Source organism: Oryza sativa, chromosome 5 (genome assembly GCF_034140825.1).
Source record: "Oryza sativa Japonica Group chromosome 5, ASM3414082v1".
NCBI classification, from domain to species: Eukaryota; Viridiplantae; Streptophyta; class Magnoliopsida; order Poales; family Poaceae; genus Oryza; species Oryza sativa.
Genome location: NC_089039.1, coordinates 14938404 through 15082582, shown reverse-complemented (window position 1 = coordinate 15082582; position 144179 = coordinate 14938404). Strand labels below are relative to the sequence as shown.

Genomic DNA, 144179 nt, shown 5'->3' with positions numbered 1-144179 from the left:
GTTGTTTAGCACAAATTAAGGTTTGAGAAGTAAAAACTATATTGCCCCTTATTTGAATAGAAGCAAGAGAGTGGAGAGGATAGAATGGGCAAACATTTGAATTGGAGGTAATTGATGTAACAGGTAATACTACCAAGTGACAAAGTATTATAGGATAAAATTTAATAAAAAAACAACTATTTTGGGACGGAGAGAGTATTATACATCGAGGGTGCCATAAGAGCAGGTACAATAGCAAGCTATTAGTCAGCTATAAACATATTTTAATAAAATAAAAGATGAGAGAGAAGAGCAGCGGACTATAGATCTGTAGCCAGCTGCAGCACGGACTCCAAGACGCAGTGTACGTATGATAGGTGGGACTATATATTAATAATATAGTAAGCAACTATTGTATGAATTGGCTATTAGATTAGCTATAGATGAACTGGTGGAGCTAGTAGTGGACTGTACTACTCCCTCCATCCCTAAATGTTTAACACCGTTGACTTTTTTAAAAATGTTTGACCGTTTGTCTTATTAAAAACTTTTGTAAAATATGTAAAACTATATGTATACATAAAATATGAACTATATGTATACGTAAAAGTATATTTAACAATAAATTAAATGATAGAAAAAGAATTAATAATTACTTAAATTTTTTAATAAGACGACCAGTTAAATATATTTAAAAAATTCGATGGTGTCAAACTTTTATGGATGGAGCGAGTATTAAACTTGCTCTAAGTCGCACAGAGTGAGATGAACACAAACACAGCTACATTAGACGGCGGTGGCGACGCCGGCGACGGTCCACCCGGCGGCGGCGGCGACGTCGGTGCCCTGCGGACGGCGGTGCGGCGGCAGGAACCTGAAGAGGCGGCCGTTGGACGGAGCGGCCGGCATCTCTCCGCTCTGCCTTTGGTCAGTGTGCCCAAAGCTCAGACTCACTGGACGAGAGAGCACAAGAAATGCTTGCAACACAGACAACGCTTGGAGAGCTCAGCTGTTGTGTTGGGATTGGGACTTTTAACATGCGAGACTATCGAGAGCTTCTCATCCTCTCCAGCGTCTTCTTCCGTCGTGTAAGGTTACTGCTTCGAATCTTCTCTAGGATAAGCTTGACGCATATGCTATACCAAAAGGTTGACGTGTCGTGACATCTTCTCACCCCACGAGTCCACAATAGATTGCTCTATAACTTACTCCCTCAGTCTAAAAAAACCAAGACCTGGTTTAGTTTCCAACTTTTTCTTTAAACTTTCAACTTTTCTATCTCATCAAAACTTTCCTATACACATAAATTTTCAACTTTTCCGTCACATCGTTTCAATTTCAATCAAACTTCTAATTTTGACGTAAACTAAACACACCCCAACTTAAACTTAGAAGGGGTCCCTCCTAGTACAACGAATCTGGATAACCTAGGAGAGGTCACGTGCCTTCCTAGGTTGGCTTTTTTTTTTTGGACGGAGGGAGTACGGAGTCCCTCTTAGTGTAATATCTCAGTATCTCTACTTCATTAACCTTCCCAGTAAAAAAACATACTGAGGATTGGTAATTTGAAATTTCATTGAGAATAGCTTCTGCAGCTTCATGCATGTTACAGTTCCGAAAAACAATCAGAAAGTCACTATAGAAACTAAGCAATGCAAACTCAGACAGTCATACAAATATGTTCCATCCAAACCGATATCTCGGTGCCTCTTTAGCTCAGCGCATAATTATTCATGAAACTGCTGCAACTCATAAGAGTAACTGCTGTTTTTACAATTAGAACCAGATGGAACAAACAACGGTGCTACCGAAAAACAACTTCAAGCTTTATCGTAAGGCTACATAAGGGACCAAGACATAATCTGGAAGACTACAAGAAAGGTGCAAAAGAAGACGCGGCTGATACAAAAGGATCCCTCGCTTCGTCAGCAAAACGTCAATCAATCAGAAGTGGTAATGGAACAAGTTTCAGTTACCCAGTTTGAGTTAGACTGAGCTCGACAACTGTTTGGGCTCTTCAGCTGTGTGATTAGCTTCCAGCCTTTTTGGACTTCTTCCTTTATCAGGGCCGCCAATAACTCCCCATGTCTCAAACTGTCTCTGCCGTGCCCTTGCCCTTTCCTTCTCCTCCTCGGATTTGGTTGCAAAGCAATATGGACATGATACACCATACTCCCACTCAGGAGATTCCATGTCTTCATCACTAACTGGTTTCTTACATCCATAACAAAGTTTGTGGGTTCCTTGGGCTAATCCGTGCTCCACTGAGACACGTTTGTCAAACACAAAGCATTCACCCTCCCACAAGCTTTCTGCCTTGGGGATTTCCTCTAGGTACTTCAATATCCCACCCTCCAAGTGATAAACCTGACATGAGCAGCTTATTAAACCTACTAAGTATATATTACCAATTAACCATGTCAAGGACAATTTCAGAAACCATAGTGTGTGTGTGTGGGAGAGAGAGAGAGAGAGAGAGAGAGAACTGTTGATAGCAAAAATTTGATGCATTAAACATCTATCACATATTAAGGTAATCTTTTTTAACATTACCTATATTTTCACTATGACCTAAGCTAGGGGAGAATCTAGTGATGAAGCACAATTAGTGCACACAAGGGCAAAGTGTCTCGCTTTAAGAATTTTTCATTATTTTCATTGTTGATTTGATATCCAAACCTAAAATTTTGTACTATATATCTAGCCCCATAACATGATACTATTGTGGTGAGGACATTGATCACAAGAAACTGCACTCAATGCAAGAGTCAACTGAGGGGAAATTGATTTTCAAGAATGTAGTAAATGATAACACATCTATTTATTTGATGAATTCAAAGAATGGGATACTCCTAAAAATCTTGATATGGAATTAATCGGAACAATATAACACAGAAAAGCCTTCATGATTTACCTCTTTAAAGCCCTTGCTAAGGAGGAAACTTGATGCCTTTTCACATCTTATGCCACCAGTGCAATACATAGCAACTCGTGGTAACTCTTTGGGTTTGCTTGAATTCACATCTTCCGACTGTCTGCCAATTGTATTGTCATTATTTTCTGAGCACAGTTGACTGTCAGATTCAGCCAATTGAAACTGATCATCAACCCAAGATGGGAACTCTCTGAATGAGTTCGTACATGGATCAACAGCTCTCTTAAATTTTCCTATGCGTATCTCATACATGTTGCGCACATCAATAACAACCTGCCACATGGATAATGTAAATGAACCATGCAGACATGGAACAAAATTCATTACTGGAATTGAATTAAACACATACGAGTGGGACACATAAATCTCTGCAATGAGTGAAACACTCACAGTATCTGGGTCACTTATCAATGCATTCCAGTCTTTTGGCTTAACATATTTTCCAACTGTTTTAGTTGGCATGACACCGGGATCTCCAAGTGCGACTATCTGATAAATGGCCAACAAAGCAGAACAAGCAGAATAATCAGACAATTGAAAAATCCAGTAACTGTCATGCATTCTAAACCAACTTACCTCCTTTTTCAATTTCACACGGACATGATCCCACCGGAAGGGTGCATCTTCCCCAGCACCAACAGGAGATTGACTGGTATGTCCATGATGGATAGCCTCGTCTTCCGGAGTAACAGGAGACTGGATCATCCGTAACCCTTTCAAGCGGTCGTCTGATTGAATGAAGTTCAAGACTTTCTCCACAGCTTCTGGTGTTCCACATATACTACCATTGATCCCTTCCGGCGCAAGGATAATACCACCTGAAACACGCTGAACAGCATCAGCCAGCCCAACATGTGAGAGTTGGATTTCACAAAACAGTCAATACATAAACCGCATTAGTCAACTCCATCACGGTGTGAACAGCACCATTCAGTACTGTCACTAAGCACAGCAAATTTGGAAGTTGAAAATTTGTGACAAGTCAACAATAGCATCGAGTAAAACGGTTCATCCACACATAGCATTGCAACTTAGCACCTGAATGAATCGAAATCTGCTAAGCAATCCACGAATTAAAGAATATAAGCAATCATTTCACATCCACCATAAGCAGTCATTTGCTAAGCAATGCATGAACTAAAGAATAAGCAACCGTATCACATCCTCCATAAGCTTTAAAGCTTATCCAATAATAAATGTGTATCCACTACACTGGATGAAGTGATTGTTAAGCCTTATCCGTGGCTAACTGGATGATGAAGCGCTCACCAACTCCTCGCAGAGCTCCTTGAGCGGCCACCGCAGCTCGGCGTGGTCGGGGAAGTCGGCGAACCTGTAGAAGGAGACCACCACCAGCTCCGAATCACCAGCATCCAGTGTAGCCCCATCCCCACCGGCGGCGGCCGCGGCGAAGCCCCTGCCGTGCGGCGGCGGGGGAGCGCGCGGGCCCTCCAGCTGCGGCATGAGGCGGACGCGACGGCAGAGCACAGGAGGTGGCCCCGGTACCAGCGAGGCGACAGCGGGGAGGACGAGGAGGCGGCGGCGGCTGCGCGCGGCGACCGTGGCGGCGCGGCGGGCGGCGGCGGCGGCGGCGGCTTTGGAGAGCGCGGCGAGTGGTGGGGAGGGCAGCATTTGGGCTTGGGGGGATGTAGGGGGACAGGTCAAGTTTGCGAGAGCCTTTGCTTTATCTGTGATTTTGGGCCTTGCGAGCTGTGGGCTTTAGGCCGGCCTAGTAAGGTTTGGAGTCGCATCTGATATTGGGCTTTAGGTCGGCCTTAGAGCAGCTCCAATGTAAAGACAAAATCGAACCTTGGACAGAAGAATCGAACAGAGTACACTGTGAGACTCGAACCATATGTGTCAGTGAAAAAATCGACTACTACAAAGGAGTCGAACATAACCGAATAAAAAAAAGTTTTCACTGAGTTACGTGAGAGAGGCGGACCAGAATGAGGTTGAGATTTTCTTTAGATGCGGGTCCCACTGGGTCCCACATATCGATTACTACACTGCAAAGATCGAATCGAAATTTCGTTCGATCATGCGTTTCACGCGTCGACCTTATACACTACAGATGCTCTTAGGAGGACGATGGAGGATGGTGGACGGATATGCATACTGTATTTTTTTATTTTTATATTTATTTTTTAAAAATTCCTGTTTCAAAATTTTACAAAACTATACTTCTCCCACCCTCACCTTGGACGATGCATATAAATCGCCATAGGGGAGTGTGGGGAATGTGACGTTGCAGGCAAGGAGAGGGGCGCGCCGCGGTCTTTTGGTATGCGGCCGGCAATTTTATCGCCAGGAGGAAGCCGCCTGTAAAATATGCACGACCGGCATCTCCCCAGCCTACCATGTTATATAAATTGTCTTAGGGGAGCGTGATTTATATTCCTTGCCCACCCCTAGGGTGATCTATTCTTTGTAGTTGTTTTTTTAATTAAAATGTTTGAATTAATGGGGTATTATTTATTATTTTTATTGGAATTGTTGGTTTCATCTCTTTGCCGCAATTTCTTTGCCCTTGTAAGACAGCACCGGTTGACGTTGCTACAAGACTGAATGCTAGTTAGAGGAAGAGCACTGGCAGATGGCGAAGAAATTGTTGTTTCCGAAGAATCGGGCTTGAGCTTGTTTACGGACCTCTTATATGTCGTTCATGCACGTACTGCAACTTCGCGCTCCTTCATATACTCTGTTTGCGTTTCAGCTTCAGGTTACTTTTCTGCCATCATATGTTGGATTGATCGGGCCTGCTCACTTTGATGCCATTTTCAACCATACCATCTTTTGGCAAAGTTGCCCAAAAAAAATAACTACGTTTAGTTTGTTGCCAAATTTGCTAAATACATAATAAATTCTGCCAAAATTTTGGTAATATTGACATCTTGTCAAAAGTTTATTTTGGCTACAATCTGAACAGGCCCATCATATCTATCCACAAAGTGAATCCACACCTCCTTAACTGTCCTGAGGAATAAATCTATTTAGTGAATAGGATAGGTATACTAAGCAAACACGAGCGCAAAATGGAAATAAGTAATTCATTTTTAAAAATATCATTGAAAAAGTAGTTTAAAAAATCATATAAATTAATTTTAAAATTTTATAACTAACACTTAATTAATAATACGCTAATAAGTCATCTCGTTTTACGATGGGAGATAAGTTCCCAAGTTTTCAGACTCTTTGCAACCAATCACTACACTGGCCAAGGTCACCTGTGACGGTCCCAAACCCTCACCTTTAACGGCTTTGAGCATGGTCAGTGATCAGTGGTCACTGGTGAGTCCAGTCACCTTTGACGGATGGCCGACCATCACAAGTGACACCCACCTCTGACGGACAAGTTACTAGAAGACCATCAGAGGTGTTGGTCTCCGCTAGCCTAGGGCCAGTTAGGACTCTCACAAGTGACTCATCTCTGACGGCCCTTTAAATAAAGGCCGTCAGAGGTGATGGTCTCCGTATATAGAAGTTGCCACAGGTGATTTACCTGTGACGGGCCCGAAAGTAAAGGCCCGTCATAGGTCACCTCTAACGTGCCTTTATTTGTTCTATATTAATATAGAACAAAATATTGCCAAACTGCTATGCTCGTGATAATGTGCACCAAAATAAAGATGATAAATCTGCTTAATTACATGACTAAGAGCAAGTACAATAGCGGACTATAAGCCAACTATAAACACATATGAGGAGATGAAAGAAGAGAAATGTGAGCAGTGGGCTACACATTTGTAACAGATCAGCTGTAGCACGGACTTTACGTAATATGTATACGTATGACAAGTGAGACAAGATATTAATAGTGTAGTATATATATTTATAGGTAACTATTGTATAAATTAGCTATTAAATTGACTATATATGATTTGGAGCTACTACCTAGTTGGCTATACTAACTCTAACAGCAGCACCGGCCTAGGATCGCCGGATTATCAACAGTAACAACCTTTTTTACGTAAAATAACAGAATTATTACAGAACTACAAAAATAATTAGAAATTTTGGGTCAGCAGGTGAGTCATAGTAGTTTTTACTAATACTATCGGGATTTCAAATATTTTAGCACACTACTAAAAACCAATTTTTATACTGTCAAAACTCATTTTCCATGGGATTGGGCTACCCGTCTGTCCAAAAGTGTGCTAAAATTGCTATTTTTCCATATGGGTATTTATGTCGTCCGCACACAAAATAAAATTTGTGAAAACAAAATAAAATTCCAAAAACCCATGCACCGCCGTTCGTCGTTGCCGCCACCGTCGATGTCGCCAAAGCCCGGTAGTAGCTCCTCATCATCATCGCCACAGTCTGTTGCTGCGCGCAAGGGGAGCTGGATCCACCGCCGCCGCGCTCCCCACCGCTGGATCCGCCGCCGTCGCTTTCCCCGTCGTTGGATCCGCCGCCGCCGTGCCTCCCCATCACCGAATCTGTTGCTGCTGCACCTCCCCCACCGCCGCACCTCTCGACTGCCACTCTTGCTCCCGTATCACCGTCGTTCCCCATCATGAGAATGAGATATAAAAATTTTGAAGATGCTAAGAAAGACAAACAAAAGGAAGATCAGACTTGTAGGCGAGTCTTTAATAGCCGCATTTTCACAGGTCTCTTATGCAACCGCATAAGAAAACATATTTTTTCATGTGGCTCTTGAACTGCTATAAAAATAATTTTACAGGCGGAGTAGTTATGACCCACCTATATAGTGGCAGTCTGATAGCAAAATCAGATTTAGGCCTTGTTTAGTTGGGGAAAATTTTTGGGTTTGGTTGTCACATCGGATATACGGACACATATTTTAAGTATTAAACGTAGTCTAATAACAAATTATAGATTCCGCAATGAAACTGCGAGACACATTTATTAAGCCTAATTAATCCGTCATTAGCAAATGTTTACTATATCACCACATTGTCAAATCATGGCACAATTAGATTTAAAAGATTTGTCTCGCAATTTATACGCAATCTGTCTAATTGATTTTTTTTCTATATTTAATACTCTATACATATATCCAAATATTCAATATGGCAACTTGAAAAGTTATGTTTCGGGAACTAAACAGGGCCTACCATGTCGAGATTGGTAAAATCAAACTTCGGCATCGTTGTGTTAATTAAGAAAGGACAAAAGTTTCAGATACGATTTTGCTATATATTCGTCGACAAATTTTCTCCCAAAAATTTAACAGATGTAATTATAGTATAATCGTAGTGTAATTACACTGTAACTTGCATGTAATTACACTGTAACTATAGTGTAACTTGTATATAACTTTCAAAAATCTCTCTGTAATATGTTATTTCGGTAAAATAGAGGTTGTGGGAACAAATTCTTACACATGTGTGTGCTGTGATTTTTTTTCTCCCTCACCAAAACAAATCTTGTAATAGATTTAACGATTCAAAATTACGTGAAACTTTTATACAAGTTACACTGTAGTTACATGCAAGTTACAGTGTAATTACACTATAATTGTATTATAATTATATCTGTCAAATTTTTAGAACAAAATTTGTCGCCAAATGTATAAGTGGTCCCTTTGGGATACAATGATTAGAGCTTGCAGGTACTTGAGCTCTCTGGGGAGTAGCTTGGCCTACTTCATCCAGAAATCGATCCATTGTGGAGGCCGATGTTATCTGGGCCCATATGACTGCGGACACGTGCGAGCCACAGCGTTGTATGATTGGCCTGACGGAAAGAACGGCATGTACAGTAAAGTCGTAGCCAAATGGCGAATCTTTCTACAGTTATGGCACAACATTTAGCAGAGGATTAGGCACGTGAAGCTATATGTTTTTTTTTTTCGAAAGCGGAAGAACAGGATTACATTGTACCCAAATCCTCTTCTCTTGCTTGTCACACAAAAAAGGTTAAGACCCCCAGCTCATAATCAAGAACCACATTACTACGTACTAATCGTGTTGTTACTTGCTAGCATGTCTGCAGCTTAAAGCTGAGACGACACATCAACAAGGAATTTACAAACTAATCTAGCCAGGCTAATTAGGAGTATCTTTGCAAGTTCCAAATTAAGATCCGCGCTGCCGCTAATTATTTCTGTACACACGCGTGGAATCCATCTTCTTTCGATCGTTTTACCCGGCCCGTGTCCATCCATGATTCTTCGGTGATCAAAAGCTCAAACCCATAATGTCGTCCAGATCGAAGACAACCTCGTCGTTCTTGAAGAACTCCATGCCGGCGACGGCGTCGTAGCTCCAGTGCAGGGAGGACGTGACATCGCCCTGGTCCGGCCCGAAGGGACCCGCGACTCCGCCGCCGCCGCCGCCGCCGCGCGCCGCGGAGCTGCCGGGCGTGAGGCTGCTCAGCACCTCCTCCTGGTCGGACGAGCCGACGCCGCCCTCCACCTTGAGCGGCTGCAGCAGCGGGCCCGGCGCGGTGACCGTGGTGATCGTGCTGGTCGTCGGCGCCGCGGCAGCGTCTACTGGCGCCGCCGGCGCGGCGACGAAGCTGATGAGGCGGGACCCCGCTTGGAGGCCGCCGCAGCCGTCGTCGTTGTCGCCGGCGGCGACCTGGTGGATGACGTGCGCCGCGATGATGGGGGCGGTGGCCGGGTCCCGGCAGGTGTGCTCGCCGATGTAGGTGACCCTGTAGCTCGCCGGGTCGTCGTCGCAGCGCTGCACCTGCCGCTGCGCCGTGCACAGCTGGTCGTACTTGTGCGTGCACCGGAAGTAGGCCCTGTACACGTAGCATACCCCAAACAACTCCTCGTCAGCGCGCAACGCATCCAACTGTACAGTCTCGAACACATTGTTTTTTGTCGGGACAAGTCTACTCACTTTGGGTGCTTGGAGTTTTGGATCTCCTTCTGCCCGTACTTGCGCCATGCCTGGCCGTCGTCGAGGTTCTTGACGACCACCGAATTCCCGGACGATTGCTGCGTCCTGCAATACGTACACACAAATCTTAGTACATTAAGGTATCGTTCGTTTAGGGGTGATAGGGAAGGTATCGTTCGTTTAGGGGTGATAGGGGAGATTGGCTCTCGTTTTCCGCGCGCACGCTTTTCAAACTATTAAACGGTACGTTTTTTGCAAAAAATTTCTATAGGAAAGTTGCTTTAAAAAATCATATTAATCTATTTTTAAAATTTAAAATAGTTAATACTCAATTAATCATGAGCTAATGGCTCACCTCGTTTTACGTATCTTCCCAATCTCCTCAATCCCCTTCTCAAACACTCCCAGGCTGTGTTTGAGGAGAAGGAAATAGAGAAGATTGGGAATATACGCAAAACGAGGTGAACCATTAGCGCATGATTTTATGATTTTGAAACTTCAAAAATGGATTAATATGATTTTTTAAAGCAACTTTCCTATAGAAAATTTATACGAAAAACGCACCGTATAGTAGTTTGAAAAGCGTGCGCGCGGAAAACGAGGGACAATCCCCCCTATCTTCCCTGAAAGAACGCAGCTAATTACACACAGATGATGCTATGCTTTGTGATGAGCTATGCTCTGGCCTTCGTTCTCACCTCCTGCGGCAGTTGGCCTTCCGGTCGGCGGCGGGGGCTTTCCTCTTCCCGCCGGCGCTGGCCCCGCCCCCGCAGGTGACCTCGCTCTGCACCTCCGACCCTTCTCCTCCGGCGGCGGAGACCGCCGCCTTGTCGAGCGCCCGCATCGCCCGGGAGAAGGTGTGGAGAATCTGGTCGACGAAGCGGCCGGCCTCCGGCGAGTCGCGGAGGAGCCCCTGCAGCTGCGCCGCCAGCTCCTTCCCCTTCTCCATGTCCTCCATCACCTGCGCGTACGCCGGCGCCGGCGCCGGCGACATCGATGACGTCATCCTCAATCCAAGCAAGCAAGCGCACACCCAGTGACTGACACTACACTGCCGCTGCCGCGCACTCTCGCACTCTCTCTTCCTCGCAGCTCAGCTGGTGATGGAGCTCAAAGCAGCAGGAGGCTTGGGGTGGAGGCAGGTCGGTATTTATGGCTACTCTGCTCACCTGGAGCGGATTGATCCGTCTCCATTTCTGTAGCCGAAGGAGATGATGCGTAGGCGCGGTCTACCGTCGATGACGCGTACCGTGTCAATGCCAGGTGGGACCGTGCGGCTACGCCCAGTGAGCGGCTCACGAGGGGTTTCCATGGACTGGGGCGCTCGCTGCGTGGGCGATGGGAAAAAGGGACGCGGCTCGGCACCACGCGAGAACCATAGACCCGGTTCACCGAATTGTGGCGGCCCACGCGGTGACTCGCGGTGAACGGCGCAGTTGAACCTCATGAACCGAGCGTACCCAATCCCCCATGCCGGTGTGAATGCACGAGGTGAGTGGGCCAGCGGGGGGGGGGGGGGGGCGGGGGCTTCACACCCGGCCCACGCCACAGTGGACGTAGCCCACCGCGGAAACCACGGGAGAGATCACACGGACATGTGGGCCAGTCCTGGAGGGGGTGGCCCGGCGCTCAGTGGACCGCGGTACGAGGAATTCGGGGGAGTTTTGGTGGTGGGGGCCACGAGAGATTATTTTAAAAAAATAAAAAAACTTGAGTTGCAAGTTCCTTCGTTGGGTGGGCATGTGGGAGTACGGGCAAGGGGGGAAGCATCGCCGAAGGAGAGGGGGGACGAGGGGACGACAACCGGATGACGTCACGGGGGCGACGTCAGCGAGGTGATCGATGCCGGGTTGGGGGGCAAATGAGGATGAGGAGGTGGTGGTGTGGTGGTGTGCGTCCGCGTCATTTGTGGAAATTTTTATGCAGCCGGATGGGTTGGACGGCGGAGGGAGGGGAGGGAATCGTTTGATCGGATTCCCTGGTGGAACGTGCGTGTGTGACAACCAACAGTTGAGAAATCATTGGAGTAGAAAACTGGTACTATAAAATTTAAACTTCGGAATCAGATGGCCTTTGCCTCCTTGATGTCCTCCTAAGGGCTTTTACAGTGGGCAGAGATGTAAGTTCAGCCTTAACAAAGCCGGGTCGGACATTCCATGCCATGTCTGCTGTTCTTGTTGTCCCCATGAAGATCGTGGAGCCAAGTTAAACCACAAGTTCTTTGTCAAATTTTAAAGGACTGGCCCACGCTCGTGCCCTGTGCCGCTAGAGAAGGGAGAGGGAGAAGAACTCGTCGGCCATGGGAGGGTGACCAGGCGCCGTGCTTGTGGAGCTCTTGGGTTGTGCCGGCGACGGCGATAGCTACGGACAAAGAGGGGCGCGAGCTTGACGGGGTGGCGGTGTCCACTACCCATCCGCCGCAACAGCTCGGCGGCGGCCGCCTTGAGCCCTCGGCCTATCTATAGCTCGTGGTCACCGTCTTGTGGATCTAGTTGTCACTGTTGAGTGGTGAAGAAGAGGAGGGGAGAGGGATGCTGGTGGGAAGGGGAGGTGGTGTACGGGGAGCTTGCTTTCGGTTAAATTGTCCTGCTAGATTATATTATCTAAGGCATCTACCATCCTGAAAAATGTATAATTGCTTGATTATTTAGACTGCATTGTTTCTCTTCATACTTTGAGATGTATCATCCCTAGTTGTGCTTAGAACCATGCAAACTAGCCTGCAATTAGGCATAATAAGGATAGTATCGAGGTTTGAGCTGATCTTACATAATATGCATGTTTCGTTCTTGTTTCATGTATATTCGCCACTTATATAGACATATCATTTTATATAAGCATATGAAGCTTTAGTCAGTATCGGCAAGATTTGTACACCTTCATGCTTGATTTCTGTTTTATATGTTTATATGGATCAATCTGTTTATATAAGTTTTTACTAGAGTGTTTATATAAGTTTGTACTAGAGTATTAGCTAGTACGTTATCTTTCTTGCTCTAAATACTGTCACATCGGCTACTTTCATAATATTGTCTTAAATCAATATGTTAAACTCCATAGATAGTATTACAGCCGATTGGGCATGTTTAGGGTTTATTATTCTTTGATATATCCAGTCCATAGCTGATTTGGTCTAACTCCATCGGCCGAGACCATCAACGATGCACTATCGGCCTATCGGCCGATCGGCTATCGGTCGACTGATATGCTTTTATTCTTTCTTGCTGATTGCAGGATTAAATCAGCTAGCACGCCCTTGACACACTCGACACTAGCTTTGGACCTGCACTAGAGTTAAGCATATCTCCCAGGCCGTCGTGTTTTCACACCAACAAGTAGCCCAGTCGTCGTTGTCGCGGTAGCCATCATCGTCGTCATGGCAGCCGCCGCTGGATCCACCTCCTTCACCACCGTGGAGGACCGCCCGAGCACCGCTCGCTGCTGGATCTGCCCCAACCCTCTCACCACCTTCGCTGCCCTCCCCGCTAGCCTTCCCCGTCGTCGCGGCAGCAGATCCAGCCACCCCGTCGTCGCGGCGGCGGATCCAGCCACCCCGTCGTCGTGGCTGTTGATATTTCTTAACTTTACAGATAAAATCCGCAAGCGCACGGAAAATACCGATGTAGCACTTCACCCGGGAGTATTCTTAGGTATCGATTTTCCACAGGAAACGTGTGTGTTAACTCCAGATCAGGTTCATCCAAGGACACGAACCTAAGGATAGGCAAGGGATAGAGATGAGTCACCGGTGAGAAACAGTGTCTACAGAAAAGCTTAACTTTCATCCTAACGCAATACTTTGGGCACTGGCCAGCTCGCTGCTCCCAGATATCGCTCTACTACGCACCCGGACAGGGAGGACTTCAGTGATCTTGAGGGCTGTCACCACCTCTACACCCACCTCACACCTACTGTGGGATGCGGAGTAAACACCGGAAATCAACTACCTAGACACCGCGTCTAAGCACTTAATTACTTAATTTAATGTTAGCTACACACTAAAGCAATCACTATATTTTACTGGATTATAGTGAACGATGATCCTGCACGCTGATTAGGAACTAAGAGATAATTCTCACCAAGCAAAACTAAATTACTCAAAAGATATTTCTATTATAATCAGAGTAATTAACAGATAAAAAGAAATAAGAAGAGGATTACCGACAACTCCGGAACTCCTCCGACTTCTTCTACTCTATTCTCTCCCTATTCTAGTATACAGTAAAGTACAATAGAGCATCTTATAATTCAGCTCAAGCTTGGAGTGTCTGTTGAAGTGAGTGAAGTGAAGTCTTTATATAGGGCATGTATGACGGTTATAAAACGCGAAAAGTCCATTCTGCCCTTCAACCGCCATTCAGGAGCTCATCCAGACCGTCCCTACCAAACCTTGAATCGGACGGTGATCACCAGGGTTCGGCCAAACTTGGGCTGGGCCAGGCGGCCTTCAGGCTTGGTCTGGTTCCCCTCCTTAGCCTGCCTTATCCATTCCTTCGAGCAGATGGCCCATTTGATGATGTTTCAATGTAGTTCTTGGCCCACTCATGATATGGACAGGAATTCACCTTTACTTAAGTCTATATTTCATCCAATCTTCGACGGTTTATCACCTACATTCAAATATACACCAACACTTGTGGAATATGTTAGAATTAAACCCTATCACTATGTTGGATGTTTTATTTTCTTGATTTATGCAGGTATTAGCGGCATAGAATTTGCATTTAATAGCCGCTAACAGCGGCGGTGGATCTGGCCACCCCCGTTGTTGCGGCGGCGGATCCGGCCCCGAGCTTGTGGCAGCCAGCGGTGAAGAGGAGGAGGTCGCGCCATGCCATTTTGGAAAGGTGGAGACCGCGCACCACCGGTGGGTGGCCGGGGGAGAGGGAGAGGAGGCGTGGGGCAGAGAGGAGGAGAGCCGCCGCCCGCCCGCCCATCACCGCGCCTCTCCGGAGTGCCGCCGCTCACCGAGGAAGCGGATCTTGGAGAGGGAGAAGGGAGGAGGCGGAGAGGTGAAGCAGGTGCCGCGGGTGGAGGAGGCGGAGATGAGAGGGAGAAGGAGCCGAGGAGGAGGAGGAGGAGGAGGAGGCCGCTGGTGGATCGAGAGGAAGGGGAGGAGGATGAGAGACTAAGAGGAAAGTGGCGGTGGATTTTTTTAATCTGATGGGGTTTTTAATATGGCAATGTTTTCACAGTGCAGTGCTCTTAGTGGCCGTCAGCAAAATATCTAATTTTTGTTAGGTGTCACTTAAGAGGACTGCTTGCGAAAATGACATATCTTTGCTGGCGGTTCACGTTACACAACCATTAGCGAAAATAGTCACTTAATAGGACCGCTTGCAAAAATGGCATATCTTCGCTGGCAGTTCATGTTTCACAGCAGCCGGTGAAAATGCATTTTCGCTGACGGTTCTTAGCCTCCACCCCTCGTTACATTTTTGCTAGCGGCGCTATCGTCTGGCTGCCAGTGAAAAAAAAAAGGTGCCACCTTGAAAAACCTTTTTTTTAGTTGTGGCACCGGCATGATTTCATCTTCCTTCTTTGTTTTAGTTTCTATTTGATTCATTGTAGTTTGTGTGTTCGAATGGAATTGCTATGAAGTGTGTATATGAACTGCAAGTTCTTTTGATCCTGTCCTGTGTGTGTGATCGCTAAAGAAATGTGTATGTATGGAACTAAATTGTTGTCGATTACCTCGGGAAAAAAATGTTGTCGATTAACGATAAAAAAAATGTCATATAAATCAAATTATATTTTCTTTTTTCCTTTAAATGAGTATCAATGGCGGTTTATGGTTATCCTGCATACACTGTATATATAAATGTCACCGAACAAAATCGAATGTTTTGACCATGATGCTTATCCAAAACGACAGTGTTCATCAACAGATCATCATCAGAACGGTGAATTCCTCTTACTTTTTTTTTTTTGCCTAAAAGAGTAGGTTACGTTGTTGTACGGGATCAGAGAACTCCGGCCTCTTTATTCTTTGCGTATGCAACAATTTTGGATGGGCATGTGCGTGAATGAGGCGAATTTTGAGCTTTGGGAGAGAGGAAGTAGATAGGATCATAGAAAACGAGACAGGTTGACGATCTCTTTCGGAGTCCACAAAAGTGCTGAAGACAAATGATCCGGCCGGTAGGATCCACGGACGGAGGAACCTACCAGGAAATCCCTCCTACGACAATGATTTAATTCGATCTGACAACTGTGTCATCTGGAGACATATACTAGTAGTGCTCCATATGGGCCCACGTATTTGTACTCTTTTTCACACATGTGCATGCAAATAGTATCAAAATCGTTATAACCGATAATAATATTAGTACGGTATCAGTTTAATGCCTCGCAAGTACTCATGCTAATTAATCTTGTTGTTGAGGCAGGTAATTCACTTGTTCGTTATTTTTCCTAGTCACCAAAAACAGAGCATTTAATAATGTTAGCTCTACTCATTGATCAAATCAAACAGGAGGTCGATCAATTTTCTTTATGCTTATTACTGCTCCCTCCGTTTTATAATCCTCCGTTTTATATTATAAGTGGTTTGACTTTTTTATAGTACCTTTGTTTATAAGTTTATAGAAAATTTAATAACATCTAAGGTGGTGTTTGGATCCAGGGACTAAACTGTCCCTATCATATCGGATGAATTTGGAGTATAAAACATAAACTACTTATAAAACTAATTATATAAACGAGAGCTAATTCGTGTGACAAATTTTTTAAGCCTAATTCATCCATAATTAGTGCATGTTTACTGTAGCATCACATAGGTTAATCATGGATTAATTAGGCTCAATAGATTCGTCTCGCGAATTAGTCCAGGATTATAGAATAAGTTTTATTAATAGTCTATGTTTAATATTTATAATTAGTATCTGTGATAGGTAGGGAGTTTTAGTCCCATCTAAACAAGGTCAAAAATATAAAATTAGTTTTACTAAATCTAACATTAAATATAGTTTGATAATATATTTGTTTTATACGAAAAATATTTCTGTAAATATAATCAATATATAAGTTTGATTAGAAAAAAACCAAACGACTTATATGAAACGGAGGGAGTGCGTAATTGGTTGCGTACTTAGACAATCATGCATATTCAGAAGGTCAAGAAGTCGTTTACCAGTGAAGTCACGCGGTTGGATTTAGTAAACAGGGAGCTCTTTAATTACTTCTTCCTTTTTTTCAATATATATAACACCGTTAACATTTTGAAATAAATTTAACCACTCGTCTTATTAAAAATATATATAATTATTATTTATTTTGTTGTGATTGATTTATCATCAAATGCTTTTTAAGTATGACTTAAAATATTTTATATTTGAAAAAAATTAAATAACACTTGGTTAAACGTTTGTCAAAAGTCAACAATATTAAAAAAGTGGTAGTTTTTGCTAAGGCTTTGTTTTTCCAATATATTTTTTATGAGTATGAGAGGGGCGGGGATTTATCCGTCCCTTACTTCTTTTTCGCTTGTATACATACATGCACTCTTTTCCAATAGATAACACTTTTAAATAATGATTTTGCTATATCTCACACGAAAGATTTTTTCTTATCTCTCACTCGATTTTCTCACTCAAATTTACAGTGCATTTTCTTGTAAGTTACAGTGTAATTTATGAAACTTACACTGTAACTTTTGTAAGTTACACTGTAATTTTTGAATCTTCGCATGTAAATTTTAAATTTTGTATTGGATTTGGTCTTTTTCTTGAGGATATGGTAATTTAGTGTCCATTATGGTGTTTCTTAATTGCTTTTTGCTTTTTATTATATCTATCGGATTTTAATCTAAAGATTAAAAATCTGTGTGATACGATCGTAAAAATCTTTCGAAAGATGTATAGGTACTCCCTTTAAATAATATCTAATCATTTGTTTTATTAAAAACCATTGCAAATATGCTAAAGTGTAGGTCATATTTATATTTTTTAATGATAAAACATGTTGCAATAAAATAAATAATATTTATATAGATATTTTAATTAGGAAGAATGGTTAAACATCGTGTCAATAGTAAATATTTTGCTCGCACGTCACTATGGCAAAGGCCAGGATAAAATACATCTTGTGCAACGATAAAATATCTTCTTTACCTACAAAAAAACACTAAATCGGACAGGAAGGACGCAATTTGCAGATATAGTACAGTTTGGACTTTGGACCAATGATTAAATCACAACAATCCAGTGGGTTTGCTGTTGGCTTCCAACTTGCAGGCAGCATTTGTGACAACTGAAAACTAAACATAAACTGCCCTCTCGTGGATAATCCTGACGTCTTGACGCACGTGGTGGTCCATCCTTCACATTGGCGTCAGTTCAGATTTGTTATATCAATTGCTGATGCTTTTCTTTTGTCTCGTAGTACTAAACTAAACTGAATCTGGTTTTGACAATTTCTTTTTCCAATGCAGATAGTGTTTTTCTTTTTTCTTTTTTGATTTCTTTCTTCTTGATTTGTTTTGCGTGGAGTACAAATAGTGTTTTCTTTTTCTGGAGGTGAAGCACTCCTTTCTCAATCCGTACGTCAAATCACTCAAGGCGTATATACATTATTTATTCGTAAGATTCGCAGCCAAACGCGTTTTATGTGGTATCATGATGGTTGTAGTCTCCGCGGCGACTTTGAGTAAAAGGAGAGGCAAAATTTGGCTCGTTTTGATTTGATTATTGAACAGATTTACAGATTATTGCTAAGAATTAGTACTATCTTTGTCTCAGTGCAGTTGTGAGATTCCGAATTCAACTTTTAACCGTATGTCTTATCTGAAAAATTATATTTTTTCAAAAAAGAATAGTCACACATAAAGTATTATTCATGTTTTATAATCTAATAACAACAAAAAAAAATACTAATCATAAATTTTTTTAAATAAGACGGACGGTCAAACGTTTGATATAAAAAAAATGAAAAACTATAATCTTTCTAGGATGGAGGTTGTCAGGTTACGGATAAGGTATACCCTCTATTCTTAGATGTACGCTATACGACAATATAATATATCTGCGCGTATACGAACGTTCTCTATATACGCTAAGGAAATTCATCATGGAGTCCACAGATGGAAAGATTCCTACCCGGATAGGAATGGGTCGTTACTGTATCGTGTAGGGTCCGATGTCTCCGAGTCCTACTTGGAAACCACCTGACCTGCGGTATAAAAGGGACCCCCGGGAGGACATAAGGCATCGAATCTCATAAATAAGACAACCACCACAGCCTACGAAGTCAAAGCCTACAGGAGCCAAGCCGCCGGGTGATCTAGCCGAACCAACTCGACTACGATCTCGTCAGTATCATCGAGTTCTGTCATTCCCTTTGTAATTTGTGGTTTTCACTATATAATCCCATACCAACTGAATTAGGGCTATTACCTATCAAGGGGCCTGAACCAGTATAATCTTTGTCTTCCATTTTCTTGATGTCGTACTACGTAGATCCTCGTACCAGCGTACCCAATACCCTCTATATCTGGTCTACGGGTACCCACTGTCGACAGTGGCGCGCCAGGTAGGGGGCCTTGGTGCTCAAGGTTCTACTGCTATGACATCAAGCTTCGTCGACAACAGCGTCAACACCGGCCCCATCCAAGGAGTCTCTACTTCAACAATGCTGGTGTGGACTCAAGTCGGCGAAATCGTCTTCTCGGTTTACACCACGGTACTAATCTCGGCTGGTCCATCAATGACCGGAAACGAGAACGCCGTGGCTATAACCCCGGGCGACTCCATGTCGAAGGATCCTCCCGCCGTAGCGGAGAACGGAACGTCGACGTCATACGAGCCCGAGAAGGTTCCTAGTGCGGCCAAACCTTGTCCTTCCGACAAGAACCACGAGCCGACAAGGACAACTTCCGAGGTAACAAAGCCCTGGTGTCCTATCCACAAGTCCATGAAACACAACTTGCAAGCTTGCTGAGTTTTTCTCAACGTACAAGCTGAAATTCGTGCCTGCAAGGAGCATGGAATCCAGCGTACTTCTCCAACTCGTGATGTCTATTGTCCCATTCACAAGACGAAGAATCACGACTTCTCAAGCTGCAAGGTCCTTCTCCGCGCCATGAAGACGCCGCTTCCTAAGGTCCAGCAATCAGAAATCTCTCTTAAGGATGCAGATAAGGAACAAGGAGCGACGTTGATCTCGAATCGATTTATTGGAGTAATCAACATCGATCCCCACGAGCCGTCAGTCCTACACTTGCTTGAAGACTATGGCTCGTCATCCTCCAGCACACCACGTGACGTGTTTGCCATCGGTGGGACTAGCACGTCTATGCACACTAACGCAGAGACGGGGAACCAGGCGGTCACGCTGGCCCAACACCTCGACACCATCAATGCAATACTGAGAGAAACTCCCTATGATCCTATACTTAACGATGATCTCGCACGATAGACAGAACCACTATGGGAATCGGTAGCCAATCTCAGTAACGCGTTCGAGGAGGCCGCTACCAGAGCACAACCAGAACATCCGACAGCTGGCGGTGCCGACGGCGAACCACCGGAGCAACGGACGTCGCCTAGACGAGCTACCCCTCCACCTCGCGGCACCGGCGATCTCCATGACCATCTGAATGGCTGCCGAGAAGCACGACGCGCGCGAGACAACGAGAATCGTTCCCGACATCGTGTCTCTTCATGACGTCGCGAGAACGAAGAGCGAGGAGGCCGCTCGAACGAAGACCGACTCCATGATAATCGTCACAACCGCCATGACCGCGACGATCGCGAACAGCAGACGCCGGACGATACTGGTCGAGGACGCCGACATGACGGTGATGATAATGGGGATCGGCGCCAGGAAAACAATGGTGGACGACGACAGAATTCTCGAGAACCCGAACGTCGCTCTCGGAATCGGACACCGGAGCCGAGTGACCCATCGTCATCATCATCATCGTCATCCGGTAGACATCCACGGAGGACATATGATCGCCAACACCCCACCGCCCCCAGCGCCGGGTGTAGAGCTTTCAACCGTTCTCTACGTGATGTCCGATGGCCCGAGAGATTCCGACCCGGGGCAATAGAGAAGTACGATGGCAGTACCGACCCAGAAGAATTCCTCCAGGTCTACTCCACGGTACCATACGCTGCCGGAGCAGACGACAATGCGTTAGCAAACTATTTGCCAACGGCGTTGAAAGGTTCTGCGCGTTCGTGGCTGATGCACCTCCCGCCCTACTCGATTTCTTCATGGGCAGATTTGTGGCAACAATTCGTCGGTAACTTCCAAGGAACTTACAAGCGCCACATGATCGAAGATGATTTACACGCGTTAACACAGAATCCGGGCGAATCTTTGAGGGACTACGTTCGGCGGTTTAATGATTGCAGAAATACAATCCCCGAAATCACCGACGCCTCTGTGATTCGCGCTTTCAAAACCGGTGTCAGAGATCGCTATACTACCCTGGAGTTGGCAACAAGGCAAATCACAACTACTCGAAGATTGTTCGAGGTCGTCGATCGATGCGCTCACGCGGACGACGCACTGAGACGCAAGAACGACAAGCCAAAGGCGGGGGGAGAGAAGAAGCCAGCCAAGGACGCACCTGAACCAAGCAAGAAGAAAAGCGGCAAGAGTGGGAAAAGGAAAGCTCAAGCGGAAGTCTTCGCGTCTGAATACGAGCGCCCTCCCAAACACCCAGACCCACAAGGCAGTGACACGAAGAGAATATGGTGCCCCATACACAAGTCGGACAGACATTCTCTGGAGGATTGCCTCATCTTCAAAAAGTCGCTGGAAAAGCAATTGGTATTGAAGAAGGGCAAGCAAGTACGTGTCGTCGAGAAAGCCGTTGAGGCAACCACTCAGGACTCAGACTCGGCATACCCAGATTCCGATCTTCATGTCTTGCACATCTTCGGAGGTTCCACGGCGTACTCCTCAAAGCGAGAATACAAGAAAGTGGAGCGTGAAGTTTGTTCGACATGGCAGGGGGCTGCACCCAAGATGAAGTGGTCTGAACAGAAGATCGAGTTTTCATATGAGGACCACCCCAAGGCTATTGTTATCCCAGGATGATATCCGATCGTGGTCGAACCCACTATTCGGAATATCAAGGTAGCGTGAGTCCTCATCAATGGCGGCAGCTCCATCAATCTTCTCTTCGCCAGCACCTTGGACGCAATGGGGATTCCACGAAGCGAGTTGACACCCACCGATCAACCCTTCCACGGAATCACTCCTCAGTCATCGTCCAAGCCATTGGGAAAGATTACGCTTCCTGTGACTTTCGGCCAAGCGAGCAACTTCCGAACAGAGCAAATCACATTTGATGTTGCTGAGTTTGACACAGCATACAATGCCATCATCGGGAGAACTGCACTCGCGAAGTTCATGGCCGCATCTCACTACGCATATCAAGTACTCAAGATGCCTGGGCTGAAGGGAACAACCACTATTCAAGGGAACGCAAAGCTGACGGTCCAATGCGACAAGCGGAGCCTCGACATGGTCGAGCACACGCCCAGCCTACCCGCCACAGCCGAGCCACCCAAGAAAGTGAGCAAAACAACTAAGACGCCAAAACCAGACGGCGCAATCAAAATCGTTCCACTCTCCAGTGCCAATCCTGACAACACAGTTAAGATCGGGGCATCACTAAACGAGAAATAGGAATTCACGCTCATCAACTTCCTCTGCGACAATGCTGATGTGTTCGCTTGGCAGCCGTCCGACATGCCGGGGGTTCCCAGGGAGGTGATTGAGCACAAACTCATGGTGCGACCCGATGCCAAGCCAGTAAAACAAAAACTGCGGAGATTTGCACCAGATCGGAAACAGGCCATACGAGAAGAGCTCGACAAACTTCTCAAAGCTGGTTTCATCAGAGAAGTACTCCACCCAGAGTGGCTAGCCAACCCAGTTATGGTGCGGAAGGCCAACGGGAAGTGGAGGATGTGCGTCGACTTCACCGACCTCAACAAGACGTGCCCCAAGGATCACTTCCCTCTCCCTCGAGGTCCGACACGTATACCAAAAGGACAACATTGAACCAGACGATCTGGCACGGCGTGCGTCCAGACGAGAGCCACTCGAACCCGGCACCTTTCTAGACATCCTGACAAAGCCATCAGTGAAAGAGGCAAACGACGAAGATAGCCCAGTCGCCCCCGACATCAGCTCGGGGGCTACAGAGGCAGAGCGCGCCGTTGCCGACATCGAGACCACGGACGACTGGCGGACCCCACTCATTAAATTCATAAGCAGTGACGAGTTGCCCGAGGACGATGCAGAAGCCGAGAAAATAACCCGTCAAGCAAAAATCTACTGTATGATCGGCAACGATCTATACAAGAAGGCGCCAAACGGGGTACTTCTCAAATGCGTCTCGTCCGACGATGGCAAACACCTCCTCCTCGATATACATGAAGGGATCTGTGGATCGCATGCCGCTAGTCGTACATTGGTCGGAAAAGCCTTTCGACAAGGATTTTTCTGGCCAACTGCCCTCAAAGATGCTTGCGACATGGTACAACGGTGTGAAGCTTGTCAATTTCGTAGCAAACACACAAAGCTACCAGCATAAGCACTGCAAACCATCCCTCTCACTTGGCCGTTCTCATGCTGGAGGCTCGATATACTCGGTCCATTCCCACGAGGACAGGGCGGCTACAAATTCCTGTTCGTGGCGATCGACAAATTCACCAAATGGACCGAAGCAACACCCACGGGGGAAATCAGGGCCGATAACGCCATCAAATTCATTAAAGGGATATTTTGCAGATATGGATTGCCTCACCGCATCTTAACGGATAACGGCTCCCAGTTCATCAGCGCCGATTTCCAGGATTACTGCATCGGACTAGGAGTCAAGATCTGCTTCGCCTCAGTTTCTCACCCTCAGAGCAACGGACAGGTCGAGAGGGCAAAAGGTATAGTACTACAAGGGATCAAAACCCGAGTCTACGACAGACTCATGTCACATGACAAGAAGTGGGTCGAAGAACTCCCCTCGGTACTTTGGGCCGTGCGCACCACACCGACAACGTCCAACAAGGAGACACCCTTCTTTCTCGTGTACTTCTCAGAAGCCATGCTCCCTACCGAGTTACGACATCAGAGTACACGAGTACAGAAGTACTCCGATGAGGATCAGGAGGAATAGCGAAACGATGACGTGAACCTAATCGAGGAACATCGAGAACGAGTTGCCGTCAGGGCAGCTAGCTACCAACAGGCTGTCACATCCTGATTTTCGTTTCAGGATTTATAAATTATTTAATAAAATAATAATAGAATTTATATTAAATGACCTTTAATTTACAAGTGAAGTTAAATGTGGGAAATAAAATTTCCTAAATATAAAGCATGGATGGATTTAATTTTTTTTATTAAATTCTCCATGATTAAGTCAACTCTCTGAAATTTTCTCGGATTTTTCAGAGCTCAATTCCTAAATGTTACAAAGAACAGTTCAGTAATAATTTGATCATTAATGATCTAATTATAATTGTTAAGAGTTTTTCTTGTTTAAAAATCCTTAAATTATAAATTGTTGTTTAAAAGGAATTATTAGAAATGATTTTAAAAGCCTAGAAGAGAAGATCTAATTTTAATTTGTTAAATCTCAATATAAAATTGGGCTAGATAAAATTTCATTAAATACTTTGCTTAATTCTATAATTCCTAGATTTTTCTGGGATTTATTTGAGCTAAGGAAGTATTTTTAATAAATGGGATTGCATTTCATGAATAATTTAAATTGAAAAAGGTTTTAAAAAGTCTTCTTTTGGTTTTGGGCCGAAAGCCGGCCCAAAACCCTCTCTCTCTCTCCCTCGGCCCAGTCCGGCCCAATCCGCCGAGCCGCCGCTCTCCTCTCTCTCTCAGCCGCTGACAGGTGGGGCCCGTTTGTCGGAGCCGTCTTCCTCCTTCGGCCGCCGCCGCCCGAAACCCTAGCCGAGCGCCGCCGCCGTCTCCTTCCAAAATTCGGTCGATCCTTTCCTTCTCCGGCCGAATTGATAGAGGGGAAATGATCCTTGAGATCTCCTCTTCCTTTTCTCTTTTGGAATCATCGCCTAATTCGGTTTGGAAATCCGTGGATTCGAGTTCGATTCGGATCGACCTCTCTCCTCCGAACCCTAGCTTTCCTTCGCCGTCTCCGGACGCCGTAGGCCTTCATCGCCGCCTCCTAGCCCCTTTAAAAGGACCCCCGAGCTCTCCTCTACCCGCTGCCTCTCTCGCCTTCGCCCGCCGTCGTGTGTAGCGCCCTAGCCTCGTGAGCTTTTGCGCCGCCGTCGCCGCCGTTCGTCCAGCCGTGCGCCGCCGTCGCTACGGTCGTCGTCGTCACTCGGGAAGGCCACCGTCGGGATCGCCAAGTCGTCGCTGTCCTTGTCCGCCGCTTCGCCGCTGCCGAAGACCGCCGGAGCACCGTCGCCGCCGTCGACCCGATCTCCGCCGCCGCTTCTTCCTCGTCGCCGGCGCTGTCCGTTGCCCTTCCGCCGTGGTTTTGGTCACCGGTGAGTTCGCCGCGTCGCCCTCTACCCGTTGGTGCCCTCCGTTCGAGTCGTCGAGCCGTCGTTCGCCGGCGAGCTTGCGCTCCCGAGCCGCCGCCGGAGCTGACGTCATCGCTGACGTCGTCGCTGACGTCATCGTCGTCGCCCTCTCCCGTGAGCCGGTCGTGGACCGATCGATCTCGGCCGTCCGTTTTGGATCAAGTCGATCTCGGCCGTCCGTTTTCGTGAATCGCCGCCGTGCGCCCGGTCCACCGAAACCCTAGCCCGCTGACGCAATAATCCTTCTTTTCCTTTTCAAAAATAATTCATTATTGCGTCATAATTCAATTAAAATCCATATAAAGGTTTTAATCCGATTTAATCTTTAAAAATTCATAACTAATTCTTTGTAACTCAGTTTAATGTGGTTCAAGTTGCAAAAGTTGTATAAAATAAAGATCTACATATTAAAATTGTCCATAAATTGAATTAAATTTATTTAATTCTTTTTAAATGGGCTTTAATTATATTTAATCTTGTAAAATTCATAATAAATTCATTTGAAGTGAGAATGAGGCCGTTCAAGTCTCATAATTCATCTAAAATTATGATCTACATGTTTGTTTACTTTTTATGTATTGTTTATTTGGTTTTTTATTAGTCTTTTTCTTCGTTTTGCGTGTTAGCTTGTCGTTTCCGTCGTTGCGAAGGTTCGCGAGTGCGCCGGAAGTGTTCAAGAAGATTAATTGAAGACCGATTATTGCAAGGCAAGTCACACAGATCCTAAACACAATCCTTTAAGCATGTTGATCCTATATTTAAATTCTCTATTTATTTCAACTGTGCATTTATTTTCGAATGTCACCGGGTGGTGTGAACTTATTCCTTTGTTATGGCCAATTTGCATTGATTACTTTATTCCTTGATACCTTGGGTTATTATAACTTGACTAGTTGGGCTTTATATATTGGTTCAGCTAGATATTAGATATGATTGCTTAGCCATGCTTAGAAACATTAGCACACAATTGGGATAACTAATGTTTCACTATCACTTATGGTTATATTTAATGATAGTTCACGATGGTCAATCGTGATTGATTAATTAATTACTTGCCAACTAAAACTTGATAATGGTGGGTTGTGAGCACATGGTTTTGAGAGTCGTGCTCATGACAATTAAGGACCGGTTCGCGAGCTACTATTGTGAAACATTAACCGTGCCAACCACAAGCCAGCGTGGGCAACGGCTTTACCTTTTGTATAACATGGTTCATTGCGGAGCACCCGACTGAGAAGTGGCGGAGATAAGCCCACGGGGGTCGCTGGGGAGTCCATGCCTTGTTTTATAAGGGGGTGATTATGATCCAGGAATGGTGCACTGTGGTGAGTTGTGTTGTGCAAAGGGTATTGTCACAGCCTCTATTCGGGTACTTTCCAGTATCGCGACGCATGGTTGACATGATGTTGAGGCTGTGTCTTGTGGGTACAGTGGTACACCTCTGGCCAGAGTAAAACTATTCGAATAGCCGTGCCCGCGGTTATGGGCGGGTTGAGCAATGTTTTTCGTGATTAGTCCCACACCTCTCACAATATTTTTTGATGTTATACCTGGTAATAATTTGCTTAGCTCCTGGTTTGGAGATTAGATCTGTACAGCCGGGTATGGTTGTTCAGGATGGTTGGGCCTGTGCAGCATGGGTGTGCTGTTCAGTGTTGATTAAAATTTCTGATTAATTACTCCACTGTTTTATTTCTCTTAAATATTTTGCTAAACGCTGCTTTTGCAAATGAGCCTATACTATGCCATCCTCTGGTATCCTTGAGCACTTGCATATTTGCTGTGTGGCTTGCTGAGTATGTCATATGCTCATCCTTGCAATAATCAATCATCCTCAGTTGAAGTCAAGTTGCGAAGGAGAAGACGTTTGGCTTATACCCCAGTTGAGCTGCCTGTGGGAGTGGAGCCGGAGCTTCGCTAGATTTTATTTTTCCGCTGCAGTTTTCTTCTTGGTGAGGACTAAGTGCCTCTTAAGTAAGTATTTATCGTTTTAGTTAATTTGATGAATCTGTATATTAAATTGTCAATTTGTGTACCTCGGCTGATTCCTGGACGAGGATTTTATGCACAAATAAGTTTGGAAATTACTAGTGAATTTCCGGGCGTGACAAGTTGGTATCAGAGCCATCTCGACTGTAGGATAAGCCAAATGGTCAAACCTTAAGGACTAATTTTCCGAAAACATGATTTTTGAAAATTTTCCTTTCTTCCTTCTCTAGAATTCTCTATAAATCATTTTATCATCCTCTTCCCTCCTGCTTTCAACTTGAGTAGTTCTAAGACATTGAAACTTGAAGACGCCAATGAGGTCTACTTATGGAGGTTAAGTAAAGTGGATCGAGGAAGAACTGAAGTGCCCAGATGTCAAGATGGAATGAAGTTGGCATCCTACCTTAGAACCTATGCCGCCAAAGTGTCCTTGGAGAATAGTTAGTAGGGTAGAACGCTTGTTGCTTGCTTGTGTGTAGGTATGGTTGCATTCCCGTCATTGGAGTAGTTCAGTGATGAGCGTGTAACTATACTAGGTTGCTTGCTTAATCAACTTAAACAATATAATGGTCTACACACATCAGATCAGTGTTAACCTGGTTAAGGTCTTGTCTTTAGTGTAACTCCTCTCCTCCTATCTTCTCTAATCTGCAACAGATGGTGAACACTCGTGCCAGTGGAAGTGGAAACAATAACAATGAAGGGAACCCAACTCTTGCTCAAGTTCTGGCTCAACAGACTCAGTTAATGAACATGATGATACAGCAGATGCAAAACCAGCTCAACCAAGGGAACAACAATGCTCCACCGCCGCAGAACAAGTTAGCTGATTTTCTTCGTGTGAGGCCACCTACCTTTTCTAGCACTACCAACCCAGTAGAAGCAGGTGATTGGCTACACGCTGTTGAGAAGAAGTTGGAATTGCTCCAGTGCACAGATCAGGAGAAAGTCGTGTTCGTTTCACATCAGTTGCAAGGATCTGCTTCAGAATGGTGGGATCATTTCCGGATAAACAGAGCAGAAGGACAACCAATCACTTGGGCGGACTTCACGGAGGCATTCAAGAAGACACACATACCTGTAGGAGTTGTTTCTTTGAAGAAACGTGAGTTTAGGGCATTGAAGCAAAAGGATCATACCGTGGCAGAGTATCTTCATGAGTTCAATCGTCTGGCACGTTATGCTCCAGAAGATGTACGTACTGACGAGGAAAGGCAGGAGAAGTTCTTGGAAGGCTTAAAGGATGAACTGTCAGTTACGTTGATCTCCCATGACTATGTGGATTTTCAGCAGCTAGTTGACAAAGCAATTCGCCTTGAAGACAAGAAGAACAGGATGGATAACCGTAAAAGGAAAATGACTGTATTCCAGGAGGCACAAGGTAGTAGCCAGAGGCAGCGTATCAAGCCACTCCAAATTGGTGGATCTTCTTCCGCTGGTCAAGGACAGTCGCAACCGTTGAACATCGGTGGTGAGATCAAATTAGAGACTAATGAAAGCAATGAAGTTAACATTGAGCAAGCTAATCAGCCGGTGCCAGTTCAGCAGGATCAGTCTCAAGAGAATAACAGTAGTGGAAGGGAGCAGCAGGTATGTTTCAACTGTTACAAGCCAGGCCACTTTGCAAGAGAGTGTCCGAAGCCGAAGCATCAGCAGCCGCAAGTCAACAACATTGTCGTCACAGGAGCCAATGCAGTGCCAGTTGCGTCTTCAAGAGTTGCGTTTTCAAGTGTTACAGCTCAGCCACCAGTTTCAAAGCGGCAGTAGTTTTCTTTAAAGCCTTAGAATAATTATCGGAGTTATGGAATAAGATAGATTGCAGTTTACCTATGCCCTTTTCTTTCTAGCCGTTCCGAATCTCGGGACGAGATTCTTTGTAAGGGGGGTAGTTTGTCACATCCTGATTTTCGTTTCAGGATTTATAAATTATTTAATAAAATAATAATAGAATTTATATTAAATGACCTTTAATTTACAAGTGAAGTTAAATGTGGGAAATAAAATTTCCTAAATATAAAGCATGGATGGATTTAATTGTTTTATTAAATTCTCCATGATTAAGTCAACTCTCTGAAATTTTCTCGGATTTTTCAGAGCTCAATTCCTAAATGTTACAAAGAACAGTTCAGTAATAATTTGATCATTAATGATCTAATTATAATTGTTAAGAGTTTTTCTTGTTTAAAAATCCTTAAATTATAAATTGTTGTTTAAAAGGAATTATTAGAAATGATTTTAAAAGCCTAGAAGAGAAGATCTAATTTTAATTTGTTAAATCTCAATATAAAATTGGGCTAGATAAAATTTCATTAAATACTTTGCTTAATTCTATAATTCCTAGATTTTTCTGGGATTTATTTGAGCTAAGGAAGTATTTTTAATAAATGGGATTGCATTTCATGAATAATTTAAATTGAAAAAGGTTTTAAAAAGTCTTCTTTTGGCTTTGGGCCGAAAGCCGGCCCAAAACCCTCTCTCTCTCTCCCTCGGCCCAGTCCGGCCCAATCCGCCGAGCCGCCGCTCTCCTCTCTCTCTCAGCCGCTGACAGGTGGGGCCCGTTTGTCGGAGCCGTCTTCCTCCTTCGGCCGCCGCCGCCCGAAACCCTAGCCGAGCGCCGCCGCCGTCTCCTTCCAAAATTCGGTCGATCCTTTCCTTCTCCGGCCGAATTGATAGAGGGGAAATGATCCTTGAGATCTCCTCTTCCTTTTCTCTTTTGGAATCATCGCCTAATTCGGTTTGGAAATCCGTGGATTCGAGTTCGATTCGGATCGACCTCTCTCCTCCGAACCCTAGCTTTCCTTCGCCGTCTCCGGTCGCCGTGGGCCTTCGTCGCCGCCTCCTAGCCCCTTTAAAAGGACCCCCGAGCTCTCCTCTACCCGCTGCCTCTCTCGCCTTCGCCCGCCGTCGTGTGTAGCGCCCTAGCCTCGTGAGCTTTTGCGCCGCCGTCGCCGCCGTTCGTCCAGCCGTGCGCCGCCGTCGCTACGGTCGTCGTCGTCACTCGGGAAGGCCACCGTCGGGATCGCCAAGTCGTCGCCGTCCTCGTCCGCCGCTTCGCCGCCGCCGAAGACCGCCGGAGCACCGTCGCCGCCGTCGACCCGATCTCCGCCGCCGCTTCTTCCTCGTCGCCGGCGCTGTCCGTTGCCCTTCCGCCGTGGTTTTGGTCACCGGTGAGTTCGCCGCGTCGCCCTCTACCCGTTGGTGCCCTCCGTTCGCGTCGTCGAGCCGTCGTTCGCCGGCGAGCTTGCGCTCCCGAGCCGCCGCCGGAGCTGACGTCATCGCTGACGTCGTCGCTGACGTCATCGTCGTCGCCCTCTCCCGTGAGCCGGTCGTGGACCGATCGATCTCGGCCGTCCGTTTTCGTGAACCGCCGTCGTGCGCCCGGTCCACCGAAACCCTAGCCCGCTGACGCAATAATCCTTCTTTTCCTTTTCAAAAATAATTCATTATTGCGTCATAATTCAATTAAAATCCATATAAAGGTTTTAATCCGATTTAATCTTTAAAAATTCATAACTAATTCTTTGTAACTCAGTTTAATGTGGTTCAAGTTGCAAAAGTTGTATAAAATAAAGATCTACATATTAAAATTGTCCATAAATTGAATTAAATTTATTTAATTCTTTTTAAATGGGCTTTAATTATATTTAATCTTGTAAAATTCATAATAAATTCATTTGAAGTCAGAATGAGGCCGTTCAAGTCTCATAATTCATCTAAAATTATGATCTACATGTTTGTTTACTTTTTATGTATTGTTTATTTGGTTTTTATTAGTCTTTTTCTTCGTTTTGCGTGTTAGCTTGTCGTTTCCGTCGTTGCGAAGGTTCGCGAGTGCGCCGGAAGTGTTCAAGAAGATTAATTGAAGACCGATTATTGCAAGGCAAGTCACACAGATCCTAAACACAATCCTTTAAGCATGTTGATCCTATATTTAAATTCTCTATTTATTTCAACTGTGCATTTATTTTCGAATGTCACCGGGTGGTGTGAACTTATTCCTTTGTTATGGCCAATTTGCATTGATTACTTTATTCCTTGATACCTTGGGTTATTATAACTTGACTAGTTGGGCTTTATATATTGGTTCAGCTAGATATTAGATATGATTGCTTAGCCATGCTTAGAAACATTAGCACACAATTGGGATAACTAATGTTTCACTATCACTTATGGTTATATTTAATGATAGTTCACGATGGTCAATCGTGATTGATTAATTAATTACTTGCCAACTAAAACTTGATAATGGTGGGTTGTGAGCACATGGTTTTGAGAGTCGTGCTCATGACAATTAAGGACCGGTTCGCGAGCTACTATTGTGAAACATTAACCGTGCCAACCACAAGCCAGCGTGGGCAACGGCTTTACCTTTTGTATAACATGGTTCATTGCGGAGCACCCGACTAAGAAGTGGCGGAGATAAGCCCACGGGGGTCGCTGGGGAGTCCATGCCTTGTTTTATAAGCGGGTGATTATGATCCAGGAATGGTGCACTGTGGTGAGTTGTGTTGTGCAAAGGGTATTGTCACAGCCTCTATTCGGGTACTTTCCAGTATCGCGACGCATGGTTGACATGATGTTGAGGTTGTGTCTTGTGGGTACAGTGGTACACCTCTGGCCAGAGTAAAACTATTCGAATAGCCGTGCCCGCGGTTATGGGCGGGTTGAGCAATGTTTTTCGTGATTAGTCCCACACCTCTCACAATATTTTTTGATGTTATACCTGGTAATAATTTGCTTAGCTCCTGGTTTGGAGATTAGATCTGTACAGCCGGGTATGGTTGTTCAGGATGGTTGGGCCTGTGCAGCATGGGTGTGCTGTTCAGTGTTGATTAAAATTTCTGATTAATTACTCCACTGTTTTATTTCTCTTAAATATTTTGCTAAACGCTGCTTTTGCAAATGAGCCTATACTATGCCATCCTCTGGTATCCTTGAGCACTTGCATATTTGCTGTGTGGCTTGCTGAGTATGTCATATGCTCATCCTTGCAATAATCAATCATCCTCAGTTGAAGTCAAGTTGCGAAGGAGAAGACGTTTGGCTTATACCCCAGTTGAGCTGCCTGTGGGAGTGGAGCCGGAGCTTCGCTAGATTTTATTTTTCCGCTGCAGTTTTCTTCTTGGTGAGGACTAAGTGCCTCTTAAGTAAGTATTTATCGTTTTAGTTAATTTGATGAATCTGTATATTAAATTGTCAATTTGTGTACCTCGGCTGATTCCTGGACGAGGATTTTATGCACAAATAAGTTTGGAAATTACTAGTGAATTTCCGGGCGTGACACAGGCCTCCGCCGGTATCACGAGAAGCGCATCCGAGCACGCATACTTTCGATCGGCGACTACGTCCTCCGGCGAGTTCAAAGCCAAGCAGGGCGAAACAAACTCTCGCCCAAATGGGAAGGACCGTACACGATCACACAAGTCTTGCGGCTAGGCGCATTCAAGATTGCAGACGGTGATGGTCGCGAGTTAGCAAATTCTTGGAACATTGACCAATTGCGTAAGTTCCATGTATAAGTCAATAGTATCCATACTTGTAAGACATCTTACAACTTCAATAAAGCCTGTTTTCAGGTACAGATTTCAATCAAAGTGTCCCTTCCCGATGATCCCTTACCCAGATGACACCTAGCGTTGAAACCTGTAGACCCCCGATTTTGGAAATCGGAAATCTTCTGTGTTTATCCATATCAATCCCTGGATCAGTAGTTGGTACACACATACATAGTTGGATCACAACATATCATGAATGAATTCAGGCTAAAAGAGTTAAATACTTACATTAGGGCCAGGTAGGCCAACAACTATCAGAGAACAACAGCGGAAGACAAAATAATATAAGGGCCCGGTTAACATGCCACAGGCAGTCGACTGGGGAACGAGACCTAGAACAAGACCGCACTCCGATCATCTTGTTGGATACGCAAGCGTACCAACAAGGGCTTCTCTTCAACACTATTCTAAAAGATATATAAATAGCAAGGGTGAGTACCAACTGCACTCAGCAAGCCACCACAACAACAATGCATATGATAGAGGGTATTTCAAGGAAGGGCTCCAGGTTCTTTTGCGTAAAGCAAGCTTTTGCAAATCTTTTCACAAGCCTGAGACCTAGCATAGACTGATCAAGTTTTAATACCAGTGTTCACATTAAACAACGACGGTTCTATCCACCATCCATTGTAATTCCAAGGATAGCTTCCCGCCATTGAGTCGTCATGGTTTTCTGAGGACGTCCACCTTCCCTCCTCTCAGGAAGTGGCTCCATCAGCATAAAATCATCATGCAATAACCCATCCCACACAAGTTAAGAATTTAGAGTCTAGCCAAGTGTAATACACGTCCCGGTGCTCAGTAACCGTGAGCACGGCTATTCGAATAGATTTGGTTTACTCACACTGCAGTGGATGTACACTTCACCCGCGCTCTGCGACTGCCCAACACATGAGCCTTGTCCCAACACATGAAACACGTCACGGCAAAGCTTTCGATAACCTCGCATTGGCAGTACCCGCTCCATGAACTTTAGCCCTCATGCACTCTAGGCGTCATACGTTTCTAGCAGTGAGAGGAGTTCTGGCGCTCCCGGAAAGGGAAAAACACACACATTCCTACGTTGCTTCTTGTCGTTGAACCCAGTCCATCATGATTGTTCTCTTATGGGTATCCTCATGTACTATTGCCAAGCCAGCCTCTGACCATCCGGAACGGGCATCCGCCATCCACCTGGCCATCCGAACTGGGCATCCGCTAGCAGACTGCTTGCCGCATCACACACCTAAAAGAAGACCACTACGCATGGATACTGCCTCCGCTCAGCTATCTACTCCGCTAGGTCTATACCCATACGAGAAGTGCGGTTGTACGGGGGTCGTTTCATGCTTAACTTCATGGCTCGGTCCTTAACTGACCAGGGACGGCACTAGCCTTTTCCGGACACCACCCAAATCCTCTAGCCACCCCAGTCGAAAACAATTGTTTCACTTTATTTTCCTTTCACAAATCATGTCATCAATATCATGGCAATGTGGCGCTCATGTCTCCACATGCCGCATCTCAATTACCTTCCCAAAGGTAATTGCCCAAGCATATAGCATTTGATAAATATGAGTATGCATGATTCTAGAATACATTTCTAAGCAATGGTCATAGTTGACTGGGGACTCATACGTAATCATGGTTACAAAGATTTAAGGGTAAACAATAATCAAGGCATGGCATATTAACAAGTAGGATGTTCATTATTGCATGCAATTTTATTTGTAAACAAAACAATTTCGCAATTGGGTTCAACATGTTCAAGGAATAGTGATGACTTGCCTGCTCAGGATAATTCTTATTATTGATATAATCTTGATCAACCTTCACCTCCTGGAAGTTGCAGACGTTGCCTCACGACTAACCGATACACAAGGTCTATAATACGCGAGAAAAACCAATATTCAAACAACAAGCAAATATGCACAAGCAAAATACAATGTCGGGGTCGAACCTAGGGTTGCTCGTACTATTATTGCTTGCCAGGGGATTTCAATCATGCTAAGGGCTAAAATTCCTTTAATCTCTTTCTATCGTCATCGTTGTCTATTTAGGAGTTAACCAACATAGCATTTATGGGATACATATTTGGCTAATATGTGGTTTAGTCTAGCAAATGGCTATATATGCATCTATCTAAATAGAACAGTTATACACTAGAGGTTCTGTTGCCGGATGGATTTTGGATCGGTCAAATAATTACTGTGAATCATTTGTATTATTATTTTATTGATGGAGGCTTTATTTTAATTATGTACGTATTTTACTTGTCAAAATAAATTATAAAAGGTTAACAATTACCCATGCTTTGTATGTTAGAATTGTTTAGGTTAATCATATTATGGTTACGGATTATCCCATCACATAATTTTACAATAAATAATCCTGATTTACAGTTGAGCTATAATTATATGAGGTCAAGATTTATAACTAGTATTTATCTAATATACATGTTTATCATATATTCCTTTAATTTAATACATGCAACAAGCAAATTGATACTATACCGTATAGCTATAATGTGATGTACAGTATATGTGTATGCACAATATCTATCTTAATATTGAATCATTTATTTGAATAGTTGCTATTTACTACAAGCTACTCACTGCATGTGATTTTAAGTGGATTTATGAGTGGGTTACCATCTATACAACTTAAGGGTCAATTTTCAACCTAAACATATACTACTATATAGGAAATGCCGTTAACTAACTTCGTGCGGGTGATTTTAGTCACACTAGCTCTGTTATTATCTCTCATAGACATGTTATTATCCCTAATAAACAAGTTGAAGACTCATCTACGTGTGTTCAAATTTAGTCACAAAGTATGAGGCTAAACATTATTTATACAATTTGGACGTCATGAGTATAGTTATATATTGACATATATTAATAAATGGCACTAGTATTTCCAATGCTTTAATTAATTTGAAACAATGCTCCTAACTAGTTTACATAGGTTTTATAGTGAGGAAGCGTGTTAAGGACAATTATTTGACATCTACTTTACAGTATAATATCAATTTTATTTATTAGCACATTTTTAAGTTAACTATTATGCATCATCTTGATATTAATTATTTAATATTTATAAATATATTTTATCAAATAGTGAATTATATACCATTGGAAAGCTTATGAATTTAGATGAATTTAGGTTCAAGTTTCACTCAAATCCGAGTTAAAATGAGAGAGTTATGCTAGTTTAAAGATTCAAATTTGAATAATTGCAAAACAGTACTGTTCCTAACTCATTTATTTTTATTCCATAATTTACATTGACTGACCTGTGGGACCGGCCTGCCATGGACACAACATATATAAGTGAATTTTCATAGATTTTAATCATAGGGACCCCACATGTAAGGGACTTAACTAATAAAGACCAAGGGGAGGATTACTATTTACTAATCACGTGGGGCCCACTCTAACCTCTCTCCTCCATTCTCTTTTCTCTCTCTCTTCTCTGTTTTCTCTCTTCTCTCCCTCTCTCACGGCCGGGCGGCGCGGCGCGGCTACCAGCGACGAAGGGAGGAGGGAGGGCTTACCGGACCGACGGCGACGGCGGCGGAGACACGGCGGCGAGGTGCGGCGCGGCGGCGGCGAGGCGCCAGGGCACGGCAGCGGCGGCGCGGCGGCGGAATGCGGCGTCGGTGGAGGGGAAGAAAAGGGAAAAAAAAGAAGAAGAAGAGGGGAAATGGCGTGGCGAGGGAAGGGAAAGGGAAGGGGTATTTATAGGGCACGGGGGAGGGGCGGCCGGCTTTAAACGGCGACGGGTCGGCGCGGCGTCGTGGGGCTCAGGGCGATGGCGACGCGCGGCGACGGGACGGCGCGGCGCGGCGATGGGACGGCGGGCACGACGGCGACAGTGCGCGGCACGGGCGGGGCTCGAGGCTTGTTGGCGACGGTGGTGACGCGATGGCGCGGCAGCAGCACGGGGCTCGGCGCGGCGCGGGTAACAGCAACGGCGACATGAGCGGCGCGGGGCTCGGCGCGGCGCAGCCGACGGCGACGGCAACATGAGCTGCGCGGAGATAGGCGACGGCGACGGGCGACAGCGACGCGCGCGGCGCGGCAGGGGCGCGGGGCGCGAGGCGGGGCGACGGCGACAGCACGCGCTGAGGGAAGGGGCTTGAGGCGACGCGACGCGATGATGGCGACGGCGACGTGGCCGGCGACGCGACGGCGATGGGACGGCGCATGGCAGCACGGGGCTCGGGGGCGCGGCGGCGATGGGAGCTCGGGGCTCAAGGCCGGCTAGGGCGGCGCAGCAGTGGGGAGGAAGAGGGCTAGGATGGCTAGGAATTCCATGAAACACCTCATGTGCAATGAATAGTGCTATCCCTAATTAAACCCTATTTTAGCCAGTCTTCTATACTATTTTAATCCTATAAACTCTAATTTTACTTAGTTAAATGTTAACTAAATTTAGGCACTAAATCCTCATGAAAATTTATCCAAAATTATTACCACCCATATTTATTTATTTATCACACAAACGAGTTCTTTTTAGATTAATTTAGATTATTGGCCCTAAAGTGAACTTATATATTTTTGAAGACTTTGGGGTAATATTGAAATTAATATAACGATGTGTCCTTATTAATACAATGGCATATTTGTCGAGTTTCTTTGTATAGCATTATATTTTACACGGATAGTTTTAATCTATTTATTCTACAAATAGCAAATTGAGACTCGGTACAATATTAATCTAATTGTTTAATTAAACACCCACGTGGACCTATTTTATGTATAAAGCTTATTTTATTTATATGACCATTATTTTATATGAGTGTTTTGATCAAGTGTTCAAATATTAATGTATATATATTCCCATGAAATACTCATTTGTAAATAGGATCATTATAGTGGTGATCGTCATTTCATGTGGATTTATAATACTTCATGTGAGATTGGATCCAAATACATTAGATTTAATCTTACTATCCCATTAGTTAGTTAAACCTGACATCGGCCTATCAAAATGGTTCGAATATTTAATATTTGATTTGTGATTTATAATAGAAATTAACATTTGACTTGTACTTTATTTGGCTTGCTTTCTTGTGCACTAATATTTGTAGGGTTAAACGTAAATAATATATTCTCGTAAATTACATCTATTGATTAAATGTAGATCTTTTCTTTACTTTCTTTGTGATTACTTACGGTTTGGCAAGCAACAGCAATCATAACAACCAGCATGATGCAAAAGTTTTTAAAAAGTTCGAAATTTTAGTGATTTTTATTGTCGGGAATTTTCAGGATGTTATAAAACCTATCCTCATGTCCCTTTACGCAGTCTTGATAAGGCCTCCGAGGAACCTAAGGGAACTTCGGCTGGGGACGCCTAGTGCTGATAAGGCCTTGTCGGATCCTATAGAGACGAAAGACCATGTAAGATCTGGTCGTGTAAGAGTTCTCGCCGTGCGTATTAACTAGGACGTGTAATCGGAAATGGACTTTCCAACTTCACGGCTGGGGGTTAGGATCAGTGCTTGTTCGAGTAAGGCAGGTCAAAGGTCCCAGAGCCTTATCTTCCGAGAAGAATTCTCCGATGATAAGGCTGGGGCCTAGGGAGAGTGTATAACTCAAGTGACTGATCGAAGTCGCGAAGTGAGAAAACACTCGTACACACTCCATCCGGAGTAAGAAAGCTTAGCTAGATAGATTCCTTCTCTATTTTCAAGTATTTCTTACAGTCCACAAAAATTCAAAATATATTACACTCTACCCTGAGATATTTATCACAAGATACGGAGACTACCAAGAAGGCCAACGCCAGTCCATTGACTGAAAGACTTTCTCCGCAAGCGGCGCCATCGACTTCGCCAGCTGGTCTATCTCTGCATCAGTTCTCCAAGAACGTGCGAACCCCTCGTGGAGGAACTCAAGGCGCAGCTGTGGATGGTGATCTCGTATACAGGCCAGCACATGCCCTCCTGCATATCGGCTCGACCGACGACACTCCTGCTTCAAGACCTCGTTGATACGCTTGTCGATACCTTCAAGCTGGGCGTTGGCCCCGTTCAGCCACGAGATGTAACCGGCCACAGACTCCTCAGGATCCTCGCAAGGTACTCGGAGCTCCTTGCAAACTCCCGCCATGGCTGTGCAGCAACTCCGGAGGTACGAGTTGAACCACACCTCGCGACCTCGAAGTGCTTCCACGGCCCGATCCCTCTTCACTTCTAACATAGTCCTCTCGAGTTCCGCCACCTCAAACTTCGTCCTCCAGTATTGGATGTGACGATCTCGGTCGGCAAGCGCACTCTCGAGGTCTGCTCAGCATGGAAACGACTAAGTCAAGCTATCTTCCTCTCTCGAGAACATGGTGAACTAAGTCAATACATACGGAAGAACGAAGGGGATCGAAACAAAAAGAACCAACCTAAGGAAGTCGTCGCCATGCCCGTCTCCACGGGCAGATCCTGGTCCACGCCGTCCTGCGGCACATACAGCTCGAGCGCGAGTGCCGGAGCGATTACAGGCAACTCAGGCTGCCCGCGCTGCTGGACATCCTCGACATCGACGTCTCTACAAGCAATATAAAGTACTCAGAATCAAGACGCTAAAGAAAACTAAGGCGATAACTGCACACACAAAGGCAGTTGGAACCAACAAAAGTTTTACTAAGCGGGATTGGTTAAGGGGTACAGGCAAGTTGCAGTCCTACTCTTTAAAAAGTGGGAGAACAGACTCTCCCAGATCACCGACTTCTTCCATCACGTCCTTACGCGCGTCGTTAGCCGCCCCCTGATCCAAGATCTTCTGGAGATCGAGTTTAGGGTGCACCAACCTCACGCACGTGAGGACGTGGCACGCCCCGATGTGGATCCCGTTGGACGTCTCCTCCCCGATCCTGGCCGCGTGCTTGGAGGGGATCGCCTCCATCGCCATCACCAGTTCCGCGAGCGAAGACGTCAGCGAGAACTCGTCAGGGTTCGCCGGGATGGTGGTCGTGACACCACACTCCTTGGCTAGCTGGTGTAGGCCGGTGTAGTTGACCCGCAGCGAACCACAGACCTCCGACAGGTTGTTCTCGAGTTCCGACATGCGGTTCTCGAGCCCCTGCCGTTGCCGCTCGTTGCAGGCCACCAGCTCCCTCATTTTCTGGAGGTCCTCGCGAACCTCCGCCAGGTCACGCGCCAGCTTGTCGGCGCGTTCGTTAACCGACGACGCCGCCGCCGCCCTTGCCTCCGCGATCTCGCGACTTATGCCACGAGCGCCGGCCTCGAGGACGCGCCCCATCTCGACTTGGAGCTCCTCCCAGGTGAGGACGTCAGCAGGCGGGCCTCGAGCGGGCATAAGATCGCTGGCAGGGCCGCTGGGCGTCACCTCACGGCTCATGGGCACGACCACGACATCTGTCGAGGCCACTGCAGGAGATGCGCTGGAATTCCCTCCAGACCCATCTTGCGCCGCCTTCGCCCGCGTCGCCCTACGAAAGATTGCCATGTTGGTCATCATAACAAGCTACTAGAATCCGATCAAGTCAATGACCTTAAATTTCGTCCACTTACTTCTCGCCGAGTGTCACCAGCCTCTGCCGTCGTGGAGGCGGGGGAGACGCATCCGAGGCCTAAGTAAACCAAAGAGGCTTACCGATGGGGTGGGCGTCTTCCGACGGTTGCCGAGCACGGAGGAAAACTTCCTCCCTTTCCTCGGAACTTAGCCACCACTGGTCGTGGTAGCAGCAGCGGCAATGGCCACGTCGGAGGCCTCCTGGGCAACGCCCTCTTTCAACGAAGCCGCCGCCTGGTGGTCCACGAGCGGCCCATTGACGTCAGTCAGAGGGAGAGCCTGCACAACATGAAGTCACGATGCGATCTAAGGGGTAAAAGATAAAGGGTCATCGATTACACTCACGTTGATTGCGGCTTCGCGCTCAGCCGCCCCTTTCTCGCAAAGAGGGGTGGGGGTGTTGCTCGCCGTCGTGGGGCCACTGACCATCACGTGGCCGACACGGCGCTCCACGGTTGCGCTGTTCAAACCTGTAGATCGAGAACCAAATTTCGATAAGTCAGGAGGAATGCGCACGTAAGGAAAGGAACCCAGAATGCAAGAAAAATACCCCGAGGAGAAACACGGGTCGCGTCCTCCGGCCCAGATTAGTCAAAGGCTGGATGGGCTCGAGCCTGGAGCGGCTGGATCCGTCTACCAATGAAGTCGGCAGCGACTTCATACCCCCGACAACCCTCGTACTCGGAGGTCATCGATGATATCGATAAAAGACTGAAGGGATGGGGTCAAGGCGGGTTTGGCGGTCCAAGACGGAATCTTGTCTGGTTGCTCCTCAGGAACAACAAAGACTGGATCCGAATCTTCTATCTGAAGATAGAACCACCTCGCCCGCCATTTACTACGAGAAGAGGGGCACTGGAAGGGGATGTATCGCGACTTCAGGCCATCCCGAAGTCGAAAACCAACACACCCGGATACCTTTTTAGGTTCCATCCAACGCAACTCATAGTAAAAACGAAAGAGGTCAAGAAACAGCTCTACCCCAATGTAGGCCTCACAGAGATGGGAAAAAATGCTGAGGAAGGCTATGGAGTTGGGGTTCAGATGGAGTAGAGAAAGACCGTAGAAGTTCAAGACGAGAAGGAAAAACTCAGAAGGCGGAGGAAGAAAACCACAGAGAATATAGTCCTCAACCGCAACCATGCGGCCCAGGACGGATTCAGGTTAAGTACCTCCTGGTTCCCTCTCCATGGTCCCGCGACCGGGGAGAGCGCCCTCCTCCTGCAACTTCTTCAGGGACGCACTAGTGGAATTGGACTTGTCGAGGTCCATTGCCGTTGGAGATCGCCGGAGAACAAACCGAGGCAAGCGAGTTAGGGTTTGCGTGGAAGCGGAGAAGACGAAGAGTATTTGGAGGCTAGAAAGTTTTCGCAACAGCCGGACTCCAAAATGGATTCCCAAAACTCCCTTAAATAGGCGCACTACTGACGGTGCGAATTCCAAGGAAAGGAGATAGATGGCCGCCGAAAATTTCTGGGTCCGTTGCGCGAGGCGGTTTTTGGACTTCAATTTTAATTCACTCATAACCGTTGAACTTCGCATGGTGTTGTCGACCACTCCTTGTCTCTACGGTTCTCACACCGAGATCAACCAGTCGAGAACGACAACAACTCCGACATCAGAAGTCGCTATCGGTTACATGAGTTCATTTAAGCAGAAGTCGGGGGCTACTGTCAGGGTTACGGATAAGGTATACCCTCTATCCTTGGATGTACGCTATACGGCAATATGGTATATCTGCGCGTATACGAACGTTCTCTGTATACGCTAAGGAAATTCATCACGGAGTCCACAGATGGAAAGATTCCTACCCGGATAGGACTGGGTCGTTACTGTATCGTGTAGGGTCCGATGACTCCAAGTCCTACTTGGAAACCACCTGACCTGTGGTATAAAAAGGACCCCCTGGGAGGACCTAAGGCATCGAATCTCATAACCAAGACAACCACCACAGCCTACGAAGTCGAAGCCTACAGGAGCCAAGCCGCCGGGTGATCTAGTCGAACCAACTCGACTATGATCTCGTCGGTATCATCGAGTTCTGTCATTCCCTTTGTAATTTGTGGTTTCCACTATATAATCACATACCAACTGGATTAGGGCTATTACCTATCAAGAGGCCTGAACCAGTATTATCTTTGTCTTCCGTTTCCTTGATGTTGTACTACGTAGATCCTCGTACCAGCATACCCCAATACCCTTTATATCCGGTCTACGGGTACTCACAGTCGACAGAGGTAGTATCTACTCGATCATAGTGATAAACTAAATATTTTATTTAAAAATAAATTTTATAAATAACTTATAATAAGTGGTCTAATCAATATAGTATGAGATTTCTTTAAAAAAAACATATTTCTTAAAACATGGAGCAATTATCCGTTTTTCACAATCCGATAAATAAGTTGAAAACAACAGGACAGGAGAGTTAACACAGTAAAATTTTCATGGTTATTAACTTTGTAACTCTGCGATGAACTTGGATGAGATATTGTTAGAAATATGGTCATAATTTGATATATTTTAATCTAGAAATTAAGATAATAAACATGATATGTGCAGCAGGAATTAATCTAGTAAAAGTGCTAAACATTAACATGCTAATGACTTGAAAAGTATCATCTAGAAACATGTTTAGCACTATAGTTAGAAATGTGACATACCCAAAGAACGCTCCGGTACCGTATAATGCATTATTGGTGTTGCTGCTTCCGTTGATATTGATGTTCTCGCCACGACGCCACCTCCAGGTGTGTCATTGCCACCACCTCTAGGTGCGTCGTAGCCGCCGCTTCCAGGTGCGTCGTTGCCGCCAGTGCCTCCACCATTTTCTCCTCTTGTAGATACGCCGATGTAGTGAAAGTAGTTGAAGCGGATGATGCAGAGGAAGAAAACGACGACATGCAGAACCAATGTAGCAGAGTAGTCGCATTAGGAAGCGCTCCTTAGGATGTGTTTGGTTCACGGTCAAGGTTCTATGGGATATAGCGGTCCATATTTTGTTAGATATGGTGATCCAGTTTTTTGTTTGGTTGAACGAATATGGTGATACAGTCTTTTGTTTGGTTGTAGGGATGAAGATGGATTTGGTGATTCAATTTTTCGTTTGGTTGGAGGGAGTAGGATGAATTTGTAGGTGTGGTCACCTCTCACTTGAGATGGTGAGTATAACCCCCCCCCATCAAATTAATACACAATACAAATAATAAAATTTCCAACAATTTACACTACAATCTCGATTATAAATACACGTAAAAAAAGAAAAAAAAGAAAAACAAAAAAATAAAAAAAGGGGAAAAAAGCGTTTGGATCTGGGCCGCCGGGGGCTCACCGCCGCCGCCGCCTCCTCCCGCCGGCGGGGACCTCGCGCCTCCTCCCCCGGCCGCTGCCGCCGCCTCCTCCCGCCGACGGGGACCTCGCGCCTCCTCTCCCCGGCCGCCGTCGCTGCCTCCTTCCGCCAACCGCCGCCTCGCGCCTCCTCCACCTGGCCGCCGCCTCTCGCCTCCTCCTCCGCCGCCTCCTCTCGCCGGCTCGCCGCTGCTCCCTCCTCCCGCCGGCTCGCCGCTTCTCCCTCCTCCCACCGATGCAGCACGTCGTCGTCGTCGTTGTCGTCGCCGGGCACGCATCGGCATCGCCGTCGCCGCCGCGCTCGTCGCCCACGCCAGCGCTCGCCGCTGCTCCCTCCTCCCGGCCGCAGCACGTCGTCGTCGTCGTCGCCGGGCACCGGCCAACTCGCTCCACGCGGTGACGCGACCGCTCGCCCGACTCGCCGGCTCGCCCGGGCGGCCAAATCCGGGCAAATCGGTCGGATACATCCATCCGGCATCTGAGGGGAATATTCCCCTCCGGGCCGCCCTATCCCACTCCCGCCCACCAACCAAACACCCACAAAAAATGGGCCGCCATATCCTATCCACCCAAAACCCTCCATCCAAACACATCCTTAAATATTTGATCGCCTGCCTATCCGCGAAGGTACTCAAGCGAGCGGAATGGAGTTTCGTAGGCATGCTCGTCCCAAACACTTGTGCACGCACTTGCTCAGAACTGGGGAAGCAGAGATGCAACGCAGGAACAGAGAAAGAAAATGGCGATAATGGGAGAAAGCATAGCAAATCGGGACAACAGTCCTTGTATATGTACTAGGCAGTTAATAATTAAGCTTGCTGTACGTTCAAAAAAACAAATTCTGCTCGTTCGAAAATAATAATAATTAAGCTTTGTGGGCTTACAAGGCCATGGCCTAGCGCTCCGCCCGCCCACAAAAAAATAGAACAGCCCCAAATAACATCTCTCCCGTTCTCTTGTTGGTGTGATATAGGGAGTACCACCTTTTTCTTGGCAGGTAAATTTTTGTCCAAATTTGATTGGACAATTATTCATTGAGTTAGATTCGGCTTTGTCATTTGGGCCTAACAAGATTTTCTCTTTGGAATAAGTCTATTTTGCCTCCTCAACTCATGCTCCTAGTTGAATCGTATCCCTCAACCGCAAAACTAGGTATAACCCATCCCCTAACTCCCAAAACCATTGCAAATTGACTACCCGGACAATTTTAGAGGCGGTTTCGTTTGACGTGACAGTTGACTCACTGAGTTATTAAGTGAGACCGACTTGTCAGCGGCCTTCACCTCATCCCATCTTCTCTCTCACCTCTCTCCCACCCTCTCTCTTTCATATCTTCCTCTTCTCTCACCTTCCATCAACACAGAGGCAGGACGACAAACGACAGCACACAAGGGAGGAGCTTGTCAGCCGGCCGGCCGGACCACGCGCTGGGGAGGAGCAAGTCGATCGGACGTGCACTAGAAGGAGCTCATCCGTTGGCTGTGTGTGAGGAGGAGCTCGTCAGCATGGTGGCAGCCGACACCCTTGTCGATCTTCTGCGACGCCCCGGCTCGAGCATGCTTAGGAGGTGGGAGGGCGCCGGGGCATTGTGCGAGAGAAGGGAGGAGGGGGTCGTGGAGGACGAGGCGAAGGTCGCGCAGGCAAACCCCTCTAGGTTGTCAACCGGCCGTGTGCAGGGGAGGAGTTCGTCGGCCGTCTACACGCGGGGAGGAGCTCGTTGGCATGGTGGCGATCGATGAAATTCGTTGAATGGGCTGATCGCGCGACGGAGGCGGATGGGATATAGGAAGGGGGCAGGGAGCTAGAGGAGGCTGGCTGGGGATGGAGGAGAGCAGCGCATGGGAGCTTGGGGTCCTGCACCCAACTCTCAAGCAATGTGGGGCTCCCGTGATGGAGATGGAGGTGAGCAGCGCAGGTGGCGTCATCGAGCTCCCAAGTGGTGCGGCCGTGGGATGTCGACAACGCCTCCGTGGTAAGGTACCACATCGCCAGGGACACCCGCGTGGACCATCCACCGTGACCCCTTTTCTGTCGCTACAGTCTTTCCCACGCGCCGCCCCTCGTGGGGATCGAATTTAGCTACGAAATGACGGGTTCACTACTAAAAAAACATTTTTCCGTGTGGAGGATTTGCTCGTCTACACCAAGGAGTCTGGGAAAATCAATATTTTTGTGTGCGGGTAGCCCAACCACACGGGAAAATTATCTTCCCGCGCAGTCGGTTCAATGGACTGCATGGGATAATCGATTATCCCGTGCGGTCAAATTATACCGCCCGCACGCAAACAAAAAAAATAAAATTAAAAAAAATAAAAATACCCTAACCGTAACCCTAGAATTGCCTGGTGCCGCTCCCGGCCGCCTTCATCGCGCCGCTGCCACGACCAGCAGCCGCCGCACCCGACCGTCGTCTGTGCCCGAGACCGCCAACATCGCGCCGGCCGCACGGATCCGGGCGGGGGCCAGTTGCAGCCGCCGTCCGCGCTCGCGCCCACGCCCACGCCCACCGGCCGCCACCGCCGCTCGTAGTCGCCGTGGTTGCGCCGCCGCCGCTCCCGATCGAGCCCGCCACTGCCGGCCCCGCCGCGACCGGCCACCATCGCTGCTAGCTCCCGCGGGCCGCCTCCACTCCTCATCGTGCGCTCGGTGGGGAGGAGAGGGGAGGAGAGGAGAGGAAAGGGAAAAGTAGGAGAGGAAATTGGAAAAGTAGGTGTGTAGAGAGAGAGAGAGGAGTGAGAGTAATTGAGGGATTTAATATAAGGAAAAAGGAAGAGAGAAGTTTGAAAATTTTGAAGTGAGTAGGAGGGAAAAGGAGGAGAGGTATGTTTGCGTGCGGTTCACTTAAGAGGCCCGCACATGAAAATCGATTTTCGCGTGTAGACCCTTAAGATTTTTGCGTGCGGGCCTCTTAATGGTCCGCACGCGAAAATGGGACGCCGATTTTTCCATGCGGACGCGAAAACGGTCCGTGGTTGCTCTCGCGTCTCCGGGAAGCTCTCGTTGAGTGTCGGGAAAGGAGCAAGGCGGAGACACATCTTCAAGCTGTGGAGGCAATTTTGGGAGTAGCTCCCAACCGCCGCTCCCATGCGAGCTTGCCGATGTCGGCCACCGCACCACCCAACGACCTCGGTAACCGGGGCAGAGGCCGGCTGGAGCGGCGCAAGGGTCGCAGACGCACGTCATTGGTCTGACGTGGATGGAGCCGGAATACTGCCACAGTGACCTCCCTGAGCTCCAGTGTCCTTCATCCGACATTTTTTTGCTCGTCTTGTCGCCGGGAGGGATTGAAATTAGAGGAGAGGAAAAGAAGAGTTGCTAACAGAAGGAGCCTACAAGCTGACTCGGTCAACGTAGTCAAAGATGCCACGTCGGATGAAAGTGCCTCCCAAATCGCCAAGGGAGGTTATTTTCCCTGGTTTTCAAAGCTGAAGGAGGTGTTATACCCGCTCTTTCGGTAGAAGGGACGTGATTCAACCATCCAAGGGCAAGGGTTGAGGGAGGCAAAATAGACTTATTCCATTATCTTTTGATCCTGGCGAAATTGGCTCAGTGGAACTAAATTTTCGGATTATATTCAGGGATGGACCAGGTTTCGGCCCATTGGAAGCCCTATTCCTGGAGATATTCACAGATCCACACATGCAAGGCTGTTAGTGGAGTCGTGAACTGGCCTAACTTCTTTTTGGTTTGGACAAAGAAGATTTGATTACACACGTTCGTCCCTCTCCAGAACTTGTTCACTTTGCTACCATTTTTAACCTTGTCTTTTTTTGGTAAAGTTACCAAAAACGAGGCTACATTTAGTTTGTTGCCAAATTTTAGTAAGTATATATGAAATCTTGCAAAAATTTTGCAACCTTGCCAAAATTTTGACAACCTTACCAAAATTTAGCAATATCAAAACTTGGTAAGGTTGAAAATGGTAGTAAAGTGAACAAGCCCCTAGTTTCCTAATGTACTAATAGTATGTGTCAATTTTGAACGACTATAAAATATTACTACTATACTTTATAGCCTTAAACATTTTACCATTTGGTTTTACTTTCCTTTGGAATAAATTACTTTGAAGTGCGGCGTGCTCAAATGTACGTATAAGGGAAAAGTATCGATTGACAGTTAGGCATATTTCATAGTGAACAAATCAGACAATTAATTATGTAAAAGATTTAAGTTCCCTGTGCCAAATCTGCCTATCTATTTATCTACCTACCTACATATACTGTATTGAGTACTTTCGGGAAGCTTTCATTTTAATTAAGGAAGATATGGTGAATGATTAGATAAATATATAATATATCATGACCGCAGATTATAATTGTGAATTTATGTTATATAAAACATTTAAAATACTGTTTTTACTTTATATAAAATTTATTAAATTCAAAATTGGGAAATGGTAATATGAAATTTTACCCATCTTTAACTCAATTTAGTATTTTATTTATCCAATTATAATATTAGAAATTAATAATTAGAAAGTTGTAACTGATATGTGGATATATTCTTGGTTTAATTTAAACTGCAATTATAAAAAACAACCAAATTGAATTATTATATCAGCTCGTGCAACGCATTTCCTTGATGGCTAATTTATTTGAGGTGCCTTTATTTGATTAGTCATTAGTACGTTGTTGAACCTTGAAGAAGAGAAACAATAGACTGCTTTTTCAACACATTGTAGCCCAAATAGGTTCTTTTTTGAAGATCTGGGTGAAACAACGACGCATAATATATTTAGCTACGATGAAAATTAGATGAACTATATAAGACCAAAACATAATGAATATATTCAGAGATAGATAAAAATATTTATTCATTTCATTGAAGATAAAAAGTCTGAGATAATAATTAACTAAAAGTAAGTTCTACAGTAGATGTGACTACTGCATACCTCTAATTTTATCCATATCATTCACTAATAAATTAAGAGGCCTATACAATATATCACCTCTAATGCATAAATACCAAATACCTCTAACTAATACTCTCACATGCATACTACTTATAGTTTGTGTGCATTTTGCTCTTGCATGATGGGTGTTTCATCATCTCTCTTCTTACTTCTCTCCTTTAATTACCTTATCACTTGATGCTATGTGACACTTTTATATAATCAACAGTATAATAGTACTTGCTCTAAACAATTTGCGCTTGTGGCTCCTTAATGATCTTTTTTCTAGTAATTTGATTGAGGCATGCACCCTTGTTTTCTGCATGTGAGCCACATAGTCATGCAAAATTCTAAAATGATTATATATTTCTTCCGTTTCAAACTACTTATTATTATTTTAAGAAAATATATATGCTTAACTTTGGCAATCAAATTTTAGAAATCCATATAGTCTAATAACATGTGAACATATACATTGTGAAAATATTTCTCATGATGAATCTAAATATCTAAATCTTATGATATTAAATTATAAATTTATAGAGAATGATGATCAAAGTTAGAAAATTAAGTTTGAGTGTTTAACTTGGGACAAAACTGTAGAAAAGATAGGTGGTTGTGCTGCTATCTCCCCGAACAAGTTAAACATTAGGATGGAAAAAGAAACAAAATAAAGAGAAGAATACTCTCTGGAGTTTGTGATTTCAACAAAAAAGCTGAAGCAAAATTAGCCTGAAATAATTAATATAACTTCAATCGATCACTGTGGTTATTATACAACTTAATTGGAGATTTACACTAATGAACTCGCTATTTCGTGATACTATGCTATATCTATACATCGATCGAGCTAGCTAATTAACGGCCGGGGCGCCGGGCATCTCCTAGACAGAGTCACCATTATTAGCATTCATGAACCTAATCAATTAAGTGATCCAATCAAGTGTGTATCTAACAACAAAAATTTCAACATCTACATGCACAATGTGCATGCCTCACCTAAATACACCAATTAAGTTAAGAAGCAAAACGAGATCTAATAATAATGACATCAGAGAGGTGAGACTGATTGATCAGTTATCACGTCGATCGTGAGAAGAAAAAATGCCGTCCATGATGCTGCTGCTGCCGCTGCCGCCGGAGTTGAACATGACGTCGGCGAGGTCCGCCACCGGGTAATGGTCCGCGTCCCTAGCTGCTGCACCGCCGCCGCCGGCCGCCGTGGCGCCCATTGTCGTCACCTGCGGCGCGGTGGCGGTAGTGCTAGTGCTTCCCTCGCCTACGGCGCCGGCGAGGCTGGCCGGCGTCATCGGCCATCCGATGCCGAGGTGGATGGACGTGGACAGCGGCGGCTGCGCCTGCTGGTGCTGGGGCGGCTGCTGATCGGCGGCGGGCGCCATGACGAAGTCCTGGCCGAGCACGGCGGCGGCGGTCGGAGAGTTTGTCACCGAAGTGGCGGCGGCGGCGGGGAGTGTGAGCAGCGGCGTGGTGGAGGTGAGGCAGGTGTGGTTGCCGCAGTAGGTGACCTCGTAGGTGAAGGGGTCGTCGTCCAGCCGCTGCACCTTCTTCTTCGCCTCGCACCCGTAGTAGTTCTTGTGAGTGCACCGGTAGTAGCTCCTGTAATTTTCGGATATTGTCGTATATTAATTAGTGGAACTATCTTATATATATTTATCGATAAAATTTAACAGATATAACTGTAATACAGTCGTTAAATATAAACATAATACAATCATAAATCATAATGTAATTACACTAATTATACATATATAATTAAGTGTGTAATACAACTTATACGTAATTTAATTTCAAAAATTCCGCGGTAACAATCGTTAATTAGTTCACCACAGTTTCAGATTTTGATTAAAGTATCTTAATATTCTTAAAAATTTATGCCATGCATTAATTATCCACGAAGGTCTTCCATTTAATTATTACAGGAAAATGAACACATAAATATACATTGGTTGTATATATATTTATCCAGAAGCAGTAGACTGTTTAGCTAAAGGTGATCGATTGTACGTTTCCAGGAAACAACGTCGGAACTTGTCTATTTTATTACCTAAACTTTTCGTGACATTTGAAAATTAACCATTAGCGTAAAGACTTGAATGTTTTTTCACTGGCCAAGACTAGAAATTCTTTTTTACCGTCAACGATAAAAAGATGTAACTTTTCAACATTCGCCTGCGTTTAGAGTGGTTTCTATGATGTTTCACTGACACTGACACATTGCAAAGTGCATTATGTTTAAACTAGTTTTGAATTGTAGCAAGACTAAAGGAAAAGTAGTGTGTTTTTTTAAAAAAACTCTTGGCCCATTAAACTTGAGAAGTGACTTAATTAGGATCATTTGGCAACTCAGTTTTTCAATTATTTCGAAACCTAGCCTCGGAAAAAAATTGTTTCAAACCATTTAATAATTCGACCAAAAGTTGAAATCATTCTATAGTTATTATTTCAATATTTCAAAATTGAAAAAAAAAGTCTTCAGGAATTTTCTTGAATAAAACGCCAAACTCTCCAAGGCATGTAATAATGATTGATTTTCCATTGCATCGCTCGGTCTCTTCAATTTCTCTCTGTAAGTAAACGTACAGATAAACATAGCAATTTCAAGACAAGTAAAGTAAACCGACCAAATAATTTTAAATTTTCAAATATAAGTTCTTCTAGGCAACTTTTGTTGAACTTTAATATTAATTACTCGACGACAAGCTAGCTAATCTAGCAACTGGTTTCTTGCTCATCACAAATTAATACACAAGCTAGGTTATCTCCACGAAGATTTTTCTATCTCCATTAATCGTTTCATTTACAACTGATTATATGCCATAATACTTTTAGTGATAAAAAAATAATCCATTGAAAAAACTTTATTTATATGTTCTTAGTGAATTAAATCCTATACTTAAAAGTAAACTATGATAAAAAAATAAAATCAATTCTACAATTTAACTTTTAAAGTTTAAAATTTAGCTATACGGCTAATAAGCTAAAAGAGTAAACTATGGAGCTATCTATTTTTCCTACAAAAAATAACAATATAGTTAACCATATGCATATATATGTTGCATTCTTGGTTCACTTGAATTGGACCCACACCATGCTGAAAGCCAACTAATTCAAAAAAAGAAAGAAAACTCACGTGGAAAAGAAAGAAAACTGATACTAGGTTATTCTGCGCGCATGCTCGATCTTTTCCTAGATACCATAAGTGAATTTGACATTGCAATTAGCGATATATTATATACTAGAAAAAAATACCCGTGCATAGCAACGGGTGAAAGCTATTTTAATCTTATTATTATTGTACGGTTTACCTATGGTGAATTGTGCGAATTCGCTTGTATATTATTTTTATAAAATCATGAGCTGTAAATTGGAGTCCGATTGTCACAAATTAGTGTGCGAGTTTTTTTAAAAGAGATTTCTTATACGACTCCTTCTGTATTTTTAAAATTGAACGAACTTAAAAATCGACTTAAACATAGATTTGTATTTCCAAAAACAAATAAACTTAAAAAAACTGACTCAAACAATATGGATGACGTGCACATGTATAATAGTATTGATATAGATATAGATATAGATATAAATGTGCACATGTATATATGTTGCTGGACTTTCATACCCCCGGTGCTAATTGAGTTAGTATATACGTACACACTTGCGTATTAGCCATCGATCGGGCTACGTGTACTGTACTATAGTATATGTTTCTTTTTCCCAAAAACAGAAAGATATGAATATATGATGCTTTGTGTATGCAATAATACTACTGGTGTAGTGGAGGAAGCGGAAAAAAAGGTGAAGAAAAATCGATATGAAGATGCGAATGTTAGCCAACCATACACACTGCCAGACCTAAATATGTCCAGCCAAATCATATTTAATTAATCAGCTATAGTTTTACTTTCCAAAAAAAAGCTATAGTAGTTTTACTCAACAAAGCCCCCATTACGATACACGTTATTAAAATACAATTTGAAAATATCAAAACAAAATAAGTATAAGCAAAATTAAAGAGTTCCAAAATTAAATTAAATTAAACATTAGTAATTCTGTGGTACCTGGGATATCTGGAGCCGAGGATGTCCTTCTGGCCGTACTTGCGCCACGTGTACCCGTCATCCGGCGGCTGCTCCGTGTTCCCCGTCCGCTGTGCCGCCACCATCACCGTCACCTTCTCCCCGCTCTCCCTCCTGATACACATACATCATCTAGTTAATTATTTACTCGCTTCGACCTGATAAAAACTATAATTTAAAATTAGATTTGATACAATCTAGTGTAATGAATTTTGATTTTTATTGGGATATATAGAGTGAGTATCTATGACGAAAATTCACTAATCAGGTTAATTTAACCGATCGATCAGCCTATTCAGTAATCAACTAATTAACAGCTGATGCGCCGCAGAGAACACAGTACCTCGTAGAGTACTCGTAGTTGTGTGTAAACCCTCGTGTAACTTGTGTGCAAAGCGGAAGCGCCATGACTTGGCAAGCAATTCGGACTGCATATATGCCGCTTAGCCGTCGCCATCACCGCGAACAAGAAAATCAATACTCCCTCCATTTCGAAATGTTTGATACCGTTAACTTTTTAACACATGTTTGACCGTTCGTCTTGTTCAAAAACTTTTGTGAAATATGTAATATTATATGCCTACATAAAAATATATTTAACAATGAATCAAATGATAGGAAAAGAATTAATAATTATTTAAATTTTTTAAATAAGACGAACGGTAAAACATGTACTAAAAAGTCAACGGCGTCAAACATTTCGAAACGGAGGGAGTATTAATTACGGGGTATTAGTACTAGTTAAGCTAAAGTCTATAGTTAATTAATGGCTTGGTGTACTGCAGGTAGGAGAGGAGAGAAGGAGAGATGGATATATGGCTAGTGCGACGAAAATTCGGTGGCGTTTCTTTCTGACCCAGCTGCGCGCGCGCGCGCCATGCACGGCGCGACGTGGTAAAGGTCAACGTGTCTGAACAGCTTGACCGCCAAAAGACTTCACCAACTACAGTAGCGCAGGCGCGCCGCGCGGGCCATGGCCATGGCGTGCTTCGACCTGATCGAATCGATTAACCCTAGCGTACGCCACGACGACGACCGGGTGACGCACGCACGCACCAACGGAGAGGGAAGAGTGACGTAGTGATGTACCTCCTCCTGCTGCCGGCGCCGCCCTGGCGCGGCTGGACCGGCGACGGCGGCGAGCGCGACGACGACGACACCCGCCTCACCGGGCCACCCGACGTGCCGGCGCCCGCGCCGCCGTACGCGTCGGACGGCGCGCGGAACGCCGCCGTTGTTGCGCCGCCGCCGCCGCCGAGGAACGGGTTGGCGGCGGCGGCGGCTTCGTCCGGCGCCGTGCCGCCGACGTACATGCGGAGGAGGTCCAACTGCTGGCGATGCTGGTGATGGAGGTATCCCTCGCCGCCGAACGACGTCGACGCCGCGCCCACGCCGCCGCCGCCGTGGCGCGCCCCCTGCAGCACGCGCGCCGCGGCGGCGTACGCGCCGGCAATGGCGTGGCAGCGCGCGGCCAGGTAGTCCGGGTCGTTCTGGGTCGCCGCGAGCTCCGACATCAGCTCGCCGGCGAGCCGGAACCCCTCGCTGATCTGCGCCAGCACCTCGTCCATCTCCCAACCCTCTCGGCCGCCGCCGCCGCCGCCGACAACCCTGCTCCGATCACGGCGATCGAAACCACCACCAGCAGCAGCAGCGAGCAACACCGACAACGGGGTCACCTGGTGCGGTGCAAAGACGTGCATGAACAATGGTTGCAAGGTGCTCGACGACGATCTCGTATTTAATCTTCTTATGCCCGAGGTTAATAAGGTAGCTAGCTAGGTTATAAGCAAATTAAGGTTACTATATGCATGTGTAGAGGGTGAGGCAGTGTGGTGTATATAGGAAGCAGCCGGGCACGTACATGCGGTAAGAAAGGGAGAAACTGAATTAGAACGGGTCATGCATTTGGTCGTTGGGGTTTTATTGACTAATTTGCTAACTAAATAATAATCAATTAAAAACGAAGAGAGATACGGTATATAGTTAATTGAATATCTTTGGTGTGCATTTTGCCTCTCTTGCTTGGTGCTGATCGAGTCACTTTCTGACTACTCTTTGGTTGGGTCTTGGGGAAGACCATGAAAGTTGAAAAGGGCATTCAACATGGAAGGATCCAATCTTAATTCTGGCCACTGGGGTTTGATCCTCCGTTCTTTGGCCGAAGACTCGGTGCAGCTTTAATTTTCCACCAGAAGAGTCTCCGGCCAACTCTAATTAAATGAAAATGGTGACGTCACGGTATGTGACACCTCATCGCACAACTGATAGGCACCTGCTTGGAGCCACAAATGAATTAACTGAAGCTCGGCCAGTTAATTTTGGGGTAAATATACTAAGCTGGCAATTGATCTTAGGCAACTTATCACATAATTAACACATATTATATATATATATATATATATATATATATATATATATAGTAAATTTGTTTGGTACTCCATGGTGCCCGGGCACCATGATTGAAATTTACTATATACCCAATTCAAATGAGTATGAAACTTTTTCAAATATTTAGGTATTAACGTTAACTACTTTACTAACTAGTTCAAAGCAAGTTTGAACTGAATTCAAACTTACTTTTGTTAGATTTTGATTCTAGGTATATAGCATCCAAACATATAATTAGTTAGGTATGTAATAATGGATTGTGAAATAAAGTTAAATTTGAGTTGTTTTGTTGCTAGGTATAGGTATGAAATGAATACTTATAAGTAGGTATATACTCACAATTTGAAAATTTTGAAACATTTGGGCGAATTTGTGTATTTCATACCATGGTGCCCGGGCACCATGGTGCCCCATATGAGTGTCCTATATATATATATATATATATATATATATATATATATATATATATATATATATATATATATATATATATATATATATATATATATATATAAAACATGTTTTTTCCGATACTTTGGTACGTCATTTGTGTGTGATTCGGTTTCTAAGTTCGTACGTTTTTAGAAAAATATTTCCGTATTTGAGTCGATTTTTAAGTTCGTTCTCTTTTGAAAATATGGAAGGAATCGTATAAGAAATTTCCCACGTGCTAACTTAAGACGATGAGACTCCTAACTGTAGCTCATGATTTTCTAAATATATATATATATCCAAACTAAACCATATAACAATAATAAATTTAAAACAACCTTCACCCGTTGCAACGTACGGACATTTTCTCTAGTTATTATAAAAATTGAAGATGTTTTTGTCAAAATTTTGGTACGTCATCCGTGTTGGAATCGGTTTTCTAATATTTATCTTTATCTCTAATCTATCTATATACCTAATAAAAATAAGCAAGAATTCCGTGTATTTGATTTTGTACGTCATCTGTATGTGTCCGAACCCAGCGAAGTTGGGAAGAATCATATGTAACTTTTTCTTTAGATATCCATGGATATATTATTTGCCTGATTCCGAGTCCGTATGAGAAAGTTATGCCCATTTTAATGCCCCTTTTAATAAATGACACCCAAATGACTCGTATTTTTGGTAGAGCTTTGGAAAATTCTACAAGTCACATATTTTGTCCGTTTAAGTTTATTTTTTCTATGGTTGGTCCCTGTGTTCTCGTAAGTGTGAAAAAATATCAAAAAAATAAAATAAAAAAATTGCAACTCTATACAGAGAAACAAGAATGGAGGCGAGGGATGGAGGGGAGGTGCCAGCCATGCTGGCGCCCTCCTCCCTGGGGCGGCGCCAGCCATGCTGGCACCCTCCTCCTGCCACATCGGTTCGCGTATGCCACGGTGGCAGGAAGACGGCGCCAGCCACCCTAGCGTCCCAAAAAGGACCATTTCTAGGATATGTTTTTCTAGGGGTCTATTTGCGAAATAAGTTTTTAGAAAGGACCAAAATGTGAAAAATCCAGGGCAATAAGACCCCATCCAATTCAAAGCTAGATCTTGCCCCGGGAGAGGCGAGGAGGGGAAAAGGGAACATTTTTAGTTCAATGGCTAAGACGAGAAGAAAAAAATAAAATAGTATTAAAGAGGTCCACCCAATCTAAAACTACACTTTATCATAGACAAGTTTTTAGACTAAAAGTACTCTTGGGATGGAGGGAGTAAAATATTAAGCATATTATTAGTTTTAAATATACTTTATCCATTAATCTATTTCTTTCAATTAATATCGTATGAAAATATTTTTAAATACATATCTAATGATAATACGTGCAAGACATGAAACACACATTTTTTTTTACCTCAATTACTAGTCAGAATTTTTAAACATTAACTTTGCGGAGAACTAATTGAGGTAAAAAAAATTATCTTCTCCTTTGGGGAAGAAAAACCTCTTCTTGGAACTACTATGTTTAGATAAGGGGTAAAACTTTTTACCGTGTCACATTGGATATACGGACATACATATATATTTGAAGTATTAAATATAGTCTAATGACCAAACAAAATACAAAATCCGCTTGTAAACTACAAAACGAATTTATTAAGCCTGATTAATCCGTCATTAGCAAATGTTTACTGTAGCATCACATTGTTAAATCATGGAGCAATTAGGTTTAAAAGATTCGTCTCGCAATTTACACGTAATCTGTGTAATTAGTTTTTATTTTTATCTATATTTAATATTTCATACATGTGTCCAAACATTCGACGTGACATGGTAAAAAAACTTGACTGGGGATCTAAACAGGGCTATAATACATGTATAATTGTGTGTGTACTCCCTCCGTAACAAAATGAATCTAGAACTGGATGTGACGTATTCTAGTACAACGATTGTACTAATCTAGACAGATGTATGTCCAGATTCGTTATAATATAATGTGTCACATTCAGTATTAGGTTGTTTTTTTTAAATATACTTTATCCACAAAGTAGCTTCCCCGTAATTTTACTGTTCCATGGTTTAGGGTTTAGGGTTTAGGGTTTAGTTCAGTAATACAGTAAAATTACGGGGAAGCTACTTTGTGGCCGCACAGCCACAGTGTGGCCATGTGGCATCATCTACTCATTTCGCGTCAGCCAATATATGTTAAATTGTATAATTATATGGTTTGCTCTGTACGTCTTGTTTAGTCAGATAGTTCTATAATATTTTTTCTTCAACTCAGCTGAAAAATAAAATGCTGGTGTCCATTCAAGAAAGAGAAAATTAGGAAACAGTGTTTATATGAAATGAATTCTAATCCATCGGGGGAATGCCATCTCGTGTTCATTATTCTTCTAAATTCGATATAAACAGTTGTAAAAATTTCTTAAAAAATTAATAATGTACTAGAGTACAATGATATCTATTAGTACACCAAAAATCGAATTTAAATTCGACCTACACATCAAGTAAAAACATCCAAATTTAGATGTGAATAGTGCTACTATTCATCTGAATTTGTCTTTTATATCTCTTGACGTGTGAGTTAAATTTGGAACTAAGATTTCATGTAGTTGTATATATATGTTATATGAGATTTCATGAAGTTGTATATATATGTTGTATAAGTGTTGTCAATAGTTTTTAGATTCATAATAGTTTAGATAGTTTATGAGCAAACGAGAGGACATCCTCTCGAGGATCAAAATAATTTCCCAGTGTTTATATATGTACATACATATGCTGAAACTTAATCAGGTTGTAGATATATGTGCCATGTATGCAGCATATGCGCATGTATGAAGTAGTAATAATTATTAACAGGGATCTTGACATGCATATGGACTTTTGGTGTTTGGCTTGCCGGTCAACACACTTCATATATATATATATATGCTGTATATAACTTTACGCGTATATCCAGTATGAACTCTACATAACGTGAAGAGAACTCTATTTGTATATATGCAAATAATATAATTAGTTGTCGTTTTAGTTTTACCATTCTAAGCCAAACATTTTCATCTTTAACCAATTTCTAAAAACTCATGGAGTTTAATAACATGTGAATTATATACTAAAAAATATTTCTCATGATAAATCTAAAAGTATAAATTTTATTAAGCTAACTATATAAATTTCTATAAATTAATAGTGAAATATATAGATGTTTGACTTTGGACAAAATTATAATGATAAATAATTTAAAATGGAGAAAGTAATATTGGTGTGCCGAAAATTAATTCTATGCTAAAAAATAATTTGATTATATTCGTGCCTGTGCCTGCCGTGAAGCGAGGGCCGGCATGCATGTAAAATACACATGCAAGACTTGAAAAAACCGATCAAAGGAAGCATCATGGTTGCCGCTGCACGAATTGAAGGTCCGGTCCGGCCACCTATCGATCTGGTCCTGCGCAACATGACAATTAATTAAATTGAACCAAATTTTCCTCCTAAAAGAACCTTCTTGGCCGATCTCGTATGGATATGATGCATAGTTGCATACACACCAAACAGTTTAATTTTGTGGCATTTCCTCAATTTGTTTATCTTCCTGAATAATTGAAATTAGCGTGAAACAATTAATACATACTCCTCCACTTAGAGTATAGGGATTTTTAGAGTTGGACACAGGTATTAAGAAAGTAGGTAGAATTAAATGGGAGAAGATTGTTGTTAGGTTTAGTCCCACATTGGTAATTGATGATGGAATAGCACGACTTAAAAGATGGGGGCAGTTCTCACCCATCATACTAGCCTTTTGAATTGTACAGGCCCAGGACCTAAAGTTGGGGCTCCGGTTAGACCAGTGATAGAGCAGACCCAATGTGACCTGGGTGGCCCACGATTGGTGGGACGGACTGCATACTAAGTGGTTGAGAAGTGGACGCTCCTAGCGCGCGTATGCCCCAGCAATTATGGCCACGCGTCGTCTTCCCTTTTTTTTTCACGTTTTTTTTTCATTTTCTCTCATTTTCTGATTTTTTTCCCGCCAATTAGCAAGTTTTAAATCATGATTTGAAAGTTTTAAAATCTCGGGTTGAAAGTTTTCAAATCTTAAGCTGAAAGTTTTCTAAATTTTCAAATCTGGACTTAAAAGTTTTCGAATCTCGAGTTGAAAGTTTTCGAATCCGAGTTGAAAGTTTTCAAATCTGGGTTTAAAGTTTTTAATTTTGAGTTGAAAGTTTTCAAATTTGGGTTGAAAGTTTTCAAATCTGAGTTCAAAGTTCTTAAATCTGGGTTAAAAGTTTTAAATTTGAGTTCAAAGTTTTTCAAATTTCAGATGAAAAGTTGAAAGTTTTCGAAATCTCGGGGATCGTATTTCTACACTCATTGAAGCGCCGAATATAGTCCCGCAATGATTCGCCTAGGTTCTGGGTTAGAGCATGTAGGTCGTCCTCGATCGCGTGGCGCTTGTAAGTCCCTCGGAAGTTAGCAACGAATTGCTGCCATAAATCTTCCCACGAAGAGATTGAGTTTGCCGGGAGATGGACGAACCATGACCGGGCAGAGCCTTTTAGCGCAGCCGGCAAATAATTTGCCAAGACGTTTCGTCTGCGCCAGTGACATAGAGAACTGTGGAGTAGACTTGCAGAAATTCTTCTCGGTCTGTACTTCCATCATATCTCTCGATCGATCCAGGTCGGAACTTCTCGGGCCACCGCATGTTGCGAAGTGCGGGTGTGAATGCCCTGCGTCCGTTGCCTGGGACAGGGCGTGGCCCATGACCGCGATGCCTTCGTGGAGGTCGATCCGAAGAGGACGATGAAGACGAAGAAGAGGGATCGCTTGGGTCAGGAGCCCGAGTTCTCAAACGATGATCACGTCCACGATCTCGACTCGGATGAGGAGATTGGGAGTTTCGATCTCGTCGGTCGTCGTTATTCCTTTCTTGTCTCCGAGGACTGTTTTCCCGATCCCGGTCGTTGTCGTCGCGTCGGTCGTCACGAGGTCGACGGTCGCGATTCCCGTTGGAGATGTTCCTTCGGCCATCGTCCCGCTCTCGTCGAAGCTGGGAGCGAGGACGATGCTGTCGGTGCGGATCGCCATCCTCACGACGAGGAGAACGATGTCGGCGGCACTCGTTCTCGTTGCGTTCTCTCCTGTTACGCCGACGTCCGTTTAGATGTTCGCGAAGGTCACCATCTTCATGGCGCGGTGGTGTAGGGTCACATCTTGGAGGGGAGCGGTCGCCGGTACGCCTTCCGTCGGGGTTTTCATCCTCCGCATCTCCGGTAGGCCGCTCTCCGTCTCTGTTCGGCTTTGGGCCGCCTGCGGCTTCAGCAAACACGGTGTTGAGGTTGGTCACGGTCTCCCGTAGTCGCTCTGTCCATCGGCTGGCATCTGGGTTTGTTACCGGATCAAAAGGGCTTTTCCTCAATATCGCGTCTAGGTTCTGCAACTGATGAGCTGGCGTTCTCACAGCGGCGGACGTGCTCGTCTCAGTGTTGTCGACCACGTTTACATCTCTAGGCGACTGCGAGGAGGACTCGTAGCCTTCTAAGAGGTGTAACACGGATGGCTCGTTTGCGCCGACAAATCCCACAAACCGATTCGGGATCGGAGCCGCATCTGGTTCCTTGGCAACACACGGAGTTTGAACTCGTGGCTGCTGGACGCGATGATGCGCTGGTTTGAGGGTCCTGAGGAAGATTCTGCAGTTGGTGAGATCATGCACTCTAGATCTGTGAATCAGGCAGTAGGTGGTACTCGTTGGTGAAGTGCGTTGTATCCCCCGTTCCCAACAGGTGTAGAGTTCAGCTTGCACGTGGAGTATCACCGGGCAGTCCTCGAGAGCATGCTTGGTTGTCTTATGTATGGGACACCAAGTTCTCGGTTTCAGGGTGGTTGTCCTTGTCGGCTTCGATTTTTCACACGGAGGGTGAAACTCAGCCGCTTGAGGGTTCGTCCCAGGTGTTGGGGCCGTCGATGTTCCGTTCTCCATCGGAGTGGGAGGAATTATTGACGGGGCGCCGTTTCTCTCAGTCGTAGCCGTACCCTTCTTGTTCCCGATGACGATCGGGCCAGTCGAGATTGGTGTAACGGTGTAGAGCGGAAATAGATCCGACTTGAGTCCACACCAGCGGTGTCAAGGTAGAAACTCCTTGATTGGCGCTGAGGCTGTTGTCGGGGAGTCTTGAAGTCATACTAGTGGATCCTTGAGCACCAAGTCCCCCTACCTAGCGCGCCACTGTCGAGGAGTACTCGTGGACTGGAAGGATAGGGTATTGGGGTACGTTAGAACAGGGATCTACGTAGTACGACATCAAAACAGAAAAAAGACAAGGATTATACTGGTTCAGGCTCCTTATCAGGTAATAGCCCTAGCCCAGTTTATATGGGATTGATGATGATGAGAATAGATTACAAAGAGAGTAACCGAATTGGCGATGCCGATGAGACCGTAGTCGAGGAATTCGACGAGATCTCCCAGCGAGTTGGCTCCGTGGACTCCGGCTTCGTAAACTTTGGTGGGTGTGTTGGCGATGAGATGCGATGCCCTTTGCCTCTCCCTAGGGGTCCCTTTTATATCGTGGGATACCTTTACCCTCAAGTAAGACTTGGAGATATGTAAACCGACACGATATCCTAGAGATTTTACCCTTTCCGAGTAGGACTTCTGCAATTCCTAAACTTCGTGGAGATATTTTCCATAATTTGAGGCGAATTCCTAACGATGTATACGGAAACCAACCATATACGTGAAGTTATACCTTATCGGTGTATTCCATAAGTCGTAGGATAGAGAGTATGTTTTATCCGTAACCCTGACAAATATTTATCTAAACTTGAATATAAAGCATTACTTTCAATCCTACTTATTTTAAATAATATTATGTAGTATCATAAAGATCGTAGAATCGGAATACTATCTAAAATTTCGTAGGATCGTGTGAAAATGAAAATTAAGATACTACGTAGGATTGATATAGTTTTGGTTTGATAAGATGATAGTACCGTACTACTCTGTTCCAAAGAAAGACAAACTCTGGCTAGGAATTTGGACACGCATATATTCAAGTTCGTAGCTAGGATTGGACTTTTTTTTGGATGGAGGGGGTATGATACTAGGATATGGATCGGGATACTGATAACCTACTTGTACCTACTCTGTCTGTGTAATTAGTTTTTTTCCCTTTTGTTTTACCATTTTTACGAATGTGGCTCCTGAGAAGTTTTGTCTTTTTCTGATTATCGGGCGAGCGAGCTTCGCCACTGCCAAGAATCAATCTAAGGCCTCTCTCAAAGAATGGTAGGATCGTCCATGTTTTGACTTAAGAATTATGGACTCCATCGATTTCTGACAAGTTGAATTCGTCCTATATACGAGAGATTAGCTTTGTTGACAAATTCTAATTCACTACAGAGATTAAGAACTGAACTCAACTACTGTCCGTCGAGCATAGAAGTTTTGTCTTAAATTGATAGTTTCCTTGAAAGCCATGTTCATGCAGGGCTGCATATTGGTGACTCAGTGAGTCATTGTCAAAGAGGTATATATAGGACCGAAAGTATTGCTGGTTCACCTGATCTCACGCTAATTCTCATTCCAATACTACTTTTCTCAATACCTAAAAGTATAACAACAGAACAAGTCACCGATAATAGAGAATCAAAATGTCTTATATCTAACGACGGATCGGGAGTATTTCTCGTTCGAGTCAGGCCCGTTTAGTTATCAAAAAGTTTTTCCCAAAAATATCACATCGAATCTTTGGACACATACATGGAGCATTAAATGTAGACTAAAAGAAAAACTAATTGCACAGTTAGGGAGGAAATCGTGAGACGAATCTTTTGAGCCTAATTAGTCTATGATTAGCCATAAATGCTACAGTAACCCACATGTGCTAATGGTGGATTAATTAGGCTCAAAAGATTCATCTCGCGGTTTCCAGTCGAGTTATAAAATTAGTTTTTTTATTCGTGTCCAAAAACCTCTTCTAACATCTGTTCAAACATCCGATGTGACAACCTAAATTTTTGTTTCGTGAACAAGGCGCTTAGTCGTTCTAAAGGAGAGACAAGTAAGTGACATGACATTTCTGACCGTCGTTTTCTGTGGTTTGATTAGTTTTTTGCGTGGAGCACCGAGGCAACATGCCCCTTTTGGTGTATAAAAATGATATATATCGCGGTCTCTATTTTGTCTCCTAGGCACGATTGATATTTGGGCAAAGCTACTGTGCTCCACCTATAGTCCATCTAGAATTAAAGTTGGTTTAGCTTCAATACCTTCACTCTTTATTTCCTTTCCTCAGTGAATTCTCGATCTGAAGTAAATTAAATAGAGTATTTCCTTGGCAATGATATCCTAACATTTCTAGAGAATGATTAAACACACACATTTGCATGAAAATCCTTTTTTCAAACGGACCCTTTTCATAATGTTTACACACACGCACGAGCCCACACACACACTAGCATATTGATGTGCGTTGCAACGGGATTTTAATTAGTTAAATAAAATTATCACTAACTTGTTATTATTATCTCTTAATTGATGTACATATTTGTTATTAACATGTGGACCTTTTAATTCCACACTATTCTTTTTTTTCCTTTTTATAGAAAGTAGAGAGTTGGTCCGAGTGGTTGATATGTGAGTCCCCTAGCCTCACATTTTATAGGAAGTATAGATATATATATCTCTTTTTTAATAGCACATGCTCTGCATATCATATTTTTTCATGGAAAATTATTTTTTACAAAGATTATGGTAAATTTGCTGCCATTTATAAGGACAACTATGCTCTTTTTCTAAAAAGTTTTGGGGCAATTGCTTATTTGACCCCGTTTTAGATTGTAACTGCCAATTTAACCTTACTTTTTAGAGTTTGCTTATTTGACTCTCCTTTTCAAAAACGAAGCTCCTCTCTGACCCTATTTCGTTTAGGTGAGTTCACGGTGTTAAGTTAGGGGTAAATAGTCTATTTTGCCCTTATATTTGATCCTATTATATCTTACTTGTTTGACCCTATTATGTCATACCGTGTATATATTCGAATACTTTAACATATTTGTAATAATTTTTGCATAAGTTTCACAATGAAGACAAGTTTGACAGATTTGTCATAAATTTGCCAAATTTGAGCACTTTGCCTATACACTAGTAAGTGGTAACAACTACTAGTACTATCAAGTAGTACTGGAACAGTGGAGATCAGGATTACATGAGTAAATCAATCAGGGATGGCAACATTCAGGTTTAGTTTGATCAGATATCATGCCACCATGGTCAGATGAGATCAGATGCTGCCGGCGGCGCCGCCGCTGAGGATGTTGAGCGCGGCGACGGCGGCCTTCTGGAACCTCTCGCGGTCGTCGTCGAGCGCCCTGCCCTTGTTGGCGACGACCTCCTTGGCCCGCTCGATCTCCGCCTCGATCTCGCCGCCGCACTGCTCGATCTCCCCCGTCATCCGTGAGTGAATCATCTGCTCTGCAGCGTCTAATTTGGAATCAAGCAAGATAACGAGTTGCAATAAGCTCCACTGCGCGCAGCCGCCGCTGGGGATCCGCCGCCACCGCTCACTTCCTCCGCGAGCCGCCGCCGCTCCCTTCCTCCGCGAGCCGCCGCGCCGCCTACGCTCCCTTCACGGCCGGTCGCCGGCACGGATCCCGCCGCCACCGCTCCTTACCTTCACGGCTGGGCGCCGACGCGGATCCCACCGCCGCCGCCCTCTACCTCCACGAGCGGGTGCCGGCGGGGAGTCAGCTTTACGCTGCCACCGCCCCCTCAGCGCCACCGACGGACCCGCAGACGCCGCCACCGTTTCGTCAAACGCCGCCGCCGCAAGCCCGAGCGCGCCGGTGGGGATCAGCTTCATGCCGCCGCTGCACCCGGCGCACCCGCAGACGCCGCCGCCGCCGCCGCCGCACCGCCCGACGCCGTCGTTGCAAGAACGAGAGAGACAGAGAGTTGTTCGAATGGATAGGGTTTGGATGGATAGGGTTGTGAGGGTACTTTGGGAATTAAGAATAATAATCACATTTCTTTTTTAAAAAAATCAATCCTTAACGGAGGAGTGAAAACAGGTCAAACGGGAGCTTCGTTTCTGAAAAAGAGGGTTATAAGCAAACTCTAAAAAGTAGGGTTAAATTGGTAGTTACGGTCCAAAACAGGGTCAAATAAACAATTGTCCTAAAAGTTTTAAACATGTACTCCCTCCATCCCAAAATATATGGGATTTTGGATTGATGCGGCACATCCTAGTGCTATGAATCTAAATATAGAGTATATTTAAATTTGTAGGACTAGAATGTGTCTCATCTATACAAAATCTATTATATTTTGGGACGGATAGAGTAAAATAGTTTGTATGGAGGTAACTGTAGTGGCGCTTCGGATTTGAGAGCGGAGAGGATGTGAAGAGAGGGGATGGAGCAGGGGAAATAAGAGTAATTTATTTGTTCTGCTGACATGTTGACCAACGTAATGATGCTAAATTGTTTGATGAAATGAAGAGTTGAAACGCAAATCTGTGTCATAAGATTGAATATCATATCACTCTATGGAGCGGAAGAAAAGAAGTAAGAGTTGAAATACAAGTCTTCTTTTTGTTGTTCTTTTTGGGCCATTCAAATTAAGCCAATGTGTATTGGGAAGGAAGTGCCTAGAGCACCTCCAGTGAGGGGCTAAAATCGATTTCAATGAAAAAACTGAACCATGCACACTGTAGTAAGAGCAAGTTTAATAGTATAGCCAACTAATTACCAGCTCCAAATCATTTATAGCCAATTTATACAATAGTTACCTATAAATATATACTACATTATTAATATTTGGCCCCACATATCATATACACATTGTGTCTTAGAGTCTGTACCGTAGCTGGCTCACTACTACAAAATCAATTTTTCATAGCGTCAACCTTTCTTTTTCTCTAGCGGCCATAAGTGAAAACCACCAGTGAAAATTAAACAAGGGATGAGGTGCTAATGACCGCCAGCGAAAATTGATCTTAGCTAGCGGCCGGTTTAAGTGCACCTCTTGTAAAAATAGAAGTCTTTTTGCAAGCGGACCTCTTTAGTGACCGCCAGCAAAAATTGAATTTTCGCTGGCGGTTGCTAATGAGCTCCGACAGCAAAACGTACATCGAGAGCACCTCTCGCAAAAAGAAAACAATGGCGTTATTAAAAACCCCCCACGGCCCCACCGCCCACCACCCACTGCATCCCTCTCCTCCATCTCCTCTCCTCCCCTCGACCCCTCCGATACCCAGTCGCCTCCCACTCCTCTCCGGTGCTAGGAGACGGCGGCGCGGAGGCGTGCGAGCGATGGCAAGGCGCTCGGAAGACGGATCCGGCGACAGGGAGGAGCACGGGCGAAGCTCGTGGCGGTCGACCGCAAGGGGAGCAGCGACAAAGCTCGTGGTACGGCGGCAAGGGGAGCTACGGCGACTTGGGCCACGGGCGGCGGATCTGGTGGCCCGGAAGTCGTGGGCGGTAGGCGACGGGGAGGGGACGGATCCGGCGGTGGGCGGTGAAGGAGAGGGCGGTCGCGGTGGAAGAGGTGGATTTGGCAGCGGGGAGCGGCGTGGTGGGCAGAGCCGTGGCAGAGAGGGGCACGTGCGGTGAATGCGCGGCTGGGAGGGGCGTGACCGATAGATCTACGACCAGGAGGAGCACGAGCGGCGGGCGGCGAAGGAGAGGGGCAGTCGCGGCGGCTGCCACGACGACGATGGCCGGGCCCCAAAATTTCCAGTGGCTTCCTCTAATCCCCTCCCTTCTCCCAGATCCAACGTGTGGTGGCGGTACTCGGCCGGTCTCTCGACAACAGCGATGACGATCCAATCCAGTTAGTCCGATTAGTCTGAATTGTGATGTGGATTGATCCAGTTGAAAACCAGTGAATGGAAATTTATGGCTGTATAAATTGTGATGCAAATTGTGTTGATTTTTGGATTTGTTAACTGTGATGGATTTGTGGATTTGTTAACTGTGGTGGATTTGTTAACTGTGATGGATTTGTTAAATGTGATGGATTTAAATTGTGGATTTGTGAATTTATGGTTGACGGAGGCAGGCGGAGCGGCTTCGCTCTGTCATTTTTTTTAGCGTTGGTCAGGATTTTCGCTGGCGGACGATACAACAGAGCCGCCATTGCAAATTCATTTTTTGCTGGCGGCTACCTTACGAAGACCGCCAGCAAAAATGGATCGACGCTGGCGGTTGGCCAATGCCAGCGAAAATACTATATTATCACTGGCCTTTGGTTTATGAGGGTGCTGTTGGCCGCTTGTAAAAACCTATTTTGGCCGCTAGGAAAAATAATTTTTGTAGTAGTAGCTACAAATCTGTATCCCTTTGCTCATCTCTCTTTTCTTTCAACTCCTCAATATGTATTTATAGCTGGCTTAGGCCATCCCTAACCCAGAAACTATCAACTAGTTTACATACTTGCCATGTCATATAGACACTATGTATAGAAACTATGTATATAATGGATGGTGTCTTCAAATTAAATTATCATCCGATCACCTCTCTTCTCTCTCCTTCTATCCACATATCATCTTGTTTTTATTCTTGGTTCTTGTATAGAGATGATTTTCTTGCATGAGAAATGGTTTCTTCATCTTTTTACCTATCTCATCATTAACTCTCTTGCCACATACTCTGTCCGTGCTCGTAAAGGAAGTCGTTTTGGACAGCGACACGGTCTCCAAAACATAACTTTGACTTCTTGTTTTCATAAAAATATTTATTGAAAAGTGATATATGTATACTTTTATGAAAGTATTTTTCAAGACAAATCTATTCATATATTTTTTACATTTTTAAACCCAACAACTTGAGAGTTATTAATGATTTATATTTCTAATGTTTGACTTAAACATTGTCCTAAACGACTTACTTTGCGAGTATGGAGGAAGTAGAATTTTTACTTATGTGACAATGCATTTAATGCTATGGAAACTATGTCACATGGAGAATTGGGGATAGCCTTATAGTATGCTGTTGTACGTACCTGCTCTAACAACACAAACAAATAAAAATATATTTATTGACTTCTGGGTCACCAGATAGAGGGCGAGGAGAGAAGCGATTGAGATAGTTTTTTGAGTAAATTCCCTGTGTACCCCTGAAAACTCACTCAATCCCTTTCATACCCCTAAAATTTACCCGATCCCTTCTGTACCCCTGAAATTTCAATTTGATCCCTTCCATGCCCCTACCGTTACATTTTCCATCATTTTACTGTTACGTTTGGTTGCAAATGTCTTTTTTTGCCCTTGATGCTTTAGGTTTAAATATAAGCTTCAAAAATAATTGAAAATTTTGTTTGAGTGCACATCGTGTGCATTTTATAAAACTAATGAGACTAAATAATTAGTGCAGAAAATTTTGACATAAATTTTGAAAATAAAATAAATGTAAAAAATTAAAATTTTTATTTGAAATTTTAATAGGACAATGGATTTTTTTATCAGGAGCATTCATAAAAAAAAATGTTGTGAACATTGGTATACCTATCTTTATATGAATGCTCCTCATTTTTATGACCTTTTTTTAAAAAAATAAATACGTATTTTTTTAATTTCATTATCTAAAAATATTTTTTTGGGATAAATAATGCATCGCACAACAAACTCATAACTATAATAGTCTCATGCGAGAAGCTTTTATATTTTTAATAATGTAATTCATGAATTTCTTTGTTCATCCAAGGGTAAAATGGTCATTTTTATAGAAAATACACGGTCAACTAACGGTCAACTGACGGGAGGGGTATGCAAGGGATCAAAATCAAATTTTGGGGGTATATAAGGAAGTAAGCAAAATTCAGGGGTATAGAAGGGATTAGGAAAAATTTCAGGGGTATATAAGGGATTTTCTCTAGTTTTTTTGATGGGTCTCACAAAATCGATTCTCACGCTGTAATAATCGAACCAAAATTTTATTCGGTTTGTGTACTGCACTAACCGAACCAACACTACGGGGCATTTTGGATTGATACCAAAATTGTATCTTCCTAATTTTTCCTAATAAATGGTAAATGTGTTTGTTTGGATTGAGGTCATCCAATTGGCAGTGCCCATATTTTATTTGGCCAAATTTTAAAAGTTTTTTCACTACAGTACCAAAATTTAACTTGATATCGATCCCAATCCAAATATGAGTTAGATAAATTTACCTTACCAAATTATTGGTAATACAAAGTTTACCTAAATTTTAGAATTACCAATGAATTGATAGGGTAGAAATCCAAACATGTCCAATATGTACCCTTAGTAGTAGTTTGACGGACATGTCATTCTCTCTTCTAAAGCAATACCAAGGCTTCCATCCGTCCTAAAAGAAACCAACCTCATATGGGATGTGACGCATCCTATTACGATGAATCTATACACAGATATGTCATATCATATTTTGTACGAGATTGGTTTATTTTGGTGCAGGAAGTAATGCTCTAACACAACCATCGAGGGACGTACGGATAATATTATCCGTGTATGCCTTCTGGCCTAGTATTGCTGATCGAAACTGAATAGCTGATGGAAAGGGACAGCATCTTCAGATAGTGCTTTGCAATTCCGGAAGGAATCAAAAGAAGCTGAAGCGGAAGGGATGAGCCTAAAATATTCCAAACACAAGATTACTAGATATAGTAGTATTTTTTTTCCCTATTTGTCGTCGTTGCCGACATCAACTACATGCATTCAAACCCTTTGCCAAGCCATTGACCTGACAATTTAGAACGCACGCATATAGCTAGTAGAAATAATTAATTTACAGGTTAGCATGGATGGGCAAGTGAGTAAAACAGAGCAGGTCGTTGCAGTGCATGGCGAGTCCTCCATTATAGTATTAAAAAAAGACTAAGCAAGAATTAATTAATCTCATTATCAATTTTCGACAAGAAAATTTTCATGCGGCCGGCGTCTGGAGAAAGAGAGATCGAGGAGACCTCATTGACAGCGAAAGGCATATATTACTACATTAATATGCATGATATGGATATGGATGGATGGATGCTTCGTGGAGAGATCGGTGGAGTTGCCGGCAAACGGGGGGCGTAGATCGGGCTTGTCTGGCGGCCGGACAAAGCTAATTAGAGAGAACCCAACCAAAAAACCGAGACCGACCGCTTCAAAGCAGACGACTTTGCGACCCCGTCTGTGTGGATGGCTTTTGCTCGCTCTCGCTCACTGTACTCGGTCAGTTTGGGCGCGAGTCAATGGCAAACTCGATCACCACCGCCACCACGTCGTCCTCGCCGTACGTCGCCCTCCACCACGCACCCTCACCCGATCACACTGCCGATCGATCGAACGTGCACAGCGACATGTGCTGTTCGCTTGTGCGCGCGCGCGCGCGTTGCCCGCATCGGCCGGTGTGTTCTCTGCGACAGCGGCGCGCGCGCGGTGATCGATCTGCCGGCGACTTGGAAGAAATTTATCTGTACGTGGACGTGACATGATTGCGTCGATGGCGCCACACACAGGGAAACCCGGGTACACGGCGCGTGGGCGCGGGCGTACGCTGTTCGTCGTCGTGTCTGCACGACCAGGTGTGAGTGAGTGAGCGCGCGCGCCGCGAATCGCGTGTTGGCAACTACTACGACGTACGTACGCGCGACATTGATTTCTGCCGGACTTTTCAATGGCATGTTGGCATGTAGAAGTAGAACGTTTCTCGATCGATCATGGGGGCTCACTCGCGGCCGGTAGTCCGGTCCTCGAGTATGGTGGTATTCAGTAGTGCTGCGAATGGCCGGCCGGGAACTCATGGGAAATTAGAGGTCCATACAGGGTACAGGTGGTGGTGGTCTAGTTGACTGGTCCTTGTGTTTTTGCGTATATATCTGGACATTAATTCATCGCATAATTTCATTCATTCGTGTCTACAATTCGTACCTTGCCGCGCAGGGCGTGTACGGAGCACGGTATAGAGCTACTAGAAAGAAAGAATGGGCAACAGATTTTTTGTTTTTTCTCTACAACAGAAAACGTATAATTTAACAAGGAAATATTGTTGATTTAAGCACAAATATTTTAAGAGAATTAAAATATTTAAGAATTGGTCTAATTTGAATTAAGTTTTATTCGATGAAAACAATATATAATTGGATTGGCACTTAAAATTTATTTTCCTATGATTATTATTTTGTTTCTACAAACATTGTTGTATATGAGAAATTAATGTTCAAATTAATTTAGGGGGTGTTTGGTTGTCAGCCACAGTTTATCATGTCTAAGGTTAATTAAGTTCACACGCACATTTTCCACGCTGCTAAATAGTGCATTTTTTGCGAAAGAAAATCCATACAATAGTTGCTTCGGAAAATATACTAATCCATTTTCCAAATATTTTTAAGCTAGTACTAAATTAATCATACACTAATGTGTCGTTCCGTTTTACGTGCACAGGGGATTAGTTCCCAACCACCTTGTTAGAACGCATGCTAAGGTTATACAAGTTTGATAAACTTGGTAGTTATTTGGTTGCTACCATAGATTCCATTCTAACTAATTGGGTCTCACGTATTAATATTAATGACTCACAAAAGTCTAATAAGATTTTATTAAGTTTGCTAATATGTACTAAAGAATTTTATCACCTCAATTTAGTAGACAGTATGGTGAATTTGCTCACCTCAATTTAGTATACAAGTATGGTAACTTTTATTTGCAAATAATGATAAAGTATAGCTAGCGACCAAACAACCTCTTCCCTTATTAGAGACCTTATATTTGACCATGCGTCATAGGACAAAGGAAGTAGAAATGGAGAGGGGATATGTACTGGGCCAAAGTTCCAAAATCACTCATGATTACTGAGCAGTTTCATTGTGCACATATTGGTTTACAAAATAGCTTTTTATACACATACAAATTATAAAACCCTAAAATTGACCAAATTAGAAAAATCGTAGATCATATCTCTCCGTTTGAAAATAAGGTATACTTGTGGTAGCAAATGCTCTATTAGGATATCATTTATGTGAAACAAAATCGTAAGTTGTAAATAAACTACATCCTAATAGAGAGTACTATGCTCCTCCGTTCTTTCTTATAAGACATTTTAACTTTTTCATATTAAAACATTTTTAAATGTGTTCATCTAACTAATTTTATTAAATCTAAAATTAAATATATTTTAATAGTATCTTTATTTCTTTTAGGAAATATTTTGATAGAAGTTTGACTAGAAAAATATTCAAAGTGTCTTGTAATATGAAATGGAGATAGCAATTGTTAAAATTTATTTATAGAAACAGGATACACCCTTTATATTACTCCTTCCGTTTCACAATGTAAGTAATTTTAGCATTTTCCATATTCATATTAATGCTAATGAATCTATACATATATATATCTATCTAGATTCATTAATATCAATATGAATGTGAGAAATGCTAAAATGGTGAAACGGAGGAAGTAGTAATATATAAGACAGTATCAAATCAAACTATGATAGATGAGAGTATCCCTCCGAACAAGTCCGCGTGGTCTTTGAGCCTTTTGTCCATTTTCTCCCTCCCACCACCGGGCCATTTCTCCCCATCCAGGCCCATCTTCTCTTCTCTCCTAGTATCTTCTTTTCTTTTTGGAAAAAGTTCACTTAAGGTCCTTCATCTGGTCGTCGAGTTTTAAAATCATCCTTGAACCTTCGAATACCTCTTGTAAATTAAACCAGGTTACGTTAGGTTCCAAGACAACATTGCTCACTGGTTTAGCTGACGTGGCGCTAAAAGCAAAAATAAAAAGTTAAAATTCACATGGGGCCCGTATGTCAGTGAAGCTTTAGCCGGTTGGCTTCAGCGGACGAACTCCTGCACGCGCATCGGCCTGGAGCGCCCTGAGGACTGCGGTCACCGTCGTTCCCAGGCCGCTCGACCGCCGGCGGCGATGGTCGTTGAGGTGGGCGAGGAGGCGGGCACCGCAGCGGAATCGTTTCGGGAGCAGAACCGCCAGCGGCGAACAGTTCGACGCCTACTTCCCCTTCGCCATCCGCATTCGCCGCGCCGACGCCACCGATGCCGACGCGACGACGCCGACACCGTCCCCGCCGCCTGCATGCGTCGCCCCTACATCAAGTGCAACAGCTGCGACGTGCGACCGCGCCCTCGACGACTGGCTCCGCGACGATTTCCCCGACCGCCTCCGCCAACTCTACTACTACAAGGTGCTCGGCCCCTAGCCTTTTTTTCTCGCCGCTCCTCTACGTCCAGGTACACACCTCCATCCATCAACCATTCAACCATCACTTCATCAGTTCGTTCAACACATATGTTTTTGATGCGTTAATTAAACAACTCAACAAAAATAATCCGCGTGTGAAAATTGAAAATTAAACTGCTGATTAGTTGATAGTTGCAGAGTCTATTGGGATTCTTGGATTGATTGTTCACAATTTAGTGCAAATCTGAGTAGCTAGCTATGCAAGCTTGTGTGATATGTCGCAGGTGCTCTACGTCGCCTGAAGCGGCTCACTCTACCACTCTACCAGGACGTGGACCACGAGCTCCCCACACCACTGCCCGGCCACCACCGCCGCCGTCCGCCACATCAACTACGACGGGCACTGCCACCCGGTGCACGTCTTGCCGAGCACGCCGCTGCAATAGTGATTCGCGGAGTCGCTCGACAGCGAGGATAACCGTAAGGAGGAGGAGACATGTGTCCCATTGCAATTTTTTTATTTTTAACCCAACCATCACAAACAGGGCGGAGCCACCGCACGGCTTGCCCGGGCAGCCGTTCGGGCTCGCCGGCAAATACACCATTGAATTTTTAATGTTTTGAAAGGATTAAAGTTATAAATATTGTAGCAAATACTATACATATTTAAGTTTGCTCGGGCTTGAAAATTTTACTAGCTCCACCACTTATCACTAACATGTTGGTCTCACGTGATTTCCTGATTTTAAGTGCCACGTCAACGCTATATAGGCGTCACATCAGCCAAAACCACTGTCCAACCATTTTGGACCTTATTTGCACTAGTTTTGTAAGCTGAGGACATGTCATATCTTGTATTCAATTTAAGAATGAATTTTAGACTCGGCAACAAATTAAAAGACCTAAAGTGAATTTCATACGTTGGCAAGTCAAGGCCTGAACCCCGAAGACATAAAAGGATGGAGGAAAAAGTACACCTAAGGTCCCTCAACCTGTCACCGAGTTACAAAATCGTCCCCCAACCGCATACCGGGCATCCCTCAACTAATAAAACCGTTCACTTGAGGTCCTTCAGTGGTTTTGACTCCGATTTTGTCTCTGACGTGGCGGCTGAGTCAGCATGGGACCCACGTGGGCCCCACAGCCACATCAGCCTCCTCTCTCTTTTCCGCTCTTCTCTCCCTTCCTCAGCTTTCTCTCTCTCCATTCTCTACGGTGATGGCGGCTACGGGCGACGCGGCAAAGGTGGGGGAAGGAACTGCGGGCGGGCGGTGGGGGAGGGCGGCGCGCGGGCGGGCGGCGGGGGGAGGAGCAGTGCGCGGGCTCCCCCGGTGGTGGCGGGGGAAGGAGCTGCGGGCGGCGGGGGAGGGGTGGTGCACGGCTGGCAGAGGAGCGCGCGGGCAGTGGGGGGAGGAGTTGTGGGCGGGCGACGAGGGAGGGTGGCTGTCACGCCCAGAAATTCACGAACCAGAATTTCTAAGCTGAATGTGCATTAAACCCCTGTCCAGGACCAGCCAGGGTACACAAACGACAATTGTTGACATACAGATTCACGTCTTACAAAAATATAAAAGATTACAAACGCAGCGGAAAAGATAAAACGAGCTAGCCTTGGAAGCTTGACTTCAGCAGCGGGCAACTCCACTCCACAGGCAAACCTTGACGGCAGTGACGAAACCAACCTCTCTGAGACGGCTCCAATTGAGAAGAACTTCAACTCTGGTGTGGGGGAAAAGAGAGCAAGACTGAGTACTACCCACTGTACTCAGCAAGTCATACCGGAAAAGGAGGTACGATGCAGGATATAACCAATGGAGGCTAGGGGTTCTTTTGCATAAAACTAGCATTTAAAAGCAGTAGTTGAAAGCAGTAAAACAGCTGTAGTAATTAATCAATATTAACCAATCACTGTCCAACGCTACACCATGTTGCAACAGGCCCAACCAACCACCCGAACTACACCAGTTCATTAAGCTAAACTAGGGGTGAGACTAATCACGGTGAATTTGATTGATCGCCCATAACCGCGGGCACGGCTATTCGAATAGTTTTAGTCTGGCCAGAGGTGTACAACTGTACCCACAAGACACGATTCCACACATGTCACCATGCCCCAAAGTATCACCATGATACTGCAAAGGGGGAAATCGTGACAAGACCCTCCGCATAACCCTCTCCTAACTATCCACACCACGCTAAGGTTTCACCCCCACCCCTCAAAAGGCAGTGGGCGGTCCCCTCTTGCGCCGCGGTGAATCCGGCAGCTGGACAACCGGACACCCCGGCCGACCCAACTCCATCACGCCCACCCTCGCCACCGGTGCCTAGGAAAGGGTCGAGCTATACCTCAGATCAAGCAGTTACCCACTCCCGCTTGTGGTAAGCATGGTAAGTATCCCAGGGTTTCCCGTGAACCGGTCCTTAACTGCCATGGGTGCGACTAGCAAAACCATGCACCCACAGCCCACCATTCAGTGTATTTTAATTAACTAACACCATTGCGGTGCACCAATCCAAAACTATGCTCATAGTCAAAGTCTATGTAATAATGTGATCCCCATTTGTATACTAGTTGAGCTAAGCATGGCTAAGCATTTCCTAAACCAACATCTAATCATTTTGATACCCAAGTTATCAATGGCATAAGGTAAACAATAAATGGCTAAGTAATAGGACCCATCCCACATGACATTATAAAAGAATGCAACATTTAATAGAAATGCGGGATATTTGTAAATTGGGTACAATATGATCAATTGTAATGCATGACTTGCCTTGCTCTCGCACTGATGAGACCTCAGCAACGTCTTTGAGAAACCGCGGATCGACGAAACGGCCGAAATCTACGCGACAAACAAAGCACACAAGCAAAACATGCTATAAGACTACTGAAACAGGAAACAAAACAATTTTTAATGGATTCTTTGCATTTTTATGAATTTACTGAGACTTGAATGGACGTAAACGGAGCTCGGATGAATTAACTATGAATTTTAGAAGATAAATTGTGTTTTTACTAATAAAGAAAAAGTCCTTAATCAATTTATTGCACAATAATACCCAGGGCTAACGTCAGCCAAGGGGGGGGGGGGCGGCGCCGGCAAGTGGGCCCCACAGGTCAGCGACTCCAAAGGGGGGAAGGTGGCGCCTGGCGGGTGGGCCCCACCAGGCGGTGGCTCAAAGGGGAGGCGAGGAAGGCGCCGGTCGGGCTCGGCTCGGCCTCAAGGCCGACCGACCGACCAAGGCGAGGCGGCGGCGAGTAGGGATGGCAATTGTGCCTGTTTGCCCGTTTACCCGCGGGTAAAAACCCTATTAGGGTTGGGTTTGTTCTCCATTTTATACCCATGGGTATCTTATTGGGTCAAAAGCTATGCCCGATGGGTAAATGGGCATGGGTATGGGTAATCACTACCCATGCCCGCTTTGCCCGTTTACCCGCGAAATCTAACTTACATGTAGGCTAGGAGCAAAATCCACTAGAATACATAAGCCCAGTTCTTTGTTTTCTTCGGTTTCCCTTTTATTTCCCTTATTATTTCTCTCCTCTTACTCTATCGCCGCCAGAGGAGAGACACGACACCGAGGTGGAGAATATTTGATGTTTTAAGTTCGATTCGAACTTAGTAGCTTGTAGACTTTTTGTTCCACTGCTTTTGTTGTGGCGGGTAAACGGGCACGCCCGCGGGCATAAGGCGCCCGCGGGCAATGGGCATGGGCAACCATCCTTACCCGTCATGTAGTAATGGGTATACCCACGGGCACAAATAATCTCACGGGCATGGGTATGGGTAGGCACTACCCGTGCCCGTCGCGCCCGATTGCCATCCCTAGCAGCGAGGCACGGCCACCGACGGCGGTGACCGGCGGTGCGGGAAGCGGCGGCGACGGCCGAAAGGCGGCGGCGCATGGCCGGAGCAGCGGCGTCGCGGGAAGGTGAGGAAAGAAGGGGGAGGGAGGACTCACCGGCGACACGGCGGCCGAAGCGGAAGACGAAGGCGGCGACGACGACCCGACGAGAGGAAGGGCGGACGAGCGGCGGCGACACCTAGAGGAGGGGAGGAGATGAGTTAGGGATGGAGAGGACGACCGCGACGACCAAAGTGGCCGGCCGGAGACGGAGGGGAATGGATAGCTCACCGGCTCGTGAGGGAGATGGGGTTCCGGTGGGGTTCCGGCGACGCGAGGCGGTGGCCGAGATGGCCCACACAGCGGCGGAGCTAGCGGCGGCGGCGGCTTGGCGCGGCGGCGGCCCTAGCGGCGACGGCACGCGGCCGGAGATGGGCGGCGGCGGCGGAGCTCGGCGAGCGCGGCGCGACGGCGGTAGAGGGCGTGGGAGAGGACGGTGAATGGGGGAAACGAGAGAGAGAGAGCTCGAGTGAGGGTTTTTATGGGCGAGGGAGGGGCGGACGTGGCCGGGGAGTTGGCTGATTTGGCCGGCGACAACGTGGAGAGGTGGAGGAGAGAGAGAGGGTGTTGGGGGATTTCAAATCCCCCACCACTTGCGGGCGCGCGCGCGCGGGAGATGCGGGGGAGAGGGCGGCGACATGGGCGCGAGGTGCGGGCGCGGAGTGGAGGCGCGACGTGGAGTGGAGAAGGCGGCGGCGCGGGCGGTTGGAGCTCTGGCTCCAACGACCGGAGGTAGGGGACGACTGACAGGTGGGCCCCACCTGTCGGCGCCCGAAAGAGAAAGGGAGGGAGGGAGGGAGGACTTCGGGGAGGGGAAGGGAGGAGCGGGCCGGCCCAGGAAGGGGCACCGAGCGCGGGGAGAGAGATGGGCCGACGGCCCATCTAGAGAAAAAGGAAGGAAAAGAAAAGAAAAGGAGGAAAAGGATTTTCCTGGGATTAAATATTACACTTTGGTGATTTTTAATTGGTTAAAATTATTTCTAAGGCTCTGAAAATTCCACTAAAAATCCCGTTAATGTATTGTGACATGTGGAACTCAAGAAAAATCCCACATTGCCAATTCCAATTATTAATTGCCTTTATTAATTAGGGATTTAGCTCTAGGTTAATTAAGATAATTTTTTGGACGATTTATTTAACAAAATTTTAAAGCAAGGAAAAAAAAGGGGAAAACTTCAGGGCGTGACAGTGGCGCGTGGGGGGCGGGGAGGAGCGGTGTGCGGGCTCTCCCGCCGCCCACGAGGAGCCGCGCTGTCGGCAACTCCCACTCTCAGATCCCTCTCGCGCGCTCTCTCTCTCTCTCACCAGGGACGCTATTGGCATCGCGGTGACGCGGTGGCGCCAGGATCGAGATCGGGATCGACCTCCGCGCTACGGTTGGGGGGCAACCTCCTCTTCACGCTCTTTGTGGCGGGCGTCATCGCCTTCACACTCCTTGCTATGGTCCACAACCCCGACGACCCACTACTCCAACTCCTCCGATGTCGCCGGCGCGGAGGCTACCAAGGCGGTCCCGTTCATCAAGCTCGACGACGTGGCGACCAAGGAGGAGTCAGGGTCAGGGCCGGCGGTGGTGTAGGCCATGACCATTGACACAGAGGCCAGCTCGGACGTGGGTGCAGTGGCGGAGGTGGCAGCGGCGGCGACAGAGGAGAACCCCATCATCGAGGCGGTCTCCTGCGACACGGCGGTGCCTACTTCGTCGCCTGTCTCCTGATTCCTAAACACGACGGCCGTGGCGGCGGTAGTGTCGAGGTCGACAGCCGCCTACTACATGGTGTTCAGCGACGCCGAGCTGATACCGACGGCTGCGACGACGGCGGCTGTGATGCAGCAGGCGCCGCTCCTGGATGACATCAAGATGCTGCTCGACAACTACTAGCCTGCGGCGGCGGTGGCGGTCACTGAGAACGGGATTAGGCTGCTCCCTCGATGACGATGACGCTCTCGGCCTAACACCACACGCTGAGAAAAGTGAGAGAGAGAGAGAGATGAAGGGAGAGAAGAGAGGAAAAGAGAGAGGAGGCTGATGTGGCTGTGGGGCCCACATGAGTCCCACACTGACTCAACCGCCATGTCAGACAAAACTAGAGTCAAAACCACTGAAGGACCTGAAGTGAACGGTTTTGTTAGTTGAGGGACGCCCGGTATCTGGTTTTGTAGTTAGGGGAACGATTTTGTAACTCGGCGACAAGTTGAGGGACCTTCGGTGTACTTTTTCCAACGGATGGACCCTAGAATGGCTCCGAAGTGAACGGGTCAAGCCTAGCCAACATAAGTACATAACAGGCCATTCATGCTTAGGCGTATATGCGGATTCGGCCTGCATGCCCAATATTCTTGGGAAAAAGTGCACCGAAGGTCCCTTAACTTATCAGCGGGATTCAAAAACGTGCTCCGACCGCAAAACCAGATATGTGGGGTCCCTCAACTATACAAAACCGGTCACCCGAGATCCTTCAGCAATTTTGATCCTGGTTTTAGTCTACGTGACAGCTGAGTCAGCGTAGACCCCACGTGGGCCCCACGTGTCAGCCAACCACTCTCTCTCTCCCCTCCTCTCCCATCTCTCTCTCACTTATCTCCTCTCGGGCAAGCCGGGGCGGGTGGGGAGGAGATCGCTAGGGCGGCCGGCGACGCGGCAGCGGCAACACGAGGCGACGCGGCCGGCGACAAGGCGGCGGGAGCCGGGGCGGCGCCGCATCCACGACCGCCTGCCTCTGGTCTCCCGCCGTCCCTCGGAACTCCGACGTCGGAAAATTCTAACGACGCCCGCTAGCTAGTCTGACCACCATGAGCAGACTCCCTCGGGATTCCACGAGGTAGCGAGCAAGGACCTGCTCCTCCTCCTCGTCACGGCGCCGGCACCGGCGGCGCGTGCATCACGCTCCAGTACGTCTCCAACGTCATCATCCACAACATCCACATCCATGATTGTGTCCCCGCCGGCAACGCGAATGTGCACGCCTTGCCGACGCACTACGGGTGGTGCACCCACTCCGACGGCGACGGCATCTCGCTCTACTCGGCGCGCGACGTGTGGGTGGACCACTGTGCGCTGTCGCGGTGCGCCGACGGGCTCATCGACGCCATCATGGGGTCGACGGCGATCATTGTGTCGAATAGCTACTTCTCGCACCACAACGAGGTGATGTTGTTGGGGCACAGCGACGAGTACCTGCCAGACTCGGCGATGCAGGTGACCATCGCGTTCAACCACTTCGGGATCCAGCTCGTGCAGCGGATGCCACTGTTTGCCGATGTTTGCCATGTTCTTGGCTTGTTTGCCGATGTAGGTAAATAAGTGACGCCATTGTTTGCCGTGTTCTTGGCTTGTTTTGCTAGTGAGTTGTGACAGCAGAAGAGGGGAAAAAATGTTTTTTTTTGTGTGTGTTGGATTGGATTTCGTCTGTTTGTTTCTCATTTTGTTTCCCGCCGCCGCGTCGCTGGCCACGTCGCCTCGTGCTCCCGCTGCCGCCGCACCGGCCGCGTCGCCTTGTGCTCCCGCCGCCTCGCCTCGTGCTCCCATTGCCGCGGCGTCGCTGGCTGCGTCGCCTCGTGCTCCCGCCGCCGCCGGCCGTCCTTGCGACCTCCTCCCCACCCGCCCCGGCTTGCTCGAGAGGAGAGAAGTGAGAGAGATGGGAGAGAAAAGGGGAGAGAGAGTGGTTGGCTGACACGTGGGGCCCACATGGGTCCCACGCTGACTTAGCTGTCACGTAGAACAAAACTGGGATCAAAACCGCCGAAGGATCTCGGATGACCGGTTTTGTATAATTAAGGGACCCCATCTATCTGGTTTTGCGGTTCGAGGACGTTTTTTATCTCGCTGATAAGTTGAGGGACCTTTGGTGCACTTTTTCCATCTTCTTCTGTACGGTAGCGGCCGGTCGAGGAAGAGCTGCCGAACGAGAAAGGCCAGAACAGCAGAATCCAAACCCTCAAGAAAAGTGGGCGGCCTGCTGGTTTGCGGGCTAAACATCTGTCTCTGTCTGGGATAAAAAAGTCTATTTATAACCCTTACCCATGGGTCAAATTTGATTCGCACTAACTACCGTAAAACCAGGTCCAGAACATCTACAATTTTTTAAACCAATGCAAATCAGTTCCCTTGGGGATTTTGGACTGGTTTCAGCTGACGTGGCACATACTAACCTTGCTGAGTTATCTTCATTAGACATGGCGCTTATGTGTAATTAGCCAGTAAAAAATATAATTAAATATGTAATGAGATGCACGTGTCAGTGATAACTCTATCATAAAAAATAAAAAAAACTACTGGATCCACCTGCCAGCCACATAGAAAAAAAAATAAAAAACCTCAATCTATTATCTTCCTCTCACTCTCTCTCTATTCCCCTCCTCCACACCCAGCACATCCGGTGATCTGTGGGACGGCAACGGAACAGAGAACGACGCATTGAGACGGAAGCCACTAGTGATTGGCTTGGGCATCTTCTCTCGGTCTCGTACCACGACAAGTCGAGAATACTGCACTACCTTATACCTTGTTTGGTTCACGGGACGCATTGAGACGGAAGCCACTAGCGATTGGCTTGGGCATCTTCTCTCGGTCTCGTTCCACGACAAGTCGAGAATACTGCACTACCTTATACCTTGTTTGGTTCACGGTACTAATCTATTTAGTCCCTCTATACTAGTCCTTAAGAATTCAAATAGGGGTAACTAAAAGGGACTAAAAGTATATATTGGGACTAAAATCTATCCATTAGTCCCTATTAGAGAACTTATAGGGACCAAAGTGGCAGCCTCTCTCTTCTCCTCCTCGGTCCACGTGCTTCTAGTCCCTTTTAGTCCTTGGATTCAAACAGTAGGGGACTAAAGTTTTTAGTCCGGGGACTAAATGATCCAAACAGGGCCTGGGTTCTATGGGCTTGTAAGCTTATTTGGCTCTTTACCCTATCAATTCATTAGTAGTGTCGAAATCTAGGTAAATTTTGGCACTATCAAAATATTGGTAGGGTAAATTTATTTAGTTAACATTTGGATAAAGCTAAATTCTTATGGTAGATATGATCAAATAGGAGAGGGGCACTGTCAAATATTTAGTCTCAATCAAAACTAGCACACATCTGTACCTAATAAAAAATACGTAACGCTTTCGGCGAAAATTTTCGTCCGTCATCCATCGCACATGGAATCAGCTTCGTTAATCAATTTTTTTTGGGCAGTAATCATATTCGTTTCCTAATCTAAAAAGCCAGGCCCACCATCAAGCTCAAATAGAAACTGTAAGGGCGCAAAATCAAGGATAAATCTAATCATAAGTAAACAAATAAGAAGATAAGAGATAAGATTTAAATGTTACCGCGTGATCAGTGGTAACAAACTAATAATTCTATCCGGATTGCCCCCGAGCTCCAGCAGTGCAAATAAAAAGGTGAAAAGGTGTTGAGAAGAGGTAACCAACCAAAAGCAAAACCAGACATCGGCTTCAATGGCTTCATCTCAGTCAGAGAATTAATTTTCGTAATTGAAAGGTGATTGTTTATTAGATCTTGTATTAGAACTCCAACATTGTGGTATCGGAGCTTAAATTTAGCCTACTTCCTTATTCACATTATCCCTGTGATTAGAAGCCATCGGTGCCATCTTGGTTCGACATGAACAATTTTGAGTCAAATAAGTTTATTCTAATCTGTTTAAATTCTTATCTTTACTGCTTAGTGAAGATTAGCTATTGTTCATGTTCAATTAAAGTTAATAAGATTGAGTTAGGGTTCATGATGCACTGCTATGTTTAGACTTATTTTAAGTTTAAGTTTTATGTCCAATTAAGCTTCACTTAGCAGTATAATTAAGAAATTAAGGGTAGGGAAGAATGAGATAAATCGGTTTCAATTTTCCCGAAATCCCCAAATTGAAAAGAACACTAAGCCTCAAAATCCGAATCAAATCCAAATCCAAATCAAATTAAGAAAATTAAGTCCGAGTTTGGATTCTTACCGGATTTGGAGCCCTAATTCTACCGGGAAACCCCACCGCTATTTGGGTCTCACCGGGAAGCGGGACCGCTGCCCTTCACCTCCTCGCGGTCACGTTGGACTCCCCGTGCGCGTGCCATCTAGGTGTTCCTCCACTGTCCCTCACTGGGGACATCAAGCGTTGGCTTAGTGCCGCCTTCTGGCTCCGTCCCCCCCCCCCCGGGCGACCAAGCCCGAGTGTTCTCGGCGCCCGTCGCCACTTGCACGCCCGCTTTGTCAGACTGCCGACGCCATGGCTTGGCTTGGCGCCGACCTCGGGCGGGCCTCCCAGCCGGCGAAGCCAGAGCCGCGTGCATGCTTCACCACGACGGACCGTCGTCACCACCATCGCTGCCGTCCACTCCCTCGTGTCGCCGGAGATTAGATCCGGGAGAGTAAGGGAGAAAGGGGATTAGGGTTAGGGTTTTTAGACCCCTCCCCCTTCCGGCTGGCGATTTCATCGGCGCGGGACCAATCTGAGCCATCCATCAGATCGGACGGCTCAGATCGGCCCAACGTCGAGCCTGCATAAGCGAATTGGTCCACACGCGCTTGCCCGCGTCAAGGTCTCATAAGCTCACCCACATGCTTGACGAGCCGTGCCTCGCGCCCCACGGGCTGGCATGCCGTTTGGGCCGACACCAGCCTCTGGGCAAAAAAATTCATTTTTCATTTATTTTCACCCTAAAATCACTTATTGTTTTATTTAATAATAAATAATTTTAGTCACCTTGAGTCATCATTTCAAGCTATAAAATTGCAGTAAATTTTATAGACGTATTTTAATTTATTTCTAACTAAATATAACCAACGGGAAGTTTAGTTAGAATATTTAATTATTTTTTATCTTCTCAGCCTAATGGAGTTATGATTTAGGAATATTTTTGCACTTTGATTTTGTTTTTCTTTTCTTTTTTTTCCTAAGTGGAACCAACAAGAAATTTAGAAAAAAAATAAAATTATTATGTTGTGATACTTAAATTTTAATTATTAGTATTTATTTATTGTTAATATTAATATCATTTTCACCCGTTGCAACGCACGGGCATATTGCTAGTACTATTTATTTTGTTAACAAATTGGTAGGGCATGTTTTTGTTATCAAACCAAAATGGCTCTATATTGAACGGAGTCAGCAGGTAGATAGATAGGTTTGTAGGTTGTAAGATATATTTCTGAAGATGAAAGAAGGAACAGAGCTCGCTGTGAGCATTAAAGCTAGGAGTGAGATGTGCTATTTATCTCAGAGATAAACATACCTCTTGTTTTAGATTTATTAAGTGATGATTTTTTTACCTGTCGTAAACACTAATTAAAAATTATTTTTACTATCTAGCAGTCATTTAATATATTGGACGTTGGGGAACCTAAGTACCTAACCCATCTCGCCACATGTCCATATGATTGTGCTTAATTTTAATTTGCAAGCTCAATAATCAGTATAATATGCTGGTTTTGTAATTGTTGAAACTTGCTGAAGCCCACAGACTGGATCAGTATAACGAGCTGACTTTCGGCAGGCATTTGCCAGCCGTGTTGCCCTGTCGTACAGCTACCCGGCCATATGGCTCAAATCAATTTATCAATGGCCACTACCCACTATCAGTGTTGATATATTATGGTATATACCGCCTCAACGCGCTCCATATGACCTGGTACTCGAAACTTAATTAACATGCATGTCGTCGCTCTGCTTAATTAAGATAATTAAGTTCAACTACGAACTCGGCAATTAAACAAAGTAAATAAGCTGGAGAGACTAATTACTGGATATCGACTGCACCCACGCACGCACACATGCAGGCCAAGTCAATTAATGGATCCGTACTCCATCTCACTCTCTTGATCACTAACGGCGACATGTTCAAGTAGATCATAGTCGTCATGGCCTCATGGCTAGAAGGATCGCGGGAGAAGTCTTCCATACATCTTGCTATGTACTTCGTATATATACTAATCCATATAGCTAGAGAGCTTAACAACCAGTCAACAGTCTGGGGGAGATATATATATATACACTACATCTATTAAAGAAAATATACCCCTCTCTGTCCTAAATATTTGACTCTGTTAACTTTTTAAACATGTTTGACCATTCGTCTTATTAAAAACTTTTAAGAATATTATTAAAAACTTGAATAGTAGTAGTATATTTAACAATAAATTAAATGATAGGAAAAATAATAATTATATAAATTTTTTAATAAGACGAATGGTTAAACATGTTTAAAAAAGTTAATGGAGTCAAATATTTTTGGACGGATGGACTACTGGTGTGTCATTTGATCGATCAGTGATAAGTCCATTCAACTCGACGCCAGTTTCATCTATCGCGCATATCGATTATCTCAAAATACATATATCACGCATTGTTTATGCATGCTAGAATATGTGCAGGTCAGGTCAACGGTTTGTTGCTGACAGCTCAAAGGAAGTTAATTAGTTGTAGGGATTTTCTTTTCAGTCTGGTAATAATATGTAGTAGCAGAAGGTATATTTTGCACTCCTCAACTTTCACCAAAACTTAAATAACAATTTTCAACTTTCTAGTTAAAGATCCGTGCATTGTAACAAATGTTGTAAGAGATAAAAGCAAAAACTGTAAGTTTCAGCTAGTTGATTAAAGCATATATTAATTGATAGAATATGTTCGAAGACTCCAACTGATTTTCACAAAATAAAGAGGCAACTGTCTATAAAAACAGTGAAAACATTCTAATCAGGCTCTTAAAAATGCATAGTGGAGACTGATAATCATAATATCATTTAAGGTTAGTACTATCAACAGTAAACCTATTATAATACACGGTAGCCAGGATCCTCGCTCGGGTAGCCAGGGGAACTACCCAGGACGGCAGCGGCGGTGACCACCAGATCTGCGCCGGTCCCGCTGGATATCGGGGGTGGCAGCTGGCAGCAGTAGGGGTGAGCTGCGCTGGGTGGCGGTGTGTCACACCCCAATCTGATACCGCCGTACAACGGCACCTGACAGGAGCGTGTCGTAGGGAAAACGGCGCGAACCGCTTCCTACGAAACCGCGATCTCGGTACCAGTCCCAGGACATAGTGCTGGTACCCACGGTGACAAATATGAATCATATCAATCCTTAAAATAAATAGAGGACTTATTTACATTAACTTAGGTTGCAGCTCAGACAGCCCGAGAATACAACCGACGACACGGACGAGGCGAACACCAACAACAACAACAGCAGCGGAACCAACGGTCTAACACCCAACACCACAGGCGACGGCTGGGAACCAGGACGAAACCCTAATCTTCACTTCACTTTATCTTCTCTTCAGGGCGGAGGAACTATATATATATATTTATATAGAGCAAGGGTGAGTACTTTCGTACTCAGCAAGTCACGGGAACTTAGGTGTTTAATGCAAGCTTGGAAGAGAGACAAGGTTGTTTTGCAAATCTTTTATTTGAAGACATTTTGAAATCACTAAGTGATTTATTTCTTTCTAAGTTTGGGCCGAAAAGAGACTTGCGTCTCGATTCGACTTTAAGAGATGTTTTTCAACAGCTCATTTAGTAATGTACCGACCTCTGGGGTCAGATCATTACTTCTCGACTCCCATAGCCATTCCACTTGATTAATCGGCTCCCAGAGCCTTTTTCATTTTCTCGGACTCCCAGAGTCCAGCTGCCCAGCAGCAAAGCAATCCTCTTCCACTCGGGAAGCCTAGTCTATGATGCCCACAGACATCCCGAATCACACAGATTCGTTTCTGACCACTCAGGTCATCCATCTGCCACAAAGGCTGATTCTGGTTACGATTCCCACACCACAACAACTTTTCACAAAGCACAGGCAAACAAATCTACGCAACGGGAACCACCTCACATCCGCCCATGACCGTGGGCACGGCTGTTCGAACAGTTAGTTAACCTCTGCAGAGGGGTACACTTTACCCACAAGACACGAACTTACTCCAGACACTGGCCGGTGTCAGAGGTTCGCGACAAAGCCTTTCCCAAGCCGACCTAGGGATACCTCATGCCACATAGAAGGATCAAATCCTCACATAAACATAGGCCATTTTAGGCGTTCACCAATCAAACTCCAACCACCTCGATCGGTAATTCAGCAAGCTTCTCGTTCTTGCATTACCAGGAACCCGGTTTGGCTCCAACCGACCCCGCCCCGGCGTTCCCAACTATTGGCATGCGAGGTTTCCCTGAACCGACTAGCTACTTAGCCAGGGTGTCCCATTCCACCTTGTGGTTGCACTTTGATTATGTTCGATGAGTTTCCCACAGGAATCAGTCCTTATATGCGAATACGGGACAGTGCCACATAGGCACAACCCCCGCATCGCGAGTTTTCACAATTCATTTTATTTTCAAACACACCGACACCACATGTCGGGTTTTGAAGGCTTCACAAACCCATTTCCCAAGTTTTCGACAAACAACGGTGTATGTGGGATATTTGGTATACGCGCTCAGAGAGCACGAATACCGAGGTACCACAAGGGTGGAGCGACAAGGAATCAGGGTAGTACGACCTACGGAAATTAGTGCGACTACTGGGTAGGTCCGTCGGTTTGGCACGCAAACCGAGGCCAAGCAAGTTAAGTGTGTGATTCTAATAATGCAAGTTGCAAACAAAATAATAATGACTTTTCAATTATAGGGGCAATTGATCAAAGGGTGACTTGCCTTGCTCAAGGTCTTCACGAAGCTTCACGAATCTTCGAGAAAACCCTCGACGAAAATCCGATAACCGCAACTATACGCAAACAATCGAAAACCTAAACAAAAGACCAAAAGAAAGATCCTATTTAGACTAATTAGTAGTGCCATTAAATAGATCTCAATTTACGGAATTATTGGAAGTGGAACGGAGTCAATCGGACGAGCGGTTGGGGAGATATGGATTTCCTAAGATTATTTGGATTTTCTGTCTAAAGGAAAAGGATTTATCAAATCCCTTGGAAAAGAAAAGGAAGGAGGGATGTCATTTAGACTTACTCGGGCGGCTTAGGCTCGGCCCAAGGGGTCATGCGCAGCGCGGTCAGGCCATTGGGCCGGCGCGGGCGCGGGGAGAGAGAGGCCGACGCGGGTGGACGCGGTCCACCGCGCGGGACCCACATGGCGGTGGTTGGGTTCACGGTGGGGAGGGCGCACGCGGGGGCGGGCGCTAGGGTTTCGGGTGCGCGCGGTTCGGGCGCGGCGCGCCGGGTGGACGGATGGCGGCAGGCCCACGTGCAGCCGCACGGCTTGCCGTGGACCGCGCGCACGGGAGGGAAGACGGAGGGAGGGGGCGGCTGACTGGCTTGGCCCGGTCAAGGCCGAGGTGGCGCCGAGATGGCGCCTACGTGGCAGCCACGCGGGCCGGCGGGAGGAGGAAGAAGGGGCGGCCGAGATGGACGGCGGACGGCGGCCGAGTTCACCGGAGCTCGTCGCGACGATTCGAGAGAGAGGGAGTACACCTGAACGATGGGACGGACGAGAGGGAGTGAGCCACCGGATCGGATTCGCCGGAGGGAGGCCGGCGACGACGAATCGCGACGGCGCTTGCCGGCGGCGGCAAAAGAGGGAAACGACGACGACGCGATGAGAGCTCGATTCCTAGGGACTTGAGCATCTACGCGACCTCCTGAGTTCATTTCTAGAGTCGGATTGGGTGGAGCTACACCGAGGAAGGCCAGCGACGAGCGGCTACTACCGAGTTTGGGCAGCGACGGTGGCGAGCCTACGACGAGCAGCGGCGGCGGTCGGGGCGGCGCCAGCTTGCTACTGGAAGGCTACTCGCACTACTGCCCAGAGCTAAGGAGAGGAGAGGGAGCGAGGAGGGAGAACGGGAGATGCACTACCGAGCCGAGACGGACGCTGTGACGAGCGGCCGACGACGCGGAAGCGAGCTCTCCGGCCTCGGGCCGGGAAAGGGGAAGGAGACGGCGCCTGGAGTCCCGCGTCAGCTCCTCGCGCGCACGCCGGCTTCACCAGCACGCGCGATGGAGGAGGGAGGCGAGGACAGCGGTAGCAAGGCGGCAAGGGCACGGTGGTGGCGAGGGAATGAACGAGAGGGAGATGGGGCGGCTTGGTTTAATAGATGGCAATGTCGGTTTAGGGAGGAAGAACTGACATTGGCGGTCAAGGAGAGCGAGCTGGCGGTCATCGACGCGTGCAGCCAAGGCGGCGACAGGTGATGACGCCGGCGGTGTCGGGCAAAAGTGGAAAAGGAGGGGAAAAAAGTGAGCTCTTCTCTTTGCCGAGTTGGGGAGGGAGAGGGATAGGAGCGGGAGCTCGGCCTCACAGTTTTGGCAGGACATGCGTGGAACGGCTCGGGCACGCGCTGTAGAGCTCGCGGCAGGCAGCGGGGCCGAGCGGCAGCGTAGCGCAGGCGCTGACGGAGGCGGCGACCGGGCGGTCGGTCACGAGCGTGCGCGCGCGCGCGGGAACGAGCGGCACAGCCGAAAATCGAATGGCGGCAGCGGGAAATCGGCGATGGCGGCAGCGCTAGCGTGGGAGAGAGAGATCGAACGAGAGAGAGAGAGAGACAGCGAGAGAGAGGAAGAGGACGAGAGAGCGAGAGAACGTCCGAGAGAGGGAAGGGAGAGAGAGACAGCGCTCTCTCTCTCTCTCGGTGGTCACGTGCGGCGCACGTGGAGATGGAGGGAGCTGAGAAGAGATGGGCCAGCGGCAGGTTTCGGCCCAAATCATCACGAGGGAGGTAAAATAGACTTTTACCGGAAGGTTTGATTTGGAGAGAAGTTTGATGTGGAGATTGAATTTGAATTCAATTTGTATATTTGTACACGAGGGTTCAAGGTGGATCCAAGGGAGGGGTCAAGGAAGGGCTTCAAAAGCGGGAATTTTGGTATTTTTGGGATGGATTTATATTTGGCGGCACGAAGGATTATTTCAGAGGATTTCAAAAAGGGAAGATCATTATTCAAAAATGGAACAAGGAAGATAGCGGTAGAATGCCATGGATAGATAGATAGACAGAAAGGTAGGTTGATAGGTAGAGGGACAGATAGACAGATGGATAGATAAACAGATAGATAGGTATAGTAGATAGATAGATGGATCGATCGATAGATAGATAGATCGAGACTCAGGGAGAGATGGGATGGAAGAGAAGGAAGAGGTGGACCGGAAAAAGGATGAAGGTATCCAACCTATGAGGGAGGTTAAATAGACTTTCACAGAGAGATTTAATTGGGAGGTTTTAGGGTTGGAGTCTGGATTCGAATTTCGAGGTTGATACTCGGTCTCGGGAGAATAGGAAGGAGTCAAGGAAGGGAACAATATTCGGAGACGAGTCAAAAGGGGATGGATAATTTAGAGAAAGAGAGTGTAACTTGGGAGTTTGTGTTTGACTACTCAACGAGATATGTGGTAAGGATTTTGGAGAGAAGTCTGAATAGAAGGGTTCGGACTTCGAGATTATTTCGGAACGGAAATCATTTTGGGGAGAACTCAGGGCGAAAGGGATTGAATCTTGGGATTTTGAGTTCAAGGGTGGAAGTGATCTCGATTTGCATATTCAGACTTGGATCAGAAGTTCGAGAAAGAGAACAAGGGTAGATTGATGAACCAATACAGGGAGAAAGATAGATGAATCAAAACCTGAGAGGTTGAATTCGAATTTGAGAATCGGTTTGAAGGAACCAAGGAGAGAGCTTATGACGCGAAGGTGAATCCTTGGACGGAGTTAGGGTTCGGGCATTCGACAAAGTTCACGGATGGGGTTCCAAGAGGGGATTCCGAATATAAGGAATCGAGCTTCGGGACTATATTGGGATGGAAATTTTGAGGAGACGATCTTTGATAACAGGGTATCGAGACAAGGGAGGGATTTAAATTGAGATCTTTGGCACAACTTAGACTCAACACTCAAAGAACGAAATTTTCGCAATTAGGATTTTGCCGAATTAGTTTTTAACGTCTCACGAAAAGCAGAGCGTTACACGGTGACCAACAGCGGTAGGGATGGCGACGGCGGGGCGGATCCGACATCCCCGGAGGCAATCTGGCCCCTCAGCGGCCAGATCGAGTGGGGCGAGCTCGCGGTGGGAGAGCCCGTCACGGCAGCGAGCGGGAGCGGAGATCGCGACAACGCAGGGCTCGCGGTGATGGCAGTGACAGCGGGTGGCCGGCAATGACAGTGGATGGAGGTGCGGTCGGCGGTGGCAGCGGCTAGAGGTACGGCCGGTGGCGACAGTGACGACCGACGAGGTGCCCACGGCGCGAGGAGGCGCCGGAACGGCCACTAGCGATGTACGCCGGGGAGGCTCGGGTCGGTGGAGGCAGTGGCCGGCGTAGCGAGAGGCGACGAGGCGCGGTCGGTGGTGGCATGTGGAGGCTGGCCGGCGGGGGCGGCGGTGCAGTGGTGCTCACGCGCCGGCAGAGGTTTAGATGGTGGTGGAGCATCGGTGTGTCAACGGTGGATTGGCAAGCGGTGGATGGCGGGTGAAAACCCAAGGTAGGCAACGATGGCGCTCGAGTGTCACTCCCCTTCTTGAGGGTGTTGTCGTGCCGTCTCACCCTTTTTAGTGGGGCTGCCGGGTGAAAGCCCAGTCAATGTTCTTGAGACCACGACGGACGGTGGGTCGGTGGCGGTGGTGCTTTCGTCGCTTCTCTCTCTCTGGAGACACCCTCTAGGCAGCACCATTACCGGAACCACCCAAACATCTGCTGCAAGCTCGCTCTAGAGTTACATCCTCTTATATCGACGCCCTAGTTTATACAAGTTAGCCACGTCGGAGGGCCTAGGGGGGAGTGGTTCCATTCTTCTTTCTCACCCTCTCTCCCTAAATCCCTAAGAAATGTTTTTTTGTCGGTTGTAAGGGTTGGGTTTCGGGCGATCCCAGTTGTAATTCGTTTGTTGGCCTAGCGGCGGCCGGTCCGGTGTTACCCTTCTCCTGGATTTGTATTTGGCGCTGTCGGTGTGTGAGTGGTGCTATACTTTTTTTCCTTTTCCTAGTTACGGCCTCATAGGATTATAATCTTGTAATTTTTTTCTAGTGTATTAATATGTACTTCGTTCAAATAAGAACCTTCAATATCTCATCGGCTCTCCTTCAACATCAAAGAATAAAAAAGGGGAAGAAAACATAGGACAAATACTTTTTTTTGTCTCTTGTGTGTGCTTGTCATTAATATATCCAAGATTTCGCGAAACGACCGTTGATAACTCAACCCTATTTCTTACTTCAAAAAAATCTTACGAATTTCAAAAATAAAAACTCTACAGCAGTACATACAACTTTTTTTGTCCGCCCCTGAACAGTGGGAAACATATGCTAGTAGGACAATTAATTACTTGCACACACACGTACGATGCACCACGGCTCACACAGCCACAGGCGCGCGGTTGTTGCACCCAACCTGCAATGTGTGCTGGTGCAAAGTTGCGAGATTCAAAGTTTGACCCAGCGCTAAAAAGTGGCTGGTTCGCACGAACTCATCGATCAGCCTAATATTCTATACCGGCCACCTGGGCGCCGTGGTAGGTGGCCACATGTTACTTGCGCAAGTGGTGCACGGAACAAACAATTTTCGTCACACCTTGTCATAAGCTCCTTATTTCGCAAATAAAATTGCATGCGTCGGCTAACACTATGCGCGCACACTCCAACCACTACCACTTTTGACTGCGGTTGTGGCATCGCCACCAACCAATGATATGGTTAAGCTAGTGCTCGTACCTTTTTTTTTTCCATCACGGTTCACACACATGCATATATGCTTATTAACTGTTTCATATTACATCATATCCGTCCTAAAATATAACATTTCCAGAATTAAATATAGTTATACATACTTATTACTATCTACGTATCAAAAAATAATATCGTATAACTTTATATCTGGGCAAGTGTATGTCCAGATATATAACCAAAATCTACCATATCGTGAGACGAATGTAGTAATTAATTGTTTACTATTATATATGTTTTAAAATATAAATATTTTTAAAGTTGGATAAGGAAATTAAGAAATAGGTGACAATGATTAGTTAAAGTATGTGATTTAGTTAAGGAATAAATAAATAAATAATAAACGAATAATAATTAGGATTAGTTGAGATAAGAGATAGGTGAAAAAAATCTTTATTTTTTTTTAAAAAAGTTAAGCGATAGAAATAACTTTATTTTAGATAGAGGAACTACCAATGAATCAAGTGAATGATGGAGTCGGTGAATTTAGGCTTAAACGTGGTACGTATGCATGCTGTTTGGCCACGGCTGCTATGGCTCCTGGCCTTTTGGGGTAGCGCCGTACCGTACCTACCTTCCCAACCAACTCCAACTTTGTTGAGCTTGAACACGACCCGTGCGTGGACAGGGTTTACAAATGCGATCTCTGTTGGGAGTATGACACCCATCCAATCAACTAAAACCATGAGATCGAACCGGTTGCTTTTGTCAACATAATCCATTGAAGTTTTGCAAAACGAAATATGAGTTCCAAAGCTAACCAGTTGTTTACGTGTAAATTTGTAATAATTAGTTGTAACTCGTTTAGCAAATGATAAAATGTTATTCTATTATTAGAAAAGGTTACGAGTGAGCCGACAACGAAAACAAACTGGTTTACGCCCAAAACCAACCTTTTTTTGTTTTTCGATTGATTTGACCCAATACCAATCTATTTTGTGGAAATGAAAAGTTTCAAGTAACAAAAAATAGAAATATTGATGGAAAAGTGAGGCAAAATTTTGGCATAACCTTTGCTATAGTTATGATATTTCAGATTTTAAACAACACTGACAATGCATAATGTAACATATAAACCCAAGTGAAAACATCATAACAACTGTAAAAAAAAGTTCATCCATCAACAGTACAGCACATAAAAATTTAGAGGCACTTTTCTGATTAGAGGCGATTTGTAATCGCCTCTTAAGTTATAAATTCTACAGGCGGGAAACACTTATAAACAATTTTAAGTGTACTTTTTATACACTTCCTAATTTGCATTATATGTAAAGCCATTGCCTTGAGACATTTTTATATCTCTGGAAGGGTACCTTTTAGCAATTTAATCCTGGTAGCGATGGAGTAACACAAGGCATATACAACCAAATAATGAGAGGAGTGAGATGAGGTTGAGATGGTTATTATAGAGAAGATGGAAGCAGATAGTGAAGAGTGAAGAGTTGCCGATAGGTGGGTCTACTCTCATGGGCTCACACGTTAGAGAGAAACGTTCCTACGATGTACTCCCTCTGTCCCAAATTTTAGGACACCATCTTTTTAAGGAAAATCAAACTCGTTAACTTTTAACTAATAATTATACTAACCATATATATGCTAAGTATTATGCATGTTATATCACTTTATTTATATTTTAAAGTACTTTCATGTTATGCTAATTTCATATTTGTTAGGAACATAACATGTAATAAATTAATGGTTAAACTATGTCATTGAAGACAGTGTAAAAAAATATAGTCCTTATAATTTAGGATGGAGGGAGTACTGTATGTTAGAGGAGCCCCAGTCGAGTGAAGATAGAAATAGGAATTGTGGTTTTTTTTCCTTTCTTTTCACAAATGCATCTAAAGAAATATTACAAGACATGAAGGCTTATTATAAAACGCCTCATCATTTTTGAAGACAATTCATCACAAGACTACAGTGATTTATTACAATTTTCACTACCATGCCTCTACAGACTACAGTGTTATAAGTATTGTAGAAAAACAGAATATGATTACAAAAAATGATTGTGATAGAGTACATTAATTCCCAGCTGGATACAATTCACATCAAAATTGCAAAGTCAATTCTCTGTCTCGTTGTATCCGATTCTCCATGCTTCGATGGGGATGGTTCAAACTCGAGATATGAATTCACGCAAAATAAAGGAAACATACTGGTATTAGAAGTATATATATAAATTTACACGGCTACGAAATGCATTTTCCCATATGATCAAATCCGGTTTTCGCAGGCGGCTGGGTGACTCATGCCTCCCCCCCCCCGGACCACCACCGCACCTCCCTATCACCGGATCCGCCACCGCTGCGCCTCCCCACCACCGGATCCGCCACTGCCGTGAAGGGGGAGGGTGACCGCTGTCGGATCCACGCGGGCGGCAAACGCCGCCGCCGTTGCGCGCCTCCTCTGCTCTCCACCATTGCCTGAGCCCTCCACCACCGTTGGAAGGAAGAGGAGAGGGGAGAAGAAGAGGAAGTCATGGCACACCTCCTCCGTCCTCTTGCACTGCCTGAGCGCTCCACTGCCGTTGGGAGGGAGGAGAGGGGAGGAGAGGAGGAAGCTGTCGTTGTCGCCCTTGCCCATCGTCGCCGCCGCCGCCGCCGTTGGCAGAGCCCACCGCAGGGAGGGAGGAGGGAGGAGAGGGGCAGAGGAGTTTGAGAGGAGGGGGAGAGAGAGAGAGCCGGGAGAGAAAAGGAGAGTGGGTGGTTGACTGGTTGGAGATAGAGAGAGATGAGTGGAGAATAAAAAGAAGAGTGGGAATGGGAGGGAGGATTTTTGTATGCGGATGAATTAAGAGCCCCGAATACGAAAATACCCTTATTTTCGCGTGTGGGTGTTTTAAGTGATCCGTTTGGAAAAATTGATTTTTTGCATACGGGTCTTTAAGGAGCCGTATGGGAAAACGGAGGTCGAGTTTTGCATACGTGGACACTTATGGTCCGTCTGTAATTTATTGGATGCTCGTTCAGAAAAATTATTTTTTAGTAATGTTAGTTGCTGAGCAAATGACAATTGTCACCGCTCCACCTAACTCAAAAAGACACAGGGAGCTTTTGATTGAAATGGTCCAAACCGAAGAGCTGAACATCTGGTTGGTAAATGTCTCCTCTCAGTTCAACGAATATCGGGCAGATAACAGATTCTCGCATATATAATTGTCTCGTAATAAACTGTGCAATGTCAACCTCATTTTAGTAGCACATTTGTTTTGGATAGTAGCATGGCCTAGCTTTGTCCATCTCTTTTCTTCCCTTCTCCGTGCCATACCACACAACATTTTGATTTGGGACAAAAGGTTGGTGAAATGGACATATTTTCACATATATATATGCTATATTTTTCTTCTCAGTTTACCGAAAAGATGTACCCTTATATCTCGTCATCGATTTTGGGTCAGGCCAGAAAACCATTGGTAACAGAATATATGCATAGTTTTCTTTATCAATAAAATTAATGTTTTATTTAAAAATCGATAAAGGAACTTTTTACAAAATTAGGCTAGAAATGGTCTGTCTATTATGACAAGGTAAACTTTTGCGACATTAATTTGGATGGCAACTTCAACAATTCAAATTGTCGTTGTCCACAAATCTCTTGGTTGTAGAAGACCCACGCGTCTGCAACATTTTTGCGCCGAAAACTTAATACATAAACTTGATTTGTTGGGATACATGGTGCAGAAGATACGATCATTAATAATTCAAACAGTGCATTTCATGGTCCAACTGACTGCCACGTCATTGAACCCGTAATCATTCGCTAAGCCAAATCAAATTGGCCTCAAATGAATTTTCAGCACGACTTTTTACGCCCCAAAAACCTAGTACTCCCTCCAGTTGGAAATGTACCCTACCAAGAAACTTGTGTCCGTCACGACGCCTGTATCATCAATCTAGTCCTCTTTTGTAACAAAATAATTTTAGAAGATTTCTTTTAATGCCGTAGAAATTAAATTAATCCTAATGAAAATCATGTAAAACTCACCCGTTATAAAATGTCACTAACCCCCTACACGGTTGGTGTCCTCTTTGTAGCCGAAATGCCTCCTCTTTGGCCACTGCATCTCCACCCATTTTTCAAACATCTCCAACTAACTTTTTGTTCCATTTGCAAAAATGCAAAATGCGAAATGTTAACTTCACACACACCCCCCTACCACTACAAAACTCTCACCAACCCCAATCTAGCTATCAGTTCAGAAAGCACCTTCCCTTCTTTCCCTATTAGAGCAAGTCTAATAGTACAGCTCACTACTAGCTTCAATTTATCTATAACCAATCTAATAGTCAATTCATACAATAGTTGCTTATTATACTATTAATATATGGTCTCACCTGTCATACACACAGTGTGTCTTATAGTCCGTGCTGCAGCTGGCTACATATCTGTAGCCTGCTAGTCTTCTCTCTCATCGTTTATCTCATTAAAATATGTTTATAGCTGGCTAATAGCTTGCTAATAGCATGCTATTGTACCTGCTCTTACCACCTTCTTTCCCTTTTGGCAAATGGCAATGAGTGCAAAAATGCTTGGAAAAATAACCCCCCCCCCCCCACCCCCACCTGATTATTTCCAGTAGGGCCAAAATCCGGGCCCACGTCCGCAACCCATGTGGGCCCCACATCCCCCACACCAACCCTCTGCACCCAAAATCCCCATCCCCCCACTATATATAATCCCCGCCGTTGGATCATCGCCCTCAGCAGAGCAGCGCATCTGCATCCAAAACCAAACCCAAACTCGTCTTCTCCACCGGAGCAGAGCAGCGGCGGCGGCAATGGACGCCCTCCTCGTGGAGAAGGTCCTCCTGGGCCTGTTCGTGGCGGCGGTGCTGGCCCTAGTGGTGGCCAAGCTCACCGGGAAGAGGCTCCGCCTCCCGCCCGGCCCCGCCGGCGCGCCCATCGTCGGCAACTGGCTCCAGGTCGGCGACGACCTCAACCACCGCAACCTGATGGCGCTGGCGCGGCGGTTCGGCGACATCCTCCTCCTCCGCATGGGCGTCCGCAACCTGGTGGTGGTGTCCAGCCCGGACCTCGCCAAGGAGGTGCTCCACACCCAGGGCGTCGAGTTCGGCTCCCGCACCCGCAACGTGGTGTTCGACATCTTCACCGGGAAGGGGCAGGACATGGTGTTCACCGTGTACGGCGACCACTGGCGCAAGATGCGGCGGATCATGACGGTGCCCTTCTTCACCAACAAGGTGGTGGCCCAGAACCGCGCGGGTTGGGAGGAGGAGGCGAGGCTGGTGGTGGAGGACGTCCGCCGCGACCCCGCCGCGGCGACCTCCGGCGTGGTGATCCGGCGAAGGTTGCAGCTGATGATGTACAACGACATGTTCCGCATCATGTTCGACCGCCGTTTCGACAGCGTGGACGACCCGCTCTTCAACAAGCTCAAGGCCTTCAACGCGGAGCGCAGCCGCCTCTCGCAGAGCTTCGAGTACAACTACGGTGACTTCATCCCCGTCCTCCGCCCCTTCCTCCGCCGCTACCTCGCACGCTGCCACCAGCTCAAGTCCCAGCGCATGAAGCTCTTCGAGGACCACTTCGTCCAGGAACGCAAGTAAGTTACTATCTCAATTAATTACCTTACCTGCACTGCATATCCCCAAGAATCCGCAAGAACAAATCCTACCTAATTAGTCCCAGATTATTATACTACCCCATTTGATCTCTCCTTCAATTTTTTTTAAAATTTTATTCGTCATCTTGCGTATCCAAATTGTGTGTGGTGGTAGGTGAGGTGAAGGTGACTAGTTTGGTTGCATCTTGCATGCATGATGCATTTGCATCGGTGACATGAACTGGATGAGCGAAAAGTTTGGTAGTAAAAGCAATATTCTACGCTAGTAGTAGGGATGTGCACATGCCACGCGAGGAAGGGGATTAATTTGGCAGCAGCCTCAGATCTGTTTGGGTAGGAGGAGGAATCAAATCACTTTGCTGTTGCTGCTTGCTGTGCTGAGCGGTGACAGCACGAGGTGGTAGCTGCGAGGTCAAATTTCTGGTTGTGCAACGGCTTGACTCGGGCTCGACCTGTGCCGCGGAGCCCAGCTACCACCCCGTGCCAAAGCCAATGTCCACGTCACGGTTGTTTAAACTCTGGAGCCTAATTAAAGCGGTTGGTTTTTGGCATGTTGGGATACATCCAACCAAGGTTGAGAATTAGCGGTTAAAATTCCTGTGTCACAAATCTTATAGATTAGGTAAGCTTCAAAACTTTTAAGGCTTAGTTCGGCACCCCAGGTTCCCAATCCAAACATCCAGTATGCAAAACGGAACAATCCATTAGCACGTGATTAATTAAGTGTTAGCTATTTTTTTAAAAAAATGGATTAATTTTATTTTTTTAAGCAACTTTCGCATAGAAACTTTTTACAAAAAACACATCATTTAACAGTTTGAAAAGCGTGCGCGTGGAAAACGAGAGAAAGAGGTTAGGAACATGGGTTGCCCAACACACCCTAAGTATTCATATCTTTCCAATATTTACATGGGAGCAATATGTATAGATTTATCTCGAAACTTAATTACTTTCATAGTATTAGTACTAACAAAAATCATTAGTTTAAGTAACACTAGGGTACCAGTACCATGTCGATGTCCAAAATGATTTGGTTTAGTAGTGACAACAGGAGATTAATCTGTAAGAACTGGACTTGCCTAATGTTCAAAGCTTCCTTTTCCTAAACATGCAAATAAGTCTGACGAGTAGGTGAGCCGCACATCATGGGTTGCTTTTCGTGCCAGCCAGCTGAAAGCTTACGATTTGGGCAAAGTCCTGCCTCATCACGGAAGCACCGACGGCGACAGAAACTCTCTACCAGTAACCTAACCGATCGGAAATTCATTTCGTTCTCAGCGAATTGAGCAGATCTACTAGCTCCCCCATGTGCTCAATGACTGAAAAGGTCGCAAGAACTTCAGACGCTTCCCCTGTTTTCTTCTCGATCAGTACACTGCATAACTGAGTAATATAATCCCGTTTGATTGGATCGATCAATGGTGCCAAACAACAACATGCAGCTATCCCTTTGATTAGAAGATATACAATTTGCAGCTTGCATTTTTTTTTCGGTTTCTGGATCGATTTGCGACTGAGAAACTGCTGGCCTTTTTGGTAGTAGCTGTGTTGGGAAGCTTCGGATGAACTGTTCGACTGACAAATCGGCATGGACGTGTTTGTGTCTTTTTTGCAGGAGAGTGATGGAACAGACTGGTGAGATCCGGTGCGCCATGGACCACATCCTCGAGGCCGAGAGGAAGGGCGAGATCAACCACGACAACGTCCTCTACATCGTCGAGAACATCAACGTTGCTGGTACGTTTTTGTTTATTCCGCGCAGGATTTGACTTTTAGTTTATCCTCAGCTTAATTTTCTTTGGATCAGGCCTAAAGTATATATCGTAGTACATCATACGTATCCATGTCATAGTTTTGACAAAGCTGGAGTTTTACTAGTACTTGAAAGGAACTGAGTTTGTGGAGAATAGAAGGTTCAGAACCAGGCCAAATTGCAATGCTAGCATTTTTCTACCAACACATCACATCGTTAGTGTGGCTAAAAAGAACCTTAATTAAGTATGCATCATATATAATATTGTCATGATAGGCTATGGTTAAAGTATGGCTTCATTAAATACGAGCTTTTATATGATCAGGTTGCCATGTTCTTGGTCTTGAGGACCAGTTCTTTGGGTAAGAAGTAGTAGCCACGTCTTAATCAGAGTAACCATTACCTAACATACAATTGTATTTTTTTTATTATCCGGCACATGCCCAATGCACAAAGTCGTGTGGGTACATATGGTAGGCGGCTATCTCATACCTTATGATTCAAACCATATGAACTACCGTAGATACGAAACATTTGAGTCAAAACCAGTAGTAAAAAAAAAAAAGGGTGTAGCTATATTTATGGCGCCATATTTTTCACCAAAAAATAGTCGGTATGTATTTACATTGTAACTCCTTAAATTACATATGTAATTTTAATGTATTTATAATGTAAGTCTCAAAATTACATATGTAATTCCTAAAATTACATATGTAAATTCAAAAATTACATACTAACTATATATGTAAGTAGGATGTAAATGTGGTGTAAGTGAGGTGTAATTTCTGTGTAAATGGCTTAAAAAAGTCGATTATAGCATGTGTCGACATAATTTTAGCTAACCCGATCCGGTGTCGTGCTTGATTCATATCATGTAAATTATCACGGCACGAATCTTTGTGGGGATCGAGTGATCCAGAAATCGACTGTAACGAAGCAAAAAATGTGGCGACAGTAGTTTAGCAAAACCCAAAAAAAACGCCAATTTTAGTTGGATTATTATTTTTTAGAAAAGAGTACAAAATGTTAATTAACAAGAAGCGTACTTTTTTTTGTGCGAAATGTGCAGCTATCGAGACGACGCTGTGGTCGATCGAATGGGGAATCGCGGAGCTGGTGAACCACCCGAGCATCCAGTCGAAGGTGCGGGAGGAGATGGCGTCGGTGCTGGGCGGCGCGGCGGTGACGGAGCCGGACCTGGAGCGGCTGCCGTACCTGCAGGCGGTGGTGAAGGAGACGCTGCGGTTGCGCATGGCGATCCCGCTGCTGGTGCCGCACATGAACCTCGCCGACGGCAAGCTCGCCGGCTACGACATCCCCGCCGAGTCCAAGATCCTGGTGAACGCGTGGTTCCTCGCCAACGACCCCAAGCGGTGGGTGCGCCCCGACGAGTTTAGGCCGGAGAGGTTCCTGGAGGAGGAGAAGGCCGTGGAGGCGCACGGCAACGACTTCCGCTTCGTGCCCTTCGGCGTCGGCCGCCGCAGCTGCCCCGGGATCATCCTCGCGCTGCCCATCATCGGGATCACGCTCGGCCGCCTCGTCCAGAGCTTCGACCTGCTGCCGCCGCCCGGGATGGACAAGGTGGACACCACCGAGAAGCCCGGCCAGTTCAGCAACCAGATCCTCAAGCACGCCACCGTCGTCTGCAAGCCCATCGACGCCTAGGTCGATCGATCGACCTACTCAAATCAATCATGTGCTGCGTTATCCTATTGCACTAAAAAAAGGTTGTATTTTTGTTTGGGGGGGGGGGGGGGGGGTAGTTATGTGTGTGTTCTGTGAGGCAGGCACCTGTTGTTGTAGGTTTACTTAACTTTTTTTTTTCTTATACTTGTTGGTTCAAACTTAATTATTGGTAATCTATACTGCCCAAACATTGCAAATATATCATTTCTGGCTATTTACACTTCATCAAGACAAATTCCAATAGCCCTATTACAGCTCGTAAAACACGTAACCTTGAGAACATACAGCTTTTGCCTCCACATTGGTATATAGGTGTCGGTGTCGCCATAATTTATAGGTAAGTTTGTTAAGAAGATTCCTCATAGTGAAAAAAAACTGAAAATGAAAAAAACGCAGCCTACATAGTACTATAGGTATTGAAAATATAAGCACATATAGGTTTAATTTATTTTATAAATAAATCACGACATTGAACATATATACTAGTATAAACACATCATACAATTTACACATGTAAACTAGATAGTAGAGCGTGAACATATCGAATGTACGAAACATTATGAATGCGTACCGGCAATTTTGGTCGTTTGGCTGCACAGTAGGAACAACTCGCCATAACGGGCTTTGACGTTGATGTGCAGCACCCGAGCAAAGAGGAAGACGATCCACCATAACGGGCTTTGACAATGACGTGCAACACTCGAGTAAAGAGGAAGATACGAGCTGTGGTGGACGAACAACTAGTAGTCGCACGAAACGCTTTTCAAATTCATATGTATAATCTCATCATACTACTTCCAAAAAGCAAGCCCTAGTGGAAGAAGAGAAAGTAGCCGCGAAGCATCGACTTGGCAGTCCAATTAGCAAAGAAAATTAAAAAGAACTCTTTAGACCCACCTGCCATCCCTTTCCCTCAACCAATAATGCCACCATATATATAATCTCATAATTCTGATTCAATTACTGTCATAATGTATCATCACCAAATGCATTATCCCACAACACTACTCAAATATCTACTCATCTACACATCGATTTCAATGGATTTTCTAAGTTACCGTCCACGGCTATGCTAAAGACTGCAGCAATGTACAGTATTGTCTTGGTTAAGTATCAACACCACCACCATGAGGGAGAGGGATCGCAGGTGGGTCCAGAGAGTTTTTTTTTTCCTGATTCAACTGTCACGGTGGCGTCACTAATGCAAGCACAAGTCAAAACAACCCAGAACAGTGCTAAGGGATGTATTTGTCCAATATAAATAGTTGAGGGTGTAAAATATCCTGTATTTAAGTTTAGGGAGGGGGTAATTCAGTCGACTGCGATAGTTTAGGAGGGAATTAGTACTTTTTACTAGTGAAAACGAACCGATTGAGGACTCCTGGAAAGAAGAATCAGGCTGTGTTTAGAACTAAAGTTTGGATCCAAACTTCAGTCCTTTTCCATCACATCAACCTGTCATACACACAACTTTTCAGTCACATCATCTCCAATTTCAACCAAAATCCAAACTTTGCGCTGAATTAAACACAGCCTCAGAGTAGCTCTATATAGGAACAGCACACAGTGTTCTCTTTTCTTTTGTGTTAATTGGATCGTCTTTTGTTGGGCATCAAAATTTCTGGGCATGGGGGTTCTTGTTGGATGGGTTGGATTGGCCATACTGCATCTACTTGTAATATTCATGTTGGTATATATATATGCTAAATCAGACTAGAAGAGGTAATTAAGTGGAATACTAAATTCCTTCCAAACTAAAGGTACGGATCTATCATTGTAGAATATTGCATATATATGTAGATCATGAACCTAGATACTACCTCCGTTTTTTAATAGATGACGCCGTTGACCTTTTCTCATATGTTTGACCTTTCGTCTTATTCAAAAAATTTACGTAATTATAATTTATTTTATTATGAGTTGTTTTATCATTCATAGTACTTTAAGTGTGATTTATATCTTATACATTTGCATAAAAATTTTGAATAAGACGAATAGTCAAACATGTAAGAAAAAGTCGTCATCTATTAAAAAACGGAGGGAGTAGAAAAGAAGGTTATATATGATGGAATAAGGATTGCAGTTAACCTCACCAAATAAAGGGGTAGATCAGAATTTTTAACATTTCACATTGCTCTTGCTGACTTGCTGTTACTCTTTACATCATTACATCTCGAAATTGAACTTGCCACCAGGCACAGAACAACAGAACAAAGCAAACAGACCGAAAGGAGCGAAACCAACATATTAGAGCAAAATAACTTTAGATTACCATAAAAAATCCAACATATTATGGAATTGGATAATCAATTATTCATTTTGCCAATATACAATTCTAGCCAACTTGCGGCACCTTGCTGATCCCTTCGCCACCGGTTGGAAGGGCTCCAATCACCAGCACGACGCGATTACAACAGAATTCATCATTTTCCTCTCGCCCAATACTATTCGAAATCAAGTACACAATATTTGTCACCTGCGGATTCTCACGCTTTATGGTGTCGTAGGCCGTGTCCTGGTCCTTTCCGAGGAGCTCTGGCCATGTCTGCTCTGCACATCGACCACAAATGATGACCAAGAAATCCATGTATTATAAATTGTTGTTCTCCTTCATCTCAAACAAAAAGTCAAGTAGAATGCTGGTGATTGGAGCAGGTTGAAAGAAGGAAGAAGATGATAAGAGGGATGATGGGTGTGTTACTCACTTCCTTGACAAGGCGGTGCCGTACATGGCTCATCTGCAGCTAGTATACATGTGGTTGAAATTAGAACTAGTAGAATAGGCAGCAGGAGGAGGGTTGAATATAATGGGGGTTTTGGCATTGTAGATGCAGTATACATGTTCTTGTTCACTCGATCTTGTTGCAGGTTGGATTTGGGGATAGAAGCATATATATAGGTCAAAAGCAGCATGCATTTGATGGGTTTATCTGGCGTGAGCTGGCAATTGAAGATTTCAATCATTTGTATTCATAGATTTTATTGCATAGATTAATACATGGATTTTATTGAAGATTTCAATCTTTTGCATTAATGGCTTGAGCTGGCCAGTATTAAATTTGTGGACACTACAGATTTTATTGCATATGCTCTAGATTTATTTCATTTAGAGTGAAACTAGCAAAGTCCCTGTACTTCGTAGAGGGATTTACAAGAGAATTTTATTGGATGTTTATGTAGAAAATTACTCCCTCCATTCCAAAATATAAAGCATAACCATCATTAACCCAAAGACCAAGAAATAATTATTATCATCTCATAGTTTGGATTACCCTAATAAATAGAATACATGCACCCAATAAAATTAAAGATTTTGATGGTGGAAGATTTAAATAATAATATTGTAGTGGAAAAGAAATGCTAATTAATGACATGCATGCATGCACACCTTATATTATAAAACAACTTTTAAAATAGTTATGCCTTATTACGAAATGGAGGGAGTGCGTTGTTTTGCTAGTTCATTTACCGTGTGAATGTACATATCTTACGGAATTAAGCGACAGAATCGCATGGCATTGTAAAGGAAAATTAACCTTTGAGATCGAGATTGTCGTTTTCTTTTTAAAAAATAAATCATTTGTGGATACTACAGATTTTATTGCATATATGCTCTAGATTTATTTCATTTATAGTGAAACTAGCAAAGTCCTATACTTCGTAACGGGAATTACAAGAGAATTTTACTGCATGTTTCTGTAGAAAAAAAATATTTTGTTTTGCTAGTTCATTTACCATGTGAATGTCAAATTCTTATGGATTTAAGCGACAGAATCGCATTGCGTTGTAAAGGAAAATCTACCCTATGAGAGACTATCGTTTTCTTTTTAAAAAAAAATCAAAATTAGAAAATACTAGTCGCCAATGGCTATTATTGTTTTATTATAAATATTATGATTTTAGGAATAAGGTAAACATGCTGATTATTTTTCAAATTATATCTACTTAGCCTAATAAAAGAATAGTCCACATTAATTACACCTTAAGAATTATTAATTTAAAATTTTTAATTAAATTAATAAATACTGTTTTGATAGTTCATGATATTTCGAGCTGCTACTTTGTATTCAGACTGATATATATCAATATATGTTCTCTGTTCGTAAATAAAGATTAAATAGCTCAGTTTTAAAATGCGTTTTTGTCAGTTGATTGGACTATAATTACCTGACCACTCATTGATAAAACAGTTCATTCAATAGACAAGAAGCAACAGAATTCATTATTTTAATCAAAACAATAACTTCACGAATGTGTTCATTAGGTCAAATATAAAAATGTAAATTTTAGATGCAATGCGTTCGAATGCTGCTGGTTACTTGTTAGAATCTAAGGCCCTGTTTGGTACAGCTCCAACTCCACCTTCCTAGTTTATTTTGTTAGAGCGCTCCACCCAGCTCAGCTCCTATTTTAGGTGGAGCTGAAACTATTTGGTTGGGCTCCAGCTCTAGGAGAGGTGGAGCTAGAGCTGGACCTGTGCCAAACAGACCCTAATCCTAGAGGCAAAGCCACCACAGATCTTAAAAACCGATTGTAGGGATGTAAATCAGACATATGATTGGACCACGTGGCTCCTGAGAATTTAGAGTTAGGTCCTCTGAAAATTAGCCACGTGTCCCCCATCTTTATCTTCTCAAGCCCGCCGTTCGGCTGGAATATGATTGGTCCACGTGGCACGTTAAATTTGCGAGTAATTTGGGAGTGCGTTTCTCTTTCGTGCGCCTAGGTGCCAGGCCCGTCTCCCTAGGAAAGTCTAGATCAATCTAGCTGGTTACCCAAACAATTAAAAGCCGCACTGGGCTTCACGACCCAGTAAGGACGTCTTATGCCACTCAGACTCTCACAAGTCATAATCATAGGCTCACAGTCTCCCGCCCTCACGTAGTCACTTGTTTGGATTTGTGGTGCCACTGTGTGTTGCTCCTCGAGCTGGAGTAATCATAAATAGAGGAAAATAAAAAACGAAGAAAAAATAAGAAAGAAGTAAGGAAAGTGTGTTTTTAAATAGATGACGTTATTTTTTATCTAATGTTTTATAATTCGTCTTATAAAAAATATAAGTAATGATTAAAATGTCTTTAATGATAATAAATGATACTCACATGATTTTATAAATAAAACAAATGTTCAAATGCTATATTTAAAAGTCAACAATGTCATATATTTAAACAAATGTTGAAGTATTTTAAATCCTTGTAGGACATACTGTAGGTTAAGTCGAAAGATAAATACGAAATAGGAGAGAAGTACATGACAACATTAATATCCTATATTTTCAGAAGAAACAGTAAATAGGAAAATAAATGAAAACCATTTAAAAGGTTAGATCCAATTTTGTGTTTTGAGAAACCATTTTTGAAAAATATTTGTTATATACTACCTCTTCCATCCTAAAATATAAGAATTTCTAACAATTATAAAACCAATTAAGCTTGAAGACAAAACTAGCTCGTAGACTCCCAAAATAACTACTAACTCATATAAATACATGGGAAATAAATTAAAGAGCGCCAACTGGCATGTTTATTTTCTAGTTTAATTTCGAGTTCCAGACTTGAAGTCGCATGAGTTTCTTCACCACTTGATTGGTTGGGCCAAGAAGTTGGTCAGTTGGGCTGAAAGGGATGGGATATGGCCCGACAAAAAGGAAAATAAAGACGGGCTAAAACCTACCATAGGAGATGGTCCACAGGACATATGGGTCCCACTAAGTCTAAGCCCTTTCGGCTGACTTACCACAGGAGGTGGTCCATAAAACACATGGATGCGATAAAATTGGTTATCTTTGTGAATGGAAAACAAAAATCAGAATGGACTTTCAGTTACGAATAGTAGTATCAAATTTTGCAGACCACTTTGCTCTTGCCCAATCAAAATTAGCGAAACTATACAAACAGAAATCTCAAACAAGGCATTTGATTTCATTCACGGGCCATCTGCAAAAGGAGTTGACAGTGCTGGAAGGAACACAAATCAAGAGCTAGTTTCAGTCGTTGCTCCCTCCGATTCCCGATCACAGCAACTCTCCCTAACATCATCCAGCAATGACGATGCAGTATCCTGCAACAACAGCGTGTGCACCTAATTAGAATGCAGAGCACTTGATTCACTCGAAAAGGCATCGAATCCTGTCATCCTGAGTTGTTCTCAAAATAACTTTGTACCAATAACAGAAAAAAAAATGAAAGGCTGTGTCTCAGTGAATCTAATGGGAATGGAAGCATTTACCAGCGAACCAGAGTGCGCAATCCCTTCCTTTCTCTTCCTCTCTTCCTTCGATCTCAGTGATTCCACTGGAGTGTAAACCTGTCAAATGAAATTGAGAACTAGCCATCAGCATCCAACAGTAGCACAGAAAACAAGCTTAAATCGAGCTAAATCGAATCCGCGGGCGGCACGCGGACGAACGAGAGTACGAGACTGACCTCCGGCATGCCGATCAGCCGCATGAGCTCCGCGACGAGGCGCCGCTGCTCGTCGGCCCGCCGCTCCCACTCCCTCGCCTCCCGCCGCAGCGCCGCGGCGCGCTCCTCCAGGGCCCTCCCCGTCACCTCCCTCGCCGCGCGCATCCGGCCCCGCCGCTCCCGCGCCTTCTCCAGCTCCTCCGCCAGCGACACCTCCCTCAACCCCACCCTGCATCCCCCGGCCTTCGCGTACGACCTCACCGACGGCGGAGACGACGCCGCCCTCGCCGTCCCCTTCCCCTTCCCCTTCCCCTTCGCCGCCTTCCCGGCGAGCGCCGCGGCTGGGGAGGCCACCACGTTGGTGTCCCGCGGCTGCAGCGGCCGCCGCACGGCGACGACGGCGAGGCCCCCGCATCGCGCCTCCATCGCGAGCTGAGGATGCAGGAGAGGCGAGAAGAGAGAAAAGGCGGCGATTGATTAGGAGGAGTTTTTCAAGGGGGGGATTTGGTGGGATGGGTGATTCGAATTTGAACCCGGGATGGAAGGGAGGTAAAGTAACGGCTAGTAAAACAGGTTGCCCTACGAATGGACGGTTCTGCCCCTGGGGAACGTGGGGGTATCAGGAAGATGTTGAGGGGTAGTTACGGTATGTTGGAGGGGGTATGAATATGATGCTGTTTTGCATGGGTTCTAGGGGAGGCTTTTGACGATCTGGCTTTGTGCTGGGTGTCATCTAGCGGGTTCGGTGGCTTTTGGGGCCATTGGAGGTTTAAAATCGAGGGCCCAAAGCATGAAAGTGATGCTTCTGATCTGAGCCAATATCAATACATGTAACACACCACAAACACAGATGTTTATATACACGTGCGCACATACAATATAGCTATGACAGTATTTTAGAGACTAAATCAGCATATCTTAATATTGATAAAATCATCACAATATAATAATTCAATCTTGGAGATACGCTAAACCGCACCCAGTGTGCGTTTTAACTAAAACGCTCCCCTCACATAGCCCCCCCAACCTTCCACCCCCTCCCCCCACCCCCATATCCATCCGCACAATCTTTCCCACATCCCTCCTTCTCTAAAAAATTCTTTCGTTAAATAATCAGTTACTATCAGCTGTTTTAGTTCAATAAGTAACCAAGTTACTATCAAGTAAACCATTTTTTAATGTACTCCCGCACTTCTTTCATGATTGGCCCCATTAGTAACAAGATTGCTCACCTTTTTTATCTACTCCCGCACTTCTTTCATGATTTGCCCATTAGTAAGAAGATTACTAAGTCGATCAGCTATGAGTAAATAAGTTACTAACACTCCCGCACTCCCAAATCGATTCCATCTCTCAGTAAATGGATTACTCCTAGAGTCCTAGGTTGTTTTCAACCTTTCTCAATTTGGTTCCTCCTCTCAGTAAATGAATTACTCTCACGACGTTCTCATCTCTTCTCTTAATAAGTTAGGGTGTGTTCGCATGTGCTAGTTCCGATCCAGGGCTGTTGGGAACCTTGACCGTGTGGGTCCCACGCATCCACGTGTTGTGGCGCTACAGTTGTTCGGAAGCAAATGGCTCGAACGGAGTTACGGTGCCGTCACGGCTTCCTTGCCTATCCCTCGATCCCCTTTCTTCCGTCATCCACTCCTCTCGCTCGATCCCCTTTCCTCCACACTCCTCTCGCTCGATCCCCTTTCGTCCACAGCGCCACGACGAAATTGCCGTAGGGAAGCAGAGGAATCCCCCCTGCCACCCGCGAATCGATTCTTCCACCTACAAAATCGCACCGCCCTCACCAATCCCCCCTGGAATCTCTGCTCCAACGAGTGGTCGCTGTCAGGTAAAGCTGCCGGCAGCACGACCCAGCTCCATCGATTCAAGCGAGCAGTATCGCCGCAGGCTAGGAGCATCGGTGCAGGAGGCAGTGCTGTGGCTCTGGGTCGGATAGTGCTGAGCATCGTCCTGGAGGGTGGCAAAAGCGGGCAGGCGTGCTCCCTGTGCGCGTCGGCATCGGCGCTCGTCCGGCCGAGTCATCTTGTCCATGCCTGGCAGCGCCCGTGCTCGTCTTGGAGCGAGAACAGTTCGCACGGAATTGAAGCGCGGAGGCAGCAAAGCTGGCGGCCTCAACAGGAAGCCAGCTCTATTTGAGGAGGCGGTTGTGGATGCGGCAATGGAGGCTAAGGGGAAGAAGCGGAAGAGAGAGGTTGAGGTCTCACACCCCGCATTGGAGAGGGCGGTAGTTCCTACGAACTCCGCTCTACCAATCCACCGATCCGCTCTGGAGTCCGGCGAGGACTCCTCCGAGTCCGTCACGTCGGACGCGGGCACCGCCAAGCCTCCAGCCAAGGACGTCGTGCATGTCGCCAATGCACTGTGTACGGTGTGCACCAAGTCCCCCAAAGCCGTCATCGAGTTCGTGCGCCGAGTGAGCCCTTCCACCGTCAGCCGTTCAATTGACTGGGACCTCGTCAACGAGGACAAATCATCGAAGGTATGGCTGGCTGGTGTAGTTTGTTTATGTCATTCATTTTGTTTGTTGACTAGCATTTCAGTAGATGTCCGAATCGCGTGGTCGCTGGACCGATTTCGAGCTGCATGTGTTTCTTGAGAGTTGCTTGGAGGAGATGGCGGCATTCAACATAACATCGAACTCCCCCAAACCCAAGGCATGGGAGAACTTGGTGAAGAAAATGAAGAACAAGTGCAAGAAGAAGATGACGAAGGCGCAATTGGAGTATATCTGGGGGCAGTGCAAGAAGCAGTACCAGCTGTGGGTGTGGCTTGAATCGTAGGCGACCGGACTTGGCCGGGACCCCCTTACTGCAGCCATTGTCGTCGACGAAAGCTGGTGGGAATGCCAAAATGGGGTATGCTACTTGTACACAAATTCATTTTGCAATCCGATTATCTTGCTACCATTGTGTTACCATCATGTCTAATATGAACATAGGCAGTATGTAGTAAACGTTTTGGGCTTTGGGGAATCTGATTGGTGCCGCTAGTATAACCTGATCAGAAAGCAAATGATCTAGATTGTTTTCAGCGTATAATGAGGAATCAAACAGATTCTAGAATAATTTCAGTAGAATAAATGCATTCTCAAATTTCGGTTGGATAATGTGCTTCTGAGGAATTGGATAATGTGATGCTGCTGCCCTTTGTTCTCTAGTGCTATATGGTACTATAAATTGGCTAGTCCTTAGAAGTGACTTTTGAAGAACTTAAATGGAGCTGCAAGTACCCTTCTTTACTCCTAGGGGTATTAGTTTGTCCTATCAGTTAATACACCAGTTAACCATTTACGCATAGAAATAATGAATGGTAGAATGACCAAAAAATGTATTGATCTATGTTTCATGTGTCATAACTCATTCCTTTGCAAACACTTATCAGGAGGTACCATAACCCAGTAATATTATTCTTACATGTACCATAACTCATTCCATGCAGCGTAGTCACAGAAGTGTGAAAATAATTTGAACACTACATCTTTTGCTGAAAATTGTTTCTTATTTTTTAGTTCCTAAATTCTTAACAACATTCTTTGCATCAAAGTCCGCTATATCTGCTCATATATGTGTCCTATTGGTTATGATATGTTTTACTCATTTCGCTAATTACATTACTACATGCCATGCTGCCTACACTTTACATGTCATCTTGTCTGTACTGTGCCTTGTCAAATATTTCCTCTATAACAAGTTCCATGTGTACAATTGTGACAGGTGAAGAAGGGTGTGATCGCCTTCAGAAACGATCCCCTGAAGCACATTGATCTTCATCACGCGGTCTTTAGCACGCGCACCGTTGTCGGCAACCACTCCGCCGTCGCTGGGGCTGACCAAGGCCCACCGCAACAACCCGTTGAATGGCAGCCCATTGACATCGACGAGCTGACAGCAGCGTACACTCCTCCACCGCCCGCGCCGTCGACATATGGTCAGAGCAATGGTAGTAAGGGCAAAAGGAAGGCATCCGGTGAGACCTCTGGAAGTTCTAACAAGCGGACACGCAGTAGCGATTGGGGCGATGCGCTTGACAGGCTCAGTGTGCTGTGCATGGCGTCCATGGAGAGCCACGCAAAGCAAATGGATGCTTGGAAGGCTAGCAGCCCTGACGGTTGCATGGAGTTGGAGGAAAAAGATGGCCTCCGGCCAGGTAGTGAGGTCTGGTTTATGGCCGCGCGCTTGCTACGTGATGCAAGCAATGGCCACTGCTTTATGTTCGCGCGCCTCACCGACCCAGATGATCGCCTGCGATATATTTTAACAAGTGGCAACGGGTTTAGTGGTGCATCTGGTGGTTCGAACTAGTATCAGCTACTCTACTCCTGTTTGTTTCATGTGTTGTGTGTTTTATTTCCAACTAATCCTGTTGTAATGTGAAATAACTTGTTCGTGGTAACATTTGGTGTTCTGTGTTGAGTGTAAGCATCTCTTTCGACATGAACATTAATTTGGTTTAATACATGTGTTATGCTTCATTGTCTGATTTCATATAAGTTGGTGCTTTCAAATAAATTGTTGCATTACATTCCCTCATGATCACACAAATTGTTGTTTTAAAACGAATGTGTGCTTTCAAATAAATGGGTTCTTTCTAATAAATTGCTGCTTTCTGATAAATTGTTACTCTCAAATAAATCGGTTGATAGATTTGTTACAGGAACGCGGAGATGAGTAGCAATGTCGGTCCCTACGGCTGGGCTGATGGCCATACCAGCAGCGAGGAGGAAGATGCCATCATCGACTTGCTGGCCAATGAGATCAGGAGAAATGAAAGAGCACCTAACCGAATTCCAGTTCAGACCGGTATCAGTAGGATGATGGACACGTTGGCGAATAGAAGGCAATGTCGGGCCATGTTCCGCCTGACCGCTGAAGAGATTCACAGTTTGCACAGCCTTCTAGTAACTTCTTATCAGCTTGTCGATACTGGGGGGATTTCTTCGCTAGAAAAATTGGGGATTTTCTTGTTCATGATGGCTGGCGGCCGTTCGACAAGAGACGCTAACAATCGTTAGGTCCGGTCGAACTCAACCGTCTCTATTTCCTTCAATGAAGTATTGGATTGTCTCGACAAGTTGGCTAGGAAAATTTTGAGACCAAAAGATACCAACTTCAGGACATCTCACATAATGTTTCAAACGGAGGAATGGTACAAACCATTTTACCAATCCGTGGGTGCTGTCGACGATACCCATATATGTGTTGTGACTTCTGCATGCACGACGATGCAACACATAAACAGACACCATGTCACGACGAAAAATGTTCTCGTCATATGTGATCATGATGGCAGAATTATTTTCTGTGATTCAGGATGGCCAGGATCAGTTCATGATCAAAGGATTCTGAACGAGGATGTGCAGTACTATCCCAATGATTTTCCGCAGATTCCGCGAGGTTAGTGAACTTCACTTGTTCACTTTACAAACTTTGGTTTCCACACTCCAATCAATTTATATTCATTGCGGTGCGATTTAATTAATTATCCATAATATGTTCTACAGGAAGGTATCTACTTGTGGACTCAGGTTTTCCTAGTAGGATGGGATTTCTTGCACCGTACCCACATGTACAGTACCATAGGGATCGATTGGGACGAAGACAAGCGGCGGCACCCGAAGGCCGAGAAGAGCACTTCAACCATTGCCACTCCTCTTTGCGAGGTATTGTGGAGAGAACTTTCGGGATCGTCAAAAAGCAGTGGAAAATACTCAAGGTGATACCGTTTAACCCAGATGATACAGTTGGACCACGGATCATACATGCTGCTTTTGCTCTTCATAACTTTAAGAAGAATTATAATGATGATGTGAACTACGTTTAAACAAATCCTCTGTACAGCAGACATCCCATTCCGACGCAACCGGGAACTTTCAATGCGATGTACTATGCAACAAACAACGAGGAAGCGATGAGATGAGCAGATGGCGCGACCTCATTGCGAATGATGTTTTCAGTCGCTCTCAAAGATGAGCAGCGGCATAATGTGCTTTCTGGTGGGGTTGAGATGAATGTTCGTAACAACTACATAAGGATTGATCAAATACAATATGAGCTGCCTTTAATTATCACTTTTTGATGCATGTCTTAATTTCGCAATAAATTTCATTCAGTCGCTGTCGACCATTCCTCACATCTTATCTGCGTAATCCTAATGCCCGAAACTTCTTTTTTAGTTCTTTGCTAATCACGTGGTCTTCTGAATTTACAGCGGCCAACTATGCGTTCTGAATATAGATTTTTTCAAAAAAATTCCCTCCATGCAATACAACCATCTATTAACTTATTAAAGAAATCACATGTGTGTGCATATCAAATATTTCTTTCACAATTGGTGCCGCGTAGCAAATACCTCTTTCACCCGTGTGTTGCAAAAACCACCCATTTTCGCATGCTACAGTACCTCCACTGCCAGCCCCTGCCCGGCATCACACGGCACGGCAACGGAAAGTGTCGGCCATAGACGGCGTCCAGGCTGCCGCTTTCCCTCCGTCCCTGACGCCCTGACGCTGCTACAGTGGTCTACAGTACTACATGTTCCCAACCCAAACGTAAAGCTCCGATCCGGCACTTGCGAACGAACCCTTACTTCCGTTTTTTTGACAAATTGACCCTTTTGGAAAACTTATTTCGAAACTAACCCCTGCCAAAAACTTCAACCAAAAATAGGCCGTCGCCTCAGCGCCAAACACATTGGCGCTGACGTTGGCCGTGTCAGCGCCAACGGGACTGGCGCTGACATTGTGCCACCGTGGCGGCCGGGGCCGATCCCCAGCTGACGTGGCAGCTACCTCAGCGCCAACCGGACTGGCGCTGAGGTGGGACTTGGCCGCAACCCCAAGGCCCAGACCAGCAAGCCTTCTGGATGGCTTGCGGGCTGGGACCTCAGCGCCAGCCATAATGGCGCTGACTGTGGGAAACTCAGCGCCAGCCAATCTGGCGCTGAGGTGGGACTTGGCCGTTTCGGCCGTGGCCCAGCCCAGCAAGCCTTCTGGATGGCCTGCGGGCTAGGACCTCAGCGCCATCCATAATGGCGCTGACCGTGGGACACTCAGCGCCAGCCCACCTGGCGCTGAGGGGGGACTTGGCCGTTTCGGCCATGGCCCAGCCCAGCAAGCCTTCTGGATGGCTTGCGGGCTAGGACCTCAGCGCCAGCCATAATGGCGCTGACATTGGGAAACTCAGCGCCAGCCCACCTGGCGCTGAGGTGGGAGTTGGCCGTTTCGGCCGTGGCCCAGCCCAGCAAGCCTTCTGGATGGCTTGCGGGCTAGGACCTCAGCGCCAGCCATAATGGCGCTGACATTGGGAAACTCAGCGCCAGCCCACCTGGCGCTGAGGTGGGACTTGGCCGTTTCGGCCTTGGCCCAGCCAAGCAAGACTTCTGGATGGCTTGCGGGCTAGGACCTCAGCGCCATCCATAATGGCGCTGACCGTGGGACACTCAGCGCCAGCCCACCTGGCGCTGAGGTGGGACTTGGCCGTTTCGGCCGTGGCCCTGCCCAGCAAGCCTTCTGGATGGCTTGCGGGCTGGGACCTCAGCGCCAGCCAAAATGGCGCTGACATTGGGAAACTCAGCGCCAGCCAACCTGGCGCTGAGGTGGGACTTGGCCGTTTCGGCCGTGGCCCAGCCCAGCAAGCCTTCTGGATGGCTGGGCTGGGACCTCAGCGCCAGGTGCACTGGCGCTGAGTTTGTACATGTCAGCGCCATTTAGCATGGCGCTGACGTCCCAGCCCTGCTAAACTTTAGCAAAACTTTGCACACAACACAGGCAAACATCAAATGACAGAAATTTACAGGCAGTAATATATCCAGAGAACCATACAAAACATACATCCATCCATCAATCCCAACATCATTCCATACATCCATAGAATCCATCAATACATCCATATATGAAGTCCATACATATAAGAAATAAAAACATCCCATCGATCCTCGTCTATACATCCAGTCGAGTCCATACATCCAGTCCATACATCCAGTCGAGTCCATCCATCTATCCATCCATCCATTGAACCATGCACTCACCTCCTCCTACCTCTAGTGCGAGGACGAGGCACGTCGGGGGTGTACCTCCAGTCCTGCGAAGGAGCCCGCCGGCTTCGTGGTCGAGACGGGCCGGGCTGCGAGATATCCGGCTGTGACGACTCTGGTGCGTCCTCTAGCTGCGAGGGACCGAGCTCATCCGCCTCCTCTTCTCTGTCCTCATCCCCTTCTTCCTCCTCATCTCCTTCCTCCGCCTCTTTGTCTTGCTCGCCCTCCTCGTCACCCACCTCCCCTTCTTCATCCCCCTCTTGGTGGGCATGAGCATGTTCGACCACATCAGTCGACCTGCAGCCGAGCCTTGCTGCCAACTTCCGACATCGCTGCCGTAGTCTCTGCATAAAAATTGTTAAGTGAAATTACTAACTTGTGTAGGTCGATACTCGTGGAGAAACGGTGCGGGATTGTTTGAAGCCTCCCGAATTGCCGCATCACGCGGTGGCACATCTGGAACTCCACTGCATAGAAGCAGATCAGTGGGCACCGTAGGGTCTTCAACGCATCCTCTATATGGCACATGGGATTCAGTTCTAGCTCGAGCACTTCCTGTGCCTGATATGGCATCCACACCACCTGCAGCAACAAAAATAAAACACATTGAAGCACAGTTAGTACTATATAGTAAGAAACCATCTTCATGTGTCATAGAACCCCGAATAGCTTACATGTTCTGGCTGTAGGTAGTCCATCTCGTTTGTGTAGTGGTAGTACGCCAAATTCCTGCGGCCTACTACTGGAGATGGGACCGATTCCCACAGGTGAGCTACAGTGGGACGTCGGTCTGCATCCTGGTGCGGCCAAGCCTGATGGGTCCTCCACATGGGCCGACCAACTGGAAGCCTCATCCACATCCAAACCTGCGTCACATACGTTAGCTTCCAACATGTTAGCAAGAAATTGAAATGTTATGAAACATAACATGCGTGAACTTACCTGTAGCAACCAAACACAGCCTGCTAGGTTCGCGTCCCCGCCTTGCCTTCGGCAAGCATCACAGAGTTGCCGGTACAACCAGGCTAGGGCAGCCGACCCCCAGCTGAAGGTACCCGCCTCGTCCCAGTCCGCGAGCAACGGCAGCCACATCCAAGAAGCCATATCTCCACCAGAGTCAGGGAACAGAATACTGCCGAAGATGTACAGCACGTACGCCCTGCAGTATCGCTGTACTGTAGCCTCGTCTGCCTCAGCGGGACACTGACCAAAGTTGGCTCGCAACCAACTCAAAGGAACCCCTGATGTCTTTGTCTGCCTCTGACCATCAGGTGCCACTGGAGGCTCCAGACCAAGGTACTCCTCGACCCTCTCCCTCCAGTTCCCCGACGCTGTGTCACCTGTAACCGGATAGGAAGTGGAATCATTAGTAATTGCAAAAAAATTAACAAATGAATACGAAGACTCGTTAGTAATTCCCTGACGCTGTGTCACCTGTGACCGCCTGACCCCGGATAGGAAGACCCAGGATCATGGCGACGTCCTCCAGAGTGACCGTCAGCTCCCCGCACGGTAGGTGGAAGGTGTGTGTCTCTGGACGCCACCGGTCCACTAGGGCCGTCAGAGCAGCGGCGTTGTACAGAGGCACCGGTCGCTGCGCCATGGTCACGAACGCCAAGAGCTTAGCCCGCCGTAGGTACGGGACGTACCGGTCGTCGAACAGTATGTGCGCCGTGTGACCTCTGACTCGAAGGGTCTTCAAGCGCTGCATCAAAAATAAAAATGCGATTGCTTGATTCTTTTTCTCTTCTGCGTAATCAAGAATAATATAAAATCATAAAGATTGAAAACAATCCTTGGAGCAATGGTCAGAATATTAACAAAATGCGATTGCTTGATTCTTTTTCTCTTCTGAATCATTGCCTGATTGACTGTATGGTATAAAGTCCCTTAGTTATTCGTATATATGTGTGCCATTGTGTTTATTTCAGCTTCCTATACTTTAGGAAGCTTCTAAAAGTGCCTTTGCTACTACCGGAGCTTTCACTTTGGATTTTATAACAATTTCCTGCACAACTACCATGTAGTGTGGGACTAAAAAATATTTGTTTGGATTCAGTATGATGGATCCCAATCCCAAATCAGACAACCCTTCTGAGACCATTTTTTCTTACTCAGTGTTGCATCCTGTTTTGTCCTTAGAAGTGATTGGTAGGAATTGATATATTGCTAAATGATGATACATTGCTAAATGATGATACATTACTCAGCATTTGTTTTGATTTGAGGGAAATTTGCGACGCCAAGATTTTGCAATTATAACTCTGCATCAAGCCCATAATTCAGATTCTTCATTTTACTTCTCTTTTGTAAAATTGGCATTCAGTAACTCAATTTACAATTATTCATTGTGGAACTGTGCATATTATTCAAGTTCTAATTGTTTATTTGATATATTGACTTTCCCTTCGAAATGGATTTGTCTAGAATGCATAAATTGGTGTTTGAATCCAGATTATCATTCTTTCTTTTTTAGTATATGGAGCACACATGCAATATATCCTGTAGTCCTGTGGCTAATCTTCAGAATCTTCTTTGTGTGTTCATAAGATAGATAGCAAAGATCTCCAGGTGCAAGTGGTAGCTATCTAACTACTTATGTTGACATTTATCTAACTACATTATACTTTTGACATGATGGATGATCTATCTGTACAAACTAAAATCAAAGAAGAAAAAATAAATTCGATCATAAAAAAAATGGAATATTGTTGATGCTAACCTCTCCGCTGGCAATCTGTGGGGCCCGGTGCTTCTCCTCGTAGAAATCCTCCAACCCCGGAAAGTGCTCCATCCTGCAAATGAAAATGGAATCAATAGTAATTGAAAAAATATTAAATGGAAAAATCACAATGAGAACGGAAAGGAGGACAACAGAAAGTAAACATTGAAGCAACAATATGAACTTAGGAAATGAATGTCATCCAATCCCACCTGTGTGCTACCCTCACCACCTCCCCCCGTCCTACGGCGCTTTTTCGGTCGATCCTTAGACTTGTCTCGCTTCGGGCACCTAGTTTTCTTATGGCCTAGTTCGTGGCATAGCGAGCATCTATTTTGCATGACCGGCTCTGAATTTGTATTGTTCGGCTTTTGTGACCGTCGGTTGGCTGAGCTTTTGTATGCTTTGTCCATATCGTTCTTGAACCTTCTTGTCCTTCTTCTTCCTCCACACTTCATCCCCACCCATATTATCCATCTAATAATCCATCCTTAGCCAACTATTATCAAACCACGTCTACAACCAAAACAATGCAAAATATCCAATAAAACTTTGGGGAACTTAGGGTTTATAGAGGGGTTTACCTTCTCTTCCGATCCCAAACTCAATGCCGCACAAATCACCTTCGATTAGAGAGGTTTTTGGGGGAGATTGGGCGAGGAGAACGCGGTGGCGACCGAACCCTAGGCGGGCGGCTGGGGAAAAAACGGAGGAAGAACTGGCTGGGGCGGCCTCGGCCGGGCTCTAAGTAGCCAAGGTCAGCGCCAACTTACTTGGCGCTGAGGTTGGGCACCTCAGCGCCGAAGCGGTTGGCGCTGAGGTAGCTGCCACATCAGCTAGGGGATCGGCCCGGCCGCCACGGTGGCACAATGTCAGCGCCAGTCCCATTGGCGCTGACACGGCCAACCTCAGCGCCAATGCGCTTGGCGCTGAGCCGACGGCCTAGTTTTGGTTGAAGTTTTTGGCAGGGGTTAGTTTCGAAATAAGTTTTTGAAAAGGGTCAATTTGTCAAAAAAACGGCCCTTACTTAGGATAGTACTCCCAATTGATTGGTATACCTTCTCTTAGTAAATAAATTATAGTATACCTTCTCTTAGTAAATAAATTACTTAGAATTAACATTGCTATTGCCACAAGATTTCTTAGTAAATAAATTACTATGGTACCGATGATTCTCAACATAACTTATTGATCTTGCCACAAAATTTTTTGTAGTAACCAAGTTACTATTAAACTAATGGTTCTTAACATTTTCTCTTAGTAACTAAATTACACCAATGATTCTCAACATAACATATTGGTCTTGTCACAGAGTTTCTCGTAGTAACCAAGTTAGTATTACACCGATGGTTGTCGGAGGCGATGGCGGCGTGGTGGATAGGTATGGAGTGAAAGAGGGCAACGGGTCGGCCATGGAGGGCTGGCCGGTGGTCCTCTTGTATCTGGCCATCCGCGGCCAGCCGCCGGGAGCACGCGCGCCTTGTGCTGACCCGGCGTGCTTGAGGGGATGCGGGTGCGAACGACCTCCTCGCTATCGGTGGTGTCCCACCTTAGCCGAATCATCTCTCCAGGGCTTGACTTAGTCCCTGCAACCGAACATTTCGCAATTCAGTGAATTGAAAAGGCCAATAACAAATACATAAAGGAACTCTTTTGGTCAAAACGCTCACCAATATGAGTGAACAAATGGAAATTCAGATGGGAACAGATTTCTGAGAATACAACACACAAATTTGCAAATGACATATTTCTAATTGACATTTAGAGCATCATATGTGTATGAGCCCCATAATTTTCATAACATTTCAGAGCTTTTGACCCAACTGTGAGTATCTAATTGTCCAGCCGACCAAACTAAAAAATTATGAAAAGGGCTGCACTTGCAAACCGAGAGAACATGACACTCAGAGCTCTGAATATAATTTCTCTGAACGAAAATTCTCAGTCCATCTTTCATTCAGCAATAACCGTTACAAATCAACATGAGAGTTGAGAGCAGCCACTAGACAGATTGAAAAATTGTCACTTCTGCGCATGTCTGTGTGAACCAAAAACATTCATAGAACTATTAGCCAATCAAGATATCAACTAGAAAATCTAAGAAACTACAAGCACATCAAAAAGAATATTTAAGAAACTGTTGGCTTATCAATTAAATGTTGTCCAAAGACTGATGAACCGATAGCCCAAAAGCCAAGCACTAGTGATATAAATCGACATTTGTTACATCATTAAGATGAGCAGAGGTGTGCATATCAGCTAACAAGCCTGCCCAGAACACACATGAGAAATTTGTAGAGTTGTGATCGATGTGCTTCCAATAACACAAAACGAAATAGGCAGCCAGATCTCACCTGTGCACAGATGGAAATAATCACCGCTGAGGACGCAGAAATCAAGTGGATGAGTACCTCTCGTCAAGTGCATCAAGCTGTACAATCTGCCATGCTTTCCCTTGATGAGGAATACAATCAATCAGCTTCAATGTCGCTGGCCACAAGTAAAATTAAGAATATTAGGCCTGAAAAAGTATGTTCTGTCAAAACATTCCGATAAACCGTAGCATGTTGAATGGGACCATATGTAGTCCGGTAGTTCAGAAATACAATCCAATCCATCTGCATTGTTGAACCACAAAATTTCAGAGATTGTCCATCCGATTAAGCTCCTTGCAAATCATAAAATGTATGTGCATTGCAAAAGACTAAAGACAGTGAACAAAATTGTTCAGTTATACTTGTTTCTAATAGTTGAACATGAATAAAAACTATAATAGGCAGCTAAGTAATACCTTGGTTATCAAATCTATTATGTGCTCAATATGCTTTGTTAACCGTGGCTCGTGAGTAGGGGGAGGCACTGAAGATCAGACATATCAAGAATGGCTGATGGCCGGCCAGTTCCTCTACGGGAAGAGGAGGGCAGCAACTGCTCGCCATACATCCCACCAGGAGCCATTGTTAGCTCGCTGTGTGGCAGCGGTGGTGGCAGCACAGGAGGCGGCGCCATAACTGGCACATGAACCTCCTCCTCCAGCTGCTGCCGCTTCGGCGGTGGTTTACGGTCCTTCAACCGCCGGTGGCAGAACCACATCTGCAGCTGCTTGTCTGTGAGCCCTAACTTCACAGACAGCAACAGAGACCAAACCAAGTCAAAACAGAAATCCCACGGCCGTTTCGATCGAAAAATCGACAAAACAAACACGAAATAGCCCTAAAATTTCCAGAATCCCCAATTCCCCGTAGGCCATCGACGAACCTGTGTAAGTCCTCTTGAGAACCTCCAACTGATAGGGCGTCTTCATGATGCGCTTCACCTTCCCGCTGGATCCAGAGGCGCTACACCACCAACAGCGGCGGCGGGAGTGGGAGAGGGAGCAGAAGCCTGAGCCGACGCCGGGGCAGGGCTCTCCTCCTCCATCCTAGCGTCGCCCGTTCTTGTCCGCTCGCCTCTGCCCGGCTCCGATCTCCGGCGACTGCAGCGGCGACCCACGAGCGCTACCTCTCCAGCCGATTCCACCTGTCGCTGGCCGATTTCGCCCGTCGCCCGCCGCCCGCCGCTGGAGGACACCGCCACCGCCGACGCCGCTCCCAGATCCTAAAAATACGGGGTATAACCGTACAAAGCAGGTGTCAAGAAAATGGCTTATAAAATGGTGGGGGTGGGCCCACTTAAAGTAACAACGTTACTATGAGTACAAGGTAAATACATACTCACGTAGGAATAATTTTACTATCGGTACTACACGAGCGGGAGGGGGGTGTTCCAGGGGTGGGGTGTGGGGGTGGGGTTGTGTTTTAACCCATGTGTAGTATAGTATATCTATTCAATCTTCATTGAATATAGGAGCATTATAGGACACTGGATAAACGATCATTTTACCGTCTGGGGCCCTTGTTTGATTGGGTGCACGGTCCATGGTAGATGTTCACCGCAGTGGCGTAGCCAGGTTTTCAAGATATGGTGGTACAACTCAGCAAATCTACAATAGGATTATACAGGATTGCAAGGTTTAATTTCAATTTACCATTCCAATTCCAATCGATCGGATATCCTAAAATTGAAATGAGATTGAACATTTGAACCTAAAGAAAAAAACCCTACTGTTAGGGAGGAGAAAGAGAGAAGCAGATGAGAAGTTGAGAACCTGCTAACGTGCTGTTTGCTGTGCTTTGGTGTTGCGTGCCTCCTGATGAATGGAGTGCTGCTGATTGCTTTCTCCCTGCTGGTTGCTGCTGGCCTGTGGCACTGCGCGCTGGTGCGGTCGCTGCCCGCGGTGGCGCAGTCGCCGGCCGCCAACGTGGCGACATCACAACTCACTCGTTAGTGCCTTAGGGCATTAGCACTGCGTCACGTTTTTCTGAGGAGCCTAAACAGCCACGTACGAAGAAACAGCGTGAAGCTCCTCTCTCCACAATGCGGCGTGGGCGCGTGTCTTTAGGTGGACCTCACCAAACTGTTTCTCATGCGGGCCCCACCACAAAAATTTACTTTTTTGGTCAGCTTCTCCCCCTTCTCTCTGTGTCCTGCTTTCTCATGTGCAAATGCGATTAAAAAAGCTGTTTTTCTGACGAGGCTCTCGGAGCCAAACGAGGACGCGCGGAGCTGGTGAATACATGGGCCCCATCTTCTTTTCTTCTCCACGTATACAATCTGCTTAGCTGGACAGTTGAGGCCAAATACCATGTAGATGCATTGTGAATGGCCTTAGTGCCTCAGTGGACAGTGGTCGTCGTGACTCGTCGACTTGCGCGCTCGAAAATTGGAAACGACAATTACGATGGAAACGAAGCGACGCGCCGACGCCCGACGCGGTGCTTGAATTGGCAAAAAAAACAAAGCGTCAAAGTGCCATCTATATTTTTCTGGAAGTAGCGTATAGGGCTAATGGGCCTTAGGCCAAAATTCTATGATGGTCCATGAACCACACGGACCACATTATAGCTCCGCCCCTGGTTCACCGGTTGATATCCCAAACCTACTGGATGGCACGCATTTTGTGCAGCTATATTTTCTTTAAAGTATTTTTAAGTATCGCAGGACATCCAACATGCATAAATTTGAAAATCAATATGATAGCTCTGTTTTTTTAACATATGATATAGTTGACTTTTCAGTTCTTTTGATTATTCTTCTCTATAAATATTTATCCAAGTTTGAGAAAATAATATTTTTGTCAAAGTTTAAGAATAAAATAATTACGTCATATCTACTAGAGTACTTAAAAGCAGAATCATCCACCGTTTCGTTCGCATAGCATATCACACGAAGCACAACCACCACCTCTAAAATAAATGAATAAATAACCGCATCCTATCCCAACCAAATCCTTCCCCTTCCTTGATCAGTCTGTCATTTGAGAAGAGTAGCAGTAGAGTTCTGATGTTGAGCTGTATGTGCCTCCGAGCGAGGAAGTATCAGGTGCTACAGAACAGTTCCGTGCTCCCGTACTACCAAGCTTTAAAAATGCACCCAAAAAGTCAAAAAAAATGTAAAAAAAATAGAGATCTGCAGCACTATGACAGCATCACAGAAAAAAATCAGCTTAAAATATGATGTACACAGGGAGAAAAAAAACAACAAATCTGTGCTCCAACAGTGTTCAAACATGTCGCTTTACTATTCATATTTTGATTTGATTTTATGTGATGTTACATGTCATAGTGCTACAGATCTCTGATTTTTTTCACATTTTTTTGTGACTTTTTAGGTGCATTTTTGAAACATGGTAGTACATGAGCACGAAACATTTCCGTATAGCATCCGATACTTCCTCCGAGTTTTTCTTTGCCAAGTTTCGTTATGTTTTTCTACTGTTTGCAAAACGCTGTTCAACCTTGATAATCTATTATTATTATTATTATTATTATTATTATTATTATTATTATTATTATTATTATTATTATTATTATAACATTGGACGGAGATATCACGTTCGTTGTAGAGACTAAAAGTTATCATATTAATTAAAGAAAAAGAAAAATGTTTACACTGTTAGATTGTGATGGGTGTAGATTATAACAATGTAGATTGATCATGTATCCATAAAGGAAAATAATAGACAAAATCCATTTGGGATTTTCATAAAAATATATACTCCATTCATTTCATATTATAAGTCATTTGACCTTTTTTCTTAGTCAAAATCCTTTAGATTTTACCAAGTTTACTAAAAAACTTAGCGACATTTACAATACCAATTTAGTTTTATTAAATTTAATTTTAGATATATTTTGTTAATATGTTTATTTTGTATTGAAAATGTTAGTATATTTTTCTACAAGTTTAATCAAACTTACAGAAGTTTGACGTTACATAAGTATGAGTAAAAGAAGATCAAATTACAGAAGTTTGACTTACATAAGTATGAGTAAAAGAAGATCAAATGACCTATAATATGAAAGAGGGAGTAATAGAAAAGGACACATACGATACTACAGGAACTCTTTTTGGAGTCCGACTCACATGTCCCAAGCATGCAAATCCTAACATGTTTTTTATATATAGAACTAAAATTAATATAAAAATAAGATTAATTAAAATTCAAAATAAAAATAAATAGACTCCAAAAATAGTATTTCAATACTAACCCCAAATAAATTAATATTTCAAAAAATTATAACAATAATACATCTATACTCCTAAAAAAATTAGTAGTGGTGGTGGTGAGCAATGAATCTGCCACCACCCCTACCACTAAGTCCATGCCTTTTTAGATTGCAGAAAAAAAGTGAGGCTAGAGGTTCCACATATCAACCTCTACAAAATCTCTATTTTTTATTAGAAGGAAATAAAACAGTGTGGGACAAGAGGACCCACATGTTAATAATAAATATATGTATAAATTAAGATAGGGTGTATATCTTTACCTATTATAAAAGTTCAAGGTGTTTTTGCCAGAATTTTGGTACGTCATCCGTGTTTGAAACAGTTTTAGTTTTATGTTTTGATTTTAATCTATACCTCTACTAAAAAAATTCCCATCTTATATACGTAAAAAAAAAGAAAGAAAAGTCCGAATCAAAAAAGGTAAATAAAGAAAGAAAAGAAAGTCCGACTTAACGAGCTATTAAAAAAAAGAAAAGCTTCCGTCGTAGTTAGTAAAAAAAAACATCTCTTGTCCGACTCTATAGAAAAAGGAAAAAAATCTCCCAGTAAAAAACAAAAAATCTGTTTGATTTTGTTGGCACCGGTATTATTTTTTCCTTTTTTCTTTGCACGCAGAGTTTTTTTTCCTTTTTTCTTTGCACGTAGAAGAGTTTTTTATGCGGCTAAAGCTTTTGGTTTTTTTTTATCTTTTTTTAATCCGATCTATTCACCGTGCATCTCTTGGGTGCTTATAGTTTTTTCGTCAATATTTTTTGTCACCGGTTTTTTCTCCCGTGTACTTTTTGTTTGTCTCATCCGGTTTTATAATCCCATCTGTTCGTCGCACGCCTCCCGAGGTGAACCCTAGCACCACGCCGCTGCCATATCGATAGTGTGTTTTTTCCTCCAATTTAATTGTAAAAATCGATTCCCTACTCCTCTCTCACCATTTTCTCAATGATTTCCCCTTCGATTTAGCTTTAATTGTTGGATTTAATCTCTGTTCTAAAGTTGCCGATTTTGACGGCGATCTTCCCCGGTCATTTTTATCCCGAATTTTACGCTCTGATTTTGGAGAAAACGGAAAGAGTAGATTGAGTGGATCAAAAACCTCGAACAATTTTGGTTACCCAAGAAAGATTCGGCTGGATTTGATGGGGAGATTTGCTTTGGCAAACGTGCGGGCACGAGATTATCTTCGGGCACGGGATTATCTTCGGGAGTCTTCGGGAGGTTGAAGATGGTAGTCATATTCGGAAAGTTGAAGATGGTAGGGTCGAAGAGAAGCAGACCAAATGGAGGGAGGTAGCGGGCTAGCCTAGGGCTGAAAAGGAAGGAAGGCTTTCGGCTAAAAACCTAGGAAATATTTTCATTAACTTTTTTTTAATTATAATATATAGCTATCCCAATGTTAAGATTTTTATTAACTTTTTTAATTATAGTGTATAGTGATCCCAATATTTCAATTTATTACTTAGCTCTTGATATATCACTGCAAAAAGTCTTTACCCGTTGCAACGCACGGGCATCTTTTCTAGTATAAAATAATGGAATAAAGGTTAATAATAAGTTAAGATAGGGTATGATGGTGGTGGTTGATGGAACATCTATATCTATACTTCTATACTAATAATATAAAAAGGAGGAATTGTCCCCCTCCAATCCTACAGGCCAAATCATCTGGTTAAATCCCAACCGTCTATCCATAGATCAGGTAATCCGTACCGTCGACTGATCTCCACCGCACGGTTTCATCCTCTCCACGCACAAAGACCGCGCGAAGCCTCACCCTCTTCAGGCGTGACTAGCTCGCTCCTCCTCGCTTGTACTGCTGTCGCCGCCTCACTCCACCGCTGCCCACGCCGAAGCTGACGTCGTCCCCAGCCGCCGCCGCCGCAGCCGAAGTCCACCGCTACCCTCGCTGGATCCGGCTTCTTCTCCAGTCACCACCGGCGCCGTGGTGTTTTCCGACAGCTAGGTCCTTCCCAGCCTCCACCACACTACACCGCAGCCTCCCCTCGCCGACGCCATGGTGGTTCCCGACGGTGAAGTCCTTACCCTTTTGCCGCGCCACTCCACTGCCCCCGCTGGCACCGTGGTGGTTCCTGATGGCAAGGTCCTTCCCCGCCGGCGCCGCACTCCACCAGTTGGGTTGATTACCGATACTATCTTGCTTCTGGCTGCCTCAAATCGTGAGAAAGCAGGGAACCGATAGAGGGATTACTCCAGCGCCAACGTCGATAGACCGCTTGCCTCACTTGCGCCGTGTCAATCCCTTCTCCGATCCCCTCCGTCCCCATCGTCTCTTGCCGCTCACCTCCTTCTACTCTGCCACACAACCTGGTGATCTCTCTATTGTCACATGTTCCCCTCTCCCTTTGGTTAACGCTGAGGAGTATTAACTAATTTTGTTTTGCATGTTATATATTTTATACCAGAAGTCCAGAACAACGTCCATCGGCATGAAGATGAGTTGTTTCAGGTTGTTGAATTGCTTGCCAATCCCCTTTCGATTTTCCGTACGAAATATACTCAGATCTTACATCCATTCCCTCATGTTGGTTCCTCTGTGATTTTCTGTTGCAGAGCATAGCTTCATCAAGCCAAATTTAATGTTTTCTAATTTCTCCTGTTTGTTCTTACGTGATATTACTTGTAGCAGCTAAAATCAAGATGATCTGGCTTGGGTAGGTTTTTAGGTTGTGTTTGTATGCAACTAAAAGTTGCCAGGCTACGCTACTAGGTATGCTGTCATGATTTATATATTTTTTTTTGCAGTGTCATCATTTTGTATGAATCATATCTTCATTTGGTACCATTAAAATTCTTTCTGAGTTATCTCTTAATTTCTTACCATTAGAAACAATGACTCTCAATGTTTTCAAGGATCAAGTTCACTGCCATGATACACTGAATATAGCCATGTGAGGGAGCTCTTGCCATCAAAAATATGCATTGGACGTGCATGATTACTAGTAGAAGCAAAACTAGGAGTAGCAGATAGCAAAACTAGGAGTAGCAGATGCATCTACCAAAGGAAACCCGAAACAAGCCTTCCCAAGCAAGGAAACCCAAGACCTGACGAAAACAAACTCGGGCTCAGACCCTGACGGTCTGACCGGCCACATACCTGCTGTTGGTATTTCTTAACGACGTTACTAGAAATATAATTCCCAGCAATGGCACAGAAATACTCCTGGTATATTATGGTTACAGAGTTCATCCGCAAGCGCACGGATATACCATTGTAGTATTTCACCCGAGAGTATTCCAAGAGTATTGTATTTATTTAATCATGGGAAGATCATGGTAGATTGAACTTGACTAATAATTTATATATTACTTGTAATAATCATAGTCTAGGCAGGGGTTAAGATAATCCAAGAGTAGAGTGACACACAAGCAGTAAGCTACTCATTCTCATACTAAATTATCTAAGCTAAGTGGAAAGAAAAGAGAAAGATAATGTACTCCTATACTTCTAGTATACATAGTATACTACATTCTAGTCATCTGATATACTAGCTAATACCCTCTATCCGATGCCCACCTGGTACTTCGAGAAGCCACCCCTGACTGCCGAGTTCCTTACGACAGCCCGTCATAACCATACAACCGGGGCTAAATACAGAGGAGTATCCTCTCCAGGAAATTAACTTAGTACTATATACACGCGCGGAGGAATACCCGTACTGAGCTGTCACTATCAGCGGCCCACATCTCATCCGCAGCATATAACCCCAAATAATGATATCCCGTAAGCTAGACACTACGTCTAAACTACCAGATACTACTCTAATATCATCGTCATGGCATAGAGCAATTGCATACGCAAATATTATACCCGCACTAAAACATCTCCTAGATGAGCTAGTAGTATATTCAATATAACATGAACATAATGTAAAGTTGGCAATCATATACTCGGAAAGTATTTCAATTCCATAAATGTATAAAGAAGAGTATTCTAAATAAAGTACAAAGCTTACAAAAGAGAAGAGAAGAGCTACTAGAGCCATAACCGAACTCTTCTGAAGGCTTCCGGACTCCGATTTCTACTCTATTCCTATTCCACTAGCTTAAGAACACTAAACTAAACTTGAGAGAATATGCTTGAGGTGTGTGGAGGAAGTGAGGAGGTGAAGCCCTTTTATAGCTGAACTATGACGGTTACGACGGTTGGAATGGTCGGAATTACCCTCCAACCGTCATAGGGGCTTCATCTCAGCCGTCCAGCCAAAACCTGGATCCAACGGTGGCCAGGTGGGTTCGGCCGAACCAGGGGCCGGCCCATCCAGCCCACAATTTGGCTGGTGGCCTCCTCTACTGCTCCTCTCCGCAGACTTGTGAATTTTGGCCCAATTCGTCGTGTTAATTTTGAGTTCTTGGCCCATTCATGAATAAGTTTGATTCTCGACATCGTCCGATTGATTTATCGTCTGAATTGATGTCGATTCTACTCCACTTTATGGTTATTCTCTGCAAAAAGTTAGTGAACCAAATACTAGTGGAATATTATTATTCTAACATATAAATGCATTGCAAGCATAACTAGTTCCCTTCTATTTTGGTAGTACTGATGGTCGAAACTGATCGCTAACGATCGTCAACACCTGCGGTCAGTCCGGAGTTCAGGCTGTGGTCAAACCACCCACATACCTGCGGTCTGACCGGTCCTGTGAAGGAAACCCAACACTTTCCAAACTTTGGCAATTTTCACCTATTTCATCCATAGGTGCCAAATTTGGGTGTAAACACCGACATCTTCGACCCTCCTCTAGATCTCCCTTGGAAAGAATGTTGACATCTCTAGCACTCCTCTAGGACTCCTAGGAGAAAACTCCGACCATTGGGCAACTCCTTCAAGAGCTTCCTCTCACTATTTTACTATATTATAACTCTACTATAGAGCAGCCTAAACATGAAAGTGAGTTGTACTCCACTTTGCTGTGTGTTGAGAGTGAAGCAAGCTCCTCCTTTTCTATAGTAGTTCGGTAAGCTTGGGTGCATGAAAAAAGAGGGAGTAGGAGATGAGAAACCAGACTTCCGAACACGATGGGAGAGAAAAAATTAGGATGGAGATGAAGATATAGGAAAAAATGAGTAAATTGCACACACGGTGCATTAACTTGGCAGATGAGTGCAATTTAGTGCAAGAACTTGAGAAATGAGTGTTTTAGTGCAACAACTTGGTAGGTAGGTGCAATTTAGTAGTATAAAATTTTTATAAGTGATCATATAAATGCAACAACTTGCAAGATAGGTATGATTTTGATACAATAACCTAAGAAGATATGCGACAATTTAATTATTTGGAGCATTTTTTTATATAGATTCAATTTTAAGTACTTATTTTGACAATATACTAGCGTGTATTTGTATAAGAATATTTATATTTTTATCCTAATAACTGATAGCTGAAAGTCAATTAAACTGGATATAGAAATTATTATATTTCGGTTGATATTTGAGAAGGTGAAGAAAACAAAAAAATTCTTAAAAGGTAATTGGATGTAAATTGTATGTGCAGTATAATTCTTAAAGATTAAATTCAATATTATAAGGTAATGTCCGTAGGATTACTATGTAATGGCATATTGATATCGTGAAAAAAATTCACTTAGCATATGCTTAGCCAAGTTGATGTACCAAAATACTAATAAATTATTAAGTTCTTATACCAGAACGCTTTCACTTGTTAAGTTGTTGTACTTGGACATTTAATTCTCAAGTTCTTACACTATATCGTATCCACCTGCCAGGTTGTTGTACCATAGGTGCAATTTACTTGAAAAAATTGAGCTGGGTGAAAAAAATACATGCGGGTCTCCTAACTCTTTTTACATGTGAGCATCTTAAGGATGTGGGAACTTTCCCAACTTAATTATCTCTGGTTCGGTATGCGTGTTTTTCCAAACCGTTAAATGATATGTTTTTTTACAAAAAGTTTATATAAAAAGGTTGCTTTAAAAATCAATTAATCTATTTTTCAAGTTTTTATCTAATACTACCTCCATTCCAAAATATAGCAACATTTGTTCTGAACGGACAAATTTATAGCTAAAAATACTTATATTTTGAAACGGAGAAAGTATTTAATTAATCATGTATTAATTTGCCACTTCCTTTTACTTGGTAAGTGGAGAAGTTCCAAACCTCATCTAACACGGCCTTAAAAAACTGTTTTTACTCCACATGAAAAAATATATTTTTTATATTTTTTGAACTATGTAGATTTTTAAATTTAAAACTAGATACTTCCAAAACTTATTTTCAGAATCTGCTAGTTCATCCGGCGTGGTAAAATAATACTGAACACCACACACAACCAGCGTGATAGTTTTGTCCTGTCACGTGGCGTGACCAAATAACGCTACCACCACACCAATGAGATCAGCGTGATCAAATAACATTGCACGTTAGCCAGACTGATATGATAGTATTATTTTACCAAGCTAGTCCGGCTAGCGTGCTAAAAATTAAGATCTTGAAAATTAGTTTTGAGAGGGTTTATTTTAAAATTAGAAATAAAAAATTCAAAAAATAAAAATATTCCTGAAAAATAAGGTCGTCCGCAAAAATCGTTTTTGATTGGCCGAGGAGAAGGCGAAACAGACTGCCACTGTGCCACACCATCCACCGTTCGCCGGCGCCGGCGCCGGCCGCCGCCAGCCCCGGCCCACCAGCTCTTCCCCACCACCGCACCGCCGCCCCCAAGCCAAACCCCAACGCTGCGTGCGAGATGAACCGCCTCCGCCGTCGCCGCGGCACCTCAGTGGCGCCGCCGGTGACCCTGCCGGACGACGACGACCTCCTCTCGGAGATCCTCCTCCGCCTCCCGCCGCGTCCCTCCTCGCTCCCCCGCGCCTCCCTCGTCTGCAAGCGCTGGCGCCGCCTCGTCACCGACCCCGCCTTCCACCGCCGCTTCCGCGCCCGCCACCGGAATCCACCCCTCATCGGCGTCTTCGAGGACTACCTCGGATACCCCTTCTTCCGGTCCGTTCTGGATCCGCCGGATCTCATCCCACGGGAGCGCTTCAGGTTGCGGCTCGCCGAGGACGAGGGCGGCCAGTGGCGCTTCTACGGCTGCCGCCATGGCCGCGTCCTCCTCTTCAACCGGGCCAAGAATGAGATCCTTGTGTGGGTCCCCGACACCGGCGACCACCGCCGGGTGGCCGTTCCGCCGGAGATTGACGGCAAGGAGAAGATCATTTGGAATGGGGCAGTGCTGTCTGCTGCCAATGCCGACGACGGGTTCAGCTCTTGCCCCTTCAAGGTGGTGTTGGTAGGCGTCGCCGGCAACAACACACAGATGTTCGCCTGCGTTTACTGCTCGGAGTCCGGCAAATGGAGTGATCTCATCTCAGTAGCTGCTCCCTTCTTGGTGTTTTTCTTTCGTGATCCTGGCATACTTGTTGGCCATGCCCTGTATTGGATGGCTTCTGGTGATCATGGGAGTACCATTCTTCAGTTTGATTTGGATGATCAAACCCCCGCCGTGATTGAGTGGCCCTCCGATTCCGATCCAAATTGCTACACTCAGACCTGGCTGACAGAAGGTGATTGTCTTCGCGTCGCCACTTTCTCTCGCGGAAGCCTTCAAATGTGGGAGAGGAAAGTCTGTTCTGAAGGTGTTGCCAAGTGGGTGCTGCAGAAGACGTATGAGCTGAAGAATGTTCTTAACCCGGAGATTAGGTTGAATGTAGAGTATGTAACAAAGCTGGGGTATGCTCAGGATATAAAGGTGATGTTTGTATGGGCTGCTCACAGTGTCTTCATGCTCCAACTTGATTCGTTGCAGGCCAAGAAAGTTTGGGAAAGTTGTGTCATCGCCCCAATTCATCCCTACGCAAGTACTTATGTTGCAGGTACTTATGTTTTCAGCATTTAACTGCATAACAGATTAATAGGTGTAGTTGTATAAACACGAAATAAAAAGCACAGAATCTAGATTTGAATCATCTGGCGTCTCAAATAAGTAATTTGCTCGCTCATTTCAGAAGGTAACACTGTTTTTTTTTTCATTCAATACCTGTTTGAGCGAGATGACATTTTAGAAGCCTTGCGGTCCACCTTGTTTTGAATTTTGAACATTGCAAGATGTAGAAGTATTTAGATTTGTCATGGAAAATAATTGCATGGTATTTTGTTTTTATTTACTCGAAAAATTAATGTTCAGTCTTGTCAAAAGAGGGTAAAAAGTCAGAAGCATCACCAGTAAGAAATTAATTTGCACCTGCATAGAAATGTATTAATTTGCACCAGGAAGAAATATATATACATATATTTTTTGTATTATCTTTTTTCTAGGATAACATTCTGCTTGTCAACGAAGTTCTAATTTTTTTTTTACTAGATTATGTTAGCTTGAGGATGCATTACTCTAGTCCATTTATATACACACGGTCAGTGCAGCAGAATAATTTTAGTTAACTTGTGCACCCATAGTTATAAGGTTTATTAACATAAATTTTCGAGGAATATTTGCTTCCCTTTAGAATTTTATTCAGTTTACATTTGTGATATCTCCAGTACGTGTGTTTTTTTAATGTGTGGAGTCTACTATTTTGGGTTAGGGTGTGTTTGCAAGAGGAAGTTCCCAACACTCCCATCTCGTTTTCCGTGCGCACGCTTTTCAAACTGCTAAACGGTGCGTTTTTTGCAAAAAATTTCTATACAAAAGTTCTTTACAAAAATCATATTGATCCATTTTTTTAAAAAAATAGCTAATACTTAACTAATCACGCGCTAATGGACCGCTCCGTTTTCCGTACATGGGAGATGGGTTCCCAACACCCACCTCCAAACACAGCCGGCTTTGCATGGTGATTTGTGATTAAAGAAGTATCTGTCTGATTATGATTTTGTCAGATGACCACCGTATTTCTAAAATAAAATAGATAACTAACTACAGTAAAGAATTCCTTGATAGATGCTTGGAGCTCTAGTTCAAGATGAAATTAACTAGATCCCTCACTTGCATTCTGAATGTTCATAGTTTTTCTATTTCTTAGTACTAAATTTTTCAATGGCAGGAATTATGGTTTAAGAAAAACTGGTAAGGTTTGTTTTAGTGCCATGCTAAGATAAATGATATTTGTTGACCAAAAGAGGTTTCACTTATGAGATATTGAGATACACATTAGAAAGAGTTGAGTGTACAATCACAAACGGTAGTAATCATACATGGCTGGTGTACTTATGCCTCTCCGACAACTTTTAATTTGAACATAGTAATTATTGATTGGTTCTTAAATTTCTGAAAGAATACGTATGAACTAGAAACAGGTGTTTCTACTTTCTACCTGCTATGTGTGGTTGTGCCCCTCATCTGCCAAAATGAAGCAGTGAAGTAGTAATCCTTTAGTTGCTAGATAGATGTAGCCAAAGTTCGAGAATAGTTCCAACAATTCAATTGTTCCTCTATCGTTGTTCACTGTTTCTTCTTTTTGTTTTTGCCTGGTAATAATACTGACATTATTCAACTTTGGAAATTTGATGTGCGGTTCACAATGCTGAAAATAGTAGTTGCAGTTTGCATTGCACCAAAAAAAAAAAGTGATATAACTTTGTGACTGTAAATACCAGAATGACTGATGGAATTGTTCTCCTGCAGGTATCTAGACTTTGACTCTTATTGGTAAGGCGCAGAGATGGATTGCTGGTGCATGATCTTCCATTTTGTATGTGGTGGTGGTGGCTGTGTGGCCTATGAAGATATGTGCCAATGGCCCAATGTAGAAACTGGAAGCTGACCCTCTATTTATTTAGTCCACTTGTCAATTGTGAAGTTGACTCGTAGGAATTATGTACTCAAGGTTTCCTGGTATAAGACATAACGACTGATGCCCTGACTTGCTTTCTACTAAAGTGAACTGAACATTAGGCTAAGCATTACCAGGCCATGCACAATATTTTTCATTTCAGTAGCATTTTATGTGTTCAGAATTGGCACCAACAAAATTATGGTTTGATTTGCTATGCCCACAGCATAACTATAATTCATTTATTTACTAATCTAGGTGCAATCATTTATTTTTATAACTAGCAACCGTCTATCTGAAATACTACAGTATTATATACTAAAATTATGAATCTTTGATACTCCTTCCTCCGTTTCACAATATAAGTCATTCTAGCATTTCCCACATTCATATTGATGTTAATGAATCTAGACATATATATATCTATCTAGATTTATTAACATTAATGTGAATGTGGAAAATGCTAAAATGACTTGCATTGTGAAACAGAGGAAGTACATTGGATCGAAAAAACTACCTTAGCATTATGACAGATAAAGTGGATCATATCATTAACACTACATTACTCAGTAAGCCTCTTGATTTGCAACCCTTATATTGAAATATGCCGGGTGCTAAGGTTCAACCAGGACCATAGTTTTAATGCTTAGCATTGCAACAGCATCGGACATATAAAAGTTTTACCCAAAAATCAGATTTTTCTTTTGTTTTTGCTAATAATTGGTACGAATAAGCATAAGGATAAGCAAAACGATTTGGCTGTTAAAATCCCAATGACAATGAAGAGTAGAGGGGGCAGCAAGCGGCTCATAAATGAGTAGGTGATTGTGTTTGATGGGACTTCTAAAAGCGATAAAATCATAACCTAGTGAGACAATAAAAACTAAAAATTAGAAGGTAAATTGGTGGCAGAGGTGTAAGATCAGGTGGCAGCTGGGGTGAATTTTATAGACTAAAGCCATGTGATAATAAGGTTCGATTTATTAATATTTAGATAATTTTATATAGATGCTAGCCGTGTAATGCATGGACCATCCTACTATTTTCGCTACCTGAAATGGGGAAAGCTTCGCCCTCTCTTTCTAGAAAAAAGATTAACTATTTAGTGCCTTAATTTACTAACTCAATTGATTTTGTATTTCTTAATTTTTCACTGAACATGAACACACACCAATCGTAAAGATATGTGGCCGCCGTTGCCCGCGTTGCGACCTGAGAATCGATCGAGGCGAGCTGCATATCGATCACTTAGCTAGAACATTCGTTCGGAATTCGGAAACGAAAACGACATCGACATCCATTTCATGATGATACACATATATGTGCGTACACACTATACAGTATACGCAACATGTATTGCATGGATTTATATATAATATTGTAGCTTTCAGCCGTTGTTCATGCCTTGAAGCCATGTATTGCAAACGTTGTACGCCTGCGCGCGAGTGCGGCGGCTGCAAGTTGCCGAATTGGGCACGCCGCGCCGTCATCCTTCGCGGACAAGCCCAGCAGTGGCTACCTACATGTTTTTATGTTTTTTTGATAATGGAATGAAACATCCCGGCCTTTACTCATGAGAGCTACAGCCAATTATTATAAGAAGTAGCACACTAAAAGGCGCAGTCCAAAATTAAACAAGCACACCAACCAAAAATAAAAGAAATCCTAACATAACAAGGAAAACATTATTTCAGTCTATTGGTGAATCTCCATCCATGGTTGGTAAAAAGTTACATAACCGTTGACTCAAGGTTACGACATGCAACAGACAGGAATTCTCTATCTTCCTCACACTTTTGCAGTTGGGCCCACAGTCGAAGCCAATATGTTGCCCTGAAAATTACCTGCATATAGGAAATAGATGGTGATTTGTCAAAAACCCTATCATTTCTACACAACCACAGAGCCCAATATAAAGCCGAGGCACCAACAACTATCAGTTTACTCTTTTCCTTGTCCACACCCTGAAGCCAACCGTTAAACATATGAGATATACTTCTAGGGAGGTATAAACCAAAAGAGAATTGCACCGCTCTCCAAATAAACTTTGCATAATGACAATCCATAAACAAATGTTGAATAGACTCATTTTTCATACAAAAACAACATCGTAAACACCCATTCCAATTTAGTCTTGCTAAATTATCCTTGGTTAACACGACACCCTTAAGTAAGTACCATATGAAGATCTTAATCTTAAGCGGGATCTTAAGCTTCCAAATAAACTTATTTCTGTCAATGCAACCATTATTAATTAAAGCTAAGTACATTGATCTAACAGAGAACTGGCCATTCTGATGATAATTCCATCTAAAACAATCAGAAGAATCATCCAACTGGATGTGAGCAATAGAAGCACATAAATCATACCAAAGAGTTAGGTTCTGTCCAACTAAAGCTCTCCTAAAAGAAACATTTAGCGGAACCGAGGCCATAACACTGGCAATAGTAGCACTCTTCCTTCTGACAATAGCATATAAATAAGGATACTTATCTCTGAAGGCCATGTTTTCTACCCATTTATCCTCCCAAAATCTTATATGTTGACCATCATTCACAATCCAAGAGCCCATACTTAAAAATGTGTTTTTTATTTTCATGAGCCCTGACCAAAAATGAGAATCACCTTGTTTCCTATCCACTTGGGTTATAGACTTATTATGAAGATACTTTCTCTTCAATAAATCTTGCCACACACCATTCTCATTAATTAACTTATATAACCACTTACTTAACAGGCATATATTTTGAATCTCTAAATTATGAACACCCAAACCACCCTGATCTTTGGGTTGACAAATTATATCTCATCTAGTTAATCTGTATTTCTTTTTATGATCATCCCCTTGCCAGAAGAAACGAGATCTATAATAATCAATCTTTTGAAGAACCCCTTTCGGAATCTCAAAGAAAGATATCATGAACATAGCTAAACTAGAAAGGACGGAATTAATCAAAACCAATCTATCTCCAACAGACATATGTTTTCCTTTCCAACTACTAAGTTTTCTCTCTATTCTTTGTTCAATAACCTTCCAATCATTATTACTTAGCTTCCTGAAATGCATTGGAATACCCAGATATTTAACAGGGAAAGACCCAAGCTTACAACCAAAGATACTCGAATATTGATCATAGCAATCTTTCGCATGACCAAAACAAAATAACTCACTTTTGTGGAAATTAATTTTCAGGCCAGATAATTTTTCAAACACAGATAAAATCAATTTCAAGTTCTTTGCTTATCGTAAGTCATGCTCCAAAAAAATGATAGTATCGTTTGCATATTGCAAAATGGACAAACCATCATCCACAAGATGAGGAATTACCCCATTAAGCGAACCATTATCTTTAGCCCTTTTGATTAACAAAGCTAACATATCAGCTACTATATTAAAAAGAATTGGAGATAACGGATCCCCTTGTCTAAGGCCTTTATGAGTTTGGAAATTATCTCCATTTAACCTTATCATAGGCTTTCTCAAAATCAATCTTTCGAATTACATCACTATTATTTTTACGATGCAATTCATGTAAAGTCTCATGCAATATAACCACACCCTCCATGATATTTCTCCCAGGAATAAAAGCAGTTTGAGTAGGACTAATGACTTTCTGGGCGACACTCATTACTCTATTTGTGGCAACTTTGGTAAAAATCTTGAAACTAACATTAAGTAAGCATATAGGCCTATATTGTTGAATTTTCATGGCCTCTACACACTTAGGTAAAAGAATGATAGTACCAAAGTTAAGCGAGAATAGAGGCAAAGATCCATTGTGAAACTCTTTAAACAGGTCAAGTAAGTCATTCTTTATGACATTCCAAAAAACTTGATAAAATTCAGCAGGAAAACCATCAGGACCCGACGCTTTATTATGTTCCATCTGAAAAATAGCCTTCTTAATTTCCTTTTCAGTGAAATCCTGAGTTAAAGCCTCATTCTCCAAAAGAGAGATCTGAGGAATATCAGCAACTCTACTCTCATCAAATTGAAGTAAAGAATCATCAGGAGGCCCAAAAAGACCCTTATAATAAGTGGTAATATGCGATTTTAAATTTGCATCACCATCTATCAAATGGTCACTATCCTGTAATTGAAAAATTCTAGTTTTCCTATGTTTTCCATTCGCAACTAAATGAAAATACTTTGTATTAGAATCACCCTCTAAAATATCCTTTGATTTAGCCCTCTGATACCATTTGATCTCCTCCTCTCTTAGAATAGAGGATAATCTATTCCTACAAAACCATCTAATATCCAATTCTTCCGGACTCAAAAGGGAATTTTCTGCCTTTTTATCTAGCAAATCCAACTTATCTAAAATTTTTTTCTTTTCTTTTTTATATAAACCACTACTATGTTTTGACCAGCCCCTAAGATGCTGTCGTAACCGTCGAATTTTTGCCTGCCATCTCTCCATAGCAGTATTGCCTTCGTCAACACTAGACCAAATTTCCTTCACCATCTCAACAAAACCATCCCGTAAAAGCCAACCAAGTTCAAACTTAAAACTATGTTGAGCATTACTCAGAGATGAAGAATTTGTATTCAACGGTAAAGGGGTATGATCAGAGATATCCCTATTAAGAGCCACCACAGAAGATAAAGGAAATTTCTGTTCCCACTCTGTAGACATTAAAACCCTGTCAAGCTTCTCATATGTTGGATTTGCTAAATTGTTTGCCCAAGTAAAATTCCTACCGGACATTTGAATCTCCCTTAGGCATAACCCATCAATAATAGCATTAAAAAGAAAAGGCCATCTATCATCATAATTATCATTGTTTTTTTCATCATGGCTACGCAGGATATTAAAGTCACCACCAATAAGAATTGGTAAGGTTTCATGACTGCACATATTAACTAACTCAGTAAGGAATTGTTCCTTAAACTCATTCTGAGCAGGCCCATAAACCAGAACTAAAGCTCACTTAAACTTATCCACTTTATTACATAGATGGAACTTAATATAAAAGTCCCCCTCATCAATAAGGCCAATGTCTACATTAAGTAGATTAATACCCAATAGAAGACCACCAGACCTACCTCTGGGAGGTTTGCAATGCCACAAAAATTCCTTGCCAGCACAAAGATTTTTAAGTGCATTTGGAGAAAAATCTTTTTTAATAGTCTCAGACAAAGCAATAAAATCAAGCTAATGCTCCTTAGTTAAATCAGAAACGAACTTATGTTTTTTTGGTCCTTAAACCCATCACAATTCCAAAAAATACCTTTCATAAGAAACTATTGTTTTATGGATTTCTTTTTCTTCCCCTTCTTAGCAGATTTCTTAGTATTAGGAGAAGGGACCAAAAAATTCAAAGTGGCATGAGAATAATTATCATCTACACCACTTAAATCCATCACCTCTTCCATAATATCACCACATAAGTGTTGAAGTAGAGTATTATCATCCAAATGGTCATCTAATAACTCACTCTCAACAATTGAAGTAGTAGCTTGATTAACTGAACTACAAACAAAATTCCCTAATCTCTTCTCCTCTATACTCTTTAAATCATTAATAACATCATCTAATAAAAAATTCGTACCCAAAGTAATGACACCAAGATTATCAAGAGAAGCACATATCTGATCATTTGTAAATTGTAAAAACGAAATATTATTTTGAGACTTACCTTTAGCCTGCATATTCACCAAGTTCTTTTCAGTTTTCAGCTTCTCAGCTCTTTCAAGAACAATCTGATCGCTATCACTTGCTCTTCTCTTGCTCTTCCTAGAAGGTGAAATTACTGCTTCAGGAATTGCAGCAAGTTTTGCCCCCAGACTTTCCTGAGTTCTTAGCTTTTCAACCACTACAGGTTCTTCCTCCAGGCCATCAAACTCCTCATCAGAAGTAGTCAAGCCATCATATTCAGGTAACAAACTCAACTGAGCAGAAGGTACGGACGATCCACCAACTCCACTAGACTGTCCACCAGAACCCATCATGGAGTTGTTCCCTGAATCACCCCCAACTTCCTTCCCTAAAACCTGTTTCATGTTTCCATCATCCTTTTCCTCAAGATTACCATCATCCACATTTTCCATTTCCATCGGAACAGGCTCGTCAGCCCCACTTTCAGGCTCCACCTTAAAAGCCAACTCATACAAGTGATCACCAATAACCACATCAACGACATCAGGGATCAGAGATGGGTCAAGGGCCAAAACTTGTAAACGAGCAATATCATACCTTCTTGTAAAGAGCATATCAACAGCCTTTGTAATGCTAAGAATAGAGCCAACCGCCCAAATAATTAAGTACTCTCTTAATTCAGAGGGAAGACCTTTACACTGCACCCAAACCTTTGGAATGACATATTTAACTTCATTACCAACACCTCTCTCCACTATCTCCATCTCAGCCTCACCAACCTTAGTATGCACCTTACCCCATTCCACCATTCGCCTTAATTCAGCAGCAGACGGAAACATGGTGCGGAAAGTATCATCACCATTGTCATGAACAACCCACCTCCATCTACCAGGAATTAACCTTTCCAACTCAACTATAACATCATTTACAGAAAGCTTACCCTTTGATACCTTAATCAAAGCTGCCCTAGGCTCATGTTTAATTTTGTGACCAGCTGAGAGAGGAATATGAAAAAAAACCCAGACCATCAGCAGCATAACCACATAACTGAGCAGTAGGTTTAACTGTAGATCTAAAAGTTGGGCAACGGATAGCAACATGATCCACACTTTCACAAATTTCACAGTAAAACTTAGAAGAACAATCCTGCATCGTATGCCCCTTTGTAAGACATCTAAAGCAATAAGGTTTACCTGATCCTTTACTTTCTACCTTTGACTTGCCTTTGCCAACATCAACCAAACAAGCTGCCATCTCATGTTGAACCGGCTCACCATGAACCTGAGACTCCTTGCCACCTCCACATACCGAAGCGGAAGGAGCAAGAGCAAAAGCACCAAAAGCTCCTCCACTAGGTACAGAACCCCCAGCAGGACCACCAGCAGTAGGACCACTAGAAATATTGGAGACCATTGCCCCCGAACCTCTAGTCTGAATCCCACCTCCATCCACCTTTAACCTATCCTATTGGGTGTTTCCTTTACTTGAATCAGCAATTTTCATTAACGAAACAGTCTCCGATGCAACAGCCGATGTAGCAGCCAACACACCACCAGTTAGCAAAAGATCACCTGCCCCAACTGACCCGGCACCAGGAGTAGCATCATTCGTCGGGAAGCCAGCCTGCAACCCACCACCTGGCACACCACCGGTCAGCAAAGCACCAGACTGCAAACCACCGGCAGCCATCTGCAATCTACCACCCGGCGCACCACTAGTCGGCACAGCGCCAGCCGGCAAAACCCCAGTCAGCACACCACCACCAGCCATCTGCAATCCACCACCTGGCGCAACACCAGTCAGCAAAGCGCCAGCCGGCAACACACCTCCGCCAGCAGCCGGGAAAACAGGAGCAGACATCCCTGGTACCGCACCAAAAACCAGGTTTCCGGCACCAACTCCACCTCCATCTGGCCGAGCAGCAAATCCTAAAGAATGCTGGAACCCAGCGCCATTAAATCCACCTCCGCTCGGACCAGCATTGAGACCAAAGCCACCCCTCCACCCATGACCTCCAGCAGAATTATTCCATCTAGTAGTACTTTTTGTAAAAGACGTATAATACTCCTTCGTCCTTCCCTGTAGAAATATGATAATTTTTTTGGAAGTAACTTTACAATTTGCATATCATTTTGTTATTTACAAATATATTACATCAGTCCTAAATATTTACTCCCTCCGTTTTAGGTTATAAGACGTTTTGACTTTGGTCAAAGTCAAACTGTTTCAAGTTTGACTAAGTTTATAAACAAATATAGTAATATTTATAATACTAAATTAGTTTCATCAAATAAAAAATTGAATATATTTTCATAATAAATTTGTCTTGGGTTGAAAATATTTCTACTTTTTTCTACAAACTTAGTCAAGCTTAAAGCAATTTGACTTTGACCAAAATCAAAACGTCTTATGACCTGAAACGGAGGGAGTACCTGCTTACCTAAATTGAGGAGTTTTATTTTCCTTCAATACGCCTTATGACACCCACCAAAGAAAATAGCATAAAAAATATATGCAAAATTTAAGACTTACCATAGATAATACTATATCTAGGGGTGGATAGCGAGCCAGCTCGGCTCGGTCAAGCTCGTTAAGATAGGAGCTGGCTCGGCTCGGCTCGTTATCGTAACGAGCTAGAAACCCAGCTTGGCTTGGCTCATTTGAAAGCTCGAGGTAGCTCGTTAGGCTTGCGAACCAAACCATCCAGGCGGCCAGGCCTCTCCTCTTCTCAGCGGGGCGCGGCGCAACTAGGGGTAAGGGGTGGATGCGGCATGCGGGCGGCGCGGCGGCCTCCTTCGTCAGGGACTCTAGCACGGTGGCAGCGAGCT

The 144179-nt window shown here is 44.5% G+C and overlaps 8 protein-coding genes and 1 pseudogene across 9 annotated transcripts; 3 read left to right on the top strand and 6 right to left on the bottom strand.

Annotated features, from left to right (window-relative positions):
- Positions 1-1658: 1658 nt before the first annotated feature.
- On the bottom strand, positions 1659-4572 carry LOC4338414 (rhodanese-like domain-containing protein 7). The gene is made up of 5 exons (XM_015782343.3): positions 4184-4572; positions 3491-3742; positions 3305-3403; positions 2894-3187; positions 1659-2346 (listed from the first exon to the last, which is right to left on the bottom strand). The coding sequence occupies exons 1-5, from the start codon at positions 4544-4546 to the stop codon at positions 1966-1968; spliced, it is 1389 nt and encodes a 462-aa protein (XP_015637829.1). The 5' UTR covers positions 4547-4572; the 3' UTR covers positions 1659-1965.
- A 4132-nt stretch (positions 4573-8704) lies between these two features.
- LOC4338413 (transcription factor WRKY45-1-like) lies at positions 8705-10852 on the bottom strand. The gene is made up of 3 exons (XM_015782108.3): positions 10431-10852; positions 9733-9837; positions 8705-9631 (listed from the first exon to the last, which is right to left on the bottom strand). Exons 1-3 carry the CDS (start codon positions 10736-10738, stop codon positions 9064-9066), a joined length of 981 nt encoding a protein of 326 aa, XP_015637594.1. The 5' UTR covers positions 10739-10852; the 3' UTR covers positions 8705-9063.
- A 38421-nt stretch (positions 10853-49273) lies between these two features.
- On the bottom strand, positions 49274-54449 carry LOC9266067 (WRKY transcription factor 55). The gene is made up of 3 exons (XM_015783257.3): positions 53737-54449; positions 52630-52761; positions 49274-50170 (listed from the first exon to the last, which is right to left on the bottom strand). Exons 1-3 carry the CDS (start codon positions 54345-54347, stop codon positions 49627-49629), a joined length of 1287 nt encoding a protein of 428 aa, XP_015638743.1. The 5' UTR covers positions 54348-54449; the 3' UTR covers positions 49274-49626.
- Positions 54450-97902: 43453 nt separating this feature from the next.
- On the top strand, positions 97903-102422 carry LOC4338409 (trans-cinnamate 4-monooxygenase-like). The gene is made up of 3 exons (XM_015784170.3): positions 97903-98763; positions 100400-100521; positions 101607-102422. The coding sequence occupies exons 1-3, from the start codon at positions 97979-97981 to the stop codon at positions 102200-102202; spliced, it is 1503 nt and encodes a 500-aa protein (XP_015639656.1). The 5' UTR covers positions 97903-97978; the 3' UTR covers positions 102203-102422.
- A 5593-nt stretch (positions 102423-108015) lies between these two features.
- Positions 108016-109150, bottom strand: LOC9268442 (uncharacterized). Its single transcript, XM_026025426.2, has 3 exons — positions 108649-109150; positions 108452-108529; positions 108016-108283 (listed from the first exon to the last, which is right to left on the bottom strand). Exons 1-3 carry the CDS (start codon positions 109051-109053, stop codon positions 108197-108199), a joined length of 570 nt encoding a protein of 189 aa, XP_025881211.1. The 5' UTR covers positions 109054-109150; the 3' UTR covers positions 108016-108196.
- A 2035-nt stretch (positions 109151-111185) lies between these two features.
- On the top strand, positions 111186-112943 carry LOC107276367 (uncharacterized; annotated as a pseudogene).
- A 3532-nt stretch (positions 112944-116475) lies between these two features.
- On the bottom strand, positions 116476-120549 carry LOC107281059 (protein MAIN-LIKE 1-like). Its single transcript, XM_015783589.3, has 6 exons — positions 119608-120549; positions 119396-119468; positions 118108-118378; positions 117616-118013; positions 117348-117539; positions 116476-117255 (listed from the first exon to the last, which is right to left on the bottom strand). The coding sequence occupies exons 2-6, from the start codon at positions 119465-119467 to the stop codon at positions 116962-116964; spliced, it is 1227 nt and encodes a 408-aa protein (XP_015639075.1). The 5' UTR covers position 119468; positions 119608-120549; the 3' UTR covers positions 116476-116961.
- A 12052-nt stretch (positions 120550-132601) lies between these two features.
- On the top strand, positions 132602-135992 carry LOC4338407 (F-box protein At5g03970). Of its 2 annotated transcripts, XM_066310957.1 has the most exons (3): positions 132602-133642; positions 133785-133851; positions 135600-135992. In XM_066310957.1, the coding sequence occupies exons 1-3, from the start codon at positions 132726-132728 to the stop codon at positions 135612-135614; spliced, it is 999 nt and encodes a 332-aa protein (XP_066167054.1). In that variant the 5' UTR covers positions 132602-132725; the 3' UTR covers positions 135615-135992. The 2 variants fall into 2 exon arrangements, with proteins under 2 accessions (XP_066167054.1, XP_015637980.1); XM_015782494.3 differs by having other exon boundaries at positions 132602-133851.
- Positions 135993-137477: 1485 nt separating this feature from the next.
- On the bottom strand, positions 137478-138182 carry LOC136356645 (uncharacterized). The gene has a single exon (XM_066310889.1). It carries the CDS (start codon positions 138180-138182, stop codon positions 137478-137480), a length of 705 nt encoding a protein of 234 aa, XP_066166986.1.
- Positions 138183-144179: the final 5997 nt, after the last annotated feature.

What these genes read in the sequence shown, in the direction of transcription:
- LOC4338414 (XM_015782343.3), bottom strand. Translation starts at nt 4,546, where the DNA reads ATGCTGCCCTCCCCACCACTCGCCGCGCTCTCCAAAGCCGCCGCCGCC. An exon ending in AGGAGCTCTGCGAGGAGTTG is followed by an intron (nt 3,743 to 4,183) that starts GTGAGCGCTTCA and finishes GATGCTGTTCAG; the next exon opens with CGTGTTTCAGGTGGTATTAT. An exon ending in TGATAAGTGACCCAGATACT is followed by an intron (nt 3,188 to 3,304) that starts GTGAGTGTTTCA and finishes TCCATGTGGCAG; the next exon opens with GTTGTTATTGATGTGCGCAA.
- LOC4338413 (XM_015782108.3), bottom strand. Translation starts at nt 10,738, where the DNA reads ATGACGTCATCGATGTCGCCGGCGCCGGCGCCGGCGTACGCGCAGGTG. An exon ending in AAGGCCAACTGCCGCAGGAG is followed by an intron (nt 9,838 to 10,430) that starts GTGAGAACGAAG and finishes TACGTATTGCAG; the next exon opens with GACGCAGCAATCGTCCGGGA. An exon ending in CAAAACTCCAAGCACCCAAA is followed by an intron (nt 9,632 to 9,732) that starts GTGAGTAGACTT and finishes CTACGTGTACAG; the next exon opens with GGCCTACTTCCGGTGCACGC.
- LOC9266067 (XM_015783257.3), bottom strand. Translation starts at nt 54,347, where the DNA reads ATGCACGTCTTTGCACCGCACCAGGTGACCCCGTTGTCGGTGTTGCTC. An exon ending in GGCGCCGGCAGCAGGAGGAG is followed by an intron (nt 52,762 to 53,736) that starts GTACATCACTAC and finishes TATGTGTATCAG; the next exon opens with GAGGGAGAGCGGGGAGAAGG. An exon ending in CTCGGCTCCAGATATCCCAG is followed by an intron (nt 50,171 to 52,629) that starts GTACCACAGAAT and finishes CGAAAATTACAG; the next exon opens with GAGCTACTACCGGTGCACTC.
- LOC4338409 (XM_015784170.3), top strand. Translation starts at nt 97,979, where the DNA reads ATGGACGCCCTCCTCGTGGAGAAGGTCCTCCTGGGCCTGTTCGTGGCG. An exon ending in CACTTCGTCCAGGAACGCAA is followed by an intron (nt 98,764 to 100,399) that starts GTAAGTTACTAT and finishes TCTTTTTTGCAG; the next exon opens with GAGAGTGATGGAACAGACTG. An exon ending in CGAGAACATCAACGTTGCTG is followed by an intron (nt 100,522 to 101,606) that starts GTACGTTTTTGT and finishes CGAAATGTGCAG; the next exon opens with CTATCGAGACGACGCTGTGG.
- LOC9268442 (XM_026025426.2), bottom strand. Translation starts at nt 109,053, where the DNA reads ATGGAGGCGCGATGCGGGGGCCTCGCCGTCGTCGCCGTGCGGCGGCCG. An exon ending in GGCTGATCGGCATGCCGGAG is followed by an intron (nt 108,530 to 108,648) that starts GTCAGTCTCGTA and finishes TTCATTTGACAG; the next exon opens with GTTTACACTCCAGTGGAATC. An exon ending in TTGCGCACTCTGGTTCGCTG is followed by an intron (nt 108,284 to 108,451) that starts GTAAATGCTTCC and finishes CTGTTGTTGCAG; the next exon opens with GATACTGCATCGTCATTGCT.
- LOC107281059 (XM_015783589.3), bottom strand. Translation starts at nt 119,467, where the DNA reads ATGGAGCACTTTCCGGGGTTGGAGGATTTCTACGAGGAGAAGCACCGG. An exon ending in CCGGGGTCAGGCGGTCACAG is followed by an intron (nt 118,014 to 118,107) that starts GTGACACAGCGT and finishes ATCCGGTTACAG; the next exon opens with GTGACACAGCGTCGGGGAAC. An exon ending in ACTACCTACAGCCAGAACAT is followed by an intron (nt 117,256 to 117,347) that starts GTAAGCTATTCG and finishes TTGTTGCTGCAG; the next exon opens with GTGGTGTGGATGCCATATCA.
- LOC4338407 (XM_015782494.3), top strand. Translation starts at nt 132,726, where the DNA reads ATGAACCGCCTCCGCCGTCGCCGCGGCACCTCAGTGGCGCCGCCGGTG.
- LOC136356645 (XM_066310889.1), bottom strand. Translation starts at nt 138,182, where the DNA reads ATGGCCTCGGTTCCGCTAAATGTTTCTTTTAGGAGAGCTTTAGTTGGA.